A 116072-nucleotide genomic window follows, 5' to 3' on the forward strand; every position below is an offset into this window, starting at 1 on the left:
GAGTAAATTTCTGCTTCCTATTTTTAAGGCTGCTTACATTTAATATCATTAAAATACTGTTTGGCATTTGATGGACTAAACTGAGCTATGAACTTTTTTCTAATGAATTAAAGTAGAAGATTAAAAACCTGCTTCTTCAAAAAGAACTTACGACTCATTGTCCTAAGTAGAAGAAATCACGTATTATTTCATCTCTTTTCTGATTGCTTCCTTTGAATGTTAAGTTGGTTGGATTACTCTATTTAGTTATATAGTAAATGGGTAGTTCTTTTCCTAAGAGAAACTAGTTGTTGTTTTTTTAATCATGCATAAAGTGTATTTCATGATTTGGATTAAATAAACTAATGTAATAGAAAAATCTGTTTACTTAGCTCCCCTTCCTTGAAGTACACTATTTCAAGACAAATAAGACTTACGTGATATGTCATAATGCTAATACCGGAAGTTTTAAGACCATGACATTTGAAACTTTGAGAGGAAAGAGTAGTTCATTAAATCAGTGGTTCCCAAACTCAGGTCACCAGATTGGCCCTGGATAATTATATCATCATCACCATCATCATCGGTCATGTTTGTTAAGTATTTAATTTATAACAACCTCATATGAGATACTATTATCATCACCGTTTCATAGGGGAAGGCCCAGAGAGGTTAAGTAGCTTGTTCAAAGTTACTCAGATAATACGTAGTAAAGCCAGGATATAAACTCTGGCAGTTTCAAATTTCCTCCCTTCCCCTTCCCACCCAATTTTGATTCAGTAGGCCTGGAATGGGCCCTGGAATCAGTATTCAAATCCCCAGGTGATTCTGAAGCAAAGACAGGTTTGGGAACTCTCTCATTAAATGAATTAACTTTGCACTGGATAGCTAGTTCCTTACTCAGGTCTTAGAAACAATAGCTCATATTGCTGGTCAAGAGACATAGTATCCTTTCAAATTTGATTAGTAAACAATTTTGAACCTCTTCAGTGTTCTTCCGGCTCAATGCCGAGGGACCTGGGGAACGTCAGGAAATAGTGCCTGACCAAGGCACAGACCACGTAGTTTAAAGGCATATGTGAGAGGTTGGCAGTCAGGGAGAGATCACCAAAGCCTGCGTAGAAGGTGCAAAGTAGGCTTCCTGAAAGTGGATGTGAGCTGGATATGAAAGCGGGAGGACGATGTGCAGATGTAGGAAAGGAGGACGGACCACTTCTGTTTGTTCGGGGAACAAACAGAAGCAAGTATTCATAAATGGTGATTGAAGGCTGGTATTTGTGGGCCAACAGTAGACTTAGCAGGATGGGATGAAGTTGAGAGTTCCTTTGGGGAAATGGCTGGAGATAAATTTGGAAAAGTAAGTTAGGACAAGATTATGGTCAACCTTAGGTGCCAGGTCAGAGTTTGGATTGAACCCTATAAACAATGAGGAGCCACTGAAAAGTCTGAGAGGACAACGATTCAGTGATGACGGTATCAGTTTGGAAAAACCATCGGCGGTCAGTCACTGCACAGGCTGGAAGGATATAGCAGAGAAGAGAACCAGGAAAACCATTCAGAAGGTTAAAGGGACAATACAGGTGTGGGAAGACATCACAGTAAAGGAGTGGATGTACCCGGACTTGGGAGTCACTGGATCAGGTTATGCCACTGATCAAGCTGAGAGATTTGGAGCAAATTGCCTAGTATCTCTGAGTCTTGGGTTTTTCTTTGGAAAGTGGGTGTGATGATGGTAACGAATGCCCCCACAGATTGAGCCAAAATAGACAGAGGAGTTCTCTGGGATGGTGACTGGCTCTGAGATGCAAGGTCCGTGGGTCAGTATTTTGAGTTTTCAGGCCCATATGACTTGGAAAATGTCAGTGTTATCAACAACGAAATAGGGCAGTCACTTGATCTCCACTGTATGGAAGATGAGGAGAGAAAGGGAACTAACTCTTGCTGTTTCAGGAAGTATGCTGGAATTACAAGGAATTACCCTTCACCTTATGAGGTAGGTATTTTAATGCCCATATAACAGTTGGCTTAACCAGAGCAAAAGATGGTGGTTTGAGTTTGAATATAAACCAAGGTCTACCTAAATCTAAAACACGGGCTTTTTGAACTTCGTCATATTGTTTTAGACTTGTAAAGTTCTATTTTATTTCATTGGTTTTGGCCTAATATTCTAGTCTATGTTGAATTTTTTTTTTCTGAATTTTGATTCTAACATCTAACAAGTTAATTACCCCTCCAAACTTTGGGTCATCTGAAAGGGGGACAACATCAATTTTGCTGAGATGGGGGAGAAAGATGGAGGAAGAATGTTTTGATGTGGAAAGAGAATAGATGGCCTTGGTTCATTAGGTTGGAGGCAAGCTTACCTGCCCAGAGTACAAGTGGTATAGATGCAACCGGTTGTGAAGTGGACATAAAAGTCAATGGCATAGGGGACTTCCCTGGTGGCGCAGTGGTTAAGAATCCACCTGCCGCTGCAGGGGACACGGGTTCGAGCCCTGGCCCAGGAAGATCCCACATGCCATGGAGCAACTAAGCCTGTGCACCACAACTACTGAGCCTGCAATCTAGAGCCCATGAGCCACAACTACTGAGCCCGCGTGCCACAACTACTGAAGCCCACGTGCCTAGAGCCCATGCTCCGTAACAAGAGAAGCCACCGCAATGAGAAACCTGCGCACTGCAATGAAGAGCAGCCCCCGCTCACTGCAACTGGAGAAAGCCTGTGCGCAGCAATGAAGACCCAACACTGCCAAAAATAAATAAATAAATAAATTTGTTTTTTAAAAAAGTCAATGTCATAGTCTAAGAGCTAAGAATAATAGTGCAGATGAGTGGAGGGCAAAGGCTAGAAGGAAGTTAAGAACCAGGAATTGAGGTAATGAGAAGTGAGGAGGATGGTATAGGTGGACTAAATCCTTCTGTTAAGGAAAAAGAGAGGTTGGAAGAAAAAAACAGTAAAGAGAAAGCTGACCCACTCAGCTCATGTATTAGCTCTGGGAAGTCACAGGCAAGGAGACCATATTGAATGATGAGATGGGAGAGGGCAGATTAAGGGAAACTGGAGATGAGATACCTTGTCTGAGGAAAGCACAGGGAAGAAGTAAGGATCTAAGAGAAGCCATATACCTACAGTGGAAAGCATTGTCTGCAGGGACAAGCCTTCCATTTGTACCTTCAGTCTTACCATGTGCCCACAAAAAAGTTAAATGCATCCAAGTTTCTTTTGAATATTTAGAAGTACAGGGTATAAACCAAGAATCTAAAAATCCTCACACAGACTGAGATCACATACTTCGGTGACAAGTATAGACAAATGCCATATTTTTAAAGATACTTAACAGATGCTGACAAAAGACCACTTTTTAATATGAGGAACCACATCTACTACTAGTGGGATATTTCTTCTAAGAGAAACCCATATTCCTCAGGAAAGAGAGGACTATGGGGGTAGCCCTCTGCTCTGGGCCTAGGATTTCCACCCCAAGGTGATACTTAATGTTTTAGTTTGGAGCAAAACAGGAAGTTAACATTCATCAAGTTTGTTGCCCAGGTAATCTGAAATCCTTCCACGCTTGTTCATGGACCACGGGTATGAAGGCAGAAGCCCCTCCAAGTCCACGCTTCTCACCTGTGCGACCCTAGGAAGCCAGGTGGCTATTTGTGCTGCCAAAATTTGTATTTCAAGTACCCAATTGTGAGTTAATTTCACCTGAATGCGATTAACTACTCCAGACCCCACGTGAAAACAATCCTATAGTCACACCTCATCCCATCCATATATGTAAAATCTTCAGTTTTTGATTTGTCTTTACAGAGATTAATGGTAAAGGGAATCTTTGTCAACATTTGCCTTAGAAAGAGTCGGTTAAAGAGTTTGAAGAGGGAAGCTAGTTTTGGTTTGATTTTAAAGAAACAGAGGGAGAGAGGCGCCGAGGAGCTCGGGCTTTCAGGTGCGTATCGCCGAGGCCCGCAGGTGTTCTGGGGCTCGAGAATGGACGACGCGTTTATCTCTAGCCTGTACCTGCTTTTCAGGGCCACTCGCCCATCTCAGACTTTATCAGCCGGTCGGGATATGGCTTTTGGTTATTCTCCCAGCCGGGGAGGCAGATCCACCGGGTGCACGTGTGTGCGCGCAGGAGTGGGGGAGGAGTGGGTGTGTAAGACCCCCTCCTCCGGGGTGTCTTGGGGCAGTTGCTCCCCAGGCTGCTGCCCCGACCTAAGAAGGTGACCCCTCCTCGTTCGGCCCGAAGTGGCGGGAAGCCGGGTCCTTAGAGGCGGCCTCTAGGAGAGGGAGGCTGTAAAACCTGGAGGAGGATCCGCTGCGCCCGGCCGGGGAGGGCGCCGGGGTTCGGGGCCAGGGGCCGCGGGCTTTCAGGTAGAGAACAGCCCCGCGAGCGGGTCCTCGGTGGCGCTGGGGGACCGGGAACCGGGGCCGCGGCGGGCGGGAGGTTTCCGGGCCCCTCCCGCGCCGCGGGCTGGTGGGGAGATGGCGGCGACGGTTTCCCGGTTCCCCCGCCCCGGACGCCGATGGCGGTGCGTTCCGGCCCTCCCCCACCAGCTTCTCCCCCACGGGAGCCGTAGCCGGTGAGGCCGGGAGGGCGGGGAGCGGCGGAGGAAAGGCTAGAGGGCGGAGGTTGCGTGGTGCAGGCGGCGGCGGCGGCGGCGGGAGGAGGGCCGGCGGGCGGGCGGGCCGGGAGGAGGAGGAGGCGGGAGCCGTGTCGCACGCAGCTCCAGGCGGGGCAGCCCCGGCGGCTGAGGGACGCGGCGAGACCTTGGCGGGACGGGGATTTAACCGGGGCCGGGCCCAGCGACCAGGTGGAGACGTCGCCGGAGCCATTTAGGCACCCGGGAAATGCGGGTGAGTGTCGACGGCGCCGGGGCCGAGGAGAGTCGGCGGCGCAGGCCCGGCCCGGAGCCGCGGTGTCGCAGTGACTGGGGCCGCGGCGGCCGAGCCCAGGCGCCGGGCGAGGCCTGAGCCGCCGAGTCGCGGCTGGGAGGAATGGCGGCTGGGCCGGGGTACTCGTGGGCGGAGGGCGCCGGGGGCGGGAGGGGAGCGCGCGGCCCGGCCCTGAGTCACCCCGGCCGGTTCGGGCCTGGCCGGGCCGCGGCCCCGGTCGCGGGCACGGGGCGGCCAGGCCCGGACTACGCACTGGGAAAAAGCCCGATTCATGGCGCCCGCCCCTTTCCCAGCGCAACCGGGCTCGGACCGCGGAGCCGGGCCGGCGGGCGGCCTCGGGTGGCCGGGCGTGCGAACCTCGCCTCTCCTCGGGCGGCGACCCCCGCGGGGCGCCCGGACCCGTGCCCTCTCTCCCTCGCCCCCTCGGGATCACTTCTCCCCCGAGCGTCGCTTGCCCCGGACTCGTTCTCTCAAGTAAAGTACTGGGCTCGCGCGCTGAAGGAGCCGCGGAGCCGGGCTCTCTGCTTTCCGGTTCCCTGCCCGCGGCTCCCGGGTTCCTCGCCCGCATTGTTGCGACTGTGCGGGGCGCTATTACTGGGTAATAGTCGCCCCTTTGCCCTGTTCTCTTGGGGGAGCGGGCCGGGGAGGCGCGCAGGGATGCCAGTGCGGCGGCCGGACGGGGCCCCCCGGCGCCGGCCGAGCGCCCGCGAGTCGGGCCCGGCCTGCTCCGCCGCCTTGGCGCGCCCCCGGTCCCGCGCCCGGCGGGAGCGCGCGCTGACCCCGCAGGTAACCAGGGCGACGGCCGCCGCCCGCGTGCAGGGGTCGCCCCGCGCACCCCAGCCTCCGCCCGGGTGTGCTGTAGGCCGAGTGCTGGTTCGGGGAGAAACGATTGGTGAGCATTTCTTGAGACTAATCCTCCAAAGTTCGGGGTTTTCTCCCTTTAACGAGCTCTCTGCCAAAAATAGGATCCTCTTTTCCGATTGGATCCCTGTTGTTGCTCATAGTTCGCAGTTGGGGTTAGTGGTGAGGGTGCAGATGGGGAATTGCAGTTAACTCAGGTATTTATTTGCTCTGTGTAATTGCCCTTCCCCGTAGGGGCATTAAAACAGTCCAAGTTAGGAATGGAGTAGTCTCGCAGTTTTGGAAATGCACTCGTCGGAGTCACAGAAGGGAACTAAATTCACTTTACGACCCCAGCTTCTAGGACCTCGGCATATCGTAACACGCTGCAAAAGCGTGTGCAGTTGTAAGGTTAACACTTCATTTTGTGGCCACTCTGTGTACCCAATTTTCCGAAATCCTGGAGCGTTTGTGGGTTGTGTAGCAAAATAGGGAATGTTGTTTAAAAAGCAGCAATATTTCGTCTAAAAAAAAATTGGATATGACGTTTTCTTGATCTAAGTGTTCTTGGATATTAGAAAAAAAATTTACTTCAACGTTCTATTTGTTGCTTTCCATGGGCATCGCATTTCAAATTCCGAAGCATGCGAACAGACTGGCTTGCTTTAACTCTATTATGCCCGTTTTTGGAGGTTTCGAGACAGAGTGCTTATTAAGCTGGAGAGGGGTGGCTGAAATACTGTCTAAAAATCTTTAACTTTTTTTGTCATTGGAGTCATCTTTTAAAAACTTATGTTACAAAAAACCCCACAAAAACCAAAAAACACCTTTAGCTGTAGTAGTAGGGTTTCTCACCGATTTGTAGTATCCTCTGTGTCTTAGGGCCACCGGCTCAGGTCCTTGCTGGCACACCCCCTTTTTTTACCGCCCACCACCTCGGGGAACTAACAGCCCAGTGAATGCCTGGGCTGATTCTGCAGTTTGCTTAGATATTACCGCCCGGTCGACTCCTTTGCCTGTTGCTGAATATTACCTTGTAGAGATAATTAACTTAGTCTGGGTTGCCAGTGCAGCCTTACTTCCCATACTTTTCTGACTGAATTGCTTGAAGGCAGGACATACTCCTTCTGTATTTTTGCATCCCCAAAGTAAATAGCATAGAACTTTGTCATGGGTACCTCAGTTGTTTTTTTGAGTGAATAAATTTGGAATAATTCTAACTCACACCGAGTGTTTGACCACCTCCGATTTTGGCTACAGAAGCAGTCACTGCACTTCCATTGCGTAAGAACGCAAGCTTAATTATAATTGTTATTACAGCACCCCAGAAACTAACACAGTGCCCCGACAGAAAAACTGCGCAGGTTTTCTTCAGCTATGGCAATCCAGGAAAGTGCCAAGAAAACAAGTTGTGAAACTTTAATTTGCTTTTTTTGTTGTTTCAAAGCTAGTTTTAGGGTAGATTTCTAAAATCTGTGTGTGTGTTTTTAAACAAGATTGAGGTCTTTCCCCTCAGGTTAAATGTTTCAGCCTTACCTTTGAAGTGAAATCGTTTGGTGAGTTAAGGCTCTTCCCTGTTGGAGAGATGATGCAAATGCAGTGGTGGTAATAGAGCCCGAGTGACCTTTCTCACAGGAGAGACCTTTCTTGGGTCCTTGAGGGCCTTTTATCAGAAGTTCACACCCAGTTTTCCCAGCAGGCATAGTATGCCTTTCTTTCAGCAAGGAAAGGTCAAAGGAATGTGGTTTAGATTGAGGAGTAGTTACTTGCCATCCTTCAAGTTGAAAATTAGGGCCGCCCAAAACACAGGAGCGTGTTTGTGTTTTATTCCTCGCTGTTTCAGCCCTGCAAAGGTTCCAAGGCCATGGGCTTTCTACCTCAGCAGTTGAGTCTGGAATAAGATGTCTTTTGGGGACCATTGGCTGAATTTTGGGCTTGTCTTTCAGGTATGCCTGGAGAAAAGAATGTACCATTTTTAAGGACCAATGAAAAGTTTACCTTGCTTTTTTGTTTGTTTCTTTGGGGGGAGGGATATCAGGTAGTTTCTCAACAAATTCTCTTCTTTCATTTGCCTTTCAAAACTGAGACGTGAACATGAAATGAGGAGTAAATCAAATTTAAATAAAACCTTAGGTTTATTACTAAAGATTTAAGCTCTTTGTTTATAATGTGTCCATTTAATAATGCACACTATAAACAGAATTATATTTGATGGCTTTTAAATTTTTTATTCACAGGGATATAGCTTCTGAAAGAGATGTGTGTGTAATTTATTCATGTATTTTTGCTTAGGTATAGAAGATGTTGCTTGGGAGAGAAGACATGGGATCTGGTTTGAACTTAACTTTGCTGAGCCTCTATTTCCTCATTTATAAAGTGAGATGGTTTTTAATTGACTCTTAAGTTTTCTTCAGGCCCTCAAAGTCTGGGTTCCATGCGAATTGCCATAGCTTCTAACGTTAACAACATTTGAGGAACCATCCTATAAAGCGTAATCTTATTCGTGTTTGAGAAGCAGGGTTGTGAAGCCTAGGCTTGTTGGTCATTTAAATGTTTTCCCTTGGGACTCTGGGATCAAGTGAGCAGAGTCTCCTGGCAGCTTCCCCATCACTGCAGCGCCTGTTCCCAGAATTGGCTTTGCTGCCCTTTCCTCATGCTCTCCCGCGGTCTCGAGTATTGTGTCCCCTTCCTGTCGCCCGACAGACTCCTGCTGCCTTGGAAAGGCTCCTCTCAGGTCCTGATGCTCCATCCAGGGTGGGAGCCTTCCCTGCGGCCCCGTGAGGCCCCACCCAGGTCACTGTCCTAGCAGTTAACCCTGGACTAGACTTGTGGTTCCTTTGGAATAGACAGACCTCCTGTAGGGCCGAGACCTTGTGCCTGTGCCGTTGCGCTACCTGCTGCAACTCATGTAACTCACACTTTGTTCACGATCATCGACCCACTTAAAATCTTGATCGGGCCCCGCAGAGTGTGGTGCTGTTGTTCAGTCCTCTGACGGCGTCGAGGAAGCGGCTGAGGCTTTGGGTGGTTAAGATCAGGCCTCGTGAGTGGTGAGGCCTGGGTTAAAACATGACAGGGAGACTCCAGGGCTCCAGCTTTTAACGGGATGCTCCCAAAGTGTCTAATTTATATGAAGGTGGAAGAGGAGAATAGAGCAAAATTGAAATGCTTTCAAGATTGGTATCTTATCATTGATAATTAGGACCGAATTCATTATGCAGAACTGGGTTGCCTACCAAGAATGAGCTTATTCTTCTCGGTCTTTTAGTAACTGGGGGACATTGAAGGGGAGTAATTGGGCACTGATGGGATAGAAAGGAGCAGTTCTGGAACTTCGGGACTATTGTTAAGTTGGTGTGATGTGACTCACTGGCCTTAAATTTATGAGACCATTTAAGACTGTTCATATCTAACAAGCTACGCTTTTTTAAAAAGGCCTATGTCAGAAAATAGTTTGGAAAACAGATTGTATGAAATGTGTGCTTAAAATGTGTATGTACTAGTGAAAATATTTATGAAGTAGTAAAGGTGGTTGTAATTTTAGGATGATGAACTTGTGTGTTTTTAAAATATCCCCCCCACCCAAGTTTTTATCTTTTCAATAAATTTATTTATTTATTTTTGGCTGCATTGGGTCTTCATTGCAGTGCGCAGGCTTCTCATTGTTGTGGCTTCTCTTGTTGCAGAGCACAGGCTCTAGGCGCGCGGGCTCTAGAGCGCAGGCTCAGTAGTTGCGGCGCACGGGCTTAGTTGCTCCGCGGCAGGTGGGATCTTCCCAGACCAGGGCTCTAACCCATGTCCCCTGCATTGGCAGGCGGATTCTTAACCACTGCGCCACCAGGGAAGCCCCCCACCGAAGTTTTTAAGAACCAAAAGATAATACAAATGATCTCAGGATGGAGGAACCCTCTCAGCATAACACCAAAAGTAGAAACTGTAAAGGAAAAGGCTCTTTTCATTACTTTAGAATAATTAAACTTCTGCAGGTTAAAATGCCTTAAACAGAATTAAAAAGAAATGACAAACTGAAAGAGATATTGTAACTTAACAAGTAAATTTACTTTGCTTACTATAAAAAGAGGGCTTATAAAAACTAAGGTAAAGATGATGCCCTCCCCTCCCCCGTGGGGGAAAAAAATGAGCAAACTGGTAATTTTTAAAAGAAGGATCCAGAAACAAGACAAAAATTTCAGCTTTACTAGCAGTACTCTTGGAAAAGTAAATCAGTGAGATACTGTTTTTAAAAACTTGGGCATAGATTGAAAAATAAGCCACTTCTGGTGAGGGTATGGAGAAATGAGTCCATTCATTCATTGCCTGAAAAAGAATGATTTTTCTGAGAGCACTATGTAAAAAAAATATATATATGTATTTATACACTTAGAAATAGCTAATCTACTTTTAAGGATTTAGTTTAAGAAAATATAAAAAATGACTGATTAATATTCTGTCATGGGTACACTATTCAATGCTTTCTTATTGAACATTTGTTTTCAGGTTTTGCTATTAAGGATTATGATCTCAGCCTTTTTAGATAAATCTTTGCATTTCTGTAATTCTGTATTCAGTGAGACAAAAACGTGCTGTAAGACAGTATATGTAATGCTTAAATTTTTCTTTTTAGTGTGTGTGTACATTTTTTACAGGATAATAAGCCAAAATGTTTTTAGTGATTATCTCTGAATAGTGGAATTATGGGTTATTTTTAGTTTATTCTTTTGGTTTTTATTTTTTCATCCAACTTTCTCCAGCACACATGTATTTATAATGCGGTGGGTTAGCTTATGAAGACAAAAGACAATAGAAGCAGTGAGCCTGCTTCCGAGCGAGATGTTTCTGCTCACTCAGTTCAGTGCTGGAATCACTGTGGTGTTTGCTTTATTTGCAGGTCCCTTGCCAGGTGTGTTGACACGTAGGGTAAATATCTGACTCTCAGCCCTCAGGTTCTCCTTGCAGCTCATCTTCCCATCCCCCCATCTTAATCCTTCAGCTGCTTTAGGCCCCTGCAAGTTTCACACCCTCCATGAAACTGTCTTAATCTCATGAACCTCATTTATGTTTTGTTATCTTGTTGAATTACAGCAGTGGATTACGTACTAGTGAATGGTCTTCAGTGTGGAAGTTTCCTTTTCTTAGAGATGCTGTGAACTTCCTGTCCTTTTTTGCTATCTTTACAACTCCTGGCAATAGTAGATGGATGTTTAAACCTGTCGTCATCATGCCTAAGAATGTAAATTTGCTAAAAATTAGAAAAATTCTTTTGACACATTTTGTGCTGTAGCCTGGAACATTGAAATGTTACTGTTGATTTAAGAAACGTATTCTAAATGACACAAATTAGGGATACTTTTGGCCATCTGAGAAACAGGTGCACAGAACGTGTCCCCTATTAGCTAACATAGTTAAGTGTGCCTGCGCAGCTTCCGTAAGTCAGGATGTGGGAGAAAAGCCAGGGAGCTCAGAGCCCCCTTCCTGCAGTGGGGAGGGAGGCCTGCTCTGGTCAGACTAGAAGGAAAGGTTTGAAATCGTGGATGAGGCTGAGAAACAGGAGACTGCAGACTTCAGTCCCAGCTGGAGGCCCAGGCATGAAGGCTGGAGGCCTTTTCCCTCCCCGAGCCCTGAGTTTGTCTTTGGGAACTAGGGGACTTCAGTTTGGGGGAGGGTGGAGAAGAAAAAAGTCCAAGAGTGATTTCTTCTGACTTCTCCTGTCTTATAGAATCATCTTGCCTGTAGTAATAACCACTATTCCTCAGCACTTAGAATGTGCCAGAGACTGGGCTGAATCCACTTTGGTGGCTTTGGAGCTGTTCCCCCTCAGCTTTCTGCTTCTTGCAAATAAATGCCTCATTTTGGACAGAAGTCCCAGGGTGAAGGTAGCCTTGGACACTCGGTGCAGGAATGGTTCACTAGTCAGTCTTCAGATAGAGACTCCTGAAACCAGAGGGTGATTAATGTCTACCCACAGGGGACCCAGAAGTCAGAAGGGAGGGCTTAGGGGTGCTGAAGACGCTTGGCCCGATGAGCAGTTTTGCCGCCGCTCCTCCTCAGTGGTACCTCTGCAAGTGTCCCGTGTGTTGGCGCCTTTGTCCTGTGCAGGATGTTGTGTGTTCTGTTTTTGAATGTCTGCAGTTTAACTGGGGCATTTATGGTGAAGCCTGTAACACCTGTCATCACTTGACATTATGAAGCTTTGTTTAGTCACTATTATTTTTATAATAAAGGAGCTCAGCTTTACCATTCCCTGCATTTTCAGTAATTTTTGATTTGCCTAGAGCAGTATTTGCCCACCTGTGTTCTGTGACGTGTAAGATACTGGAGTGGAAGGGAAGATCTGTGAGGAAGTACATTTAGGAAATGCTAGGTTGCATGTTGGGGGGCTTTTAATATGTTAATGTGCATTGAGGGTCTTATAGGGAGACATCTATTTTACAGAGAATGTGTATCTTACAGGATATTTGTGTGTATGTACTTGTGTATGTGTGTAAGGTGTACCCTTAGTTTAATAATAGCCTTTGGGGGAAGAAAACCCTACCACCATGTTAAAGAGTATGTTTTGTTTTGTAGAGCACATACTGACTTTAGAATCAGAAATGTGAAAAATGGCGTGCCATGCAGTAGAGGCGTGGTCTGGAGTGAACGGCTGCGTTCGCTTCTTCCCTCTTCAGTGGAGCGTCGATGAGCATCCGCAAACGCCCGTGTTCTGGGGAGCAGTGTGGGAAGTGCCGCGGAGATCGGGATCCTCATGAGTACGGAGTTAGACGTGTAGTTGTCTAGAAATGGTTCCTGCTTCAGTTTATTCCTGGTCTAAATAGAAACCCTAAATGCTATCACAGGAAGTCTCTAAGAAATTGTTTTAAGCACATGGACCAGCATTAATCCGTCCTCACTACTGAGGACCAACAAACAGCAGGATGACAGCACGCGTGGTTCACATTTTCTTGGAGGTGCCGTACGTTGAAAGTACTTTTTAAACCTGGGAAATGCTGGTTGGTAACATTAACTGCAAAGATGTTTCAAAAATTTTAAAGTCTAAACTGCCAGAGTTTTCAGAGCACTTCAGTCCCTTGAAACTCAGACTTGGCTTCTCCTCGTTCAGGTTCTGTTAGATTCTTTCCTGTTATTTTAAGTGGGTTCCCCTGAATGTCTCGGGCTCAGTGATTTCCAGAGTGTGAACACCGTTCACGTGATACGTTTGCAAAGTGTAACCAGGACCGTTTTCTAGAGCGTTTTGGCCCCTGTAAGGAGGGGATGTAACATGCAGAGTTTTCCAAGCTTCTGGACCAGGTTCTCATCCTTTTTTCTTGAGTCATCTCTTGGCCTTAGCTTCTGTGGGGAATACTTTGCTCTTCGGTTATGTCGTCTTCTCTAAATGGACGTGCAGGAGGTACCTCTGGGACCTGATTCTCTGTTCTAGTCCACTTTGCTGTGCGGTTTTTCAGTTCTGTTTTGGCCGGAGCGGTTCTGACTGTTCTCGCTGGTAGCTGGTTGCCTTCCAGCTGAGCCCCAGTGGCCTCTCTGCCTGCCCGCAGGGCTTCCCCGTGGCCCACCTGCCCTCCCCACCATCACAACCTCCCCAGACTGATCTCATTTGCTCTCCAAGCCACATCCAGCTTCTCTGTTTCTAGCCTTCTCTCCGAGACTGTGATGTTCCATAGTGACTACCGAGTATTATTAGTTCCTCCTTCAAAATGCCCTGTCTTCATCCCTCCCTTGTTGGGTTCTGTCACCAGCTCCTGTTGCCTTGTGTTTAGGATTTGTCATGGCTCCCTGACTGCAGAGTCTGCCCCCAGCGGGTGTTGGCGTCACCACGACAGGCAGGAGTGGGCTCCGCTCTCCGTCCTCGCCAGCCCTTCACTACACGTCCCATCTCATCCCCTTAAGCTCAGAAAATACTGAAAGTTGGGCGGGCTGTGTGCTCAGTGCTGATCTGCGGCACTTCTCACTTAAAGTGGCTGGTGTGGGTGCCGGCTCTTTGTCGTGTCCTCGTTCTTCCAACCTTCTACCCATAACAATGAGATTTCAGTAAAGCAAACCATTTTGGGGAAGTTCTGTTAATTTTGAGATTTAAGCTATAATAAATTATAAATGAGAAATTTTCTTTTGATAGGCTGATTTATGGAAACAGTCTATGATTAACGAATTCAAGGTTCTGGGCTTCCCTGGTGGCGCAGTGGTTGAGAGTCCGTCTGCCGATGCAGGGGACGCGGGTTCGTGACCCGGTCCGGGAAGATCCCACATGCCGCGGAGCGGCTGGGCCCGTGAGCCATGGCCGCTGAGCCTGCGCGTCCGGAGCCTGGGCTCTGCAACGGGAGAGGCCACAGCAGTGAGAGGCCCGCGTACCGCAAAAAAAAAAAAAAAAAAAAAAAAGAATTCAAGGTTCTAACCAACAAACCGTATGTTAACACCGTTTAATTCTGAAAGTATGGATGTGGTGTAAGATGAATATCCACTGTTGCTTTTTATGGTAGATTTATAGGTGAGTGAGTGTGTGTCTAACTAGGACAGTGGATTCCCTTAATAGTTGTAAAAAATGATTTTAAAACACATTCAGATGACTCCCTTGGCAGCAGTTTTACATTAAAAAGAGGGTTTTCCCCCCAAAATGCAGAGGCAGATTTGTGTGTTTTGTTGGCAGTCTAGTGTAGACTGAGTGTAAGTGCATACTCGGGGTGTGTGATCTGAAAGCAATTAGTCCTAAATGTGCTGCTTTCTATAGTTCGTTGCATTTATACAGTAGTACTTTGCAGAAGTTGATTTATTTGCAAAGTTTTGACGTCTAAATTTTATTGTAAAAATTGGATCATGTTTGTGAAGCTCAAGTCTTCTAAAGTGCCCATTTTTTATAGAAGTGAGTTCTTGTTAAACTGTGGAGGAAATCTGCATTTTGTGATTTTGATGTTCTTTGAAAAAATACTATATTTTCAACTGGGAGCATGATTTGATGGTTTTCAAAGTAAGCTGTTTGAAGCGTAAGCTTGAAAACCTTGCTTGAGAAAATATACACAAGTTAATGAAGTAAATTATGTGAAATCAAGAATTTTGCCAGACATTTCTCTGAGGCTTCTCCCACCAAACTTGAGCTTGACTGTAAAGATGATGCTACTGCCCCAGTCGCAAGTAGTATATTGATAGAAATCTGTAGCAATCTCAGTACGTAGGACGTTCTTTATTCTTATTTAAAATATGAGGCTTAATTATTGTGGAAGTGAAATGAGCTGCTTTTTCTGCCCCTAAACAGTAACCTAAAAAGCCACTACTTTTATAGTGACCATAAAAACAAGTTGTGCGGATTATGAAGGAAATTCACCACAAGTTTTTGCAACTAAAAAGAAACATCATGACTAGAACCAGTTCAGAAAAAAACCACAAGTGAAAAATGCTAGAAGCTCAGGTCAGTTTCAAAATCATTTTCTTAGGTGAGGCCGTTACAGGTTTTACCAGACTCTTTCCCGTGTTATAGGTGTGGCCGGATTGTGCTCAGTCAGAGCGGGGAGCACGAGTTTTTAACCACCACTGCCCCTGCCCCCCAAAAAAGAAAATACCTCCCTTATTGGAGGTTATCAAATGGTACATTTTCATGAACTCAGAAGACACACTCAAAGAATTGAGAGGCTGAATTTAATCTGTTTATCCTTGATAGGTGCTAAAGCCCAGGTTCAAACACACTTTTGTGTGCTCTGCACCTCCTCATACCCTTTCCCGGGTATTTATAAGTCTCTTGACTACTTGCTGTTGTCGTAGCCAGTAAGGACATTTTCAACGGGATGCTTTTTATCAAGTCCGCAGTGCACGTGTGCACGGGGTGGGGCTGGGTGCCGACCCCCAGCAGCGGTAGGTGCCTCTGGCTCTTCACGACCCCACGTGGCCAGAAGCACTATCCAGGCGCCTGTGCCGCCAGATTACTCTCGTACCTTCGGTAAGGTGAATAAATCGGTGAACTGTATTCAAAACGTGAAAGCTCCAAATCAGATGGAGTGTAGAAGTGGGACTGTTTATTCTTTTTGAACCAATTTGTAGTGAAGTGGGCAGTGTCTTGAAAATTCACGTAGCTAGAGGGAGCTGCCGGTCAGAATTTTTTTTTAATTTTATTTGGTTTGGGCTGCATTGGGTCTTCGTTGCTGCGCGCAGGCTTTCTCTAGTTGCGGCGAGCGGCGCTGCTCTGTGTTGCGGAGCACGTGGGCTCTAGGTGCGCGGGCTTCAGTAGTTGTAGCTCGTGGGCTCTAGAGCGCAGGCTCAGTAGTTGTGGCGCACGGGCTTAGTTGCTCCGCGGCATGTGGGATCTTCCCGGACCAGGGCTCGAACCCGTGTCCCCTGGATTGGCAGGCGGATTCTTAACCACTGCGCCACCAGGGAAGTCCCCTGGTCAGAATTTTTGAACTTAAGATAATTTATTTGTATTAGTGGAAAAAAAAAAAGTAATGAAAAGCCTTGAAAACCCAGATTAGATGAAGGATCTTGTTCACTTAGTGACGTGGTAACTTTCAAAATCTGCTGAGTTAGCAGATATTACTTAAAGGTCTAGCACTCACCAACTTACAGGGCAAACTGTGGCCACACAGGAGGGAAATCTGCACATTAGTTGAACAGAATTGTGGGAACTGTGAGTTGAAACATTTCATTGAAACGAAAGTGACAGCATGTGTGGTAGAACAGTGCATCCTTTCCTGAAGCAGCAGCATCACCAGGAGTGGGAGAGACCGGTCATCTGCATGTGACATGTCATTCTGTCTCCCCAGCTGAAGGTCCGTGTCTAGATTTCCACCCTCGGTGGCCTGAAGATGTTTCCTGTACCACCAACATCCCGGTCATCTCAGGAGTGAAAACGACTTGCTGTCTGTATCTGCCTGTCTGTTGTTAGGCTGGGTCCTGATGATGCTGCAGCACCAAGACAGGAGAGAGATGCTGGGATGCTGGTGTGCAGGGAGAGCTCCGCCGCAGCAGGCTTCCAACCTCAGTGGATTCGATAAAACAGCAGCTCACCCACTAACTAGGGTGAGAAACGGTTTCCAAGGTGGTATTTTAGGGCATTCTATTACGTGTATTTGGTGGTGGAATGAAAGATCCAGATGAACTTTAAGAACGAATGAAATTTCAAAGAAAATCTGAACTTTTACAACTGCTTCTGTCTGGATCCCCAGGTGCGTCAGAATACAAGGTTCCCTGTCTTCTGATGATGGGCCCACTTTGGTGGGAATTTGGAAAGTACCCCTGGTGTTACGTTGTCCAAGCGTATTGTGAAATTTTCGGGCAACATTACTTTACTTCATTTTGACTTACACGCTAGCTTTGACATTTCCCCCTGAGAAGTTTTTTGTTGTTATATTTAAGTAGCATGTTAGGAGTTTCGGGGACATCTGATAACCTTTGTTGAAGTGTTAATATGAATAGTAGCAAATACTTACTGTGGGTCTGGTACCCTTCTAAACAGTTTATTTAAATAACTTATCTATCCCTCCCAACAACCTTATAAGATAGGTACTGTTATTGTCCCCATTATATATAAATGTCTATCTGTGTTATAATTGCAGATAATTATAGGCACAGAAGTTAAGGAATCTGCCCAGGCTCACACAGGCTGTGAGTTGTGGAACCAGAACTTGGGGGTCCCCTCAGACATCCACGTGCACTTATAGATTAACTATTTGAAATAGTCATGTCACTGTGTAATGTCACTCTGTGCTTCTTCAGTTGTTTCTATAGTAAGAAATACATTTTGTAGGTTAACTCTGTACGTACACAGACATAACTGAATTAAAGATGCGCTGAGCAATACTTAAGTTCTATGAGCTCTTCTCATTTTCACTCCTTTGAAGAGTTCCGGTTACCATTTACTAAGCTGATTTCATGGCCCACACGTTAATGGATTGCAGTCCTGAATTTGAAAAATATACATGGCGTAGATAATGATCAAATGTAATACTGTATTTCCTTGTTTTAAAGTGAACGAAAATGCTTGGAAATGAAATACGTGCAAGCACCAGGCTAGATCATTGAATCAATGTCCCTATAAAAGCATTGTGCTGAAACTGAGAGCTGAAATTCGGTCCTTCACAGGTAAAGCTCGTTTATGTGGATGAACCAGTCAGTCTGCATGGCACCTGCTAAATAGTAAGAGGTTAGGGTCACCTTCAAGCTTCCTAAAGCAGTTTATACCAGCGATGCTCCTGTCATCCCACTGGAAGGCACATAGTAATTAAAATAGGAAGAATCTGTATTCTAATGGACTTAAGATTCAGTTATAACTTGGACAGTACTTAAAGCTTTGAGTGCTTGTATTTGCATTTTTAGGATTTGAAAACACTTATTAATTAGTTGTTCAAGTACCAAGAATAAAAATTGTATCCTAATTCCTAAGATGCTCACAGGAGAAAATTCCATACTTAATGGCATCCAAAATTTCTCATGATTATAAAATTGTATGTGTGTTTGGGAGAATGAGTTGAATTAGCATATTTCTATATTTATATAATTAGAAGGACAAAGGTTGATCTCAAGGAGAAAGCAGCTATGTTGCCTCGTTTAGTATAAGTTTGAGGGCCTACTAATTTCAAAGCTCTGCTAGTCTTTAGGAAGTGGGAGAACTCATCAAACAAACCGTGAAGATTTAAATACATGTGCTCACATCCTGCCCCAGGATGGTGAGTCCTTGCTTCTTCCCTTTCCAAGCCATCAGTTTTACAGTTTTTATCGCCTGTTTGAATAATTTCTCTTAAGTTTTATACATAACGTAAATGGTGTGCCTCCCCCCTCCCCATTTTTCTCAGTACTGTTACTGTGCTGGGAGAAAATGAAATTACATGTAATTAACATGCTCTAGCATGCTTCTTTGTGGTTCTGTATGCTGATGGGCTGGGTGCGTTTGGGTTTTTTTTTTTTTAATCTATTTATTTTTGGCAGCGTGCGGGCTTTCTCTAGTTGCAGTGAGCGGGGGCTCCTCTTCGTTGGGATGCACGGGCTTCTCATTTCAGTGGCTTCTCTTGTTGTAGAGCACAGGCTTCGGGCACGCAGGCTTCAGTAGTTGTGGCACACGGGCTCAGTAGTTGTGGTGCTCGGGCTTAGTTGCTCTGCGGCATGTGGGATCTTCCCGGACCAGGGCTCGAACCCGTGTCCCCTGCATTGGCAGGCGGATTCTTAACCACTGCGCCACCAGGGGAGTCCTGGGTTTGGGGTTTTTTAATGTGTCATCAGTGATTCAGACGTGTCCCCAAAATATTTGGAATCATCATTTCCCCAGTCTTTCTGGAGCCCTGCAGTGTGCCGGGACACTGTGTTTGGTGCTGAGGATTTAGCTGTGAATTAGGCCCCTGCCTTCCAACCACAGAGCAGAGCCCATGAATCAGAAGTCTTACTTCTATTAAAGTCTGAAGGTCTGGGGCCAGATATTTTGTTTACAAAGAAGAACCAGTTATTGATATACTTTCTGTTTTTACAGTAACAGGTATAAATGTAAAATCTACTTATTGACATATCCATTATTCAGATAGCGATAATTATCAAAATAGCCTAATTTTCATTTAAGAAAAATAAGCAAATACAGTATTTGATATTCAGTACTAGCTGTTTGTTTACTCATGTTTTCTAGATTATAAAATGCAAGTTATTTCATGAGCAAAATAGAAAGATCAAAAGTGAGCCTCTACTTTTATTGTTTTGTTTTGATTTTTTTAACTTTTTTTTTTTTAAGCAGTTGTAGGTTCACAGCAAAATGGAGAGGAAGGTATAGAGATTTTCTGTATACTCCCTGCCCCAGCACATACACAGACTCCCCCGTTATCAGTATCCCCCACCAGCGTAGTACATTTGTTACAACCAGACCTCCATTAACACATCATAATCACCAAAGTCCATGGTTGACATGAGGGTTCACTCTTGGTGGTGTACATCTTGTGGGTTTGGACAAGTGTATAATAACGTGTATCCATCACTGCAGTACCGCACAGAGTAGTACACTGCCTTAAAAGTCCTCTGGGCTCTGCATACTTACTTCCCCACCCCGAACCCCACCAAGCTCCTGGCAGCCACTTAAAACTTTTCACTGTCTCCTTAGTTTTGCTTTTTCCAGGATGTCATATAGTTGGAATCACACAGTATATAGCCTTCTCAGAATGGCTTCTTTCACTTAATAATATGCCTTTAAGTTTCCTCCATGTCTTTTCATGGCTTGATGGCTCATTTCTTTTTAGTACTGAGTAGTATTCCGTGGTCTGGGTGGACCACAGTTTATTTATCCATTCACTCCGAGGGACATCTTGGTTGCTTCCAGGTTTTGACAATTAGGAAAAAAGGTGCTATAAAGATCTGTGTGCAGGTTTTTGTGTGGACATTAGTTTTCAACTCCTTTAGGTAAATACGAAGCAGCACAATTAATGGCCGAATTGCTTGGTATGAGTGTTTATTTCTGTAGGAAACCACCAATCTGTCTTCCAAACTGGCTGCGCCGTGTTGCCTTCCCATCAGCAGTGATTGAGAGTCCCTGTTGCCCCACCTTCTCACCAGCATTTGGTGTTGTCAGTGTTCTGGATTTTGGCCATTCTAATAGGTGTGTAGTAGTGTCTCATTATTTTAATTTGCATTTTCCTGATGGTGACATAATGTGGAGCATCTTCTCATATGCTTATTTGCCATCTGAATATCTTTGGTAAGGGCTTTGGCCCATTTTTTAATCAAGTGGTTTTCTTACTGAGTCCTAAGAATTTTTGTATTATTTTGGTTAACAGTTGTTTATCAGATGTTTCTTCTGCGGATATTTTCTCCCAGTCTGTGGCTTGTTTTCTCATTCTCTTGACAGTGTCTTTCCCAGAGCAGAAGTTTTTAATTTTAGTGAAGTGCATCCATCCTATCAATGATTTTTTTCATGGATCCTGCCTTTGGTGTTGTATCTAAAAAGTCACACCTCACCCAGGGTCATCTAGGTTTTCTCCTGTGTTGTCTTCTAGGAGTTTTATAGTTTTGCTCTACTTTTCTTTTTAAGGAAGGTTTTGCAAATATTGCATGAAGAATGTTCAACATGCCAAAAGTGTCCTTGCATTTAATGGGTTAATCATTTTCTGACCAAGATCAGGTGAGTTAGATGGTTTCACCTCCTACTACACGATTGTTTTTTGAGAAGGAAGGGAGAAAAAGAGCTATTGGCTGGGAAATTCCTACTAGGTACCAGCCACAGAACTAGGCCTAAATGATGTCTCATTTAAAACTCTTTAACAGCCCTGGAAAGTTGTTTGGGTCTTTAGTTTCAAATGAGTTAACAGAATTAGAGCTGGCACTGAAGGAACCAAGTGTGCCCTTCTAAGTGAATCCGACTAGCGGTGCTCCCTGGTTTTGGGTTGTCTGGATTTGTCTGTTCTCTGTAGTAATCGGTGTAGTATTTTCTCAGTCCCAGGTGGGCGTGATCGGAGTTGGGGGTCATCTTGAGATCACCAAGGGGACCCCTGTAAGAGGGCAGTGGGAAGCATGAACTTCAGATCAGATTTTGAATTCAAGGTTTCATACGTTCAACTGTGAGACATTGCACAGAAGTTTTATTGTGAGACAGCTGTTGTAATTATCATTGGTTGTATATTGTTTTTGAATAGGTTATGTGATTTGTCTTAGAAGTTGAAACATGATAGTTGTCATGTTGTATTCAAATAAAAGTTTGTAACAGTTATGCTTGTATCTGGCCTTAGGATTTAAAAGGAACACTCATGTCTCTCACTTGCATTGTGTAACGGCGGATGGAGCTAGTCCTGGGTCCTCCTGTGAGACCGGGTGTCAGGAAAGGCAGGTTTCCAGGGGCCCCAGCAGCAGCAGAGCCGGCACCTTCTCCCGGCCGTTAGGGGGCGTCTCCACGTGGCTGCAGCTGGCTCCCACTCTGGAGCTGCATTCTCAGAGGTACCTTCTCCTGGCGCCTGCTACAGTCAGCGACTTTCATCCTAGACCTTCTCCCTGATTGATCACAGCCTTTGAGCCTGTCGAGGACTAGAGGTTTCGTCCAGCTCTCCTCCCCGAGCTTCTGTTCTCTGGCCTCTGGTTCTCACACCTGTATCCCCCCCGGCTCGCAGCACTCCTCTCTCCTGGGGGACCAGGGGGAGGGGGGCTCCCCCATGTCCTTTAAATACAGGTTTGAGTTCTCGTCGCTGTTACGTTCTTCCCTTATGCTGTGAAGATTTTATCCACGTTAATGCCGACAGTTTTACCTTTTCGCAGATTACCAAATTTTTTTCTACAGGTGCGATTTCCTTTGGGCTACAGTTGTGTATTTTCAAACTTCCTGATTGAGCATTTTCATTTTGGGTTTTTTTTTTTAATTCCTTCCCATTCATCATATCTAAAATTAAGTTTCTCATCTTCTCTTTAGATTCAGACTTCTTCACATAACTTATCAGTTTATCTTAATAATATGACCTTTTTCTTTTGGGTTGTTTCTCTTTAACACTTTTACCCCTGGGTTTTTTCCAGCATGAGAATTTTTTTAAATGAGTGTTCAATTTAGTGACATAAGGAATTTTATAATAACAGATTTATGAATGTCTAGATGGTCATCACTTAACCCAGAACTTCCATGAGACTTCGTGCTTGTGAATTCCTGTTTATTTACAATTATATTGTTGCCAGTTATTACCTAAAGCAGAGAGCACAATTGTTTGAGACCCTGTAGGCCAACTATGGCTCACAGATAGTTGTTTTTATAACTTTTACAGTGTAACTTTTTGCTTTTCTCAGTCATAAAAGATGTCCAACAAAGAACAGCAGACTTCACCCCTGAGAATTACACGTTAACGTATTTTAAATATTTCCTGTTTTTTTAAATTTATTTATTTATTTTTGGCTGCGTTGGGTCTTCGTTGCTGCGCCCGGGCTTTCTCTAGTTGCGGCGAGCGGGGGCTACTCTTCGTTACTGTGAACGGGCTTCTCATTGTGGTGGCTTCTCTTGTTGCGGAGCACGGGCTCTAGGCACGTGGGCTCAGTAGTTGTGGTGCACGGGCTTAGTTGCTGCTCGGCATGTGGGATCTTCCAGGACCAGGGCTCAAAACTGTGTCCCCTGCATTGGCAGACGGATTCTTAACCACTGCGCCACCAGGGGAGTCCAATATTTCCTATTTGAGGTATAAAAATTTTTATGCCGGGCTACTGTAATTCCACAGTATTGATGAGCAGAAGTGATACTGGCAGTAACTGTCATGGAGTAATGCAAATACCTGTGATTTCCTGGTGGCAAAGCCAGAGGTCCTGCTAAAACTGTTGTGGACTGCTGCCTACATTCGTAATCGGAGGAGTGGTCGGGTTTCAGTCAGAGGTGAGTGGGAAATAAGATGTACTTTTTTCCCCACCCGCGTTTGCAACCCCCGAGTTCTATCCACGGACCCCCAATGAATCTCACCTGCACCCCTCTCCTCCGTCCATGGGTAACCATTTGTATTAGTGTTTGGTTTATCTTCCACTTGTTTCTCTTCGAAAAGAAAAAGAGAGATCTATCCGAGTGTGTTAGTATTTACTCCCCTCCCCTCACACACACAGGGAACCTTGCTTTTTTCAGCGACTGTGTCCACTGGGAAGTCACTGTGTTGTCAGTGGGTAGGGGTCACCCTCCTTCTTTTCCATAACTGTGCGGCGCTCCGTGATGTGGGTGCGCCATAAACGATGCTCCGCGATGTGAGTGGGCCATCATTTAGTGCTCCATCCCCTGCTGGTGGCTTTTAGGTGGATTTTCAGTCTTTTGCGTGACTAAACTTGAGGAGTTTACAACTTCTTGTAGTTTTTGGCCAGTTTGTCTTGGGGATAGATTCCTAGAAGTGAGATCGTTGGGTGGAAGGGCCAGTGCACCTGCGGTGTTACTAGATGTGGCCAGTCGCCGTCTGTCTCGGTGAACATCCCCGCCAGCAATAGTTAAGTCATTTTGACTTTGTAATGCAGTGTCTGTCAGATGCTGGAATCCAGAGGTACATTTTTGGAGATGTGAAAGTCCAAGTTTGAGAGGCGCCCTCTTCATCCTTGTGTCGTTCCTCACCAGTGCCACCCATTCTGGTGCACGTTCCCATCGTCCCTGCTTGGTTTGGTTTTAAGCATCTGGCCTTTTCTTTTTCCATTGCTGTTCCTCTAAGTTAGTTAGTGTCACTGACCTTTGGTCCCCGTTCACCCCAGCTCCAGCTCCAACTCCAGAGAGCTGTCACATGAATGTTTCTAAAATCACGGCAGTCGTGTCACTTCCCTGCCCTGGAACCTTGCAGGCCTCTGTCGCCCACTCAGAATAAAGGCCTCCTCCAAGGGGGGAAAGCCGAGGGCGGGTGGGGATGGTGGTGTGATGAATTGGGCGATTGGAATTGACATGTATACACTGATGTGTATAAAATTGATGACTAAGAAGAACCTGCTGTATAAAAAAAATAAATTAAATTAAAAATTAAAAAGAATGAAGGCCTCGCGGGAGTTCCGTGACAGTCCAGTGGTTAGGACTCTGCACTCCTACTGCCAAGGGCCTGGGTTTGATCCCTGGTCGGGGAGCTAAGATCCCTCAAGCTGCGCAGCCAAAAAGAAGAAGGGCCTCACGTCCTCTTACTGAAAACCCGCCCTCCTGCCCCTGAAGCTTCCAGCCTGAACCCCACGCTCAGCCTCCCGCTCTTCCCTGGCCGCCCTTCCTGTTCCTCTGCTGCCCTTCAGATCCTTCCTAAGAAGCGTTCAGAGCACACGCGTGTAGAGACTTCTTGTCATTGTAGCTGGAATGACTTCTTCCAGACCCTCTGAACTCTATTGCAGTTCTGTCTTTATCTTTACTGTGGCAGTAAAACGCCTCTGCCGTGCGGCAGCTCCGCTGGTGCTTCCAGCTGTCTTTTAAATGATTTGTGTTGCAGGAGAATAAGAGCCCCTCTGTTGGTAACATATTAAATAGCAGTTCTTAAATAAAGCTTTCTTTCCAGTAGAACACCCAATAATACTGTTTTTCCTGCTAAGGCTCCTACATATGCAGAACCTGGTCGTTTTGTAAAGATACATTCCTTTCTGTGAATGACCTGAATTTGACCCAGAACGATTTATAGCTAGCACGCTTTAAAGCTGTCTTTTTTTCCTTAACAGTTTTATTGAGGTATAATTCACATACCGTAAAATTCACTTGTATAACTCAGTGATTCTTAGTAAAGTTAGAGTTGTGCAGCCATCACCACAATCCAGTTTGAAAACATTTTCATCACCCAGAATACCCCACGTGGCTGTCCGCGCTCTCCATCCCCGCCACCCCCGGCAAGCACGAGTCTGCTTCCTGCCTCTGTAGTTTGCCTGTGCTGTACATTTCGTGTAGTAAATGGCATCGTATAACCTATGGCCTTTTTCTTCTGGCTTTCACTTAGCGTAATGTATTTGAGGTTCGTCCGTGCTGTGGTGTGTATCAGTACTTCACTTTTTATTGCCTGAGAGTATTCTTTTATATGACTTTAGGCTACTTTGCTTATGCGTTCACCTGTTAGTGGACATTTGGGGGGTGTTCCACTTTCTGGCTTTTATAAATAATGTGCTGTGAACATTCTTGTACAGGTCTTTGGATGGACATACGTTGTCTTGTTTGTTGGGTAAATACCTCGTAGAGGAATTGATGGGTCACGTGGTAAATTTATGTTAACGAAACCCGGTGTTTAAATGGCCCAAATGGTTAATCACTAGCTTTGAGTAAAGACATAAACAAGGCAATTCGAGCACTTAGGATACATTCAGGTCTTGGGAACTTGGCTGTGAATTGGTTGCTTGAGAAAAAGCAGAACCAGCGTCCAGTCTGGGTGAGTGTTTTTGCTTCTCTTTCTAGCTGCGGATTTAAAGGTTTTGAATGACTAAGTGGAGACAGAAACTCAGTTAAAGTCTCTAGAAAGCCATCTATTAAGATGTGAATTGGAACTTTTTTATGCTTTTGTCAACTGTAATTGTTTGAACTTAATTGTAATTGTTCCCTTAGTTCTATATATAGAAATGGAATAATATATTTAAATTTTATAATATAAGTAAGTATAAATTTTGCAAGCCTTGTGTTTCAGTAGTGAAATAAGGTAGGCTTATCCGAGGTAGTAAATGCCCTTCCTGGTGATGTACAAGTAGACCCCTAATTATTGAATGCACGCATTCCTGGTCTGCATTTACAAGATATTAGCCCCTGTTCGTTAAGATTCCTTTGATTTAAAAAGTGAAAAATTTTTAATAATTAACATTCAAATACTAATAAATGAATATTCAAATGAAGTATGTGAGTATGAATAAATGTCCAGTTCCTGAGTTGGCCAGCTCTTCCTTGACCTGTGGGTTTGCTGTCCTTTGGGCTCGTCATTACACACTTGCGTCATGAAGCTTTCAGTTGCCTTTTTGCGTGGTTCCTGTGGTACGTGTTGTAATTTCAAATTGGAGAGTAAGTCTTCATAGCACTCTTTTTAAGGAAGTGGAATAAGAAATCTCCACCTTCCTGTGGAAACAACATGGAGGGGCGGGTGACAGAAAGAACACGGCTTTGGAATCCAGATAGTTGGGTGTGAATACTTGCCTCTTATTAGCAGAGTGGCTTTGGGCAAATTATTGAACATCTTCAAGCCTGAGTATCCTCATTTGTAAGAAATTGATAGTACCATGCAGAGAGTATGGTTATGGTAAGGATTCAGTGAGAAAAAGTATCACAACTAATATTGACACAGGGTCAAGCACTGAGACCTACAGAAAATATTGGGTCCTTTTTTACACAGCGAGTAAACCGACGTGCAGCAAGCAATCCCACTTGATGGACACTGTCCAGGGTGGTCATCACTGTGGTAAAGTGTAGATGGTGGTTGTGGAGTTAATTCATTTAACAGAATGAAAGGCTGCTTGTATTTTAGAAATTAACCCGGGCCCCATTGTGGAGGGTGAACTGGACAGGGTGAGAGCAGTGAAGAGACTTTTGTTAGGGACCCCAGTGAGAGACGGTGATACCTCTTGGACTCTAGGAGTTGTGTGGATATCAAGAGATGTGGATGATTCAAGAGAAGAAGAAGGGGCTTCCCTGGTGGCGCAGTGGTTAAGAATCTTCAGGGGACACAGGTTCAAGCCCTGGTCCAGGAAGATCCCACATGCCGCGGAGCAACTAAGCCCGTGTGCCACAACTGCTGAGCCTGCGCTCTAGAGCCCACGAGCCGCAACTACTGAGCCCACATGCCACAACTACTGAAGCCCGTGCGCCTAGAGCCCATGCTCTGCAACAAGAGAAGCCACTGCAGTGAGAAGCCCGTGCACTGCAATGAAGAGCAGCCCCGCTCGCTGCAACTAGAGAAAGCCCGTGCACAACAATGAAGACCCAACACAGGCCCAAAAAATAAATAAATAAATAAAATTTTAAGAAGAGGGAGTTGACGGAACTGACTTTACATCAGGGGTAAGAACAGAGAGGAATCAAAGCTGACCTCTTACCAAGATGGGAAATACAGAAGGAGGGTTAGTTAGAGGCTAAGCATGACCCTTAATTTACAGTGTCGGGGAGGGGCTGGGTGGGGGGTGGTGTGTGAATGGAGATGTGTCTGCTGTTAGCAAGTGGTGCTTTCATCACCCCCAGGAGTTTGAATCGGGCAACTGAGGCTTCTGTTAACTAAGGTGGAGGAAAGGCGGAGAGGGAGGTGTTCCGTTTTATTCATGTGAACTTGTGGCCTCTGGAAGGTCAGGGAAAGGAGAGTAGGAGGGAGAGCTGGATTCAGGAGCAGCTTGGAGTGGCAGGTGCACAGAGGGTCGTGCCGCCGGAATTACCAAAGTGAGAGTGTAGAAGTCTAGTAAAATCCTGACCAGAGCTGTCCGCAAAGTGTACAGCCCGAAGCTTCGGTGTTACCTGATCCCAGGGGTGCACGTCAAACCCAGGTTGACTGCATCTGCCTCTCAGGTGTTACATTCATTTAAAACTCTAATGGAATTTAAGACTTTCTAATAGAATTTAAGAATTTCTCAGGTTGGGAGCTTTCCAGTCTCAGTTCTAAGTGGCACTGAGATTTCTTTGTATGTATCAACTAGATCATGATTAAACATCACAGTATTTCCAGGGGTGCAAGTGGGAAGCTACTACTGTAGGGAACCCACCCCCCGGCCCTGTGGAATAGGATGTGTCCGGTGTGGGCTTGCTCCCTGGGTCTGTGCTGCGTTCCAGTCCCATCTCCACCCACATGCGTGTCTGAAAGTTCACGTCCCCGCCCCCCACCCAGTCCTCTTGCTTTTCTTTCTATTTGTACTTCATATGTTGTGTAGGTGTGCAGAGCTTTTAATTATGGAAAATAGAAACTACAGTGTAACTATCACTCAACTTTTTTTTCTGCAGTATTTTGAAGTATATATCCAGCCATCGTATCATTTCACCCACAAGAGTATCTGACGAGGATGGTGGCGGGTGTTGTTTGGTTGGTTTTAAACATGAGCCAGTAAACCCGGGTGCCAGTGCCTCACCCAGCCATGAGCCGAACCTTCCAGGCTTTCCTCCCATTCTGTCAGGGGCGTGCAAGCCTTCTCTCCTGTGTTTTTTGTTTGTTTGTTTTGGGGGGATTTTTTTTTTTTTATTCAAACAGAAAGTCACGAAAATTATAATCATCCTCATCAGTTCACTCAGTCCCATGTAATTAATTTTTTTTTATCTTGATCTTTTGTTAGCACTTTTATGAACTCATCAGTTTTCCATTAGAGTTCTGAAAATGCTTATTCATTCAGTTCAGCAGTATAGTCAGTTATCAGAAACCTGTACTGGTCAGAGTCTTTTCCATGAATTCCTTGAAGATGAAACCCTTTTATGGGAACATTTTTCGAAAGCATCAGAGTACACCCAGAACTGTCTGTAAATGACAAAAGACTTAAAAATGACCACAGTTAAAGATTTGATGAAAGTTCATAATAATGCAGTTGACAAGGAAATTTAGTTATTTCTGAGATATACATCTTAAAGTAATAACTAGAATTATGACTTATAACATTATACCAGAACATATAAGATTTTTAGAAATTTCATGTAATGTCTGAAATATTTATATTAACATATTTCCATACAAATAACCCAAAGAAACTTTAGTATTAGTTGTTTTTTTGTTTGTTTTTTTGTACTGCAGGTTCTTATTAGTCATCAATTTTATACACATCAGTGTATACATGTCAATCCCAATCGCCCAATTCAGCATACCACCATCATCACCCCACCGCGGTTTTCCCCCCTTGGCATCCATACGTTTGTTCTCTACATCTGTGTCTCAACTTCTGCCCTGAAAACCGGTTCATCTGTACCATTTTTCTAGGTACCACATACATGCGTTAATATACTATATTTGTTTTTCCCTTTCTGACTTACTTCACTCTGTATGATAGTCTCTAGATCCATCCACGTCTCAACAAATGACTCAGTTTCGTTCCTTTTTATGCTGAGTAATATTCCATTGTATATATGTACCACATCTTCTTTATCCATTCGTCCGTCGATGGGCATTTAGGTTGCTTCCATGACCTGGCTATTGTAAATAGTGCTACAGTGAACATTGGGATGCATGTGTCTTTTTGAATTATGGTTTTCTCTGGGTATGTGCCCAGTAGTGGGATTGCTGGATCATATGGTAATTCTGTTTTTAGTTTTTTTGCGGAACTTCCATACTGTTCTCCATAGTGGCTGTATCAATTTACATTCCCACCAACAGTGCAAGAGGGTTCCCTTTTCTCCACACCCTCTCCAGCATTTGCTGTTTGTAGATTTTCTGATGATGCCCATTCTAACTGGTGCGAGGTGAAACCTCATTGTAGTTTTGATTTGCATTTCTCTAATGATTAGTGATGTTGAGCAGCTTTTCATGTGCTTCCTGGCCATCTGTATGTCTTCTTTGGAGACATGTCTATTTAGGTCTTCTGCCCGTTTTTGGATTGGTTTGTTTGTTTCTTTAATATTGAGCTGCACGAGCTGTTTATGTATTTTGGAGATTAATCCTTTGTCTGTTGATTCGTTTGCGAATATTTTCTCCCATTCTGAGGGTTGTCTTTTCGTCTTGTTTATGGTTTCCTTTGCTGTGCAAAAGCTTTGAAGTTTCATTAGGTCCCATTTGTTTATTTTTGTTTTTATTTCCATTACTCTAGGAGGTGGATCAAAAAAACATCTTGCTGTGATTTATGTCAAAGAGTGTTCTTCCTATGTTTTACTCTAAGAGGTTTTTTGTTTGTTTGTTTTGTTTTTTTGCAGTACGCGGGCCTCTTACTGTTGTGGCCTCTCCTGTTGCGGAGCACAGGCTCCGGACGTGCAGGCTCGGTGGCCATGGCTTACGGGCCCAGCCGCTCCGCGGCATATGGGACCTTCCCGGACCGGGGCACAAACCCATGTCCCCTGCATCAGCAGGTGGACTCTCAACCACTGCGCCACCAGGGAAGCCCCTCCCATAGGTTTTAGATAGTTGTGTTTTCATTGTCATTTGTCTCTAGGTATTTTTTGATTTCCTCTTTGATTGCTTCAGTGACCTCTTGGTTATTTAGTAACATATTGTTTAGCATCCATGTGTTTGTTTTTATGTTTTTTTCCCTTGTAATTCATTTCTTTTTTTTTTGTGGTACGCGGGCCTCTCACAGTTGTGGCCTCTCCCGTTGCAGAGCACAGGTTCCGGACATGCAGGCTCAGTGGCCATGGCTCACGGGCCTAACCGCTCCGCGGCATGTGGGATCTTCCCGGACCAGGGCACAAACCCATGTCCCCTGCATCGGCAGGGGGACTCTCAACCACTGTGCCACCAGGGAAGCCCCCTGTAATTCATTTCTAATCTCACAGCGTTGTGGTCAGAAAAAATACTTCATATCATTTCAGTTTTCTTAAATTTACTGAGGCTTGATTTGTGACCCAAGATGTGATCTATCCTGGAGAATGTTGCATGCGCACTTGAGAAGAAAGTGTAATCTGCTGATTTTGGATGGAATGTCCTATAAATATCAGTTAAATCTGTCTGGTCTGTTGTGTCATTTAAAGCTTCTGTTTCTTTATTTATTTTCATTTTGGATGATCTGTCCATTGGTGTAAGTGAGGTGTTAAAGTCCTCCACTATTATTGTGTTACTGTCGAATTCCTCTTTTATAGCTGTTAGCAGTTGCCTTATGTATTCGGGTGCTCCTGTGTTGGGTGCATATATATCTAAAATTGTTATATCTTCTTGGATTGATCCCTTGATCATTATGTAGTGTCCTTCCTTGTCTCTTGTAACATTCTTTATTTTAAAGTCTATTTTATCTGATATGAGCATTGCTACTCCATCTTTCTTTTGATTTCCATTTGCATGGAATATCTTTTTCCATCCCCTCCCTTTCAGTCTGTATGTGTCCCTAGGTCTGAAGTGGGTCTCTTGTAGACAGCATATACATGGATCTTGTTTTTGTATCCATTCAGCAAGCCTGTGTCTTTTGGTTGGAGCATTTAATCCGTTCACGTTTAAGGTAATTATCGATATGTATATTCATATGACCATTTTCTTAATTGTTTTGGGTTTGTTTTTGTAGGTCCTTCTCTTTTGTTTCCCACTTAGAGAAGTTCCTTTAGCATTTGTAGTAGAGCTGGTTTGGTGGTGCTGGATTCTCTTAGCTTTTGCTTGTCTGTCAAGTTTTTGATTTCTCCATCGAATCTGAATGAGATCCTTGCCTGGTAGAGTAATCTTGGTTGTAGGTTCTTCCCTTTCATCACTTTAAGTATATCATGCCACTCCCTCCTGTCTTGTAGAGTTTCTGCTGAGAAATCAGCTGTTAACCTTATGGGAGTTCCCTTGTATGTTATTTGTTGTTTTTCCCTTGCTGCTTTCAATAATTCCTCTTTGTCTTTAATTTTTGCCAATTTGGTTACTCTGTGTCTCGGCCTGTCTCTCCTTGGGTTTATCCTGTATGGGACTCTCTGCGCTTCCTGGACTTGGGTGGCTATTTCCTTTCCCATGTTAGGGAAGTTTTTGACTATAATCTCTTCAAATATTTTCTCGGGTCCTTTCTCTCTTCTCCTTCTGGGACCCCTAAAATGCAACTGTTGTTGCGTTTAATGTTGTCCCAGAGGTCCCTTAGGCTGTCTTCATTTCTTTTCATTCTTTTTTCTTTATTCTGTTCCGCAGCAGTGAATTCCACCATTCTGTCTTCCAGGTCACTTATCCGTTCTTCTGCCTCAGTTATTCTGCTATTGATTCCTTCTAGTGTAGTTTTCATTTCAATTACTGTATTGTTCATCTCTGTTTGTTTGTTCTTTAATTCTTCTAGGTCTTTGTTAAACATTTCTTGCATCTTCTCGATCTTTGCCTCCATTCTTTTTCCGAGGTCCTGGATCATCTTTACTATCATTATTCTGAATTCTTTTTCTGGACGGTTGCCTATCTCCACTTCATTTAGTTGTTTTCCTGGGGTTCTATCTTGTTCCTTCATCTGGTACATAGCCCTCTGCCTTTTCATCTTGTCTGTCTTTCTGTGAATGTAGTTTTTGTTCCACAGGCTGGCAGATTGTAGTTCTTCTTGCTTCTGCTGTCTGCCCTCTGGTGGATGAGGCTATCTAAGAGGCTTGTGCAAGTTTCCTGATGGGAGGGACTGGTGGTGGGTAGAGCTGACTGTTGCTCTGGTGGGCAGAGCTCAGTAAAACTTTAATCTGCTTGACTCCTGTTGGGTGGGGCTGGGTCCCCTCCCTGTTGGTTGTTTTGCCTGAGGCAACCCAACACTGGAGCCTACCTGGGCTCTTTGGTGAGGCTAATGGCAGACTCCAGGAGGGCTCATGCCAAGGAGTACTTCCCAGAACTTCTGCTGCCAGTGTCCTTGTCCCCATGGTGAGCCACAGCCACCCCCCGCCTCTGCAGGAGACCCTCCCAACACTAGCAGGTATGTCTGGTTCAGTCTCCCCTGGGGTCACTGCTCCTTCCCCTGGGTCCCGATGCGCACACTACTTTGTGTGTGCCCTCCGAGAGTGGAGTCTCTGTTTCCCCCAGTCCTGTCGAAGTCCTGCAGTCAATTCCCACTAGGCTTCAAAGTCTGATCCTCTAAGAATTCCTCCTCCCGTTGCCAGACCCCCAGGTTGGGAAGCCTGACGTGGGGCTCAGACTTCACTCCAGTGGGTGGACTTCTGTGGTGTGTGTTCTCCAGTCTGTGAGTCGCCCCCCCAGCAGTTACGGGATTTGATTTTACTGTGATTGCGCCCCTCCTACCGTCTCACTGTGGCTTCTCCTTTGTCTTTGGATGTGGGGTGTCATTTTTGGTGAGTTCCAGTGTCTTCCTGTCGATGATTGTCCAGCAGCTAGTTGTGATTCTGGTGTTTTCGCAAGAGGGAGTGAGAGCACGTCCTTCTACTCCGCCATCTTGGTTCCTCCCATTAATACGGTTTTAAGACCATGCATTCATGACCTGAATAGTTCTGCAAACTGTAGTCCAGAGTCAGGGTTTCGGCAGGGCCATGCTCCCTCCAGGCCATCGGGGAGGATCTTTCCTTGCCTTCCAGCTTCTGGCAGCCCCAGGTGTTCCTTGGCTTTTCTCGCCTATGTTTTTTGTTGTTTTTTTTTTAGCTCTCATATATAAAAATGGTATCATACAATATGAATTCCTCTGTCACTTTTTTCGCTCTAGACTCTTTTCTAAAATTTATCTGTGTTGAAGTAGCCAAAGTTGATTTGTGTGTGGTCTGTTGTGTGACTGTCCTACAGGTTATTTGTGAATTCTCCTGTTGGTGAACATGTGGGTTGTTTCCAGGTTTGCGTTTTTGTTCTCGTTCCTATAAACATATGGCAAATGCATGTTTGCATATTTCTTGGTGTGCATAGGCAAACGTTCCTCTAGGTCTAAATCACTGTTTTATCATACGTTTCATATCTTATGTGCCACCCTGCAGGTGAAAGCCGGGGGTTCTGCATACTTTTAAGCAAGTGTTAGAAAATAAGTAATTGCTGAGTAATACCCAGGATCATTCACATTTTAATCAGATTTAAAATGTTACTAAACTAGAAAAGCTACATTTGGCCGCCTTGTTTGATTTTTTAGCAGTGAATTTTAACTGTATTTTCATTTACTCTAATGCTTTATTTTTAGAAGATACTGTAACAGTTGAAGTCCATGCTTTGTTTTTATCTTTTTACATTTTTTCCAAAGCAGTCACATAACTGAAGCAGCTGCGGTCTTTTTGAAGAACGCTGCTTCATGTATTCCTGTTACAACTCTGATCCGATTGACTTTGCTTTGTTTATTTAACCCTATTCAACATTGGCTTGTGCAAAAGCATCTGCCAAGTGTGTTTGGTCTTAATTTATAGGAACAGAGGCAACTATCAGTACTGCATTAATAGACAAAAGTGGTATCTGGGTTTTTTTGAGTATTGGAGGTGAAATTGAGCAGGGGACACAATTCTTTTATTATTTCTAAAGTTGTGGGTTTCTCCCCTAGCGTAGAAATGCAGTTACGTTCATTAAAGTCTTAACTTATATTCCTGTCTGTTCTGTATTTAGGGCTTGTTGGGGGAATAATATAACACATTAGGAGCATGCGCGGAGCTTAGCTGGTGAGACGTGGTCCAGGCCGAGGGCCATGCCCCGTCTCATAAATTGGAAGCCACCCTCCACTGAAACCAGTGGCCTGAGTCCCCTTGTGTCTCCCCAGGGTCTCTCCCATCTCTGAACTAACCCCCCGTAGCTGCATTGTCTGTCCCCAACGACCCAGATCCCTACCCCGGTCCTCCCTGCCCTCCCTGCTTTCCCCACCTGGTTCTCATGGAACCTTCTGGAGCCCAGTTCCGGGAATGGGAAACTCCTCCTTGCTCTTCCTCAGAGCCTAAGGCCCCTGAAGCCGAGGTGTGGCTGTCGCTCTTCCTCAGCATCGCATGGGCTCCCGTCGAAGGCGGTCTGGGGGCTCCGCTCGTCCCCCCGGTGCTGCCCGACTGCTCAGCCCGCCTGCAGCGGCCATTGTGCCCTGTCACCCTTTCGCAGGCGACGTGGCCTTCGGTGCGTCCACCTCATGTCAGCCCCTCTCGGGCCTGGCCGCCCAGCTACACCCTCCCAGCCACAGCCCCCTGCCCTCCCGTCCCGCGCTCTTTCTCTGGAGAGAGGATGAGGACATGCGGGCCTTTCCCAGTTGTCGCATCCCCTTGCAGCCTCTTCACGCCTCCATGGCCAGAATTCCTAACGACAGTCTGCATTTCTGTCCCTCCCAGCCCACTCCAGTTTGATTCCTCCCTTAAAACCAGTGAAACCTGCCTTGCTCAGGTCCCCAGTGACTTACGTAGAACTAAAGTCAGAAGCTACATTTCGGATACTGTCATGATGATGAAAATAACAGCTGGCATTTATCGAACACTGCGTGGCCACATTCAGCCCAGACCCTCATAGATATTAAGTGATTTACCCAAGATCATACAGGAAGTAAATGGCAGCGACCTCCTTAGGCCCAGCCAGCCATGGCCTTCTCTGGCCTCCAGGACAGGTCTCGTTGCTTTTGGCTGTAACTTTGCAGGTACGAACTCTGTGGGTTCCCCAGCATCTAGTCAGTTTCTAAATGTTCCTCAGGATTCAGTTTGGGCCCATCTTTTTCTGTAATTTCTCTGATTAACTCTGGTTCCCAGACTGAAGTAGTGCCCATCAGAGATGAGCTCTCAAGCACCTCAGATTCACCGGGTCCAAAAGTGAACTATCTCCCGCCTGTCTTCCCTCTGATGTGTTCTGTCCTGGTAAATGGTTCCATGGTCCATTTATCCTGTAGATACTCGTGGGTGTTTATCATATATGCTCAAAGTATGCTCAAAGAAGAGAAGTCCATAGGAGGCTGCCTGTTGCAGTATTACTTACAAACTGTTAAAAAGTCAACACCTAGAAACTCTCTAGCAGGGTGGTAGTGTGATGAACAGTAGAATAGTATATGCCCACAAAACCAGTGAGGCGTATTTCGTTAAGTGAAGTGAGGTTTATCTCATTGTTAAATGGAAACGTTACAGAACATTGTGTGGTTGATCCCAGGAGAGTTAGGACCCTGTAGGGATCAGCACAGATTTACCACCACCCCCCCACCCTTTTTTTAAAGTTATGTTGTTCCCTGAAACATTAGTGTTTTCTTGAAAGTCCAGTCCTGAGATATGTTCAGGAAAAAATACGCTCTGGCCAAGTCAGTTTGAGTAGGAGATGCTTTATCCTGTTTTTCTGATGGAAATTCATAAGACACATTCACTTATCAAGGCCTCTGAAGTCTTGTAGCAAACAAAATATTTAGCTTCAGTAAAGCTAGCATTTCCCCAGATTCCCTCTATGATCTGTTCAGTTGACATTCCAGTCAGCGTCGGTAGATGACTGTTACAAGTGCTCTTTTAAGAAAGCCCTTTCCTTACTAATGAAACTGTGAATTACTGATATCAAAGAGGATGTATTTTGCAGGATTCTTGGAGGTCATTTGGTTAGTTCACACTTGTACTCAAGGAAGGAATCTTATGCACCATTAATCTTGAGAAGCAGGCTGATTCGTTCACGATTTGAATTGTTAGAAAACTTGTATAATATTGATTCTGTTGGCTTCATATCCCTTTGGAACAACAGTCTCTTCCATGAGGCAAAGCCTTACATAGACAGCCTCCCTTCTGTTAGATGCCTTTGTTTATTTTGGCTCCTGGGTTCCGCTCCCATTATCTTACTTTCTGGGAGAGAGGAAGGTGAAGGGAGGGCGGGTGGGTGAGCAGTGTTCTCTTGCAGGCTTCTGAGCCAGGCTCTGGGGTGGGACGCTACAGCCTGCTCTGCCGTGGGTTCCTGCCCTTGGTTGGCTGCATTCTGTGCCTTGGTCTCCTGTGCTTGGGCCTGTGCTTCCAAATGGTGAAGTGGCAAATCTGCAGATTCTCCCTCCGAAATCTTGAGTGTTCCTCCTGGATATTCATCACTGCAATTGGTAAACCCTGTGATGCCAGGGACCTACTGTAACAGAGTACTTTTGAAAACCACCCGATTTCCTAAGTGTATATTTCGTTTCGTTTTGTTTTTTGTTTTTAATATCGGCTTCTTGGACATCCTAAGTTTTTTGGCTCTGTGATGTGAATTATTGGGAAAATATTTTTAGCCCTTACCCCAAAGCCATTTACGCCTCTGACTTTTCATGAGGTCGGATTAAGATTATTGATAGTTTTTGATGGCCTGGTTATGAGATGGAGGGTATACGGTTTGTAAAGTGGTTTATTCCTGAAAATTCAACACTGACAGTTAAACCATTCTTTTTTTTTGCGGGGGGAACTGCGTTGGGTCTTCGCTGCTGTGTGCGGGCTTTCTCTAGTTGCAGCGAGCGGGGACTACTCTTCGTTGCAGTGCGCGGGCTTCTCACTGCAGTGGCTTCTCTTGTTGCGGAGCATGGGCTGTAGGCCTGCGGCAGTTGTGGCTCAATAGTTGTGGCTCGCGGGCTCTAGAGTGCAGGCTCAGTAGTTATGGCGCACGGGCTTAGTTGCTCCGCGGCATGTGGGATCTTCCCGGACCAGGGCTCGAACCCGTGTCCCCTGCATTGGCAGGCGGATTCTGAACCACTGCGCCACCAGGGAAGCCCCTAAGCCAGTCTTTTATGGGTACCTCTATTATTGTACTTTATTACTCCAAACAGTTTTATAGTCAGACACTGAGTGCTGCATAAACAGGTGAAATCCAGACACACAAACCTGCACACACCCCAAGGTGGAAACCTCCGTGAGCAAAGCATCTTGGGTCCATTTGGGCCCCACCCAGGTGCCCCGTCAGGGAAAGACTTGACTCCTGTGCATGGTCAGCAGGTGGCCTCCAGTTAGCGCCGCCCTGCCCGGCCCATTGCAGGGACTGAGCCGGCAGGAGCAGAAAGGCTGCCTCTGCAGCCCTGTGTGCCATGTCCGGGCAGTGCTGGGCACCCAGCTGCCTGCCAGGTGGGGACCACCTCACAGTTCCCTTCCTTCTCTGCCCAGTCCTGCTTCCTCCCCTGCCCCTCACAGGTGTCATCCCTAAGAAGCATCCTCCACCCAACCTCTGTCCCAGCATCTGCTCCAGGGCACCCAGCCTGAGACCAGCAGGTCAGCTGCTGTCAGCATGTGACCTGATTTTTAGGGCCTTTTTCTGACGTACTGACTTTTAACATTTCCCTTTAGATTTAGTTTGTTGTAGTGTAAGTGATGAATGTTAAATATATAAATGTGAGGCTCACTGGGGGATATTAAAAATATAAGGTTATCCTCTTCAAACTTCTCAATTAAGTCAGTAAGGACATGGGAATTGTTGTGAACCTTGGATCAACTCTATGAATTTTGGAATCTCAGTGGAGACAACTAGAAACAGGGAATGAGTAGTTTCAAAGGGAAAACAATAAAGCACCTGAAAGCAGGAGTAGAATACTTGGCTGATTTTTCGGCCTGGTCTCCACATAAGCTGAGATCTGCTGTGGCACCAGATTTCCACGCGTAGACCTAGACACAGAACGTGCGTAATAAAGTAGACTTGACATTTCAACATGAAAAGGTGGTTTTTGGTCTTAGAATACTAGTGCCTCTTGACAGAGTAAGCTTATAACTGGAATCAGATGTACACTACGAGGAGGAAAGAGCACACTGGGGTGCTGATGTTGAGCGAGGACAACGAGGTATTGTGAGGAGAATCACTGACCGTTTTATTTGCTGTATCTTAACCTTGCCTCTGGGGCAGGGATCGGGGTGAGGTTGGTATGACAAGTGCTACCCTGACTTTATACTGCTCTGATATTTGCAGTGTTCTTAGTTTAAAAAGTCAGGCTTTTTTTTTTTTTTTCCCCAACCCAGCTTTCTTAAATTTCAAAATATTTAAATAGGTTTAATATTGATACGATTAAGACTGGTTTGTTCTTTCAGACTATCAACTGTTTTCTTTGGAGCTGTTTGGGTTTGTAAGATTAATAGATAACTGGTGCGTCTGTTTGTTTGTTTATTTTTCTTATGGCTCTCTTAGTGGTTTCCCTGTTTATGGACACCTTAAAAATCAAAGAATCTGGGCTTCCCTGGTGGCGCAGTGGTTGAGAGTCCGCCTGCCGATGCAGGGGACACGGGTTCGTGCCCCGGTCTGGGAGGATCCCACGTGCCGCAGAGTGGCTGGGCCCGTGGGCCGTGGCCGCTGAGCCTGCACGTCCGGAGCCTGTGCTCCGCAACGGGAGAGGCCACGACAGTGAGAGGCCCGCGTACCGCCAAAAAAAAAAAAAAAAATCAAAGAATCTAAAGTTCAGACTGGAGTGTTGGGGAGTACTGGCTTGAGAATCCAGAGCTCTGGCTTGGGGTCCTGCCACTTCCTAGCACTGTGACCTTGATCAGCTCTGATTGCTTCTTTGAGTCTGTTTCTTCATCTGTAAAAGGAAGGGCCAGAACCATCTTTTAAGGTTAAACCTCTAATCGTCTGGGACTGTAATCGGCTCTTGTGAGCAAACACTTTTGGCACAAATGCCTGGTACATAAAGTTTCCAGTTTACAAGTGGGTTATATACCAGAGATGTGTATGTTAACCCCTTAGATGTTTTATCTCATGGCAGTGGTGTTATGGAAGTGGACCATGTCTGCTTTGATTTACTATTAACAGTACCTAACCAAGGCAGAGGACAGTGCCTGGCACAGGGTCGCTTCCTACTAAATATTTGTTAGATAAATATTAATGGTCACTAGATTTCTATAACATAAGTCTGTTTAAAAACTTGGATAAATATTAATGGTCACTAGATTTCTATAACATAAGTCTGTTTAAAAACTTAGATAAATATTAATGGTCACTAGATTTCTATAACATAAGTCTGTTTAAAAACTGTGTTAAAATATGTATACATTTGCAGTGACCAGGATAATACAAAACATGACTAAGTGAAAGAGCGAGAAATAAATTTTAGCCTAAAATCTAGTGTTTGAAGGAAAAAGTTGAAAGGGAACAAGATAGAATTTGTGGAGATGCTCGAGGGGGATTTGGGGCGAGTTTAGATGCTCGATGATGCTGGTATTTCCTTATTTCTAAATCCTTTCAAAACATGTAACTCATCGATTCCTTAATTTACTCTCTCGTTTATTCATGCAAAACATTGATGGAGCTCTGCGCCTGCTCTGAAGTGGGCTCAGAGACACTGTGGTGAGTGAAGAGACGGCCTCTGTGCCTGGGCATCCTTCACACCAGTACAGGGAGAGAGTCTCAGTAAAGACACAGCCGTGGAGTGTCGACTCTGAGTGAGAGTTAAGGCGGGAAAGGCCTGGAAATGGGTGAACCTGAACCTCGCCTGGGAGTTCCCTAGTGTGTCTTCTGTGGCTGGAAGAGAACTTGACGAAGACGAGCTTTCCGGGAAGAAGCAGCAGCAAGTGCACAGGTGTTCGGGAGTGGAAAGGGGACTGGCACGTCCAAGAACGGAGGACAGGGTCTGTGTGGCTGTCCCCAGGGGCGTGAAGGGGGAGTTTTGTAAGAGGCAAACGAGGAGAGAGATGTGACTCCGCCGTAGTGAGGATTTCTCTGCTGCGGCTGCCTTTGCTCTCAGGACGACAGCCTAGTCAGAGTGGCAGCCTCAGACTCAGCTGCTGTGTGAAGAATAGATGGCGCGTGACATAAATACTGGGAGGTATGGGAGTCCCGTTCAGACTATGAAAACAGTGGTCCAGGTAAGAGAGGATGGTGATGGTTATTGGAAGAGGAAATAGAGATGAGTGAGTGGATTTGAAATGACCTTGAGAGTTAAAATCTGTAGCAACTGAATGTGAAAATGAGGGATAAGGCATTAGAATTATTCCCAGGTTTCTGGTGTGTGGGTACGTGGAGTTGCCACTTACTGAGGTGGGCAGTACTGGTGGAGAATGGAGGTTGGAGGAAGATCCTGAGTCCAGTTGTGGATCTGCTGGGTTTGAGACATGGGAGAAGACGTGAACTGGATACAGAGGTAGGCCTGGAGTTCAGAGAAGTCTGGGCTGGAGATGAACATTGTGAGTGACTGGCCTATGGAGGTTTGAAGAAAGAAGGGTTCATACATCCCCATCCTATGCTTATGTGTCATAATTGAATTTACTTTTTTAAGGTACCCAGTTGAGATGATAAGGTGAGGTAGAGATAAAAATGGGGAAAGTCGAGGAACTTCCCTGGTGGCGCAGTGGTTAAAGCTCTGCGCTTCCAATGCAGGGGGCCCGGGTTCCATCCCTGGTCGGGGAACTAGATCCCACGTGTATGCCACAACTAGGGAGCCCGTGTGCCGCAACTAAGACCCAGCACAACCAAGTAAATAAATAAACAAATATTTTAAAAAATGAGTTTAAAAAAATGGAGAAAGTTGAACATTTTCAGTTGCCGGTAGAAATTAGAAGAGAAGAAAAGGAAGTAAATAGAGCATCTAGATGGGTCTGAGAAAGCTTACGGTCTGAGGTAGAATTACCTGAATTGTGAGGCTAGGAAATTAAAGTGATAATTTCCCTTTAGGGAAAAGCTAAGTAAGTGGTAGGGAATGGAGTGTAGGTTTAAATAGGGACGCTGTCGGGTGGCGCTGCCAGTCCGCAGTGCCCCAGTTCCTGTCAGGTGGGGTGTTAGTATGTACCATCCAAGGCAGAGGAAAGGCAGATTGAAATTATATTAGGAAACACTTGCAAAGCGGTTGCTGAGTTGTTAGTTTCTTAAAACTTGGGGATTCGTTCTTGTTAGACATCGTTATATTTCACATTTGGACATACCTATTTGAATGTATGACACAAAATATTTTCAGGATCAGGAATGATGTCATGGTTTCATAAAATATTAAGTCCCATAGCTTAGGTTATAAATATTAGAGATGATTTATGCTTCCGAAGTTCAGACTTAATCCATATGCGTGACCTGTGTTGTCCTTAAATGTGCCTTAGACTGCGGAGAGCTCTGTAATGCCGCTGAAGATGCAGGATGCGCTGAATCCCTTGCAGACTTTGACGGCCCATTCTTCCTGTTCCAGATACCATTTACGTTCCAACAACATTTATTCTTTGGAGCCATTAAAATAATTCAGTGTTTCCTAGTTTTGCACCACAAATACTTGTTTAAAAGCCTCCACAGGTCTTCCCTGGTGGCGCAGTGGTTGAGAGTCCGCCTGCCGATGCAGGGGACACGGGTTCGTGCCCCGGTCCGGGAAGATCCCACATGCCGCGGAGCGGCTGGGCTCATGAGCCATGGCCACTGGGCCTGTGCTTCCGGAGCCTGTGCTCTGCAGCGGGAGAGGCCACAGCGGTGAGAGGCCCGCGTACCACAAAAAAAAAAAAAAAAAAAAAAGCCTCCACATTTCTATGTGATGTACATAGACAGTCCTTAAAGTATGTCTGTAATGTTTTGTATTGGGAAGTACTGACTTAATACAATATTGGATAGCTGAAGTTCTTTATCTGTGGATCCATAGTCCTGAGACATTATAAATTGTATTTTGCAGTAGCTTCATTCACTTAGAAATAATCGCCATTACCACTTGTCACGTGTTCACGTGTGTTAAATAGATTTGCCCCCATTTTGCAGGCTGGGAAATTGAGGCTTAGAGCAGTGAGAAGTTAAGTAACTTGCCCAAGACCACGTATTTGTAGGTATGGAGCTGAGCTTCAAACCCGGGTCTCCCTAAATTGAGGGAGCATTTTAAATTTTGGTAATTCTTGCCCAGTTCCCTTCTGAAAAGAGAGTGACCAGGAGTTCACTGGCGGTCCAGTGGTTAGGACTCGGCACTTTCACTGCCGGGGCCCAGGTTCAATCCCTGATTGCGGAGAACTCAGATCCCACGAGCCGCCCGGGCGCTCGGCACCAAAGGCGGGGGAGGGGGGGCAGAGTGACCATTTCCCTCACCTTCAGCCTCAACAACATTTGCATTTTGCCAGATGCGAAGTGAAAAGTGTTTTAAATTCCCAGGTAACTGGTGAGATTGAATGTTTGGCTTTTTGTACTAGCTATTTTTGTTTCTCTTTCTGGAAATTTCCTCTGCCTTTTCCCCTTGGAGTTTGTCTTTCTGTTACGTAGGTCAAGTAATATAGTTTAAGTTTTGATACCTTTAGAAGGCCTGCAAAGTAACGTGTTGGTTGTGCTTGTGTCCGTTTTACCCAGCTTTTCTTGTGAGCAGTGATAGTCATAATGATTTTGAACTAAGCGTCTCCGTAAGCACAGACCATGTAATATGAGTGTGTTTCCACACAGAAAGAGAAACACTCTCTGGATTAAGAGTGGTACCTGCTGAGGCCTGCAGACTATTTCTGCCATGTGGCAGGCATCCTATCCCACCCCTGCTCCCACCCCAATGCAGGATGTTGAAAAAGGATTAATTAGTTCCCTTTATTTCTTCTTCAGGTTTGCCTGCAATGAGATTTCATTCTCTGCCTTTAAAGGAGTCCTTTCTGAACTGCTGTGAATAAATTTGGAATGATACTGTATATTTTCATCTAATGGAGAAGTAGCTGTACCTTGACTAAGGATTGCTGCACTGGACGACTTCAGAATATTATTCAACAATGTCATCCAACAGGAGTCAGAATCCCCATGGACTGAAGCAGATTGGCCTTGATCAGATCTGGGACGACCTCAGAGCTGGAATCCAGCAAGTGTATACCAGACAAAGTATGGCGAAATCCAGATACATGGAACTCTACACGTATCCTCCTGCTTGAGCTGTAATCGATCTGCTTAGGATTTTGATTATTTACTGGTCTGATCTGTGAGTTGTTAGAAATTTTACGTCACGTGTTCTCTTCCAGTTCATCCTGTAATGTAAGACTCATTTTTTGCTTTAAAAGTTAACTCATTTACTCTTCTTTGTTTTGAGCAGAGGTGAAATTGGCTACTTGGTAGTCTAAAGCAGTGCTGCTCAGGACAGCAGCCTGTAGCGGCACGTGGCTGTTTACATTTGAAATCATTAGTCGTGGTAGCCGTGTTTTCAAGTGCTCAGTAGGTAATAGACTACTTTTATCATTGCAGGAAGTTCTGCTGGACAACGCTGGTTAAAGCCGGGGAGCGTTGGTTTCTGTATTGTGCCGGGCTGCCTTCATGCTATGCGGGCAGAGTGGAATAGCTTGCATCAGAAACGGTCTGATCCACAAAGCTGTGTATTTACTGTCTGGTCCTTTATGGGACAGGTTTGCTGACTCCCATCTAAAGGGTCACCACATAGAGCAAAAGTTGTACTGTTATGGCCTTGTTTTACAAATAATGTGTTCAAGTGTTTCACTCACTGTTATGTGGTCCACGATGGGTGCAGGGGACCGCCGTGTGCTACGAAGGATACGTTGTCTGTAGTGTACAGTCGGCCCTCCTGATCCGCAGATGCGGAACTCCAGCTGTGCTAGCCACTTTACATAAGGAACTTGACCATCCACGGGTTTTGGTATCGCTGGCGGGGAGCATTCCTGGAACCTGTCCCCCACAGGTATCGAGGGACGCCTGTACTCCAAGACATACTATTTAACTTGTAGAGTTTCTTGATTCCGTTCAAATACAAGAAGTTGCAATTTAAGCTAACTCACCAAAGAGCAGGTTGCTGGTTCTAGGAGGTTAAAGTTGCCAGTTCAGTGGAGATTTAAGTAAATCTTTAATATGTATCAGTGATTGTCAATGCGATATTCCAGTATGCCCTCAACTATGCTAATGTTTTATAATCTGAAAAAATTAACATTAATTTAAATAGATATGAACCTATATGTCTATCTCTAAATTTAAACCTTACTGTAAGTATGTACAGATATTCATAAATGTGTATATACTTACACTGTAGAATACTTAAAAAAAAAAACAGCTTTAGTGAAATATAATTCACATACCCAAAAAACTCACCCCTTTTTAAGTGTACAATGCAGCAGTTTTTAGTATAGTCCCATGTTGTGCAAGCGTAACCGCTGTCTAAATTTAGAGTATTTTCATCACCGTCCTGTCCCCCTCCCCGCCAAAGAAACTCTGTACCCATATTAGCAGTCACTTCCCATTCTGTCCTCCCCCAGGTTCTGGCAACTGCTAACCTACTTTCTGTCTCTCTGAATTTGCCTGTTCTGGACATTTCACATAAATGGAATCACACAGTGTCTGGCCTTTGTGATTGGCTTCTTTCACTTAGCATAATGTCTTCAGGCTTCCTCCTTGTAGCACGTGTCGGCACATCATTCCTTTTTACGTTTGAGTTGAATGCGTATTCCATATTTTGTTTATCCATCAGTGATGGATATCTGGGTTGTTTCTACTTTTTGGCTATTATGAATATTGTATATGAGTTTCTGTGTGGACATGTGTTTTTAATTCTCTTAGATATATGTGCAGGAGTGGAACTGCTGGGTCGTGATCTGTAGAACGCTTTTAAGGACAGTAGAATCTTTGCAAATGAGAGGATGTTGACCCACTCAAGAGGGTTGTGGCTTGCTAGGTATGATGGGTTGTTGTTGTCTTTTAAATTCTTGTAAGTAATAGATATAAAGATGGTGATTCCAGTTGTGAGACCATAAGGCACTTAGTTGGATTCCTGGTGTGCAAACAACAGGGGAGCCCTAGTGTAGACATCATGGAAATTTAGCTGCTGGTTTGTCTCTGGGGAATTTATTAGTTGTAATTTTTGACCAACTCAGACTGGTCCTTAGCCCAATCAAGTGTTTTGCTCTTCGAACTCTGAGGAAGTAGAGACTTGTCTGCTTGCTGCAATTACTAAATTCTTTTATTCTACAAATAATTATAATTGGTAGTTCTGACACCTTCAATTTTAATTTTTTTAGGAATACTATTAAATTGAGTATTATTCTTCCAGTTTTGTCTGAGAAAATACTAACTGCATATATTTAATAGGAGTGGAGAATCTGAACTGAGTCTAAAGCATCTGACTTTACTTCTTTAGATATTATGAAATAATATCTATGAAATCATAGCTACCATTTGAGTCCTGTGTGTCAGACATGGTGCTAAGAACCGTCTACATGTTATTTAAGGCTTACATCACCCACGGGGGTTGGTGGTAGTAGCCCTCCTCTAGTGCTGTCAGAAACATGATCTCCAAAACGCAAGTAACTTGCCTAGTTGTTATCGCAACCATTGGGCAGTGATGATGCCTGTCTAAAATTCTTAGTAGCCTGAATCTAGAAACTGCCTTTATCCACTCACTGTATGGCCTTCAGATTTTGTATGTGAATGAATCACTGTTCCCAAAGTATTTTCTGTATTTTTCTTACGAAGTTCCAAAGAAGAGGGTTTGATCATCTCTTAATGATTAACTTTTAGGATACAGATGAAACAGAATGTCTATTTGTATTTATTAATTTAATTACTGAAAATCATAAAATTTTATTCCCCACTTTACCTGCATTTTTAACATCAGTGTTATTTTCCTAAGTAGAAGACCTTGAGTCATCTGACACAGTTTTCTGAACACATCTACACTTCCATGTCAGTTAGTTAACATACAGTATTTTTGGAAACTGTGTGTCGCCATACCACAGTTTTATCCCAGCCTCAGTTTACATAACAGTATTTTTAAAAGTTTTGTCTTTCGGGTGTATGTTCAGCCTCCCATGTAACCGCTTAACTGCATCACCCTTTAAAATAATCTCCCCCAGGCTGGTCTCCAGTGACAGATGATTTAACACTTTGGATTGTGAGGTTGTGTTTCAGGCTTGGAGGTACTTCTGGTCCCAGGAAGAAGGAGCAGACTGTGCATCTCCCTGCTGTAGTGTCACCCTTCAAAGTCCTGGCCTTATGGGGAGCTGGTGAGGGAGAGTGGGTCAGAAAGGGAGGAGAGGGAAACTGCCTGAGAGAAAAACGAGGGATCCTTTCCCCATAATTGTAGCCAGTAGCTAATAGCTAGATTTGTAACCCTTCGTTCATCCTGGAGAACCATGTGACATGTTTTCTAGAGAAAAGTAACCTACTTCTGGATGTGAAACAGATATTCTTCGAGCTTTTAGGAACCTCTGGCATTTATTGGTGCTATAACAAGAAGGTGGGTTATTATACAGCATAAACATTTTTCTTGATTTTTCAACTCAGAATGGCAGAGGAAAGAGAAGGGAACTTGGGGAAAGGAAAAAAAAAAAGTCCCAGAGCATCTACAGTCAGGAAGATGTAGTTCAATTAACTTTGTTTCCGCCGTTTCACAGACGTTTCCTTTTTCTTCTAAAGATTAGCCGGAGGCTCTTGCTCCCCCACTGTGTGTCTGTTCAGCACTTATATTCGGTTCTGATTTTCTAGGACGTCTTAGGTATGTAGAGTTACAGTACAGCGACTTTTTTTTTTCTTTTCTTTTTTTTTTGCAGTAAAATGTAGGAGTACATTCTCTGCCGGTGGGTAAATAATAGTAAATTTCCTTTCTCTTGAACTTGAAATAGGTAATGAAGTTTCCTATTCAGTTTCTTGACACCAGTATGTTCCCGCTGCCGTGCCCAGCTCAGAGAGCAGGCCTGGGTCCTGACTCGCAGGCGGATGTTGGTGAAGGGAGTGCAGTGTGATGAGGGGACCCCTGTGGCATAACCGAGAACAGCCAGTCTGGTCTAGTCTAGTCTAGACATCAGGCCATCTGGTTAAGTGTGTTGGTTTTGCTAGGCCCCAGGTCTACCTGCTTCTCACTTCCAGGTCAAAATTCTCTTGTTCTGAAGTCATTATTCATCTCAAATCATAATTTTAGCTTCCTTGGAGTCAGTGTAAACTTCCATGGTGATGCCTTTCTCTTTTTTTTCTCTCTGCCTGCGTTAGTTCTCAGAAACTTAAAAGTGGCTGTTTCTCTCCCTGTAGTGCTGTGAGCTGAATTAGTTTATTCTGTTTTCTTAGCCTGTTTTTTCAAAGTTCTTTTTCCCGGACCAGTACACTAAGGATCACATTCCCGTTGCCTAGCCTTGACTGTACCTCTCAGTAAGTTATAACACAAGTGCATTCAGAATTCAGTTAATCTCTGTCCCGATACTCTGTGACAAAGTTCACCATCAGTGGGGCTGGGGCACTTTTTCACCCAGGCGAGTCTGCTGGGCCCCTGGCAGCCTGCAGCGTAGGCCTTGCAAGGTTGACACGCCAGGATGTGCTTGGTCCTGCTGCAGCTCATCACCTGCCACCTGGGCCGTCGTGTCGCTGTCACTATGCTCAGGTCGCCGGCTCCTCTGCAGGAGCTGTGGATGCAGGGCCGGTATTCCAGGTGGCGGCCTTTCTTCTTGGCCTGCCTGCTCCAGAGTTCTCTTTCCTTTATAGAAACTCAGTCTTGTAGAAAATCGGATCAAACAGAAAGGGTCACAAATTGTTTTCACAATAGATTCATAATGATCCATGTCCATTTTGAAATAACCATGTAGGCGGTGAAGGTCATTTGGACATTTTTCGTCTTGTATACTTTTTATTCAGGAGTCTTACATTCATCTGATTTTGCTCACCTAATGAGCATGGCTTACAGCATATAAACCTAAATGTACAGAAGTGTTTTTTCCAAATGTATGCGACTGTTCATACATATATATATATGTCCATACTTTTAGAGTACGGTTCTGAAGGATGTCACTGGTTCACAGAAAGAAGAAATGCAAATGGTCAGTAAGCATATAGGAAAATTTTCAACCTCTTAATTATTAAAGAAATGAAGAATTAAAAATTTCTTAAACTTACGTTGAAAACATTTTTAAAGAAATGGTCGTAGCCAGGGTTGGCCAGAGTGAAGGGAGCTGGAGCCCCTACGGTCAGGTGGGAGTGTTAGTTTGCTATGATCTTTCTGGAGAAATTTAGAAATATAAAGACATAAAAATGTACTTTGGTCTGGTGATTTTTTAACTTTTAACTCTGTCCTAAGGAAATAGTTGTGTCCAAATTGTATGTGCAAGGTTGTTCGGCATACTTTAATAATAGGAAACAACAGAAAACAACCTCAGCCTTCAACATTAAGGACTTGGTATAAAATAGCTATAAACAGCCATTAAAAATTCATTGAAGACTATTCATTGACATGTAATAATGTTCGTAATAACGGGGAAAGCAGGGTAGGAAGTGGTCTGTGTGCTGTGAACCCTCACGGCATCCTCTCTGCTTTTGAAAAGCTTTCCGTAGTATTGAAAGTGGCTATCCGTATGTATTGGACTTATAGATGACTTAAAAAAAAAACTGATCTGTGCTTTCTGGATTTTCAGTATAGAACATGCATTTTAAAATACAGTTATTTCGTTTTTGCTGGTTTTCCTTATGCAAATATAGGTCCTAGTTATTATACTTACTTGCAAAATCCTCCCTACCTTTCATTACTGACATCGTACTATTAAAATAGTTTATGGGATTGAGAAATTTTATCTATCTTTGAGAGAGAACCCACAGAAATGATAATTATATTGCATAGTTGTCTCTAGAAGCAACTTTTTTGGTTTATTAGTATAAATGTGGTATGTTCAGCTTTTATCTTCTAAATCTGACTCATAGTGTATATACTTAGAGCACTTTGAGCGTTGTTGAGACAAATTTTATAGTTAATCACAGTCCATTGCATGGAGTCTCTGCCTTTGAAATAAATGTGAACTTATTTGCTTCGTCTGGGATTTTCCTTTTCAACGCTGTACCTACCACAACCTAGAGAGAACTTGATTCTTTTATAACTTTACAGGCGACAGTGCGGGATGGTAGGCAGGCCTGCCTCTCCTGCCACTGGCTGCAGGTGGGACATTTGTTGACACGAAGATAGGAAGTATTTTCAACACAACTTTTAGTGCAGAGCCTTTCCAAATGATTTTCATACAAGCAATTGCTTAAATTTCCACTAAGTTCAGTTGGATAAAGAAGTGGTAGTAGAAAGTGGTTCCGTTCTGTTTAGTTTTACTTCTTCAATTGACTTGTCTTTTACAAAATGAAAATGGCTTGAGTTTGGTAGTAACTAAAAGTCACAAATTGATTCCCCAGATGTGTTGACTTTATGTAGACGGCCTGGTGCTGTGTGGTAACAGACAGTGGGGGCATCTGCCTTATCCTAAAGCATTTGCAGGCTCCCTTGGCCTCACAGCTGGGACAGCGTGTCGTCACACGCAGCACCTGGGATGACAGCGGCGGGGCGGGCACCCAGGAGATGGCTGCATGTCACCCGACCCCTTTCGCGGTGACTTGTCCCAACCAATCATGCAAGAAGTGTGTTTTGGCACATGACGGAGCAGTTCTAGGATACGGAAGAGTCGTAGGCCCATTTGGAGGCAGAACCAGGCTCGGCTCTCGAACACCAAGTGCCGCCGGGCCACCGTGCCATCCTGGCCGCCTGCAGAGACCCCAGGTGTCTGCCTAGGGTCCCACTTACTGCCCGCCTCTGGCGTGTTGCCAAAGGAACTCTTCCAGGGAACCTTTTGAAAACAAGCTCAAAGTTTTAAAAGTCAGATACGGGGGTTTGTCAGGCTCTCGCTGACGTACTGTAGAACAACCACCTGCTGACTACTGAAGGAAGCTTCTGTTTAATTGCCTGTTAGGTTTTTAGTTTACTTTTACCTCTTGAGGGTTTTTTCCCCTTATTTCCTCTTAATTCCCATATTTAACTTTTCTTCATATTCTATTTTGTTTTTGCTTTAAAAATCATTTTAGACCTGACCATTTTACTTTCAAATCTGAGTCATATTTACTGAGTTTTTACAGTCATCACTTAGAGTCAGTGCCCTGTTGACATGCAGCTGCCCGTGTCGGAAGGGCGGGTGGTACAGGTGGGCTTGGGGCGGGGGGCTGCAGGAGGAGCCCCTGCTCTTCAGCCAGAAGCCTGAGGTCGGTGGTTTCCCGCAGTGGAATGAACCACCCCCAGCAATTGCGGTCCACCCCCCTTCCAGAGCCCCCCCTCAGGCCCGGCTGGTCCTCCCCGTCCAGGTGACACGCGGGACATACCAGTGACGTGTGTGGAGGGCCGGTCCCCTGCACAGACGACTTCTCCCTGCAGCTTCTTTTTTTTTTTTAATTAAAAAAATTTTTTTTAATTTATTTATTTTTGGCTGCGTTGGGTCTTCGTTGCTGCGTGCGGGCTTTCTCTAGTTGTGGCGAGCGGGGGCTACTCTTCATTGCGGTGCGCGGGCTTCTCATCACAGTGGCTTCTCTTGTCGCGGAGCACGGACTCTCAGCGTGTGGGCTCAGTAGTTGAAGCATGCAGGCTCAGTAGTTGTGGCTCGCGGGCTCTAGAGCGCAGGCTCAGTAGTTGTGGCACATGGGCTTGGTTGCTCCACGGCATGTGGGATCTTCCCGGACCAGGGCTCGAACCCGTGTCCCCTGCATTGGCAGGCGGATTCTTAACCACTGCACCACCAGGGAAGTCCCCTCCCTGTAGCTTCTGATACACATTAGGAGTCTACTTTTTCCTTTTCTGATAGCATTTCCCCACACAGTTGATTTTAAAGCCAAGATAAAACACTACAAAGTGAAGATTGCACATCATTAGAGCTCCATGGGTCTGTCTAGGTGGGAGGCCGTGGGTCTCGCCTTTCTGCTGACGCAGCCTGGGCTCAGAGCGCCGCTGGTGCCGTTCTTTTGTGAAAGGCGTTCACGACTCCGTCAGAAGCATCCACCGGTTGGTATCTTCCCGATAAACTTTGTGTCAGTTTCCTCTTCAGGAAAACAGCCAGCATGGGCCCCCAGGCCAGCATCTTCTATGAGGCATAGCCCGGCTTCGGGCTGAAGTCTTCCACAGTCAGGCGCAACTACCCATTTGGGGGCTTTTTAATAATTTTTGTTTTTTAGACAAATAATCCTGTAGTAAAATCTAGAGGTTTAAAAGGACACACAGTGAAAAGTACGAGTTCTTTCCATCCACATGTCGTTCATGTCTCTCAGCCCCCGGGAAGTCCCTGCACTGCTGTCTTGGGTACATCTGTCTGAGTGTTATCCACACACACATACATCGTACAGAAAACGAGTGTTTGTATGTAACTTAGAAATAACCCTTAACAGCATTTCCCAAGTGTAAGTAAACATGTACCTGTGATGGTTCCCTGGTCATCAGTCTTTGCAGAGCACTTTCTCTGAATCCTCCCCGTGAGTGTGAGAAATGGTCTCGTCATGATACCATTTTTAGCTTATATCTGAGCACTTGAAATTGTTCTTATGTGCTCTGGAAACAGACGTCTTTATAGAGACAATAGGAAAATTCATTTTTCCTTGATTCCTTTGATAATATTTGTACCATAGTCAGGAGTAGGAATTGCCCTAACAGTTCTGTTACTTAAATGCTATTAGAAATGCGGAAGATAAATACTCTGAAACTGGAATTAATTTTGGCAGGTAGTCCTCCAGATGTGAAATATATGCATTTCTAATAATGCATGGTTATTTGTTTAAGTAAGTTTTAGGATGCTGACATAGACACAATAATTTTGTGCCCTGTCTTTTTTTTTTTAAATAAATTTATTTATTTTTGGCTGCATTGGGTCTTCGTTGCTACGCGTGGGCTTTCTCTAGTTGCAGTGAGTGAGGGCTAGCTACTCTTTGTTGTGGTGCGAGGGCTTCTCATTGTGATGGCTTCTCTTGTTGCAGAGCACGGGCTCTAGGTGCGTGGGAATCAGTAGTTGTGGCACACGAGCTTAGTAGTTGTGGCTCGCGGGCTCTAGAACGCAGGCTCAGTAGTTGTGGCACGCGGGCTTAGTTGCTCTGCGGCATGTGGGATCTTCCCAGACCAGGGCTTGAACCCGTGTCCCCTGCATTGGCAGGCGGATTCTTCACCACTGCACCACTAGGGAAGTCTTGTATCCTGTCTTATTTTTGTGTTCTGTAAATATTATTTGGGCTTGTATTTTTTATTTTTCTATTACGTTTCAGGTCTTCTCATAAGCTATCTCAAATCCCTAGTGAAGTGGGTGGAGGGGGATGTGTGTGTGTGACGGAATATTTGATGGTCCCGTTTCATGAATTAGGAGGTATATTATGATGGGTAGTACAGAGGGGATGCTCAGAGGAGGAGGGAGAAGGATGCTGACACTTCCAACGTTGGAAAGTTTCAAGAACTAGTAGAGGTTAAGTGGGCCTCAAAGGATGAGTATAGATAAGGAGAAACAAAGGGATGAAAGTCTTGCAGAGTTTTGCTGGAGGGAGAAAGATGAACGTGAAAGTGGGAAGTAGCACTTCCAGAGAACAGGATGCTGGTCAGCTTGAATAGATGCTGTAAGAATGGCTACACAAGTTAGTTTAACTGGCTTTAATAAAGAGTGACTCCAGATTCTGGTGAACCTTGAATACCAGGTAAATGAGTTTGTTTGTTTTAAGGTGTTGTAGGTCCATAGAGATGGATGTATGACTTGATAACTAATGACTTTAGGAGGATGAATCTGGAAACCAGATGGGATTAAAACAGGAAAGATATCAAAGGCGCAGAAAGACCAACTTGGTTTTAGTAATCCAAGTGTGATGTTGTGTAAGTTCTGAACTAGGGTAGAAACAGGAGACAAAAGGAGCAAATTTCTGGGCTTCTGGTTGAAGATGAAATTTATGTTTTGACTTTCTCATTTGTGACATCACTAAAATGATAGTAAAATAATTTTTAAATCAATGAAGACAAAGAATGGAAGAAAACAGACATCATAGATGAGACTTTAACAGTTTTTTTTTTTTGAGAATGAAAAGCAGATAGAGTCACAGTACTGATCACCAGGGTGTAGGAAGCCCTGCTTTGGAGGGTACATCCCCAGAGGAGAGCACCACTGGCCCTGCAGGACTGGAGAAGCTTGGGACCTGAAGGCTCCGGTTTGGCAGAAGGTGGAGGCGTGAGACTGGGCAGTGCTTGGGAGGTGAGGGATGGATTCAGAATCCGTGAAATTGAAAGCCTGTCATTTTCCTCTACTCAGGTATAGAACACATGGTAGTCAAGAGTCTGCATCCCAAGCAGAAGATTTGTTGCTTCTATGTAGAACACGTTGAATGGGACCGCTGCAGAAACTTGGGAACAGGAGGCCTAGCAAAGGTTGTCATGAATAGGAAGCAACAACAGTGGCTATGATAGAAAGTTGGCCTTTAGAGTGATTGGTCCCTAATTCCATATATTCAGAATACTGGTGGTGATGCTAGAGACAGAACAGTGCTCTGGAAAAATTGAACAGCCCTGAAACATAAATGCATTTATTGACATGAAAGGTGAGCCATTCAGAACTGTGGCCCACCAGCCTCACTCAGGCCAGTGGTGTTTCCAGTTAGTTTTTTAGTACCTTATCGTTATGAGTACTAAGGATTAATAGTTGTATGAAAGAACAGAATACACACACAAAGAATAAAAGGGAACAGGAAGAAACTGATAATACAGGGAAAAGAAGAATATGTTTCAAAAAGTAACATTGTCTGATATGAGAAGCTTCTCATTATGACAGTAAGTTAGGAACAGGATGCTGTGAGAAAAGAACTCACATTTGAAATGGTAACTGAGATTTTAAAAAGAAGAACAATTGAAGACCTAGAAGGACAGTAAAAAGTAAAATAAAAGGACAAGTAGCTTTGGAGACAGGAGTCACCCAGGAGGCCTAGTATCTGACTGTTAGGAATTCTACAGAAAAACGGGAAGAAGATTTTTTTGAATTTACAGTATTTTTAATAGAGAGTGAAAAGTAACTTCCCAGACCTGAAGGTGCTATATCTCTAGTGCCCAAGATAATAAAGGAAGAAAAGATCGATCCCACAATTTCTGTGCACAGAGAATTAAGAGATATCCAACAACCTGTGGACTGAATTTGAGAACAGGATGCAGTTCCTGGATTAGTGTCGCCCAGTGGGTCTAGAGAGCAGTCTTTCTAAACTGAAGCTAGAAGACTGGGGAGCTGTTGCAATTGCTGCTGGAATTAAGACCATGAGTGTGTTGAGTGGAAGGAACCCAGCCTTCAGTTACCAAGAGTAGCATGTAAGGCATATCAGAAGCCCTAAGCCTGTCATTATGAAGAGGCACAGTTAAGGGAAATGAACATAATTTAGCAACCTCAAATATTGAAATAGTTGGAGTCTGACCACCTGTCTTAAGTGATTAGCCCATCACAGTGTAATTAGCCGGGAGCACCGTTATTACAGTAAGTCTTAATAAAAGGACCAAAGTGGTACACAGGCATTTATTTGTTCAGCAGTTTTACGAATGACTGGTTTTGTATCTTTGCTTTTGATTTTAGGTAATAAAGCATGTCTAATTGTCTTTAGCAAATGACATCGGAGGCTGTTCTTTATGTTTTGTTTTGAAGGTTGTTATATGTTATTTTCTGTCTTGGAGTTTTCAACCTTTTATTTATTTTTGATAAGTTTATTTATTTATTATTTTTTGGCTGCATTGGGTTTTTGTTGCTGCTCAGGCTTTCTCTAGTTGTGGCGAGCGGTGGCTACTCTTCGTTGCGGTGCGCGGGCTCCTCACTGCGGTGGCTTCTCTTGTTGCGGAGCACGGGCTCTAGGCACGCGGGCTCAGTAGTTGTGGCGCACGAGCTTAGTTGCTCCGTGGCATGTGGCATCTTCCCAGACCAGGTCTCAAACCCATGTCCCTGCCTTGGCAGGCGGATTCTTAACCACTGCACCACCGGGGAAGTCCCTCAACCTTTTATTATAAAAAATTTCAAACATACAAAGAAGTCAAAAGAATTTTAGAGCGAAGACCCATTTAACTGAACTTGCTTAATTACATATCTGTCTATCCTGAATCCCCATATCCATCCATCCATTTTATTTCCAGCTGTAGACATCAATGCACTTCTCCCTAAGTGCTCAGGCATCTACATCATTGGAGTTTGGTATTTGTTTATAGTTTCCAGTAGGTAAGTTTTGACTAACACATTTGCCCAAGTAACCCAAAGCCCTACCAAGTTACAGGGCATAATCATCCCCACAGAAAGTTCCTTAATGCTTCCCAGTTAATCCTGGCCTCCCCCAAGGCAACCACCATAGATTAGTTTGGCCTGTCCTAGAAGTTCATCTAAAGGAAAGTATGTACCAAGTGGTGCAAAGGAAGTGTGAACCACTTCATGTAAGGCTGCTTTCACTCAATATTTTTGAGATTTATCCATGTTATCATAAGTAGCAGTAGTTTCCCTACCCCCCTTTTTTTTCTGCTGAGTAATATTCCATTGTATGAATATGACAGTTTCTTAATTCATTCTTCTAATGACAGATACCTGGGCTGTTTCCAGTTTGGGGCTGTAATGAATAAAACTACTATGAACATCTAAGTGGAGATCTTTTATATCTCTTGGGCAAACACATAGCAGTGGGATTGCTGGAATGTATGGTAGTAGTATGTTTAACTTTATAAGAAACTAGCCAACTATTTTTCCAAAGTGGTTGTATCATTTTGAATTCATGTGAGCAATGTTTCTGAGTTCTAGTTGTCCTACAGTTTTGCCAACATTGTCCTACAGTTGTTTTGCCAACATCTGCTCGGAATGTCATTCTCTTTAATTTCAGCCGTTCTTGTGGGAGTGTCGTGGTATCTCCTGGTTTTAATTTGCATTTCCCTAGTGATTAATGATGTTGAGTCCTTCTCATATGCTAGTTGACCATTTGTATGTGGTCTTCTGTAAAGCATCTGAGTCTTTTACTTTTCTTTTTTTAACTTTTGGGTTAATATCCTTTTTATTATTGAGTTGTAGGAGTTCTTAATATATTTAGGATGCCAGCATTTCATCATATTATCAAGATATGTCTTGCTACTATTTTCTCCCAGTTTGAGGCTTGCTATTCCTGTTCTTAATGGTGTCTTTGAGTGAGCAGGTTGTTTTTATTTTGAGGAAACCTAATTTGTTTTATTTTCTTTTACAAGTATCATCCTCTGTGACCTATAAGAAACCTTTGCCTGGATGACAAAGATACTGTGTTTTCCTCGAGGCTTTATGGTTTGGGCTTTTACATTTAGGTCTGTGATGCATCTTGAGTTAACTTTTGTGTGTGGTGTGAGGTAGGGCTTGAGGTTAATCTTTCCCCCATGTGGTTCTCCAGTTATTCCAGCATCATTTGTTTCCCCCAGTGTGTTGCTTTGGTGCCCTCGTTAAAACTAAGTCACAATATAAGTAGGTTCTATTTCTAGAATTCTGTTTCGTTGATATGTATCCATCCTAAAGGAATGACATACTACTAATTTGATTTGTTTCTATTTTGTGCAGTATGTTTACATCTATATTTATGTGGGATTATTGGTTGGTGTTTTCATTTTTCTGTAATTTCTTGATTACTGTATGTATGAAAACTCTTGAAGTCAGGTAGTATAGGTCTTCCAACTTTGTTCTCCTACCCCAAGATTTTTGACTATTCTAGATCCTTTGCATTTCTCTGTAAGTTTTATTGTCAGCTTGTCAGTTTCTACCCTGTTAGTTTCTGGATTACAATTGGGATTACATTGAATATTTTTTAATAGCAGTTTTATTGAGATACAATTCACACATACAATTCATCCATTTAAAATGTACATTTCCCATTGTAAAGCAATTATACTCCAATAAAGATGTTAAAAAAAAAATAAAATAAAATGTACATTTCAGTGGTTTTCAGTATATTCACAGATATATTCAATCACACATTTTAGAACATTTTCATCATCTCAGAAAGAAACCTTGTACCCTTTAGCTATTACTCCCTTAGTCCCCCACCTCCATGCTCATCTACTTTCGGTCTATAGATCTGTCTATTCTGAACGTTTTATGTAATGTAATCATATAATATGTGGACTGAAGTGTATGCCCCCCCCAATTCATATGTTGAAGCCCTAACCCCAGTTTTATAGTATTTAGATGGGACCTTTAGGGAAATAAGCATACATGAGGTTGTAAGGTAGGGCCCTGATCCTATGGGATTGGTGTCCTTATAAGAAAAGGAAAAAATACCAGAGAGCTCTCTCGCCAAGGACACAGGGAGAAGGCAGCCATCTACAAGCCAGGAAGAGAGGCCTCACCCAAAACCAACCCTGGCGCCTTGATCTCGCACTTCTAGCCTCCAGAACTCTGAGAAAATTAACTTCTGTTGTTTAAGCCACCCAGTCTGTGGTATTGTGTTATAGTGAACTGAGTAGACTAGTTTTGTGTCTGGCATCTTCCACTTTACCATGTTTTCAAGCCGCATCCATGTGGTGGCATACATAACTGCTTCATTTGTTTTTATGGCCACATAGTATTCCACTGTATAGATATAGGTATTACACTTTGTTTATCCGTTCATCAATTAATGGACATTTGTGTTATTTCCACTTTGTAGCTATCATGCATGGTGCTGCTATAAACACTTGTGTACAGGTTTCTATATGGATATGCTTTTATTTCTCTTGGTTAGATACCTAGGCGTGGAATTTCTAGGTCAGATGGTAGGTCTATGTTTAACCATTTGCAAAACTGCCAGAATGTTTTCCAAAGTGGATGATAATACTGTTTTACTTTCCCACCAGCAGTGTGTGAGGGGTCCAGTTTCTCCACATCCTGACTAGCACTTGTTACCATCTGAGTTTTTTGATTCTAGCCATCCTAATGGGTATGAAGTGGTGTCTTATTATGGTTTTGATTTGCGTTTCCCTGATGACTAATGATGTATCTATTGGCAATTTTTATACATTCTTCAGAGAAATGTCTGTTAAGAGCCTTTGCCCATTTTTTAATTGGATTGTCTTTTTATTATTGAGTTGTAAGAGTTTTTTACATATTCAAATAGTTTATTGGATAAATGATTGATAAATTGTTTTCTCCCAGTCTGTGGATTGTCTTTTCGTTTTCTTGATTGTGTTCTTTGACACGAAAAACTTAAATTTCGATAAAATCCAGTTCATTTTTTTCTTTGGTTGCTCATGCTTTTGGTGTCATATATGAGTCCCTTGCCAAGTACAAAGTCATGAAGATTTATTTTTATGTTTTCTTCTAAGAGTTTTATAGTTTTGGCTCTTAGTTCTAGCTCTTTGATCCATTTTCAGCTAATTTTTATATACGGTGTGAAGTAAAGGACCCCTTCATATATTTGCATGTCACTATATAGTTGTCCCAGCACCATTTGTTGAAAGACCATTTCCCCCCCCATTGAATGGTCTTGGCACCCTTGTCAAAAATTAGTTGTCCACAAAGACATGGGTTTATATGTAGATTCTCAATTCTGTTCCATTGATATATGTGTCTATCCTATGCCAGTACCTCACTGTCTTGATTACTGTAATTTTGTAGTAAGTTTTGAAATCATGAAGTGTGAGGGCTTCAACTTTGCTCTTTTTCAAGATTGTTTTGGGTCCCTTGCAATTCCGTATGAATTTTAGACTCAGCTTGTCACTTCCTACGAAGAAGTCAGCTGGGATTCTTCTGGTAGGGATTGTGTTGAATCTGTAGATCAATTTGTCATCTTAACAATAAGAAGTATTGTCATCTTAATGTCATCTTCACCTATTCTAGTGTAAGTATTTGAAGGTACCAATTTCTTTGTAAGGATTTTTAGCTTCATTTCACAAATTTTGATTTGTTGTATTTTCATTATCATTTAGTTCAAAACAATTTATGTCTTGTTATTTGTTCTTTGACCTTCGGGTTTTATAGAAGTGTGTTGTTTAGTTAGAAATACTAGCGGTTTTCCAGGGTAGCTTATTGTTGCAGATTTCTAATTCCATTTTGGTCAGAGAATAAACTCTATATGAGTTCAGTCCTTTAAAATGTATTGAGGGCCGTGATGGCCCAGAAAACGGCCTATTTGGTGAGTGTACAATGTACTGTTGAAAAGAATGTGAATTTGTTGGGTGTAGACTGGGGCAGGATCCTATTGGCTTGTGGGAGATGATTATGCACATCTCTCCCCAGCTCCCTGTCAGTAATGTCATGTTGGTAGCTTGAAATCTGCCGTGGAGGGAGATAGATAGCTGCTAAGGCTACAGTTGGGGCTTTTTTCTTTTCTTCTTTGAGAGAGACAGTTTACTAGCATCCACTGGGTACAGAATTAGGTGAAGGTGATTGATAGTGTCAATCGGGTCGTCTGTGTCATGACTCCTTTCCCCCCTTCCCCGCCTGTGGTCTAGTTGCTGAGAGAGGGATTTTTAATCTTATCCTATGATTGTGGAATTGTCTTTTTCTCCCTTTACTCTGTCATATTTTGCTTCATGTATTTTGAAGCTCTGCTATTAGGAGAACATACATTTATGATTATGTCCTTTTATTATTATGAAATGTCCCTCTCATCTCTGGTAATACTTTGTCTTGTTGAAGTCTGTTTTGTCTGATACTGTTGTAGCGTCTTCAGCCTTCTTATGCTTAGTGTTTGCATGATAATCTTTTTCCATCTATTTACTTTCAATTAGTCTGTGTCTTTATATCTAAATTGTGTCTCTTTTAACAACATACTGAAAGGTCTTGCTGTTTTGTCCCTTCTGATCATTTCTGCCTTTTGACTGTAGGTTTCAGTCTACTAACATTTATTATAAGTATTAATAGGTTGGTTTTTAGGCCTACCATCTTATTATTTTTTTCTGCCCTGTAAAAAAATTTCTCTGTTCCTGCTTTCCTCTCTTCTTTTGGATTATTTGAATTTTTTCAGAATTGCATTTTAATATATCTGCTGGCTTTTTTAGCTATTCCTCTGCTGTGTGTGTGTGTGTGTGTGTGTGTGTGTGTGTGTGTGTGTGTGTGTGTGTGTGTGTGTGATTGCTCTAGGGAGTACAATATGTATCCTTTTATTTCTTTTTTAATATGCTGCTTAGAGTTGATATTGAATGACATCACAGAAAACATAGAAAAACCTTGTAACTGCAGTGTTCCATTTACTATCCCAAGCTCATCCTTTATATTACATCTAAATAGTTTTAAGACCCACAAGACAATATTATAAATTTTAGTTTTAAATCATTCTTTGTATTTTAAAGAATTAAGAAAAATAGTCTTTTATATTTGCCCAAATATCTGTTACTTCTAATGCTCTTCATTCTTTTCTGAAGATCCAAGATTCAGCCTGATATCAATTCCTCTCTACCTAGAATTTAAGTCTGTACTGTGTGAAGTCTCTAAGTTTTATTTTATTTGAAATTACCTTTATTTTGCCTTTTTGAGGAATATTGTCACTGGATAAAGAATTTGGGGGTTGATAGGTTTCTTTTTTTCTTTCAGCACTTAAAGATGTTATTCCACTGTCATTTGGCCTTTGTAGTGGTGATATTCTTTTGCTGTATGTTACAAGTCTACTTTTAATATTTTTTCTCCCCTTTAGTTTTCAGCAGTTTTTTTTTTTTCCTCTTTCTTCTTCAGAATTGATCATTTTTGTTGGTCTGTCTTCATGAGTCTTATTTCGTTTCCACTCTGCTCTCAAGCCCATCCACTAAGTAACTTATTCTAGGTAATATGTATTTCAGTTCTGTAATTTTTATTTGGGTTTTTTTTTCATAGTTTGTTTTTTACTGCAATTAATTTTCATTTGTTATGAGCCTGTTTTTCTTTGTGTCCTTGAGTATATAGCTATAATAGTTGCTTTAAAATCCTTGTCTCCTAATTTGGAGACAGGTCACCTCCAGGTTGGTCTCTGTTGCTTTTCTCTTGAGTGCGTCTCATTTTCCTTTCTTAGGTCTATAAGCTTGGGTTGTGCCGTTCCCTTCTTCCAAGACTAGGATACTCTGCACTATAAGCCACCTTTTGGGTTGCTCTCTGGTGCCTTCAGACAGTTCTTTTTACACTTTTTCAAGTTTATCGTTAACTATCCCACAGAAACGTGGTTAGATACGTTGGTACTGATCGCAGAACCAAAGTTTAAGTAGAACCTGAAGTTTCAGCGGCAACTCCCGCAGGCTCCACGGTGACATGGGCACTGCCGTGGCAGGATTGGGTTGGGGGTGGCCACGAGAGAGGTTTTCTGTTGGCAGGAATTCAGTAACTTAGGCGAAGATTAATTAGTCAAAAGACGATACAGGCGTATGATTTGAAGATGTGTATATTTGCCTGAAAAACAAGAACTAAATCAAGAAACAGTTAAAAGCGGTTGCTGCTGTGGGTTGGGAGGGGTGGATCATAGCACGCTTGCTTTTTATTATCAGTTCTTCGTTATTTCTTCTAATTTAGGTGTAAGTTGATAGAAGGAAACCTAAGTTTTATAAAGCAGGACAGCTCCTAACCACTGCTGTCTCTAGTCAGCACTGTCTCACGTTTTCCGTGCCTGGTTGGATAATGGTGAGGGTGATGCTAATTTGGGAATGAATGTTAAACTGTGGGTAGAAATTTTAAAAGAGCTTTTAAGGGCTTTTTTTTTTTTTCCCCATTAAAATTTTGCCGTTTAGTCTGTTCTGTGAGGCCCAGGGTTCCTTGCATTGTTTCCAGGTCCTCTTTGAGGAGGTGAGGCTGAAAGGAAGTAATGGTGGGGTGAGAGTGTGTGTTCTGGGCACAAAGAATACTTTGTGAGGAAGAAAGAATTCTGTAGTTAAAAGTTTTTAAAAACCCTTGCTAGCCCTGCTCTCCCAAAGTAATGACTATTAATGTCTGGACAGATACATAAACTTTATCTGCATGTCCAAAGGAACCATACTGAAATGCTCATTTCTAAGTTGTGCATTACACTTTTATCTTTTCAACGTCTTTCTGTATGGATCTATGCATGTCCCACGTTCCTTGACTCCAGGGCTGAGTGCACCCCTAGTGGGCGGCATGGCTCCCTGGTTGGTCAGGTGCTCATTACCTGCACCTGTGCCGAGTTACCTGCCCCCGCCCCCCCCCCCCTTGTTCTTAGCCTGCAAACCATTAAGGACCATTTGAAGAGTATGGCCGGAAAGAACAAAACCTTTTAATATCAAGCCAAGCTCAGGATGGGAGCAGATTAGAAAGAAACCCCACCGTGGGCTATGGGCTGTGGCCTGCTCTCAGCTTTTCTTTATTTGCTTACAAGAACGTTGTGATAAATCTTCTTAAGTCTAAACCACTAATCTTTTAGTCAGTATAAAAAAATCCCATCTAAACGCACTGTGTCAGATTCTAATTGGCAGCATTTTCGTAGTGTTACTTAAAGTAATGATACATATTGTGACCAGAGTCTTGGATTAGATGAAATTTGGTAAATGTATTGCAGTTTTTATAACCACTCTATATTCTCTGACAGTATTAAAAGCGCCATATTGTATCCTCAGGTGAATCCAACAGTGTATTTAACTAATTATGTTTGACAAGTAGGTTGTTAGAATTCTTTTTATCATCTTCAGCAATGCTGTGATAGTTTGATAGCTAAATTAAAGTATTTGTATACTTCCATGATAATTTCACTATGATAAATGCTTGTGAGTATAATTACTATATCAAAAAGAATGCACTTGAATTTTGAATATTTCCAAATTATATTCCAGAAAAAAATATAACAGTGTGTGCTCTGACCTCCAATGGATAGATGCTCCCATGTTCCTGCACTTTGGCTATCACTGGGTTTGACTGTTTTGTTTTGTTTTGTTTTGTTTTTAAAACCTTTGTTAATTTAGTAGCTAGAGATTAATATATTGCCGAGAAATAAAGGTCAGGCTGAAGTAGGTAACCTAAAAAATTCCCTAGAACCAAACACCTCGAACTGGGTGCTAGATACAAAGTGAGACTCTGTGCTGCCCGAGGATCTGGGTGAGAGGCGGGTAGGCTGGAAGCAGTGGTCACACAGAACAGGAGCAAAGCCTGCGCCCGGCCAAGAAGCTGATGTTTCCATGGAAATCTTTAGTGAAAAGGTGAACTGGAAAACAAAATAATTGACCCACTCTCCCAGGTGGGCCACTAGGAAAGTAGTTTGAGCCAAGGTCTGCATGTGAGGGGAGTGGAGGGGGAATCCGTCCTGAGAATTTGTCACCTCTGGTGTCTTTGGGATTTGAGTTTGTATTGCCAGCTTGCTGGGGGATTTCCCCAAGCTGGGAAATTAATGTGAAAGCCCCACTGAAAATGAGTTTTTAAAAAACCCCAAAGTTACAAAGTGAGGAGAGTCTCGGTCCACGTGAACAAGTCAGCATATAGAACAAACAGCAGAACTAGAGCCTCAAGAACTTCAAACAGAAAGGTCTTTAGAGAGCACTTCTAAGTGTATTAAAAACAATTAGTGGTGTAAAAGAGTCAAGAAGATAAAGGAACAAAACACTATGGACAATAAGACATCTTTTTAAAGAAATAGGGAAAATCTGCAAATGTAAAATAAAATTATTAAAGGTAGCAAATTTGACACAGCTGATAGAGAATTACTTAACTTGTGGTAGGTAGATCAAGAAAAATTAGAAAGTTTGAACAAAGATAAAGTGATGGAAGTAACTGAAGTTATAAATTGAGATAAGGAGGTGACATGAAAATGTAGCAGAGAAGCTAGGAGAAAATAGAAAGGGGACCAGAAGTGTTTGAAGAGGAAATGACCCAAGAATTTACCAGAATTGGTGAAAGCAAAATATGCATGCCAAATTTTAAGGTAACCATTACAAGAATTTGAATAAGATGTGTAACTCCAGCATAACAAAAGTACTACAGTGGAATAAGGAAACTATCGATCCAATATAAGAGAAAGGGGGAGAAAACAAGAAGCACAGAGAAAAAAAATTAAAATAGAAAATGCAAAATAAGGTGGTAGAAATTAATCGAGATAGCAGTAGAAAACAGTATAATCTTAAAACCAAACCTGCCCATCAGAGACTGACTGACTCAATTTCTATTTTAAAAGTGAATCTTACTGTGGTGATTCACAGTAGACAAACCAAAACATAGAGATATAAAAGTTGAAAGTAAAGAGGTGGAATACAGGTATTTGAGATGAATTCTAACCAAAATATAGGAAAAACCATATTAACATCAGATACGATAGCTTTCTAAGGCCCTGTTGTTAAGAAAAAACATGGTTACTTTCTAATGATAAAAAAGAACAAGTTATCAGGAATATAATTCTAAATTTGTAAACTTATTAACAGGGCCTCAAAATATATGGCAGATGTTTTAGAGAATTATAAGACTCATTGACAAACCCATAACTGGTTAGGGGGATTTTAATAAAAATTTCTCAGTAGTTAATAAACAGACAAATCACTGGCAATACAGAACATCTGAAAAGCAAAAGTGACCAGCTTGCTTTAACAAACCATGTGTCCAGCAGTTAGAGAGTGGACATTTTTTCAAGCACATGTAAAGAAAAATCACTACATCTTCGGCTACAAGTCTCATCATATATTTTTTTAAACATCTTTTTTTTTTTAAATTAATTTATTTTTTGGCTGTGTTGGGTCTTCGTTTCTGTGCGAGGGCTTTGTCTAGTTGCGGCGAGCGGGGGCCACTCTTCATGGCGGTGCGCGGGCCTCTCACTATGGCGGCCTCTCTTGTTGAGGACCACAGGCTCCAGACGCGCAGGCTCAGTAGTTGTGGCTCACGGGCCTGGTTGCTCCGTGGCATGTGGGATCTTCCCAGACCAGGGCTTGAACCCGTGTCCCCTGCATTAGCAGGCAGATTCTCAACCACTGCGCCACCAGGGAAGCCCACTCATCATATTTTAAAGAAACTATCCAAAAGATAACACTCTCTGATTAATTTTAAAAAGAAATTAAAGGGTTTTTTTAAAGGTTAAAAAAAAACACTTTGGAAATCTAAAAAATTCTAAACTCTTATAATCAAGATGACTAGCAATGGAAAAAAGAAAATATAACTGAATAAGGAGAATACATATCAGACTTAGGTGATGTAGCCACAGAGGTGTAGAGCAGAAAGTCTGTAGGATTTTTTTTGGTTTTTGGTTTTTTTTTTAAATAAATTTATTTTATTTTTATTTTTGGCTGCGTCAGGTCTTTGTTGCTGCGCGCGGGCTCTCTCTAGTTGCGGCGAGTGGGGGCTACTCTTCGTTGCGGTGCGTGGCTCCTCATTGCAGTGGCTTCTCTTGTTGCGGAGCATGGACTCTAGGCATGCGGGCTTCAGTAGTTGTGGCTCGCGGGGTCTAGAGCGCAGGCTCAGTAGTTGTGGCACACGGGTTTAGTTGCTTCGTGGCATGTGGGATGTAACCCGACCAGAGCTCGAGCCCACCTCCCCTGCGTTGGCAGGCGGATTCTTAACCACTGCGCCACCAGGGAAGCCCAGAAAGTCTGTAGGTTTTAATGCTTATATTAAAAAGAGCAAAGAGGACAAATTACAAAGCTAAGCAACCAAACGAGGATTTATAGAAAGAGAGCAAACGTAAAGAAAGAAGTAGATTGGAAACAGTAGAAATACAGGTACAGTGATGAAAATGGATAAATCTCAAACTGGTTCCTTAAAAAGACTAATAGACAAGCCTCTGGCAAAATTAATAATAAAAATATTTTAAAAGGGGGACAATAAAATTAGCAGGCATTTTTTAAAAGAAGACTGAACTGGGCAGTGTACTTGAAAAGTTTATTGAAATGGACAGTTATCTAGAAGGTAGCAATACATATAGCCAGGAAAGGATAAGACCATTTAATATGTGGTTTGTGAACCGTTGGTTTTCTATGCAGAGAAATGTAAAATCACTTTTCTTCATGTTATATACAGTTTTAACCAAGGTGGATTAGAAATGTCAGATTTAAAAGAAAATACAGTAAAATCATGCCAAAATTTGGAACCTGCCAAAAGATCGTTAGCAGGGTCTAGCAACGAGAGAATGGATAAATCATAAATCTGTACTATACAGTACATTACATACAGCTGTAACTATCTCAAATGTTGTCAGAAACAAATTGGCAGAAGCAGATGTACAACGTGTTACAGTTTGTGTAATCTAAAATTTGAAAACATGCAAAATAATTTCATATATTGTTACACAGTAAAATATAAAACATTCATAGGAATGTTAGACACCAAATCACGGGGACATTTGCCCTTAGGGAAAGGGGGAGGAAGAGTGCGATGAGGGAAGAGTTCGTAGTGTGTCAGGTATACTCTGTATCATTTCATTTCCTAAAAAGTTGAGGGGGGTTTGGATGGAATGAGACAAGCATGGGAATGTAATAAGATTTGTCCAAACTAGGTCATGAGTTTGCAAGAGTTTGTTGTGTATTATAATCTGTGATTCTGTCTATATTTGAAATAGTTAATAAAATGAGTCAGTGTTTTATGGCATAGTTCTTTGATTACCACTGAGATTGAGGGGTTTTTTAGGTTTTTGGCTACGAATACGTATTTCTTTTAGCTTTTGGATTTTCTGTTGGAATCCTTGTTTCTTTAGAGATTAATTTTTTTCACATTGTTTTAAATTACCTTTATTTATTAAAGGTAGTAACTTTAAGATATCTCTTACTAAAATAGTTACAGAATTTCAGATGAAGTGATTATATGACTTTGCTTAGAAAGGCCTTCTCCAACCTCAGATCAAGAAAGTATTTGTGTGTATATTCTTTGTTTTATGGTTTCAGTTTGTATATTTTAATTCTTAATCTGTTTGTAATATATTTTGGAATATGAAATTTTTTTGAAATCACCTATAATGCCATTTATTCAATAATCTTTATCCGCTGACTTGAAATAGTTTTTATATAGCAAGTTCTTAAATACACCAGAATATTCTGTTTCATGATTTTTCTTTCTGTCTGAATCAGTATTGGTGTCTTTCTATTAATTTTATCCAAGTAAAGAATATGCAGATAAACTGAAATAGTATTAAAGGTTATATAAAAAAAGAGAGACCACATCTCCATCTCTCTCCGTAGTGCCTGGGTCCTGCTCTTTCCTGATTGGCCAGCTTTAGGCATCCATGACTTTCAGTTGTAGTAGAGGACTCCGTCTCTTTCACTGCCGTGTCTTCTGCTTTTCATTTTTCATTCTCAGAGGGTAGCTTTGGTTAAATCCACTTACAGATAATTTTAAAGTTTTGGTTATTTTTATATTTATGACATATGCTTCTGGAAATATTCATAGCTAAGCGTTATAATAGACTATGGTTATAGCTTGTTGTTTTCCCTGAAGTAGGTAGTTGCTTTTTTTCTTTTCATTTGCAACCTTTTCTTTGTACATTTGCCAGTTCTTTTCTTACCTTCTGATATACTCTCAGGACAGTTTTCCACAAGGTAATGGCATTAGACGATCTTGAAGGTCCAGAGTTTTCTTGGTGACCTTCCTCCAGGATGTTCCATCCTCCTTGGCTGGCTGACTCTTAGCTTTATTGGTGTGTGAATGGGATCTTTTTTCCACTCTAACTTTAACAGGTTTTGGTTGATACCTGGGAAACATTGATACTGAAGTATCTTATAAGAAAATATGTTCGTATTAATCACTGTTGACATTGATGATGCCTGTTGATTTCCTTGACTTTTCTCCAAGTCACGTTTATAACTACTGCACGAGTGTTCACCAGTCAAACCAGGCTCGAGGGGCTGGTGTCCCTCCTTCTAAATCAAAAAAGGGGCAGACGCCGGGGGGAGCTCAGTTTGTTGGCTTGGAATTGTACAAACGGCTTAAAGAATTTTTGAAGAATTACTTGACAAATCTTCTGAAGGTAAGATGTTTTATATGTATACTGAGCATTTATAAAAGAATGTAAAAACAGAAAAGGTAGTGAAATAATGATTCTATTGATAAGTTAAATCTTTCACTGTCATTGTTTCATTGTTTTTGGCGTTGACGTGTACCTGAAGATGTTTTGCTCTTGCTTAGTCATTTACCTATTGTGAAGATGAAATCTTCATAAGCCCATATTCTGTTCTTTGATTTGTTAAATTAGAAGTTTTTGATAGCCTTTCACCATAGTAGTACTTTCCTTCAGTTACTAACCATTTGGTATTTGGTGGTTAGAGATTGATGAACCTTTTTAAAGCATATGATTATGAAGTCAGATTACCTGTATTGTATTTTGAACCCAATGTGCTGTTCTGTATCAAAATGTATAAAAGACTGTAAGGTTATCCAGCCTTTGGTAATCACATTTTCCAGTGTGTTCTTGCCTTTTCTACATGGCCTTGTGGTACATTTCAGAACTATAATGAAATTGTGCCCTTGGCTGGGTGGGTTTCGCCACGAACATTCATTCCTCCTGCTCTGAGCCTTTTGCTTGGACAGTGATGTGGTTTTTCCCCTTCATCTTCTGCCTTTTTCTTCCTCAGTCTCCATCCTCTGTAGCAAAGGCAGTGTGATGCCTTCCATCCAGCCACAGGATGGGCAAGTGGCTTCTTCATCTGGTGCTACGCACATTATGTAGGGTGTGTACCCTGGGAAGTCTGCACACTCTGTGTATATACTTGAAAGATTTTTTATTTACACAGATAACAGGCAGAAAACTTCAGCATGCCACATTTGTTTTTCTTAATGTATTTTACAAGGTAATTGGAAACTTAACATCATTTTAACAGACCATAATCGACTGACCACAAATCGTGACTAAGATGGTATTATTTTCCACGTTCCTAAGCAGTCTTGATGAAGCCACTGTGTCCTCCTTGCTTTTATTCACAACACTTTGTAAAGTGAACACTGAAATTAATTATTCTTTTTTAGTATTGAAGTGCGGAACAGTGTATTGTGTTTTGAAAGGTATTGACAGCCATGCCATCAGCGATATTATTTTTTGCATTCTAAAAATGGTCATCTACTATAATCCAGAATAGCTTAGCTTTACATGTTCGGGTTCGTTTCTTGTTATTTAAATGAACACAGATTTGGTTGTATCCAGATACGGTCAGGTTTTCACGTGGCTTGTCGGGTCACTCGTGCAGCGTGTATTTATGGAGCTTCTGAGAAGTTCAGGGACGGCCCCAGGCCCTTAGTTCATGGAGGGGGCTGCCCTCTCCCAGCTCCCCCTGGAGTGCTCTTCTGCTACGGCACGTTTTAATTATACTGCAATTTAATGCCCCATTTTTAAAGGGTAAGACCTAACTTTGTAGATGTCATTAATACCTAAGAAAAAATTTCAAGTTACTGTCCTTCAAATAAAAATTTGTGGTTTAAGTTGTACACATTTCAGTAAAAATAATTTGGTAAATGAACATTTTCCTTGTGAGGCCTTGTTAAAGAAGAAATATTGCACCATTATACTGTATACTTTATTTTTACAAAAATGCAGCAGATTACCACAGAGAGCTATAGATTTTTATAATTTTTAAGTAAATTTAATGAATGAAGAAGATGCATTAAAAAATGGAAGAGTATCAGCCCCATGGTCTAACTTGTTAATTGGACATTTTCATTAATTTTTTAACAGAAAATATCAAAAATAGGGCTAAGTTGAGGTGAATTCCTCATTTGTTAATATAAAGGAATTACCCTCATTCTAAAAAGTTCAGTCTTTTTATGAATGTATATGCATATTAATACCATGAAAAATGTTCTAGTTTGAGATCAAAGAATTTCCATTAAAATTCTCTTTAGTCTAATCCTCGTGAGCTACTTTCTTGTGAGAATCTGTAGTAAATGAGCATGTTTTGTATACAGAATAATTCACAGAACCCATCTGAAGCCATACACATCAGTGTATCTTAATGCAATAGATTTGTTTCAGTTAACTTTTATCTCTGATTTATCATGTGACAAATTAGTCATCTTAAAGCTCTAGTGAACTTGTCTTTAGGACGGAGAAGATTTGATGGATGAGAGTGTACTGAAGTTCTACACTCAACAGTGGGAAGACTACCGGTTTTCAAGCAAGGTGCTGAATGGGATTTGTGCCTACCTCAATAGACACTGGGTTCGCCGCGAGTGTGACGAAGGACGGAAAGGAATCTATGAAATCTACTCCGTAAGATTTTTTTTACACACCTTTCAAATGTGTGTTTTCTTAGGGACACATCTTCCTTCCCAGTAGGAGATCTAGGCAAATAGTAAGCAGTTTTCAGACTGGTGAGCTATAACTTCCTTTGTTTTAATTTATCAATAAATGGCCCTTAGATATTTTGTGGCGAGAAAAGAGAAGGATGAGTAATTGGAGTTCTAAAATACAGCCTGCACGCTTCTGCATTTACTTATTAAAAGTTTCTTCTTCAATTATGTGACCGACCATCAGGCTGAGCCCGGAGCTGTCCCCGTTTTAGCACAGCAAGTCCTGCATCCCGGCCGCAGCAGGCAAAGGGGGTCCCTTACTTGGGACTCGAGCCTCAGTGATCAGCCATCCACGGTCTTCTGGGGTCTGGGAAACTGCTTCACGGAGGGGACTGTGATGTGAAATTCCATTCTACCCACTCAATATACGAAGTAATAGGAGTCATGACACTTAACAGAATTCAAAATTGAGGGGTTTTTTTAAGACTGCATGGAAATAAATTTTGAAGAGGCAAAATTTGAATTGTTAAATCACCTTCATTAGTACGTTTCTTCAGTCAAGGGCGCTTTTTCCAGGCTCACTGGTTTTCAAAGTGTGGTCTCCAAACTTGCAGCATCAATATTACCTGGGAACTTGTTAGGAATGCAAGTAATTGGGCCTCAGCCTAGACTGACTTAACTAGAGACTCTGGAGCTGGGGCCCAGCAGTGTTTTTAGCAAGCCCTCCAGGTGATGCACTGGCGAGTTTGAGAACCAGTCAAGGGAGGACTCAGAACAACAGAACAGTCTGTCTGTTCATAGTAGGCTCTCAGATATACAGACAGTACCTTTTTTGAACGAGTGGTGTTAAAATGTCAGGTTCTGCATAATGAGATTATCTCCATATCCAAGAATGTTGCTATAATAGCAATGCTTTGTTGCTTTGCTTTTGGCAAATTTAATTAAAAGAAATGTGCCATAGATGCATGACACACTTTTATTATTTTATTATTTGTGTAGCTCAGTTTCTATACCAAACAGTTATTGCTTCATAATGGTACTTTGTTATATAATTTTAACAGAACTTTCTAGGTTTAGTGTTTTGATTTGAGTCTCTTGTAGTCCACCTTTTCTTTTCCACTTACAGATGCTTTCTCGAGACTGAAAGTTGTCAGTGTAGGAATCAGCGTGATTTTCGTTGATTGCCTCTTGGCTGCTTGACCTAAGACACCATATAGATGCGCTATAATAACATCACATACTCCCCAAAATTATTATAGTCTTTAAACTTTTTTGTGTACTGTTTTCAAGATTTGACTGCTTTTTTTTCCTTTTCTTGCTTCCTTTTTTTTTTTTTTTTACTTTCAAAATTCGTAGTTTCTACATCCCTAAATGCTGTAGTCAGTTTGGAAATGCAATACGCAGCCATAACTCACAGCAAAGGCCAGTTAACACGTCTCTCTAGAAACAGTATTTCCTTTGCCTGCTCTCGCAGGGAGCCTGTTGAATTCATTTAAAGCTCGAATATCAGTTGACACATGGAACAGTTCTTGTGCAGTGATGCCTCATTGCATTTTCCAGACTCTCCAGAAGACGGGGATGCTTTGTCATGAACTATAAAGATCTACTTTTTTCCCTGATAATTTTGTCTTTCTCTTCAATTATAGAAAGCTGTGGGTTTCCTTTCCAGTCAACCAGAGCGCGTAAACTAATTCCATTATTAACACGTTAAAGGAATTCAGCAGGACTTCTTCCCTGAATCTGTCCTGAACTTTCTCTGGTTTACCTTCAGTCCTGCTTTCTTATCTTGCCTTTCTTCCTTCAAAGTGACGAATTATCCCAAGTCAAATGAGGTCTGCCTAGTGCTGTCTTAACTTAGAAAAATGTTTGAAAGGTGCAGTATCTTTACTGGAAGTTGATGGCCACACGTTGCGTTTGCCTTGCCTCCCCCTGCACTGACAGGTCTGAGGAGTGTGGGAAGAGGAGCAGCGGCCAGTTTGCACAGGGAGAGTTACCTTCAGACCGCGCCCCACAGGGTGTATTTTTCCTGAAAAATAAGACTCTTTCTTCCCGGAGTCTTTTTTGGTAGCATAATTCCTAATTCTGAAATAACCTTTTTATTCTAGTAGTACTTGAGTATATATTGTTCATGCTTTACTAAAAATATTTTTCTCTTAAATAGTGCTTTCAGATTGCCCTTTTTTTGGTAGAAACTTTTTCATTTTGTAAATTAAATTTACACATAACCTTTTCAGAACTGTATTATCTTACATAAACCCAGTTTTATCTATGGTTAAATTTGGCGGAAAATAAGACTGATAGCATTTACCTTTAAATTAATTTCTCAGCAGTTTGTATTTGAGTGTTAAATTGTTATAAATTTGAGTTTGAACTTAACTGAATAATACCTTTCTCAACAGTTTAAAAACCATACATGAATTGTAACATTTCCCTTTGGGGGAACATTTTACAGTAACTTTCTGACATAACCTCTATTGAGAAGTTCCAAAACTTTTAAAAATGCATCATACGCACACATACTAGTAAAATGGGAAATTTGAATAATTTATGTATAATAAACTGATTCATTTAAGATGTACAGTTTGATGCGTTTACAGTTGTATGCATCCATGTAACATAAAACACCATGATAAACATACAGAACTTACTCGATATTTAAGATCTATTATTTATTTTACTGAGTATTAGGAAACTATGATAAATGGTAAACTATGATAAATCTTTCTTAAATGTGTTAGGTCAAAACACACATTTGAGTCAGAGAACAATTTTATACATTAAATCCACCGTTGCCCTTTAGGCTAATATGTATGTTCTCCTAAAATCCAGATTTTCTTTTTCTCTCAACTATTAAAATGTGAGCTAATAAACGTCTGTACTTTGATACCTTTTGAAGTTGTTAAGAGAATGGCTCTCTGATTTCATCATGATGATTTTCACCAAGTTTATAATCTAGAAATATTGATACATGTAATCTAGGATTCAGGCTATTTCCTATGACTTACAGCTTTGGAAAAAGCATAGTAAAAGTATAGCCATTTAATACTGTTCCTTTTTCTTTTCATCCAGCTTGCATTGGTGACTTGGAGAGACTGTCTTTTCAGGCCATTGAATAAACAGGTACCTACTTGTGTGAGTGTGTGCATGTTTTCCTTTTGAAACCCCTTCCAGATTTCATTTCTTAGCCATTGTCTTCCTCACTCCTTTGGGATGTCCTAAGAGTGCCTCTCATCTTGCATTTAATGGATTCTAATGTTTAAGAGCTATGTAGTAACATAATGTTGGGTTGGCTAAAAACCCGAACGAACTTTTTGGCCAGCCCAATACATACTGTAGTCTGTAATCTACATGTTTTCTTCCTATATCCTTTCTGAAGGTAACAAATGCTGTTTTAAAACTGATTGAAAAGGAAAGAAATGGTGAAACCATCAATACAAGACTGATAAGCGGAGTTGTACAGTCTTATGGTAAACAATTTCCCTTTAATTTATTCAGTTGTATATCAAGTGACAATTACATAACAATGCTCCAATAGATTTATTTTCAGATAGTTTAGTATTATCAGGAATATTGTTAGCATTTACAAAGGTACTCATAATTCTCTTTATGTCAGTGTGATTCGGTTTGATTTTACCCATTATAAAAATTGTTTGATCTTTGTGCCCTAAGGAAATTTTGATGGACTAGACATTTGACATTTGAATTCTTTTCTTTTCTGGTCTCATACTGAATTACTGGATTTATATGCTAGAGTGTCATTAATGGAGCCGAATGATAACAGATTGAGAAATCTGAAAAGTAATACAGTATTTCAAAAGCTTAGGTAGCATTGTATTTCTTTGAAAGTTTAGAATTAGGCATTCTTCCTTCTTGTAAGCTTTTAGAAATATAAACGTTCTCTGAATGAACTTCATGATAACTTGGAACGTGCCTGGCCATCCATCAGAATTACTTGCTTTTGTGTGTCTTGGACTTTTTTCTTTTTTCTTTTATTGAAAGTATACTTTACTACCAGTGAATAACAGATTTGCCTTATGCCCTGTTGTTTTATTCTTACCTTTTAAGCATAACTTAAACTGAATGCCACCCCTAAGTATATTCCTTAAAATATAACCAAAAATAGGGCAGTTGAAATGTAGTTCCTATTTACTTCCAGTGGAACTGGGACTGAATGAAGATGATGCCTTTGCGAAGGGCCCAACGCTAACAGTGTACAAAGAATCCTTTGAATCTCAGTTTTTGGCTGACACAGAGAGATTTTATACCAGAGAGAGCACCGAATTCTTGCAGCAGAACCCGGTTACTGAATACATGAAAAAGGTAAGCTTAAACATAGTACTTAAAGTAGGCTTAAGTTAAAAGTTATTGCTGCTCAGATGAATTATTCTTTTTAATATATGCAACTTTCTTCAAAGTCATTTCTTAGGTACTGTAGTGTCTGTAGCAGGTGCAGATCGTTTCTCCCAGTTCACCAAGGAGCTTTTATAAATTAATTTGATAATCATGGCTCAATGTTCTCCTTACTGATCGGAGGATATAACCGTAATAGCTGTATGACTTTCGTGTTTTGAACTGTCTCTACTACAATAGAATGTACATGTGTATCTAACGGGAGCCACGGTCTCACGTCAACGAGAAACTAGTTTCTAAGAAACAAATATTTGCAAACTTTAAGCTTTTGCTTTTTTGCTTCTGAAATATCCCCTAAAAATCTATATAACACAGTCTTCAAGTTTGCATTAGAGGAGAAGTCCTTCTGAGAGAACAGGATCAAAGTCTTAGACAAGAAAAAATCCAAGATCGGTGTCTGTATCGTAAATCTTTTTCTACATTAAGTGATGTTACAGTGAAGTTCTAGTGGAATTACTCTTCGTTCTCCTTCTTGGGAATACAGGTATCCCAGACTTAAGCTCTGAGGAGTGACCTAAGTCAGGAGGTAGCAAACTTTCTATGAAGGGCCAGATGGTAAATATTTTAGACCTTGTGCACATGTGGTCTCTCTTGCAACTGTTCGGCTCTGCCGTTGTAGCGCAGAAGCAGCCACGGCAACATCTAAACAGTGAGTGCCGCGGTGTTCCAATAAAAGTTTACTTACAGGCAGGATTTTGCCCACAGGCTATGACTGCTGACTGAGACGGGCAAGGAGACTTCCAGGGAGTCTGGGGCTGACTGTGTCTGACACCTGCTTTTTTCCCTTTATTCTCTGTTTGCTTGGAGAGGAAATGCACTGCAGAATCACTTTCTCCATGTGCTGAGATCGAAAGTTAGTAAGTCAGAAAGAGCAACAAACAGCTCTCCCTTCTAACCATGTAGAGAAGGTCCTCCCCAATTTGTTTGTGACATTCCAAGTGCATTTTCCCATAAGAGATAGTGATTATAAGTGGCCCTTACAAGTTTGAAGCTGAAAGTCCTTGACAAACAAATTTCTGATACCTCAAAACCTAACAAAAGTGGAACGCTTCAGAAATATTATACTTGGGGGGCTTCCCTGGTGGCGCAGTGGTTGAGAGTCCGCCTGCCGATGCAGGGGATGTGGGTTCGTGCCCCGGTCCGGGAAGATCCCACATGCCGTGGAGCGGCTGGGCCCGTGAGCCATGGCCGCTGAGCCTGCGTGTCCGGAGCCTGTGCTCCGCAACGGGAGAGGCCACAACAGTGAGAGGCCCGTGTACCGCAAAAAAAAAAAAAAAAAAAAAAAGAAGAAGAAGTATTATACTTGGAGTAGTGATAGTTCCTTGTGTATACTTACGGATTAAATTAGCTTTTGTGTGCCAGTCTGGAACCTAACCAGCTTATAGAGAGTTTCTAACAGCTGCCTGACAAATCTGTTTTAAATCTAAGCATTGCCTGTTACTTCATTTTTTCATTTTGGCAGAGTATAGTTTGCATAAAGACATATTTTATTGAACTCTACTATATATGGTGATCCTTTTAAAACTGTGTATGTTTTTAAAAGTGGGGCCTTTTATCGGGGTACACATCCACAAGCGTGGTTCAGGCCTTTTCAATTTGCAGACTACTTAGTGAATTGCAGCTACCTGCTCTCCACAACCAGGAAGGTAGTAGTGCTTTGGTACAAGGAAATCCGCTTCGTAGGCCAGAGCTACGTCAGCACTCCCAAAACAGGGAAATCTGCTTTTAAAATCGGACCGGGGGGCTTCCCTGCTGGCGCAGTGGTTGAGAGTCCGCCCGCCGATGCAGGGGACACGGGTTCGTGCCCCGGTCTGGGAAGATCCCACATGCCGTGGCGCGGCTGGGCCCGTGAGCCATGGCCGCTGAGCCTGCGCGTCCGGAGCCTGTGCTCCGCAACGGGAGAGGCCACAACAGTGAGAGGCCCGCGTATGGTTATTAAAAAAAAAAAAAAAAAATCGGACCTGGAACCAAAGGCAGCTTGAGGAGCAAACATTTCCAATGGCCTGGATGGTTTCAACCCAGTGTGAGCTCTGCCTTCAACAGAGAGCATGCTTCCAGCATCCTTGCTCTCTTAGAGGGGATTTCTTCCTAGAGGCGTTAAAGGTTTGGCCCAAATCTGGTTGGATCTTACCAAACATGACATCCATCCATTCTGAAAGTCCATAATGCAGAGACTCTGTGAGCATAAAATTGGAATTTAACCGTGTGAACAATATCTACCCTTACCTATAGCTATAGCCTTGCATCTCAAACTGAGCTATGGGTCTAATTTAAAATCCCTACTCCACCATTTACTAGGGAGTTGACCTTAACCTTTCTGTTCCTCAGTTTCCTCATCTATAAAATGGGGATAATTTATTATTATCATTATTATTATTATATATTATTTGATGCTCGGCAAAGAGCAAACATGATATAAGTGTTTGGTATTACACACATACATTGTTTAGAACCTTCAGTATATGCCTGAGAATATGCAAAACCATGGGATAAATTGTGGCACATTTTATTCAGTAACTTAAGAAATTACGTTTATACTAAAACATTCTATCAGGAAGTAGAGTACAAAACTCATGAACAATATTGAGATAAAGCATGAACTTTCAAGAAATACTCTGCTTTTAACAGCCAGTTTGGGCTAGATGTGCAAATTCCCTGGAGGGGTCTATGTTCCCATTTCTGTGTTGTTAGGAATCTTTTAGTGGAAACAGTTGAGAATCTTTGGCTTTCCTTCTACTGATGACTTTGATGAATGAACACCCCTGAGCCATATTAGTGTCTTAGCATATCTTACTGTCTCATCTGAGCTACGAAAAAAACGTGCGACTCTTCTAGGTTTCTAATGTCATTTTTTAGAACTTTAAAAATAAATATACCTTATTTCATTAATTTGCTTACTTTTTTTTTTTCATTTTGTTTTTCCTGCATACTGATGCTAATAGAATTAATAGGAACAGTCTTTAATTGCTTAACTTTATTTAGTCATTCTGAATTTGATCTGGGTGTTCTGATGTAATTATCTGCCAAGTACAGTGCTGATCAAGAGCTTATTTGCCTTTAAGTCAACAAAGAATGTACATGACTGTCCTTCCTAAAACCTAATGACATAACACCCAGGACCTTGGGTTTTTCATCAACCTCAGAGACACTGCAGGCTCAGGTTCAGACCACTGCGAGAAAGCAAGTCACTCGGATTTTTTGGTTTCCCAGGGCATAACGCCATACTGTAGTCTATGAAATGTGGAGAATAGCGTTATGTCAAAAACACCCATTTACATACCTTAATTTTAAAAAACTTTATTGCTAAATGATGCCAAAACAATTATAATAGCATCAAAGATCACTGATCACAGATCAGCATAACAAATAATAATAATGAAAACGTTTACATATTTTGAGAATTACCAGCATGTGGCACCGAGACCCAAAGTGAGCAAAGGCTGTTGAAGACACGGTGCTGACACACTTGCTCTACCCACAGTCCTTCAGTTTCTGTTTTGTTTTTAAAAAAGCAGTATCTGTGAATCGCAATAAAAGGAAGTAGGCCTGTGGACAGTAGTCCCACCTTATTCACAGTTTCAGTTACCCACAGTCAACCTCAGTCCGAAAAATATTAAATGGAAAGTTCCAGAAATAAAGTCCATAAGCTTTAAATTGTATGTATTGAAATATGTCGTTCTGAGTAGCATGATGGAATCTTGCCCTTGAATCATACCTTTGTCCATAGCATCTCCCCTGTTAGTCTCTTTATCGACCAGGTGATCAGATCGACCGTCGTCCGCAGTGCTCGAGATCACATAGCCCTTATTGTACTTAAAAGTGGCCCCAAAGCACCAGAGTAGCAATTCAGATACACCAAAGAGAAGCCATAAAGTGCTTCCTTTAAGTAAAAAGGAGGAAGTTCTCAACTTAATAAGGAAAATGTTGCTAGGATCTGTGGTGAGAATAAATTGTCTCTCCATGAAATTGTGAAGAAGGAAGATTTGTGCTAGTTTTGCTGTCACACCTCAAATTGACGTTATGGCCACAGTGCATGACACGTGCCCAGTTAAGACGGAAAAGGCATTAAACATAACTTTTATTACATTATATTGTTATAATTGTTCTACTTTATTGTTGTTGTTGCTAATCTCTTACTGTACCTAATTTGTAAATTAAACTTTCTCATACGTATGTATGTATAGGAAAAAACATAACATAGTACCTATAGGGTTCACAGTTTCAGGCATCCACTGGGGGGTCTTGGAACATATCCCCCGTAGATAAGGGGGGACTGCTGTGTAAACAACTACTGAGCCCCTCTGGCTTTTGTGATCACTTAGGGACCAGTTTGCTCTTCCCTCTCGGCCCCTGCAGGAAGAGTCTGTAGAGTGCTACTGTTTTTTTGTAGTACAGGGGATGGAAAGCCAGTGTCCCCCAGAGAGTGAATCAGCAGTGATACCAAAGCTTTACCTTTCATTTTAGGGGAGAGAAAAGTTTTCAAGAGATGACTTTTTGCTGCCAGGGTATTATGTTCTTCCAGGAAACAGGTATAACCTCTAGAAAAAGTGGTGCTTTTTGGTTTGCATGTCCTGTATTTCACCAACTTTAGTTCTTGAGGTATCAGGCTTAATGAAATACTAGATATGAAGGAGCAGAGGCTTGGAACTTCAGAGTTAAAGCACAGAAAGATCTTTTATTGTTTTTTAAAATAGCTTTGTAATCAGGAAAGAAAACACACAACTGTAGACTTGCAGGGAAATACAAATAGCATAAACCTGCACAAACTGGGGACACTTGCTCAAGTGTGCACGTAAACACCAGATTGGAGTAATGCCGTAGGGTTTGGTTTTGTTTTTATTTATTTTTGGCTGCGCTGGGTCTTTGTTGCTGTGTGCCGGCTTTCTCTAGTTGCAGAGAGCCGGGGCTACTCTTCGTTGCGGTGCGCAGGCTTCTCATTGCGGTGGCTTCTCTTGTTGCGGAGCACGGGCTCCGTAGTTGTGGCACACGGGCTTAGTTGCTCCGCGGCATGTGGGATCTTCCTGGACCAGGGCTCGAACCCGTGTCTCCTGCATTGGCCAGCAGATTCTTTAATCACTGTGCCACCAGGGAAGCCCTATAGGGTTTTTTAATAACTATTTTCCCCCACTAATTTATTACATTAATGTATTTTCTATTTACTGGATAGCAGTATTCCATTAACCAAATAATATAACAAATTATATCTTATCAGAATCTTCAAGTATTTCTTACTTTGCAAATTGTTCCTTTTCCTTTCCCATGTTTTTATTTGCACATACTTATTGATTTTTCAGAGATTATTATATATTAAGGATATTGACCTTTTGATATATACTACAGATATTTTCCACGTTTATTTTGTTTTTCACATTTAACTCTATTTAGAATGTGCAGTAAGGTTTAAATTTCTGCAGTTGAAACTATTGTCCTATTAGTAATTTTTGACAGCGCAAGGCCTGCCCAGTCATTTTTTCACTTTGTGTTTTTGGCTCTTGGATGTTTATTCTTCCATTTGAATTTTTCTAGATTTCTCCAAAATTATGCCAAATTTAAAAATCATTTTGGGGGCTTCCCTGATGGTGCAGTGGTTGGAAGTCCGCCTGCCGGTGCAGGGGACACGGGTTCGTGCACCAGTCCGGGAGGATCCCACGTGCCGCGGAGCGGCTGGGCCCGTGAGACATGGCCACTGAGCCTGCGCTTCCAGAGCCTGTGCTCCGCAATGGGAGAGGCCACAACAGTGAGAGGCCCGTGTACCGCGCAAAAAAAAAAAAAAAAAAAAAAAAAAAAAGAAATCATTTTGGGAAGTACTGGCATTTTTATAATACAAAATATAGTTTTTCACTCTTCATTCAGGTTACCTGAATAATGCGAGATCATTGAAATTTCTTTTTTTTTTTTAAGAAGATGTTGGGGGGAGGAGTTTATTAATTAATTTATTTTTGCTGTGTTGGGTCTTCGTTTCTGTGTGAGGGCTTTCTCTAGTTCTGGCAAGCGGGGGCCACTCTTCATCGCAGTGCGCGGGCCTCTCACTATCGCGGCCTCTCTTGTTGCGGAGCACAGGCTCCAGACGCGCAGGCTCAGTAGTTGTGGCTCACGGGCCTAGTTGCTCCGCGGCATGTGGGATCCTCCCAGACCAGGGCTCGAACCCATGTCCCCTACATTACCAGGCAGACTCTCAACCACTGCGCCACCAGGGAAGCCCTAATTTGCTGCTATTTTTGTTAGCAGTTTTTAAAAAGCAAACCCAAACCTCTGACTTGAATTAATTCCCACAGGCGGAGGCTCGTTTGCTGGAGGAGCAGCGGAGAGTCCAGGTCTACCTTCACGAGAGCACCCAGGACGAGCTAGCCCGGAAGTGCGAGCAGGTGCTCATCGAGAAACACTTGGAGATTTTCCACACAGAGTTTCAGAATTTATTGGATGCCGACAAAAATGAAGGTGAGCCACTGAGATTCAAAACACAAGGGTATTTATTCTGATCTGTGATGTTGGAATTGTGTGAAGTTCTAGACTCAGAGTTAGCATTACCAACACCAGTCATTCTTTAAGAGACTCACGTGTGAGATTGTGTGTGCGCGTGTGTGTGCCTTGTCGTGTGTTGATTTCAAACCTCTGCAGTGTGCTTGGGGTGTGACTTTGGGGGAAGAGCGTCTTTTCAGTTTGGTTTGGAGGCTAACCTGTTCCATACACCTTAGCATTAAATGATGCTACCACTGGTTTTTGTTTGTTTGTTTGTTTTGGGGTTTTTTTTTTTTGCGGTACGCGTGCCTCTCACTGTTGTGGCCTCTCCCATTGCGGAGTACAGGCTCCGGACGTGCAGGCTCAGCGGCCATGGCTCATGGGCCCAGCCGCTCCGCGGCACATGGGATCCTCCCGGACTGGGGCACGCACCCGTGTCCCCTGCATCGGCAGGCGGACTTCCAACCACTGCGCCACCAGGGAAGCCCCTGGTTATTTTTTTCTTGTGTATGTTTCTTCTGAAAATTCTTTAAGATGAGAAGGCTATAATTTTGCAGAAGTATTTCCTTTACCCCTCCCTTGTTTTACTGGGACATGTTAGGAGCTCAGTAAAAGATTGGTGTTTGGATTCAGGATTTTTCTTTGGTGTTCATATATCAACCATGTGCCATACATATATTAAGTGAAGAATATGGGGACCCTTTTGTGACTTATTTGTTTGTATAGTTGAGATGGATATTCATAAATACTCCTTAAATTTATTCATTCTTTTAAATAATATTTGAGTGCCTATTACGTGTCAGGCATAAATAATATCTCAATCTCAAATGTTAGGAAGCCTCAGATGTAGTTCCTGATCATCTTCTTTCTCTATTCGTAGTTTCTCCTAGCAAGGGGGAGAATATGCCTTTTTTTTTTTTTTTTTTTTTTTCTTTTTTCTTTTTTTGCAGTACGCGGGTCTCTCACTGCCGTGGCCTCTCCCGCTGCGGAGCACAGGCTCAGTGGCCATGGCTCACGGGCCCAGCCGCTCCGCGGCATGTGGGATCCTCCCAGACCGGGTCATGAACCCGTGTCCCCTGCATCGGCAGGCAGACTCTCAACCACTGCGCCACCAGGGAAGCCCGAATATGCTTTTATAATAGCATGACTTCATTATTACTTTCAGCTAAATATACATATGCTAAATATAAAGTATTTGGTTACAGTTAAGTGCGTTTGATTATTAAGGTGTAAAAACACGGTGGTTTTATTCCAGTGTACCTTTCACCTCTATAAGCACTTACTTAGTGGAATGGATATGCAGAATTTGTTTCTGTGCATAAAGGTGTGGCGCCTTCTTCTTTCAGATTTGGGTCGCATGTATAATCTTGTATCCAGAATCCAGGATGGCCTGGGAGAATTGAAAAAACTCCTGGAGACACACATTCATAATCAGGGTCTTGCAGCGATTGAAAAGTGTGGAGAAGCTGCTTTAAATGTAAGTACTGTTGAACTGAAAACCAGTCGGGCCTAACCATTCCCACGCACGGACTGCAGGTGTGTCTTGTGTCTCCACTTACAAATCCAAGGGGTAAGATTTTCACTAGACTCTCATAGAGAACCTTGTTTTGGCTTTCTAAAATAGAAGGTTCACAAGCATCTTTATTCAGTAAACATCTCCATAAACTCTTCTCTGGCACTTTTTAGGCATTAAGGGTTTAATTTCTTGACATTCTTTTTTCCTTTATGTCTTCTCAAAATTACATTCCTTGCACTAGAAGAGAGAAGATTATTCCATAGAAAGAACAGGCTAAAGCCTCCTAGAGACTTGTCTCTGGCACTCACAGGCCACAGGCTGCCCCTTGCAGGAACTTCGGTCTGTGTACTGCCCTCCCATTGAAGCTCACAGGGCTGTTTGCCCTGGAAAGGCCCTGAAATGTACGGCATTTCTCATACACACCCCCCTCCCCACTGCGGGAGGCACAAGAATACTCTGCTGGGTTATCTGTAATTCACTTGATAACTGTACATAGCAAGTATCATGTGTTTCTAAGAGACAGGTAAGTTGTCTTCAGTTTTGTCCCTATTGTGAACTTTAATTTTGATAGTGTTTGGGACAACTATTGGAGAAGAAAAGCCTCTAGAACACACAGTTGGTTCTTAGGTCTGAATCAGAAAACTTTTTACCTCTGATTTTATTGTGTTTGGTGTTAATTATTTCAACAGTACTATCTTTAGTATCTTTTTTTAAGTCTTTATTTTCCTGTTATCTTTGGGGATCTCTTTTCTACTTTTAATTATGAGGGTTGCTGCCTCACTTGTTATCACATCTATGAAATATTAGAGGGAAGAATGTAAACACACCTTTAAAGGACCTGACACAGGCATGTACAGGGGATTCAAAAGGGGTGACCTGATGAAGCTATCTTTTCAGTAACGTAAGGTGTTTTCACAGATGTTAATTCAAAACCCGGTTTGGCTGTGTGGGCAGCAGAACCAAGTTAACTGACTTTCCTTCAAATGAGTTAAGGTGGCGAGTCTTATTTCATCAGATATGGATTAGAATAGCAGATAAATGAAGCAGGTTTCGCTTTTTCATGTAAACTGTTAAATGTTAGATATGAGATTGGCCTTAGGGACTCATGTTCTAGGTGAATATAGTTAGATTAAAAATCAGTAGGATAACTTGCTTTTTTGTTTTCATAGGTATGATGGGATATTCCTTCTAATGTCAATCTTTTCCAAACCAAGTAAGGTTCTAGATGGAGAAATAATCACGTTGTAATTCTCCAGTACCATTTTCTCTTTCTTTTGGATACAGTCAGCTGCCTGATTGACTTGGTCAGTGAGTCTAGAATCTGAAGTTGACCTTTTCATGGCAGTTAAAGCACAAGTTCAGCTTCTAAGTAAAATCATTCCTCTATTAGTAGAGACTTTGTCTGTCAGCAGTAGACAGCAAAAATAAACTGTATTTACCAGCAGTTATATTTTATTGGAAATTAAGCTTTTAAACAATATTTTTATTTATTATCTATTTATTTATTTAATTTATTTTTGGCTGCATCGGGTCGTCTTTGCGGCACACAGGTTTCTCTCTAGTTGTGGCATGCGGGTTTTGTCTTCTCTAGTGGAGGCGTGTGGGCTCAGTAGTTGTGGTGTGTGTGGGCTTAGGTGCCCTGCAGCATGTGGGATCTTAGCTCCCTGACCAGGGATTGAACCCACATCCCCTTCATTGTAAGGCAGATTCTTTACCACTGGACCACCAGGGAAGTCCCCTAAACAATATTTTTATTACTTAGATGTAAGCCACTGATACATGTGTATTTAAACATCAAAATAAGATTTTCCCCCATGAAGAATAATTATATATAACTTGGTAAATTTATATTGCATCTGCCTTAACTTTCAAAAGTCAAACATTTTAAAAATAACATTATTCATTATAATTATTATTTCCATAGGAACTGTTTTTATACTGAACTCATGAAACTGGTTTTTTAAATTGTTCTTGTGAGGAAAAGTTTCTTTAAGAAAACAAATACTTTTCCTATTTTCTGCAAAAAGAGTTTTCCCTGGTTTTCCATTTTATTGGCTCATCTCTGAAGTTTCGGTTGACTTGTAAGTTCGTGGTGCCGTCTGACTGGCGCGTGGATTTCTTTACGACCTTCCCCGGGCTGGGTCGGACCTGCTGCCTTTACTCACCAATGATGTAAAAGCCCAGGAAACTTGAAGAAGCTCCAGAGAGAGCACATGTAGCCAGTCTTAGCCTGACTCGCAGCTGCTTATTGTAAGACAGAATAAATACAGCTGCTAAAACATAAATAATTTTAAGTAGGTATTCATTTTTATCACATGTGTAGTAAACATAAAAGATGTATTGTAACCCAAACCATGATGGTTTTCCAAAACCCATTAATGCTGGAAAAAAAAAAAAGCGGCAGAAAAAGGAGATTGGTTGAATTAGTAAAAAATTACAATTATCGTACCTAATTTTAAGTGGGGTTTAATTACTTTGAAAACAGTTTTTAAAGTTTTTCACCTAATTGAATTGAATCATAGTATATGAGAATCATTTAAATTCATCTATTAAATGCCATAGAAGGCACTGCTTAAATGATTTTTTTTTAAGGGCTGAAAAGTTATCTAGTCCTATGATTCCATTTATCCCATCAGTTTGGCTAGAAAACAAGTTTTACTGCTAATCAGTGTGGCCTAGGCTGAAATTATTACAGGTTTCACACTTGTAATGTGATTCAAATAATATTTTTGTGTTAGAAACTTCAAAATCTACTTAAGAATTTTCTGAAGGCATTTTTTTTTTCAGGTAAAACAGATTTGAGAATAATGGCTGTTCCTGGGTAACCAGTGTCTGGGAAATCCCCCTCATGGTGTCCCCCTCTCTTTTCCCAAAGAGGAACTGGCAGTCTTGCCCTGTGAAGTGTGGCTGAAACCCTGAACACATGTGCTGTTTTTAGACACACTGCTTCTTGTACCTGCCCCGCCGCACCCAGGCCGGGGAACACCAGGGAACGCAGCTCGGGATCAGGGCTCCTCTCAGGGTACAGGGGCTTCAGGCTGAAGCAGATCAGTGTGGGTCCATCCCACCCACCATGACGTGAGATGCCAGCACGAGGAGGCGTTCCCTCCAGCCTTCGAGAGACGCTCGCGAGTGAGGACACTCAGGCCTAGCCAGTGCTGCAGGCACTGTTAGCATGTTGCATCGGGGCAGCAGTAGAACTTTGGAAACACAAAGAAATCTTCAAGGATGGGTTTTAAACAGGTTTAGAGCTGAACAAAGGATCAGATAATTCTTTTAATCCGCAAGTTTATTTCATAGGCAAGTTACCTCATGTGTGGCCTCTGGACTGAAAGGAGACAGTGGGGCAGCAGCAGGGCAAATCAGCACATTTCACGTTGCCTCTAGGCCGGCAGGAGTCGAACATTGAGAGACCTCGTGTGCTTGTGTAGACGGGCCGCGGCACTACACGTGTGCTCAGTTGTTGGCAGTGTAGTAACGGGAGAAAAATAATCCGTATTAAAATATAGGAGGATGTTGGGCCCGTCCACTTAGGTGTTGAGGGGAGCATCTTGAAAGCAGAGCCCGCACCTTCAGGTGTTCATTTAAAAGGATTGAAGCCCGTGGTGGGGCGGCCCCGTGCTGGGTTCTCAGCTGTTTCGTCTACCAAAGCAGCCCGCTGCTGGTGCTGGCTGGCGGTAAAACTCAGAGGACCAGCGGGGGCCGCAGAGGACGTTGACGTCACTTCCGCTCATCCAGCAAGCGTCACGGCCTTCCTGTGCTGCCTCTGCTGCCGAGGATCCCAGTGCGCGGTGCCTCCACACTGCTGTCTTCTCATCGCATCTCACTTGGTCTTCTCGGGTCTCCGTGACCTCCTCGGCCCGCTTTAGTGACTGTACCGCGGGGCCATTTTAAAGCTCCCATCTTCCTTCCTTGGTTCCCTAGCACGGCGGCGGCAGCTGTGGAGTATGTGCCACGCGGCCTCACCCTCTGCCCCTGGCAACCTGAGTCTTCTCAGGTGGAGTCATTTCCTACTGAATGTGGGCATGGCCGTGGGGTCCTCTCGGACCAGCGGGCAGCCAGCCTGTCGGCCCCCAGCAGCACGTAGCCGCCACCCAGTCCTCTCTGCTGAGTCAGTGGAGTGGGGACGTGCTGCGTCCCTTGGCCCTCCAGGCTTTTCCTGCCTAGTCCCAAAGCTACCCTTGGAATCGAGGCCCCGTCCCTTCATTTCTGGATGGTCTTACATCTCTCCCATTCCTGTTCATCCCTCATCTTGCTTAGCAGTTTCGTCTTCCAAAAATACTCCTTAATGTGTGAACAGTTTTACTCCATGTTCTTCATCCGTTGCTTTAAATAAAGCACAAAAAACCCCTCTTCCCTAAAATAATATATTAAATCTTCCATATTATATTAAGTCAAAATCCTCTTCTAATATGCTCCCATTGTCATGAACCTCATCTTCCAGTGAAACTGTTCTGTCCTCATTCCCCCCAGAACACGTCCTTGTTCATTATACACATGCTACCTTCTCTGCCTGGAACGCGGTCCTTCCTTCCTTCTCTTTTTATCCTGCTTTTGAAGGCCAGCTCAAATCCCACTTTCTGAAAAAAAAAAAAAAAAGCTCTCCACTGACTCTTCCCGCCCAAGTAGTTGTATCCTCATCCTAAACCATTAGGGCATTTAGAAAAATCTCCCAAATGCCACTGTATATTTGTGTATAACTTCTGTGTTTCTTGTCAGTCCATCTATTATAAATCCCTTAAGAGTAAAGCTGACACCTTACTATGGTTTGATACTCTTTATAATTTTAGAACTAGCGTCTGATACAGCAAGTAGTTATTGTTGATAATGACGATGACCGTGGTGGCAAGGAGGAAGGGCCACCTGCTGCCGCCCCAGCTCCTTTCTGGTTTCATCCTCCTTACTCTTCATCCTCATTATGTCCATCGTCGAAACGTTTTTAAACACTCCCAGTTCCATACGTGTGCCGTGCTGTACCCTCCTGGTTCTTCTGTCTGCTTAGACATATTCCTTCTTTTTTTCCTATGTGTTAAACACCTTTATCTTTCAGTACCCTCAAATGCCATTTCTTCCATGAAGGCTTTCTCGATCACCCCTTTGAAATAACAGCATGTTGGACAATTTACATGACATTCACACTCCGTATATCTTAGATGTCTGTGTAAATGTCTTCTGCAGGGATGGCTTTATCCATCTTCATGGCCTCAGCTCAGCACTGTGCCTCACACAGAATAGGGTCTCCGTCTACTTATGTCTTAATTATACTCCTCACTGTTGCCAGCAGGATTCAGGGCGGCTTACACAATACATAAAAGACAATAGGATAAATGAAACAGTAGCAAAATAAGGGTTGGAAACACAAAGGAAGCTAAGTGTATGATAGCACTCAGAGTGCGTGCAGTGAAGTCTGGTCTCTCATTAGAGGTGGGTTACAAATTTGCCTCTGATGTCTTCCATCAGTACAGAGAGCTTGCTGGAAAGGACAGTTGGTAGTACTGTGAAGTACAGTCAACTCCTTGATTCATAGTGGCTCAGAGGAATGACTTTATCGGCATTCAGAACTGACGGTACCTTTCCTTATGGCCCATCCTAAAGAGAACACCAGCTATGTGGAAAGTCATCCGTGTAAATACAGAGTAAATACTATATCAAGTCATTGGATGGCTTTATAAGTTCCCCTAATGCCACAATTTTATAGCAAAATAAAGTTCAGGAAAAGAGTCAATACAGACTTGTAAGTACCTGCTAGTGAATGCTTGACCGATACAGTTGGTTCCATGTTGAATTTTTAATTAACACACGATTCTGCAGCAGTCTGGGTGCTATTGTTCTTCCCTACAAAGAAAGCTTCATAAATCAGGTATAGAGAATGTTTCATTACTCTGTCTTCAGGGCAGAAGTGGCAACAGATAAGCACAAAGTCCTCTTTGAAACCGTATCTTGATTTAGTGACCTCAGTCTAACTGGAACTGAAATATAATCCAACAAGAATGGGCTTGTAGATGCTTCGCTGTCCAGCAGGGCTGTTGGTGTGACGGTGGGAGGTTGGGCTGCAGAACCAGACTGGGGCCCAAAGTTGTGAATGTTTACTTGCAGCTTTGGAGGCAAAGGTGTACTGAGACGGAGAGGCGTCTCAGGAGCGGCCCAGGGCTGCCGCGGCGACAGTGCTTGTAAGAGGGAGCAGTTAGAGCAGAGCGTTCTAAAAGCAGAAGTAAAGTCAGGGAGCTCTGCCGAGCACATTTTTCAGTATAAGACAAAGGGGCTGAGTCTGGGACCCCTTACGAAAAAGAATTACGAGAAAGTTGCATGGTTGGGATTGAGGACTCACTTGTGTGTGAGCTTACCCCAGACCGAACAGAGTAACACAGCGCTGGGTGCCTCTGGCAGATTTGGGTTTCATTTATACAGCCAAGATGCCCTTTCTCTTCTGGAGTAAAAAGCTTAAATAACAGTCCTGACTCCACCTTGCTGTGGGTGGTAATAGAAGAAAATTACCCACGCAGAGCTAAACTTTGGCTCGGGGACCTTTTACATTTGGAGTGTGACCCGGCTTTGTGTGGTCAAGGGAGATGGAGACCATATCCATCGTGTCTTTAAAGAGCGTGGAGAGGGTGGGATAAGAAGATCCTAGACTGTCACAGCTGCAGGCCGCCCCTTAAGCTGGGGATGGATTATGCCGGCTGATTGTACTGTTTCTTATTTTGAATATGTTGAAATTTTTCCATAATAAAACTTAAAAAAAAAGCAAAACGAAAGAAATGTACTAGTTTTGGTGCAGTCGATGTGGGAAAGGAGAAAGAGGAGGGAGCAGGTTACAACTTTAATTACATGAAGAGCTGATACTTGGTGACAGTGCAGATTGGTTCAGAAAGCACGCAGCTAAATTGATGAATTCGTCTTCTGTCTTTGCCATGAGATGAAGAGGGTAACCATTTTCTCTGAAGGAAAAAATACACAAATGTCCATCTTTAGTCTAAGATAACCAGGCTCTGAAAAGACTCACTGTATCCTTTGTGTATCCGGGAAACACCCTTCTCTCCTTCAGCTGTAGGGAGAACTCCAGTCCTTTCACAAGCAGACCCATCGTGGAAGCCTCTTCCTGCCCAAATCTGACTTTATACCCCACGTTAAACTAATTTTGGCTTCGTCTTTGCTGCGTATCTGTACGTCCTGAAGTGGCCCCTGCCCGGTTCAAGACCAGTCACATGCGACCCGTGAACTTCTCTGGCCGCCCACCCACCACCCACCCGCTTCCCTTCTGTATACGCTGCTCCTGATTCTGAGCTGATGCATTTATTATTTTCTGAAACATCCTTCTTTCAGTTAGAGGAGACACCGTTTTTCTTGGCAAGTCTAACGTAGTTCCACTTTCAAGAACTAATATTTTCGCCTTTGATCGCCCAGCACCTAAGTCTAGTCAGTTAGAGCCTCAACATTTACGGGGTAACCAACACCAAAGGGCTGACTGCAGGCACACCTGGGATTCAGGGCAAGGTAGGGGGTGAGCGGGCATGAGGGGCCAGGGTCAAAAATGGGAGCCCACACAGTCACGTAACTCAGGTCAGGGATTTGTAAAAGTTTATCAGAGGCCGAAGGTTATGATCAGATTAAAGATGTGTTCATTACGCTCTGAGGCTCATAAGATAAGTAAAAATGACTGAAGCAGAAAGTAGCAGGTGGACAGAGGTTAACGTGGTGGGAATGGAGAGCACTGGTTCAGTTGCTACGTTTGTTTGTCTTGATATTTTAAACTTAAACCATTCTCAGTCAGAAAAACTAGTGATTTCTGCTTATCTAAACAAAAGAGTTGAGGCGATGGAGTAAGAAAAGCCCATTAAAGGACTTCCCTGGTGGCGCAGGAATCCACCTGCCAACGCAGGGAACACGGGTTCGAGCCCTGGTCCGGGAAGATCTCGCATGCCGCAGAGCAACTGATCCCGTGCACCACAGCTACTGAGCCTACGCTTTAGAGCCCGTGAGCCACAACTACTGAGCCCATGTGCCACAGCTACTGAGCCTGCGCTCTAGAGCCCGCGAGCCACAACTACTGAAGCTCGTGAGCCACAACTACTGAAGCCTGCGCACCTAGAGCCGGTGCTCCGCAACAAGAGAAGGCACCGCGGTGAGAAGCCCGCACGCACCGCAAGGAAGAGTTGCCCCTGCTCGCCGCAGCTAGAGAAAGCCCACGTGCAGCAACGAAGACCCAACGCAGCCAAAAATTAATTACTTTTTTTAGGCCCATTAAGAAAATGTGAGACTTAGCATACTGAATGGTATTTGAGGCCTCCCATTTCTCTCCCAGTTTGGGGAGGGGCTGTTTGGTTTTTTTGGTTTGGGTTTTGGGGGTTTTGCTCATTAGGGAATATCAAAATTACTTTTAAACCCTGAGTGCACACAGGCTGGCAGCGGAGGGGGGCACCTCAGAAAGTGCTGAGTGATGGGGCGCCGGGCTGGGGTTGAAGCTCCCGCACGTCATCGGCAGAGTGTAGTCAGTGGTTTGGGACTGTTCTTTTTCTGAACCTCTTGCTTCTCTGTGTTTTGCTTGGAGATGATGCGACTCCAAAGGGGAAGTGCTAATGCTTATGGGGAAGAAGAGTTCCACTGACCCCGAACGATGGCGTGGTGTGTTCTCGTCAGTTGAGACACATTTCTTTCCCTTTCCTTCTTGAAGAGAAGCAGCCCCGAGGTGGGGACGTCGGCCTCGTGGAACAAGGCCCTGGGTGGCCTGTGCTGCCTCCGCCTGTCCCCCGCGAGGACAGGAGGCCGGGTGCCGCCCGGGGCCCTGGAGGCCGCACAGGCTGAGAGCGCGATGCATGTGCGTGAGGTGGAGGCCCCAGGCCTGTGGCCCCCGTATCCTCTTGAGGCAGAATTACAGTATTCCTTAGGATCACAAGTGACCCCGAGAAATCCTGCGTGACGTGCAGCAGCTCCCCGTGAGGTACTGGCCTCACTCCTCTGGACGTGCCCCACGCGCCTCTCTGCTTTAACTAAGGGTAAGGTGGAAGTTATGTCAGGCTCCTAAAGTGTGTTTTCTCTCTGTGAGACGGGCTTTTAGAATTATCCTGTTAGTGGAAACATGTGGGATAAAAGGTAGTAATTCAGTTATGATCATGGTGGTTCCCGATTTGGCCATTGCAGAACGAGTTGGCAAAGGACAGGAGGCCAGGCAGGCGCGGTCTGGTGAGCCCCTCGAGCTCGTGCCCGGCGAGGGAGGCCGCCCTTGGAGCAGCTCAAGGGATGGTGAGCTCGTGTACCAGGGAAGCCTGGCCTGTCCTGGAAGCTCAGGGAGGTTCCCTGAAGGTATTGGAGACCAGTAGAGGAGTTGGAGCTGCCTGGGCCAGGTGGGGGTCCCAGACAGAGCAGAGACCTGTCCTGGCCACCGCGAAGTCGGCTACGACAGGAGGAGGGGGCGGGGCACAAGGTAAACCTGCGAGGGTGGGCCTGGGCTGGCCAGACCGTGGGAGACCTCGAAGGCCAGGTTGATGATGCACCTTAATCCTAAGAGCAAGATGAACCCAGGAGGATGGTTATAATAAAACCGGGCACTGACGGGATCAGATTTTTTTGTTACAAAATCGCTACCATGTAGAAAATGGATTAAAAGGAAGAAGAGTTGCTAGTGTACCAGTTAGTTTGTTAGAGTGGTTCAGATGGAAATGACACGGGCTGGTGATGGGGGGACACAGAAGGAGTTAAGTATTTAGACTCTGTAATGGACGGGATCTGTGTCGGATAATTGTTGAAGCTGGACGATGAATACGTGGGGTGGGTTTTCCTGTTCTTTGTAATTTTGAATATGTTTGACTCTTTTCTGCAATAACACGTTGAAACAAAAGAAATGGAAAGGGAGAGGTCCAGAGAGCAGCAGAGCCAGGGAGGAGATGGGGCCGGCTCTGGCACACAGAGTTTGGGGATCCCTCCAGGCGTCCGCGGCAGGTTGTGTGAACCGAGTGGGGACGTCTGGTCTGGTCTGGTCTGGAGAGGAATGTGACGGCCATTGGCAGGAAAGGCACCGATCACGTAGGAGTTGGATGAGATCCCTCTGGGACCAGCCTGAGAGGCGTCCTGTTTCTTATATGCAGAGAGCTCTCATGTACTATTGAGTAATCACGCCAATTACTGACTACCTTTTTTTTCTATTGGAGTATAATTGCTTTACAATGTTGTGTTAGTTTCTGCTGCACAATGAAGTGAATCAGCTGTATGTATACCTATATCCCCTCCCGTTTGGACCTCCCTCACCACCCCCATCCCACCCATCTAGGTCGTCACAGAGCACCAAGCTGAGCTTTCCTTTTTTTTTTTTTTTTTTTAACGTCAGAAATTCACATCTTCATGCTCTTGGAAAAAACGTGCATTTCATCCGGCTGATCTTTCCTCTCTCCTTACCTCTGTTGCTTGTCTAACCCTGCCATCTGGTGCCCTCTGAAGAGACCGCCATTTACCTCCTGGTTGCTAAATCACTCACCTTTTGAACGTCTTTTCTCTGTTTGGCGCTGCTGACGGCTCCTTCCTTAACTTCTCTCCTCTGTGTTATTCCTGTGTGCTCCCATCTCCATCTGCCCTTGCCAGGTCCCAAGGTGGCTTCTCTCTGGATCTTAGATGCTAAATTCAAGTCTCCAGGGCTCAGTACCTTGGCACGCTCTTCCCTCAGTGGGTTCCGTTCACACCCTCACTTCTCACCAGCCAGGCTCCTGGCTGAGTCTTCTCGTATAGCAGAAAGAATCTGGAATTGGAGTCTGAAGACTTCTGTTCCCTTAGGGAAGCGCTGTCTTTCCATGGGCAATTCTGCTGGGCATTTTTGGGGACATTTATGTTTTTCCAAATCCTAGATCTGAGAAAAATTGGTCAAGAGATCAAGAAAACAGGGAAGAGCGTTGTAGTTCTCCTGTAAACAAAATGGTCACCGTGGAGACTTTCCTGATTCAAAGGAATCCATTGATGATGGTCCAGGGCAAGGGGAGGGGTGCTGATGTGGGGAGTCCAAGCTTCAGGTCATCTCTGGGAGCCAGGGTGAGGTAGAGGAGCAGTGTCACCCAGTGGGTCCGTCTTCCTTGTAGGTGATGCCCAGGTATAAACGTGCATGTGTCCCTCTCTGCTGCTAAGGGTGAGTCATTCTTGCAGATAAAATAAAAACTAACCTGTTTATATACATAATATACTTCATATCAATCCTGTGAGTGGTGTTCCAAGAAAAAGCAAGTTTTGGAAGCAAAGCCCTTAACTTGGCAGTTTTGATATGCGGTTCTTTGTAACGCTGTTAACCTTTAATGTTCCTTTATTCAAATACTACACGATAACGTTTGCTGGCATTTTCCGGTGTGTAGATACTTGCTAGAGATTAAAGTTCTTTGTAAATACTTTAAAAGAACAAATGCAGAGAGAAAAATAATTTGAATGATGTGAAATAATTTGACATGAAATCAGAAAGCAATCTGAATTGGCAAAAGCAATATCAATTTCGATGGCAAAACCAAAATTAAGTCAAGCGGACAGTATTTTTTCATTGTTAGAAAAAAGAAATGAGCTTATATGAAGTACGCTGTGTGCCAACTGAGAGATGCTTTTGGGTGCGGTCTTGTGAATAAGACCATTAATACAGAATGCAAGAGATTCTTCTGCACCCGGAATAGCTGTCATGAAACTGAGAGCTGGGTTATCTGGTGGAGCAGCTAATGCGGTGTGTGTGCTGAGTTTTAAGATAGATAATTTTTAGACATTAAACACATGTGGCGTTGGCTTTCAGTATTTTAAGTGATTTTTGTTTGGCAATTATTTTGTGTTAAATTCCCTTTTAATGTTTTGTCGAATGTCTGTCAGGTAGAGGCCACTTTACATGTCATTGAAATGATAATCTTGTTATCATTTGTTCGTAATAATAATAATCCTGGCATTTTTATTACATCTTTAACAGAAAACCTCTGAAACTCTTAGTATAACCCTATCTGTCACAGAAAAATGATTTACTCTTAATGGTTACTCATTATTATTTTAAAACAAGTGTCACAAAAATGCAGAACAACTAGAATTGGGGGAGTTCTGGTTTCTCGTTCCTGAATCCCGAGGAGAAACACCTGTGAGGAATTTGGAAACGCTGGCAAACCATTTAAGCCCCCTGCTCCAGGCCTTGCCTTTGTGACGTGCTGGCCGCCGTGCCCTCAGCGCGCACCACGCGGGCTCAGCCTGTCTTCCCGACCCCTCACCCGGGCCCTTTCCTTCTCAGAGGCTCTCAGGAGTCAGGCTGCCCGTGTCTGGGCCTGACTGCCGCCGCTTAGGCCCTTGGCCGGCTGGTTGCCTGTGACTTTGTTTCTTCGTCTGTGAGGAGGGGATGCGGACAGCACTGGCCTCGCGGCAGCGTAGTGACAGCCCTCAGCGGGCTCAGCGCCGTCAGGTGCGCAGCAGACGCTCAGCGCCGGCCTCTGCTTTCTTGTGACCCAGGACTGTCTCCTTTGGCGCCCCCTCCCTGTGTTCCTTCTGTGTCGCTCCAGAGGCCTCTCCTGTGGCTGACTTTCACATTTCATGTCCATCCTGTGGCTCCTTTGTCCAGAGACTCCCACGGGGCTGACCTGCCGATCCCACAGTGCTCTGCCTGTCCTGTCTCCCAGGCCCTGGCCTTTCCCGTCTCAGTTCTCTCTGTTTGTCCACGTGGGTCTTCTGATTTTCCCAGATGTACTAGTCTCACCCTTGCTGCCACGTCTGACCTACTCCGGCCCCTCAGCCACACTTCCTAGGACCTAAAAGCTATGTTATCTTTGCATTGCCTGCCCAGCTAAGTTCTAAATAACTGGTAGACTGGTTTCCCCAGCCCAAAACAAAGTCGAGAAGTTGAATTGTTAACAACAAAAATTGGCAAAGTAAAGCTACCACTTTGAAAGTTTGTTTTCTGTCATCCCTTTGAGTTTTCAGATAATTTGAAAAAAATCACTATTTTTCATATAGCTTGAAGTCAGTATTTAATTTCGAGTGCAGAGAATATATTTTCTTTTATTATATCTATAAACATCATATCCTATGTGTTTTGATGATGGAATGAAACTATTTCTTGATCTTGTTAACATCTTTGAAGAAGTATCCAAACCTTTTGGAATGTTTTCTAGTAGCTGTTAGTGTGCAGTTTAGTCCCCAGAAACCAACTTGTGTGTCTGCTTTTCCCTCTACCCAAGGACCCCAAAATGTATGTACAGACAGTGTTGGATGTTCATAAAAAATACAACGCCCTAGTGATGTCAGCGTTCAACAACGATGCTGGGTTCGTGGCCGCACTGGACAAGGTGGGTGTGCTGGCCCATGGCTCTCCTGGGGACAGTGGCTGGCACACTGCCCTCTGACTGTGTTTCCTGTGATCTGCAGGCTTGCGGTCGCTTCATAAACAACAACGCGGTTACCAAAATGGCTCAGTCATCCAGTAAATCCCCCGAGTTGCTGGCTCGATACTGTGACTCCTTGTTGAAGAAGAGGTACTAGTGACTTTGTGTTTTTTCTTAGTAAACCTGTTTAAAATCTCAGCCTCTAGATGAGGAGTTAAAATTTATATTACATTTTACGTATGTATGTTAAATTGTAATTTTTGTACCTTTTGAGAAAATACTGTAAACCTAATGCACCTTCTTTGTCTTCCTAAAAGGCATTTCACGTTACGTGTACTGTGCCCAGTTCATGTTTTTCTTACATCACTAACGTCTGTAATGGCAGGCGGTGTGCGCGTGGCCCTTTAGCTAAATAGACTCCACTGCGCAGGTCCAGCTGGTGGTGACGAGGGTGGAGGTTACAGCACAAAGTCACCATTTCTCTTCACTCCCTACTTGCTCTTTTCTACTGGCCTTGATTAATTTTTTTCCAGTTGAAAATCTGCAGTAGCTCCCACTGGCTGCTTTTTAAAACAGAAGACTCTCCACATGCTATAGTGTTTGCATCAGTCCGTGTACTTTTAACATTTATTTTCATTTAACGAGTTTGTTTTATTGCTGTTTCATAGTCTTTATATTTTAACCATCTTATTTCTCAACTGGTATTTTTCCTAATCAATGTATGTGTATTAAGCACGAGAGGCAACGTAATCTAATACGGTTTTCTTCTCTGTGTTGTGTTTTTGGAAGTTCTCACTTAATTTTTTGTGTGTTTGTTTTGGTTTTCATCAGCATCTCTTTCACTGAGGAGTAGTTTTTTTCAGTTTAGAAATGCCCAAGGCTTATTTTCCTATTCCAAATATCACACCAACAGATTTTGCAGTAGTTTTCCGTGCCCCCCAGTCATATTGGTTTGATACTAGTAAATTGTATTTTAAGCAGCTCTCAAAGGCTCGTATAATCCCATTACAAAAAAAGACTGAGAACACCTACACTACCAAGCAAAAGACCACAAACAAGTCTCACTTAGAAGAGAGTTGTGGGAATCTTAAGTAAAATGTTAGCAAACTAAATTTATCAGCGAACTAAAGGATAACTGTCCAGAACATAGCATAGCTTTCTAGGAATGAATGCAGGGATGGCTCAACAGTAGCAAATCTAACGTAGTTGACTTTATTAACTGAGAGCTGTATGAACAACTATGTGGTCTTCTTGATTGACATGAGAAAACATTTGATAAGGTCAGTAGCTATCTCTCTTCTAACTTTGCCGGAAAGTGATTTGCCCAAGGCCCGGTGCAAATTGAGTATTTGATTTTTTCCCCCTGCTTATCACCATGCTTGTCTAATGTATAATTTAGCAATTCTAGTCAGATCCACTGATGTGTTCATTTCAGGAGTGAAAATGGACTTTAAATTGGGATGCCTCTTCTGACCTGATTTCATTTTTTAGGCTCTATAAAATGAAAGTTTTCAGTATTTTAAATACGCAGGTACTCTCATAGAGCTCCAGTTTGTTTGGCAGAATACGTAGCTTCTTTTTTAGCCATTGTCTTTTTAGAAATTGTCTCATCAAGTCTCTTGATAGATTTTTCTTCAGTTAAGGCTGCTGAAGCAGACAGAATGGCGGAGAGTTCCAAAAGCGCTGCTTTAATGAGCGCGTGTCAGTGACTAGACTCCAGTGGGCACTAAACTAACCTCTTTCAGGAGAGGTACAGCCCTGACCTCTCAGTGAGAAAAAGAGAGAAGAATGGACCTTCGGAGCCAACTGTTCTTAAATAGGAGCCTGTCTGGTGGTTGGATCATTTTCTATGAATTTATAGGGGTCTGGTTTATAAAGGACTCTTGGGATAAAAGCTTTAAATTTGTATTTACCCTGAAGTCACCTTTCAATTAATAGTTGCTCATAGAATAGAGTGAATGAATCCGTTGTTAAAGGACAAGCATCTATTTTGTAGACATAATGACAAACAGAAGGCAACACTTGAGAAGGGGCTTAAAAACCCCTTTCACTGTCTTTAATTATTAGGCCATTAAAAGGCGTTTGTTTGTTTGCTTTCAAAGTTAACTTAAAGCATATTGTAGAATGCAATTAGAAAAGTGAAGCTCATTTACTTCCATTTAAGTGGATTATCTTAAAGGAAAACTTGGTTCAGAATGTTTTGGGAAACTTAACAAGTATCTTCTGTTCAGTTTCATTGTGGATATTTTAAATGATTATGTGTGAGAATAGATTATGAAATTGAGATACAGTATAAGATTGCCAAGTTGCCACAGGTAAGGAAATCTAACTTTCCCTCTTCCACCTGATCATCTGAAAAGAACTGAGCATTTGAATGTTCAGAACCACAGTCTGATATGGTAGTTTGGCTAAGTGGTGCTTGTTTAGTAAATGTTTGCTGATTCGTTTTAAAACACTATGCCTTTAAAAATGTTTCAGTTCCAAGAACCCAGAAGAAGCAGAACTAGAAGACACGCTCAACCAAGTGGTAAGGTGCTGGCTAGTTATGTCGCTATGTTGTAACCTTTTCTCTGACAGGTGGCTTTAAAGTTATTTATGTGAGCTGTCTGGAATGTGGAAGGTAGTAGAATCATTTATTTTATTTTGAATCTATGATTTTACTCCCTATGTTGAGTCATTAATTTTAGCATTTGTACTTTCCTCATTAGTACTAAGTGTAGACCAACTTAATGTGATTTAAGGGGTTGATGAAAATATTTACTTTAAAGATTACAGGACAGTAATTTTTTTTAACTTTTTTTTTTAATTTATTAAAAATTTACTTTTGGCTGCGTTGGGTCTTCGTGGCTGCACGCGCGCTTTCTCTTGTTGCGGCGATTGGGGGCTACTCTTCCTTGTAGTGCACGGGCTTCTCATTGCGGCGGCTTCTCTTGTTGTGGAGCACGGGCTCTAGGCGTGCGGGCTCAGTAGTTGTGGCTCGCCGGCTCTAGAGCGCAGGCTCAGTAGTTGTGGCGCACGGGCTTAGTTGCTCCGCGGCATGTGGGATCTTCCTGGACCAGAGCCCGAACCCGTGTCTCCTGCATTGGCAGGCGGGTTCTTAACTACTGCGCCACCAAGGAAGCAGGACAGTATTTTTTGTCGTCATAAATGTTGGCATACAGGGCCGGACAAGACAAAGCACACGTGTTGGTTTCTGGCCTGTGTTTGGTGACAGATTTTAAGTGCGTTAAGTGTGCTCTCGTGGTGGCTTTCTAGATGGTGGTCTTCAAGTACATAGAGGACAAAGACGTGTTTCAGAAGTTCTATGCGAAGATGCTGGCCAAGAGGCTCGTCCATCAGAACAGTGCCAGTGATGACGCCGAAGCAAGCATGATCTCGAAGTTAAAGGTAAGTGTAATCTTCTCCTGAACGATTCCAGCTTTAAGTCGTTAAAGTTCTTAGTGTCTCCAGGTTATCAGCTGGGCAAAGCCATCAATCAGTGATAACACGGAGTCCGCGCAGTGTGCGCTCTGCTACTCCGCTACCGAGAACCCGCCACGGTTGTGATGAGCCCAGGTCTCCCCTCATCAGGCCTCACGTGCTCTCCCGACCTCCCTACCTGCCCAGCACACACACCTGGGGGCCCTTCTGTTCCAGCCGAGCCCTGCTCGACGCCCAGCGCCTGCTCCTGCACCTGTGGCCTCAGCTCTGCCCCCCGCCACCAAGAACTGCTCCACGTGGCGTGGCCCGTACTCTTGTGCTGTTGGCCTTGAGCGGGCGGGGTGTTTTGTTTTTTTCTAGGCTTGGTTAACAGTTAGTAACCCCGCGTCTGCAGGAGGACGGAAAGCGTCAGGGTTAGTTTGCTGTTGAGTCTTTCTTTCTTTATTCCGCCGCCTCTGCACTTAGCCTGCTCGCTGGCCTGTCAGATGCTGCTACATGTTCTGCAGCATGTTTCACTTTGACCCGAAATTATAGTTCCACGGTATCTTGTTCAGCTCGGGCTGCCGTACCAACATACCATAGACTGAGTGGCTTGAACAAGAGAGATTTATTCTCAGAGTTCTGGAGGCTGCCGGGAAGTCCAAGATCAAGGTCCCAGCCAGTTCAGTTTCTGGTGAGGGCTCTCTTCCCAGCTTGCCTGGGGCCGCCCGGCCACGTCCTCACACGACAGGGAGCGGGGTCGGGGGCAACCTCTCCGTGTCTTCTCGCAACCACACTAATCCCAATGTGGCGGAGGCCCGCCCTCATGACCTTTTCTAAACTTAATTATCTCTCTGTGACCTGACTTCCAAATGCCATCAGCACAGGACTGGGGTAGGGGCACCGTTCAGTCTGTGGTAGTGGATGAGAGACATAGCGAACTATGTCATCTTGGTGTTCCCCCACGGGGTCACAAATCCTTGCTCTTTGGGCCTGCGTGATAGTTACTGTGTGTATAAAGTCGTAACCGTTCCATTTATAACTGTATAATTTTTGATAGTGTATGAATTTTAATCAGTGCATGTTTATACCCTGAGATACAGTTAAACGTTAACTAGCTTTAGTAGTACGGTTAAGCGTCTGTCATGTACTGTGATCCCCATTGGATTCCCTGTATACATTTATATTTCTATAGAAGTTAATAAGGCAGTTATCTGGGTTCATTTCAGCAAGCTTGTGGTTTCGAGTATACCTCTAAACTTCAGCGGATGTTTCAAGACATCGGTGTAAGCAAAGATCTGAACGAGCAGTTCAAAAAGCACCTGACGAACTCGGAGCCTCTGGACTGTGAGTATGCCCGGCTTTCCGAGCTTCCTTGACAGGCAGGGTTCTCGGAGGAGGTGGCGCTCTTTGTAGCTACTGAGAGAGATGGTGGATGCCTTATCAGAAATTCAGGGACAGGTAAACAGGAAGTCCTCCCCACAGGCACTGCCCACCTCCTGACTTGTGTGGTGACAGGAGGTGACAGCCTTGGAAGCGTGTTGGCCTTTCCCGGAGGGCCTAGCCGGGCGGGTGGCTTGCGTCCAGGTCCTGAGCCCCGGCCCCTTCTCCTGGCTGACGTGGCCGCCCCACCCCAGGTGTTTGCCATCTCGGGGCTCCACGCACAGGTTAAGTTTCAATGAATGTTTTTTAACCTTAGTTTAATTCCATTCTAGCAGTTTTTTTAATTATAAGAAACTGAATTGGCTGTGTAGATAACAGAGTCAGACATGGCTTCCGATTGCCATTGGGGGTCGGGACAGGCGGGTGCCCGGCCTCGTTCGTGGAGGCCAGCTGGGCTCCTGCTGTGAGGTCTGCCTGCTGCAGGAGGTGGCAGGTGACGCTGACATCATCGTGCGGTGATTTTATCTTTTTAAATGAAACACGAGGTTTGTACTTTTCCCACATTGAAAGCACTATTTCATTGTTAAACTTGACAGCCGTGCCAGCGGACTTGTTGTCAGCCGTCTGCGATGATGACATCGCTGTTATGAACAATGTATAGGTTATATGTGTGTTAGATATATATAGTCCGTGTGCTATACACAGAGTAATCTGTGCTACACAGAACAAAGAAGTCGGCTTACTTTGGGGTTCTCGTTGTCTAGAGTTTGGGGCTCTTGTGCCATCCATGCCTGGTGGCCTCAGGTGCGCCGCAGGGGGACTGAGGGTTATTCATGGCAGGAAACTAAAGCAGGTGCAGCCAGATGGGCCCACGATGTTGTAATTCTGTGTTAGAAGAGGAATGAAAAGCTCGCTCTTTGGAGGAGGGAATTTCTGGCTCTTCTCCCCTTCACTGATTTTAATTGAAATTAAATGTGTTCAATCCTTAGTTTTATATTAAAGCAGGATTTTTCACTCAGTATGCTTTCTTTTAATGAAAAGCAGTCCATGTGTATCTGACATGTGGCGCTTTTCAGTTCATGGGGCTAATTACATGTATTCCTGGCTTTTTCCCCATCCCCCCAGTGGACTTCAGCATTCAAGTTCTGAGTTCTGGATCGTGGCCCTTTCAGCAGTCTTGTACGTTTGCCTTGCCGTCGGAGGTAAGGATGACTCTGTCATCTGTTCGTTCCCTTCGTGTTGAGCAAAGGTGAAAAGGGGCAGCCTCCACCATTATACACGTGCTGTTTGCAGAAGGCCTTCCTGCTAGTCGGCCATGTGGCGTCAAACCGGGCGGTGCTAAGGCAGCCGCGAGCCCCGGGCCGGGCAGGAGATCCAGAGGTGCGCCACCCCTGTTCCAGCTCAACAGTGTGTTCACTTACATGGTCATTTACTCTCGAAAGTAGAACCTAACAGCTCTGCGATGAACATCGTGATGATACCTACTTGTCTGGAGCTAAAAACTTTTTGATTGTACCTTCAAATGCTTAAATCAACGTGCTTTTTTGCGAGAGTAAACACCTGATATTTGTATTTTACTGTTCTGTAAGCATTTTGTCCGGTAAACTTGGACCAGTGTTTTTTATTTAGAGATGTTGACTGTAGAATATGGTGAGATATATATTCCACAAATGCTCTTCCCCCTCTGTATCCAGCTGGAACGGAGTTACCAGCGATTCACAGCGTTTTATGCCAGCCGTCACAGTGGCAGAAAATTGACATGGTTATATCAGCTGTCAAAAGGAGAGTTAGTAACAAACTGCTTCAAAAACAGATACACCTTGCAGGTAAGATCACCTTTTTATTTTGGATTTTTTTTTTTTTAAGTATAAATGAAGACAAGTTACAGAAATTTAGTGTTTCACGCAGCAAAATCTGGAGTCAAGCTTCTGGCAAAATAATACCGTGGTTAAACAGCTTGGATTTTTAAGAGTCAGCGGAGCTGAGTTCTTACTCTCTGTGGCTAAGGGAGAAGTTACTTAATGACACTGAGCCTCACTTTTCTCCTCCACAAAAGGGCGGGCGGGTGTCAGTGCTTCGACTCTGTGTGTGGTGTGAAAAATAAGCGAAATCATGTATTTAATAAGTGTTGGGTACAGCTCCTGCCTGACACACACTAAGTGGTCAGATAGTTTAAAAAGCAGGAGTCTCATGAATTTAATTACGATAATAGCTCTTTCCCTTTGACAGGGCAGTTTCACATTAACAACAACCCTCGGCGCTCACTGCGGTGCTGAGTGCTGTGTGATGATAACTGTAACTTAGGTTCCATTTTATATCTGGGAAACGGGGGGGATCAGGCAAATTTAAGTGACTTCCTCTGGCTCCGGGCTGATATGCAGCAGAGATGAAATTGCAGTTAAGGTCTTTTCCCTTAAAGAATCCATCTTGAAGAGGGTTTCGCTAGTGTGCTTATAAAAACAATTATAAATCTGCTATTAAGTGTTAAGAAACCTCTGACCGCATTCTGCAGACTCAACCTGCTCATTAATTTAAACTTTTAATAGTTCTACCCTGATAAAAGTGTTTGATATTCTGTTACACCAGGTCCAGAGGTCTTTATCCACTTGAATGTGGATTTCTCTACAGCTGACCCTTGAGCAGTGCGGGGGTTAGGGGCATCCGTCCTCCATGCAGTTGAAAATCTGCACATGACTTAGAGTTGGCACCCTGCATCCACGGTACCCTGTATCCACGGTTCCCTTGCATTTGGATTCAACCAACCTCGGATCTGTAGCACTGTCCTGTTTGCTACTGAAAAACAAAATCCACGTATAAGTGGACCCACACAGTTCAAACCTGTGTCAAGGGTCAATTGTACGATTGGAAATTTTTCTTTATTCCCAAGTATGCATAGAAGAATCTATGAGTTCATACTTCAGTACCTGAAATCTCAGTGCCCCTTTTTTGATAAGTGGACATTCTGTAAACTTTACTGATATAATTTACGTAAAAAGACACCCATCTAAGTGTACAGTTGGAGTTATGACAAATGTGGACACCTGTGGGGCTACCACCAAGCTGTGGAACATTTATCAGAGACTCGTTTTGCTTTTGGTCACTGCCATCAGAGATGAGAGGCCCCAGCTCATCTCAGGAGAGACCTCAGAGCTGTCAGTCTTGCCCCGCCACCCCCCCCCCACCCCGCCACCCCCCGTGCCCCCCGGGCCATTTTCCTGGCCGCATCCTGAAGTCTGTCAGAGGCACTCGCCCCGCCCACACTGCCGCTGCTGCCCCCCCTCCCGTTGACCAGGGTTTTGCCTGGACAGGTGGCGGTACTCATGGCCCTTTAGTTGTTGCCACGGGTTATGGAAGAGGGGAAGGGAGGAAGGGTTCCCACGGGGCGTGTGGCACGGCGCCCAGGGCTCCCCCAGGAGCGGAGCGCCCTCCCTCAGCGGGCGTCGTTCCCTGCACAGCTTGAGAAATTAAAACCAGTGCATGCTGCCTGGCGCACGGTTTGCTAAAAATACCTCAGGGCGGTTGTGGTTTGCTTTAAACCATTTAAACTTTACATAGTGAAGTACTTAGGATAAAAAAAAACAACAAAAAACACCCAAGTATAATACAGCTCAGCTGCAGGTTCCTCTGTCAGTGGTGTACCAGACACAGTTTTCTTTAGTATTTGTGGAAAATCACATTTAAAGATGGATGCTCAGTGCTTCTGTCGACACTGGCTGAGTATCTGTGTTTATCTATATAAAATGAGTGTGGCTGCGTAGATGGTGTGTACACTTAACCCTTGAACCTCATGGGTCGACTCTTAGGCGGGTTTTTTCCGTAGTAAATACTCCACAGCCCGATCCACGGTTGGTTGAATCTGGCTATGAATCCTCGGGTGGGGAGGAAGCACACATACACGGGGCCGATCTTAAGTTACACGTGGCCGCTCAGCGGCTCAGGCTCGGCACCCCTCACCCAGCCCTGCTGCGAGGCATTCAAAGGCCAGCCGTATTTATACAGACAAAGCATTTGGAAGAAAGTTCAAAATCACTTGAATGTTTGAGAAGGTGGAGAATGACGTCTTTCAGGAAAACGTGGCATCGTGGTGGAATTAGACACGTTGTCTTCCCTTGTAGATCTGCTTTAGTTACGACACTTTGTCTTCCCTTTTGGATCTGCTTTGGTTTCTGCATCTGTCTGGAGAATTGGTTTCAGGAGTGGGCCCTTCACGCTCAGGCTCTGCACTCTGGGAGCTGTCCGCGCGCTTAGGTTTTGCCTCTCTTTCTTTCATGTGGGACCCGAAGGCGTCGACGTTCCAGATGGCCATCCTGCTCCAGTACAACACGGAGGACGCGTACGCCGTGCAGCAGCTGACAGACAGCACCCAGATCAAAATGGTATTCCTACCGCCAGGCGCTCTGCTGTGGGAAGCTGTGCGGGGAGGGGATGGGGGTCTTCTTTGATTTGAAATGGGTATCTGTCTTATGAACATGAATATGCTCTCATTCCAGGGCTCAAGGCATGATTTTTTTTAAATACTAATTTTTAAACTCAATGTAACATATACCTACACACACACACACACACACAACACGTACACATGATATGCTTTTCTCTCATTCATTTAGCTTGTTCTTAACCCTCTTTCCAGCTAAGCTTTTTCTTACTAAACTTAAATTTTCACTTAATGTTATTCTTCTATTAATCATTTTTTTATTGTGCTATTTCACATAACATAAAATTCACCATTTTAAAGTATACAGTTCAGTGATTTTTCACAGGGTTGTATAACCACCGCCACTATCCAATTCCAGAACATTTCCATCACCTTCAGAAGAAGCCCAAAACCCACTAGCAATAGCTACCCTTTACCTGTCCTCTCCCCAGCCCCCATGACCACTAATCTACTCTACTCTGCTCTACTTTTCTCTCTCTCTCTCTCTCTCTCTCTCTGGACTTGGCCTGCTCTGGACATGTCATATAAGTGGAATAATATGACACGTGGCTTTTCGTGTCTGCCTTCTTTCACTCGGCATAGTGTTTTCAGGGCTTATCCATGTGGGAGCACGTATCTGTATTTCATCCTCTTTTTATGGCCGAAATATGTTCCAGTATATGGATGGACCACCTTATGTCTATCCATTCATCAGTTGATGGACATTTGGGTTGTTTCCACCTTTCAAGTCTTTGTATGAACATATTCTCAGTTCTCTTGGGTATAAATCTAGATGTGGAATTGCTGAGTCATGATAACTTATATTTATCTCTTGAAGGAGCTGCCAGACTGTTCCACAGTGGCTGCACCAGCTTGTATTCTCACCAGTAGTGTATGAGGGTCCACTTTCTCCACATCCTTGCCAACATTAGTTGTTATCCTTTTTTTTTTTTAAATTACACGCATCCTAGTGGATATGAAGTAGTGCCGCATTGTGATTATTTGCATTTCCCTAACAACTAATGATGTTTATGCCCGTTTTTAATTGGGTTATTTGTCTTTTTTGTTGAGTTGTAAGAATTCTTCATATATTCTGCATAGTAGACCCTTTTCAGATACATGATTTACAAATATTTTCTCTTGTTCTCTGGGTTTTCATTTTCTTAATCACACACATCGTTTTAATTTTGATGAAGTCCACTTTATTTTTCTTCTATTGATTGTGCTTTTGGTGTCATATCTAAGGAACCATTACCTAATCCAAGGTCAGAGATTATTCTTTCCCTGTCTTTTTCTTTTTATTGAAGTACAGTTGACTTTATATATATATATATATATATATATATATATATATATATATATATATATATATATATACAGACACACACACACACACACACATAAATTTATCTATTCATTTTTGGCTGCGTTGGGTCTTCGTTGCTGCGCGCGGGCTTTTCTCTAGTTGCGGCTAGTGGGGGCTACTCCTCATTGTGGTGCACGGGCTTCTCATTGTGGTGGCTTCTCTTGTTGCAGAGCATGGGCTCTAGGCGCGTGGACTTCAGTAGTTGTGGCACACGGGCTCAGTAGTTGTGGCTCGTGGGCTCTAGAGCGCAGGCTCAGTAGTTGTGGCACACGGGCTTAGTTGCTCCGTGGCATGTGGGATCTTCCTGGACCCACAGGGGATTGAACCCGTGTCCCCTGCATTGGCAGACGGATTCTCAACCACTGTGCCACCAGGGAAGCCCTGACTTTTTATTGAAGTATAATTGAAGTATAAATTAATACATTAGCTTCAGATGTACAACATATGATTGGATATTTTTGTACATGTTTTTTCCCTATTGGTTCGTACTAGCAACCTGTCAAAATCAATTGGCCATAGATGTATGGGTTTCTTTCTGGATTCCCAATTCTTTTCCACTGATCTAAATGTCTGTTCTTATGCCAGTACCACATTGTCTTGGTTACTGTTGTTTTATAGTAAGTTTTGGAATTGTGACATCCAACTTCGTTCTTTTTCAAGATTGTGTTGGCTATTCTGGGTCCATATAAGTTTCAGAATCAGCTTGTCCGTTTCTGCAAAAAAGGCAGTTGGAATTGTGATGGGGATTCTATTAAATCTGTAGATTGCTTTGGAAGGAGAATGGCCATCCTAACAACATTAAGTCTTCTGTGAACATGGATGTCTTTCCATTTATTCAGACTGTCTTTTATTCTTTTTAAACTGTGTCTCATATTGATAGTTTTCATTATGCAAGCCTTTACACTTTGGTTAAATTTATTCCTAAGTATTTTAAGTTTGATGCTATTGTTAATGAAATTGTTTGTTCATTGGTGGTGTGTAGAAATATAATTATGTATTGAACTTGTATCCTGCAACCTTGCTGAACTCATTTATTCTAATATTTTTTGTGTGGATACTTTAGGGCTTTTTTAATATGTGACCATGTCATCTGCAGATGCAGATAGTTTTACTACTTACTTTTCCTATTTGAATGCCTTTTATTTATTTTTCTTGCCTAATTGCTTTGGATAGAATTCGCAGTACATTGTTGAATAGAAGTGGTAAGAACAGGCATCCTTGTCTTGTTCCTGATCTTGGGGGAAGCCTTACAGTCACTTAAGTTTCTCTTAGATGCTGTTTACTAGACTGAAGAAATTCCCTTCTATTCCTAGTTTTTTGTTTTGTTTAGTTTCGTTTTGGTTTTAGTGTTTTTATTATGCAAGAGTGTTGGATTCTGTTTAAATGCTTTTTCTACTGCATTGAGATAACTGTGCTTTTTGTCCATCAATAATGGTGCATTATGTTGATTTTTTTTTTTTTTTTTTTTTTTTTTTTGTTGAATCACCCTTGCATTCTTGGGATAAATACCACTTGGTCATGGTGTATAATGCTTTTTATATGCTGCTGGAATTTATATGTTTGCTGGAATTTTCTTGAGGATTTTTCCATCTTCATTCATGGGAAATTGGTCTGCCATTTTCTTTTGACGGTTTTGTCTGGTTTTGGTGTCGGGCTAGTTCTGGCCTCATAGAATGTGAATTAGGAACGTCATTTATTTGTGAGTCCTGCTTCAAGTTAGTCCAGAATACATTCTCAGTTTCTAATAACAAAACTAATCTGCTTCTCTGCACATAGGAGTGTTCTTCACTCCTCACCAGAAGGAGGAGGCTTCCGTTAGGGTGGAGGCTTAGGTTGCCCCCAGACCCTGGTGTGGGGCTCTGCCCTCGGTCGGGGACCTGCTTTTCGGAGCTGAGCTCCCCACCAGCCCCTGAGCCAGTTTTTAGTGCAGAGCCGGCTCCCCGTGGGGGGCTGACCCCTCCCCTGCCCTCCACAGTAGGAGTCATCTTGGCTCAGGAAGGCAGCCTCTGCATCCGTGCCCCGGGCGTGGCCAGCAGCATCCTCATCCTGCTCTGGACTCTGGGCCAGTCACCACACCAGAGGCCTCTCCAGCTCTCCTTGACCAGGATGGGCTTCCCTTACGTGGGGGGCGGCCCTTTCCGTCCAGGGAGGAGGGGCTGCGCATGTGAGCGGCCTGGTGACTGTCCGATTCCATGGGATCGGGAAGCTGTGGAGCAAAGGAGAGCTGAGAAATGGTTGACCACCTGCTCTCGGGGGGAGGAAGCGGCCCAGAGGCCACACGACGGGCTTAGAGTTCACCAACGGTGGGTCAGCGGCAGGGTGACGGGCACCATCCCCATCCTGTTCGTGAGCAGACGGTGTTGTCCACCGTGTCCGGGCCCATGACACTCCCTCTGCTCATTCTTTGCGGTGATCAGTGTTCCAGATGCGCCGTCAGGCATCTAAGAAGATTTAGTCAAAGAAATCAGTTATGCACGATTTCTAATATTTGTAGTAGAATTGTCAGTTTTAATACTAGGTGATCAAGAGCAGAAAGGGGTTGATTTCACTTTTAGGAGTAGGTTTTGGGGACCCTGTAAGAGGCACCATCCCTCTTTTTCCTCCGGGCATATTCTACTTCAGTGACTATTATTTTTCCATAGAAGAATGGACTGTGGGACTGGGGCTGTGGTTCTTATTACAAAGAAAAATGCATTTTCTCTTTTCTCTTTAATTGCAGGACATTTTGGCACAAGTCCTACAGATTTTATTGAAGTCAAAGTTATTGGTATGTTTGTGTACTTTTTATGTTAAGCTAGAAGAAAACCTTTTCCTGAGATTACGTAGTAACAGTTGTTTTCTTATAGGTCTTGGAAGACGAAAATGCAAATGTTGATGAGGTGGAATTGAAGCCAGATACCTTAATAAAATTATATCTTGGTTATAAAAAGTAAGGAAAATCTTAACAAGTAGATGGTCCTAGGCCGTAGACTTATCCCCTGACCCCCAGTGCACTTACTGGTGTCACCTCAGATGGGGGGCTGTGAGCACGGTGCCAGGCCTGGCAGGCCTTTGACAGGGTCCTCTGATTCCCTCTGACCCATCCTGGGTGGGTCTCCATTTGACTCTCAGCTTTGGGGTTTTTCTTCTATTGGCAAATAAATAAGTCTCCTTAAATGGCTCGCCTAGAAAGTTTGGACCTCTGTGTCCCAGTGTCTTGATTTTATTTCACTTGACAGAGTTTGGGAGAGCAGGTTAAGGAACTGAATTTCCTGCAATACAGACGTCCTGCTGCTGGCAGAGCAGGAACCTGCCCTGCGGAGAACTAGGGGCTTTTCAGAGAGATGAGTGTGGCAGGGAAGCGGGAGATGGTCGGTCACACTCTCCACCCTCCGTCTGGGGAGCAAAGCACCTCTTAAAGATTGAAAACAGAAAGAAGCCTTTACTGCGTGCCTTTTAAAACAATAGTGATTGATTTCCTCGATTTTCTTGACAGTAAGAAATTAAGGGTTAACATCAATGTGCCAATGAAAACGGAACAGAAGCAGGAACAAGAAACCACACACAAAAACATTGAGGAAGATCGCAAGCTTCTGATCCAGGTGACACTGGGTGCCTGTCCCCTCGCATGGGAGGTGGCCGCCGCAGCGGGGGTGGTGCTTCCTCTGGGCTGTGTGTCCTGTGACTTGGGAGTGGTGGCCAGGATGATGGGTGGTTCTGGATGGAGTAGATGGAATAATCGATGAAATAGATGAGAGCAAATACCTGTGGTGAGTTACTAAGATGGGAGGGAGGGAAAGTTGTTTAGTGCAGGGTCAGGCGGCTTCCGTGGCTTCGAAGACTGAACTTTTTCTCATTTTAAAAGTGTTTTCTACTTGGGTTAAATTGCTAAAACTGCTGCTCATAAGACCAAAACATTTTAATGTTTGTTGTGTTGGCGCTGAAACTTAAGTAGATGGAGTTGGCGCCCTGCCCGCTCTGACCTGCCGTGTGCTTGTTACCTGTTAGGAAATCGTAGTCCTCTGCGTGTTTGGCAGCCTTGTTGCTAGTTCTTCTTAATTACTACGGCTAAGGTCTTATAACTCCGTTAAACACATTTGTTTTTCTTTCCTTGGTCACACAGGCGGCTATTGTGAGAATTATGAAAATGAGGAAGGTTCTGAAGCACCAGCAGTTACTTGGAGAAGTGCTGACCCAGCTGTCCTCAAGGTTCAAGCCTCGGGTCCCAGTAATTAAGGTACAAGAATTACATAGCAGGAGCATTCAGATTACATTTCAGAAGCCAGAAGAGGTAACCACACTAGGCTGATGGCTGTGTCGCGAAGAAGGAACTTGGCTTAGTCACGTATAATAGGTTTCTGCAAAAGAAAATAGGATGAATTTTTCAACGTTTTATTGAAGCACGTACACAGAGAAGGGCAAAATCCTCAGCATTCAGCTTGCTGACCTTGGCAAAGCGATCAGCTGCCCCAGACGAGAGGGAGCCTCGCGCTCCCTCCCGGCCCGGTAGCCACGCCCTGGTGTCACCACCGCCACGTGGCACTTTGCCGCCTTGAACTCTGCCCAGAGGGTCTTGAGAGTCCCGCCCTCCCGCGTCTGCCGAGCCCACCGGGGAGGCGGTCTCCATGGATGTGGCTCGTTGCTCCGGGTCCCCTGGGTGGCCCCGCGGCCCCTGGGCACACTCGAGGCTCGTTTCTGGTTGCGGTCATTTCAAACAGAAACTGGGCGGCAGGTACCGCGGGGCGGGTGCGGCTGGAGGGACGGGAGCCGCGGGGGCGGGGCTCTGGGCGGGGAGGCGGCGGTGCCCCAGGGATGGAGGGGGGTCCGTCTCCGTTCCGACCCTGAACATGTTTTTCCCTTTCACTACCTCTTCCTCTTCTAAAAATGGCGCCCAGAAATGCATTGACATTCTGATCGAGAAGGAATATTTGGAGCGAGTGGATGGTGAAAAGGACACCTACAGTTACCTGGCCTAACCCTCCTGGAGGGGTCTGACCGCGGCGCAGCCCCTCGTCCCGTGGGAAGGATGGAGACGAGGCGGCGGCGGCGGCGGCGGCGCCACGCGGACCTCCTGCTCAGCCCGAGGCCCAGGCTCCCATCGCGGGCTCGGGGCGATGAGAACTGCTCAGGATCGCCACACTTCACGTCTGTAAATACGGACACCGACGCCATTTAAGCTAATTTAAGACCAGAGGGGATGGAACCTTCCTCGCTGAGGGCTGCATGCTTCTGCATCCGAATCAACCCATTGGCCACGTGAATGACAGCGGCCGGCCAGGCGGCCCTTCGGAGGCCGGCAGCGCCTGGAGAGCAGATCTGAATGGACCCACGTGTAATCCGCTATGAAAAACCATTTGTATAGTGTGTTTCATTTTTTAATGTGTGAAAATAAAGAAAATTAAAGGATTTCTGTACAAGTCGCATTTGGTTTTGTTTTAAGTTTTACTAATTTCTATATGTAAATAAAAGACATAATGATTGTGCAAACGGGTATTCCCAGTGTCTTCCTGAGGCCCCAAGGGCTGCCCTCCTGAGATTGGCCTTTGTAAGCTCTTCCCATCTTAAGCCCTTTGTCGTCTTTTTCTCCTCGACGCTTGTGCTCAGCCCCGCGATTTCCTCCAGCGACTGAACGGCAGCTCCCAGGCCTCAGCGCCTCCCATGGCTTCTCTGTGGACACTTGAAAGGCTGGACGGGGTCATCCCGACACCTCCCGTGGGAAGAGTGGCCCCTGTTCCCGGGCGCTGGTCACGAGTGCGGCTTGGGGACTGTGTCTACCACCAGCGCCTCCCTCCTGCTTCCGACCAGTTGTTCGAAGGACAGTCACTCCTCATCCGCGGTCCTGGTGTTGGCGATGTACCACTGTCACTCAGCCCCCAGGCGGTCACTTCCCGGCCCGAGGACAGAGGAACGGGAGGTGGGAGCAGAGGCCCGGGTAAGGCTCAGTCTCAGGGGCTTCGTGGTCCTCATAAACCACAGGCAACTCCCGTGATGTGAGACGTGAACATGCTTGTCAACACCTGTGCGGTCCCTACCTGCCCGGAGGCCAGGTTCCAAGAGCAGGGCCAGAGGAAGACGCCAGAGCTAAGTCCTTACAGTTTCTTGGACCAATCTGGCACCTAACAGGTTAGTTTTAAAAAATTAAAAGTTAAACAGGTTATTAAAAGGAGTAGTAGTAATAGACTAAGCACTTGTGTAATGGTGTCCACTCTTTGTTTTTCTAGTACATTCTTCTTTTTCAAACGATCATAAAAGATTCCCAGTGTGTGAACCAGGCAAAGAAGCATTGCCACCACCCCAGGGGACCGTCCCTCCCCCCAGATCCTGCAGTGCCCTGGGGCTCCGAGGACGGCCTAACTGCCCGCGAGTCCTGGCTGGGACCACAGCTCTGCTGCTCCTCTCAACAGTCCATCCGCCTCCGCGACTAACGTGCTGTAAGTAACCACCACGGAGCCAGTTGCCCAGCTTGTGTCTGAGTCTCATCGAGTGGGAAGGTAAATTTTAATGAGATGTTGCTGCTGTCTCTCGAGTTCCTCCAGGATGAAGAGTGCCTTTGGTAAGACCTAGGACATCTGTGAGCAAAGGCGGACTGACGGTAGGTGATTGGGTGGTTCCCTCCCATCCTCAGATTCAGTACCTGTACCTGCCCACCCCCCTCACACTTGGTCACTGTCGTGTTTAATGGGTGTGGAATAAAAAGCAGCTCAAGACTTTGTGCCTCTATTCCCTAAACCATATCCCAGCCTAACAAGGACGGCCGGGGCCTCCAAACACAAGCCATGAGAATTGAGTTTCCTGCATTTTTCAGGGTAACGTCAATAGTAAGTATCTTCCGAATCTACTTAGGGACAGATGCCCAGGCCTTCTGAAAGCTGTTTGATGCACAGTTGCTACAGGAAGTCCATGCCCTGGGGGAGGGATGGTGGACGGCAGCCCTGGCAGCACCCACAGGAGTTGGTCGGTTGAAGGAAACCCATGTTCCAGGCTATCGCTGTGGTACCGTGGTCTGAGGGAACCATTTCCTCTCGCCTGGGAGGGGAGCAGGCAAGGTGGGGCCCCACTGCCAGGAGCCTCTCTCTCCTGGGCTGGGCTCTTGGACCTCACGTCTGCGTTAATGCAAACTGCCAGGCGGTCACCCGGCAGCGCCTTTGTGAGAAGCAGCCAGGGACGCCAAAGTACAGGCCTAGGCAGCAGGTGCAGGGAGAATGAGCTGCAGGACCAAGAGGCACCTGAATTTAACATTGTCACTGGCTGAGCATTTTAAGAGGCCTGTTTGCCGAGGAATCTAATTTTCCTTTGAAAGAGATTGAAGATTTTACCACACGCAGATGAAGAAATCCAACCTGCTGACCCATTTGAACTGAATCCCCTTTCTAATGAAGACAATTTCTTTTTTTTTTTTTTTTAGGAATGGCAATAACTTGTCCGGGTGATTGGATTTTATATACACGAATTTCATCTCCAGTGGCAGCACAGTGACTTGGTCATAATAGGTGAGTGTGGATGGTTTTTTAAAACCTCTTTCTGGAGGTGCGGTTCACATACAAAAAGCTGTGCGGATTTGATGTATTGGACCGTTTCTAATACCAGGTGCTGCATACACCCGTCACTGGGAATTGTTGGTAACAGGTTGGAGGAACAAGCAAGCATTTATTTGAGCTTATTCCAGCAAGAGCCCAAAGCTCATACAACTCCCGGCAGAACGCTTACGTCCTTCAGAACGTCCGCATGTGAAATCCCTCTTGACGACCCATCTACAAATCGAAATTACACGATGTTAGTTGACTTTTGGTGGGTGCGGGGGCAGAGGTGGAAATCGGGACTTTTGAGTCACTGACTGGATTCAGTGAAGGCTGGAGGGTGAATGATTCAGACAATATCAAAAAGTAATTAGCGGGACTTCCCCGGCGGTCCAGGGGTTAGGACTCCACGCTCCCACCGCAGGGGGCACGGGTTCGATCCCTGGCCGGGGGAACTAAGATCCTGTATGTCACCCAGCACACCCAAAAAATAAAAAAAGAGGAAGCAGTTTCCAAGTAGATAATTATAATTTTTTTATAAATTACAAAATATTGAAGAGAATTTTGACACACGGAACGGTGTTGTCATGGTGCCTTCAGAGTTGCTTGGGGCAGTTTACTCTGAGGCTGAGGTGCTGCCTGTATTTGGACATCAGGACTGCGGTCAGACGTGTGGGCCCTCATGACCATCAGGGGAAAAGCTTCAGGACTACAGACACCGGCCAGCTGGGCAGCCTGTTGTCGGGTTCTTTATCCTCAATGAACAATGGGTGGTATCCCTAAACCATGGAAACTATTTGAAACGTATCCGTATCTTATGATAACTCGTTACACTCATCTCATCCTACTCAGGCGTCTGTTTTCCCTGGTAGGGAACTAACCACCAGGCTTACCCACATACAAAATCAATTACCACCTCGGTGAGGGGAGCAAGGGGAAGGGAGAAAAGCACGTACTTAAACTTAGCTTTTGCCAATTTTCTCTGTTAACTGGGTATTTGAATACGTTGTGTCAAGCTCTGTGGTTTTTTTCCCCCATTACAGATAAAGGAAGATCTAAAGCTGCCTGGACCGAAGGACGCTCTTGATCACATGGGATGTAGCCGTGGCTGCGTGTCAACAGTGTTTCTGGTCAGAATCTCCGTGTCCACGAGGTCAGTGGGTAGGTTACTGGAGGTACATTGCAAATTAGGGTACAAAGCCTGCTGTGCACCGAGAATACACACCAGCTGGTGCTCGCAAGGACTGCCGTCCATCATCAGTACAGCTGCTGTCTTTCTGCTGCATTTGGGCCTCTGGTGTACTAAACGAGCAGAACCTACCTGAACTCAAGGACCCAGCTCCCGGTGTTGGCGTCTGGGGACAGGTTGGGAGCTACACACAGTAGAAAAGTTGTGGCTGGAATGAGCTCTGTCAGTAGCTGCTGTTGGGGGCAAGTCATCCCTGGGGCGTCCTGAACAGGCCCACGTACAGCAGGGAACAGACGGGCTCCGCTGGGGCTGAGTGCCAAGGGCGGGATGCGGTGATCAGGCAAACGCGGGGTGACCCTCCGTGAACAGGTCAGTGACAGGCGGCCGAGTGCAGGTCCCGCTTCCTGGGTGGGGCGTGGGGACAGGACATCCCAGCAGGGTGGCGAAGACACGGATGACACACGAGACTAGCCCCCAAGGCTGGGTCTCTTCGCTGCCAAAGCCAAGGGGCCCATGAACTGTGTGCCAGGACTCAGGTGGCTGTGGCTTGCGCGTGGATGCGGTGGGAACCAGTCTCCTCAGCGTTTGTGTAACTGCAGAGGCAGGTGAGTTCTGACTGAGCTTCCCGTTAACCATTACCACGTTATAAATCAGTGAAAATTTACCAAACTCTAGAAGAGGCAGCTACACACCCGGGCTGACGACAGCCGTCTGGGCTCTCCCACCACGACGGCGTCACTGTGCCACCGCCACCTGCCTCGAGGAGCAGCGCCACCTCCTTGGGACGTAAGAAAGAGGGTGTTCTTATTACTTCTTCAAGGAGGTATGAACCTAGTCTGGCTGTATATCCCCGTCGTATCTGAAGGGCTGTATCTAGACTCGTGGGATTTAGAGCTAGATCGGTTCTCAGAAGTCGCTTCATCCGATTGTCTGTTACAGGTTTCACGTGGAGAACGAGGCTTAGAGGGTATGTAGCTGCAGCCCTCCCAGCAGCCGGGGACGTGCCCCGCCCTGGTCT

At 43.7% G+C, this 116072-nt stretch overlaps 1 protein-coding gene across 1 annotated transcript; it reads left to right on the forward strand.

The window, feature by feature from the left end:
• The first annotated feature begins 4639 nt into the window (after positions 1-4639).
• On the forward strand, positions 4640-111786 carry CUL1 (cullin 1). Its single transcript, XM_082847040.1, has 22 exons — positions 4640-4837; positions 42916-43216; positions 67689-67863; positions 69928-70095; positions 73185-73235; positions 73492-73582; positions 74272-74435; positions 80801-80963; positions 82331-82461; positions 95664-95771; positions 95851-95957; positions 98286-98334; positions 99063-99194; positions 100436-100553; positions 101715-101791; positions 102284-102415; positions 104873-104965; positions 109089-109136; positions 109216-109298; positions 109845-109950; positions 110472-110585; positions 111244-111786. The coding sequence occupies exons 2-22, from the start codon at positions 43077-43079 to the stop codon at positions 111322-111324; spliced, it is 2331 nt and encodes a 776-aa protein (XP_082703166.1). The 5' UTR covers positions 4640-4837; positions 42916-43076; the 3' UTR covers positions 111325-111786.
• The last annotated feature ends 4286 nt before the right edge of the window (positions 111787-116072 follow it).

Source organism: Leucopleurus acutus, assembly GCF_964270905.1.
Source record: "Leucopleurus acutus genome assembly, chromosome: 9".
NCBI lineage: Eukaryota > Metazoa > Chordata > Mammalia > Artiodactyla > Delphinidae > Leucopleurus > Leucopleurus acutus.

Coding starts and splice junctions, on each gene's coding strand:
- CUL1 (XM_082847040.1), top strand. CDS start 43,077: ATGTCATCCAACAGGAGTCAGAATCCCCATGGACTGAAGCAGATTGGC. Junction 82,462..95,663: donor GTGGAGAAGCTGCTTTAAAT/GTAAGTACTGTT, acceptor CCTCTACCCAAG/GACCCCAAAATGTATGTACA. Junction 109,299..109,844: donor TTATATCTTGGTTATAAAAA/GTAAGGAAAATC, acceptor TTTTCTTGACAG/TAAGAAATTAAGGGTTAACA.